The sequence below is a fragment of the Myodes glareolus genome, chromosome 22, assembly GCF_982192425.1.
Source record: "Myodes glareolus chromosome 22, mMyoGla1.1, whole genome shotgun sequence".
Lineage (NCBI taxonomy): Eukaryota > Metazoa > Chordata > Mammalia > Rodentia > Cricetidae > Myodes > Myodes glareolus.
This window is the reverse complement of record NC_142047.1, coordinates 54,570,498-54,711,505: the sequence shown is the minus strand read 5'-3', so window position 1 is coordinate 54,711,505 and position 141,008 is coordinate 54,570,498. Positions and strand designations below refer to the sequence as shown.

The following is a 141,008-nucleotide window of genomic DNA, read 5'->3' as shown; positions in this document are numbered from 1 at the left end:
ATATAAGTCTTAAAATATATTCCTGGAGCCGAAACATTTCATTGTGAAAATATGCATCTCCATAAAGACGTGGACAGAGTTTGCGCTCGGATCTGGGTGATGAGCGGGCAAGCAGTCCCTCTTTGGCAGTGTCTCAGGTAAATAAATCTAAGAGGAAGCAGCCCGGTCAGTGCTTAGCAGATGCCAGGGATGGGCTGTCACTGGCCCTGAGCATATCAAAAGGACAAGCCACGGTGGCCAGGGTCAAGAGATGTGCCCACCTGGTACCAGACTGCCCTGTTTCTGCCTTTGTAGACTGGTATGGTTTAGAGCAAATGGGGACTGGGGAGATGGTTCTGTCAGTAGAGACTTGTGCACGGGAGGATCTCTAGCAGCCACTGAGGGGTGTGCATACTTGTGATTCCTGTACTGGGAAGTAGATGACAGGCAGATCCCTGGGGCTCGCTGGCCAGCCAGTCTACCCTATTTGTCAAGTTCCAGACTAATGAGAGGTCCTGTCCCCAAAGACAAGGTTGACAGCATCTCAAGGGGCAACACCTAATGTTGACCTCTGGCCTACACTCGTACCCAGTGTCTGCACCAAATGAATGTTGTGCTGAGCTATCTCTCCACGTGCCCTTCAGTAGCACCCAACCTGAATCTCCGCAGCACAAATGCACAGAACACACACACCTCCAAGGTCCCTGAGCCATGCCGCTCAGCCCAGGCGGCAGAGGGACAAACAGCCTTGAGTTCCGTAGGACGTCAGCCAGGGTGGACGTTTCTTTTTCCTGCAGTCGTGTGAGGTTTAATAGCACAGGGGACATAAATTCCACTATTCAGTGAGAGGTTGGCACCAAATTGAAGTCAGCCAGTGGTCTCATGTAGGACTAGTGTCTGACCCCGGGACTGACAGATGGGGACACCTGGGGTGACTCCCAGCTAGGTGTTTTGGTACCCAAATAGGTGACCCCAAATTTGAGAAGAACAAACAAACAGACCAGGGCTCCAAAGCCCTTTCTGCTTACTAAAGGATGCTGCCCGTTTTGTCGTCCTCCATTGCCAGTGATGGTAATTGCGCCCCTCATAGTAACACCTTCTAGTCATTTTTTAAAACTGCCATTATTATTTTTAGTATCATCTACTCATTTTTATGTCTTCCAGGAACTAATTACAGACTAGTGACCATAGGTCTTGGTGACTCTGGATGTATTAGGGGCTCCTTTGCCTGTGTACATAGGGGCAGGGGCAGGAACATGACACCTCGGGGTGTGTGTGTGTGTGTGTGTGTGTGTGTGTGTTACCCTGATCTCCATATAAAGCTGGATGACTGGGCAGAACTCACATCCCCTCTTGCCTGGCTAGTTTAACCTGGTCCCCTGTAGAGATCATGGTTTCTGCCTTAATGTTGAAACAAAGACAGGACTGTCAATATTTTAGCTACTTTGGGAATCAACTGAGCAAGTATTTTTCTAGGCTGTCATAGAAGCTAGAGGCACCCTGACTTAACCCCCCAACCCCGGCCCCTATCAGCCTTCACCAGCTCCACTAAAATCATGGCTTTGTGGATAGATCTCAGCGGAGATAAGCAGAGAACTTGGTTTTGTTCAACGCTGCCAGCCTCCTGCCCCGACTCCAGTGTTGCCTTAATTCCTTCACTAATGTTCTCCAGCAGCAAAGAGGAGGGCTTGGAGCCCCAGGTCCCAGGTTCAAGTCCGGCCGTGTCAGCACAGGGAGCCCCTCTGGCAGGGTGAAGCGTAATGTGGAATCCGTGGTTTGGGGCAGGCAAGGCCCCTGGGGATGCTCCCTCAGCCTGGCAGCCTGGTGGCCTGGCGGGTTTTCCTGAGAACATTAAGGCTTTTCCATGGGCGCTTTCTACAGGCTGCCGGCTCTCCCTTCTCTGGAAGATTTGTTCTTTCAGCCGCGAAGTTCTGGGAAAGGCTTTCTTTGAGGGATGAAAGGTTTCTGATTGAGAAGGTATCACCTTCTCAGGATCCTTCTCAGAAGGATCACCTACTTCTCAACAGTATACTCTACTGTTGTCATGGGAAACAATCCAATGAACCTAGAACCCTGAATATTCAGGAATCGGTTGCATCTGTTTCCTGTCCCCAACCCCAACTCCTTGCCACACCCAGCAGGACCCTGCACATTGGTGAGTTCCGGGGTTCCAGGAGCTGCTATGTGCTTAGTTCCAGACAGACCCTTGCAGAGGTGCTGGGCGCTCCTACGGGGGTGAATCTTGGCTTCTGTGGCATCTGCCTGCCTCTACCACCTCTCCATGGTGGATCCCGGCAGGAGTGGTGGAGTGGCTCCGCCAGCCCCACACCCTTTGACCTGGATTTTTAAGACCCTGGGGCCAGTTAGCTCTGAACCTTGCCTGCAACTTCGGCGACAGCTGCCTCCGCCGCACACCTCCTGTAGGCCAGAGGCCTTCCTTGTGCTCTTATGGTCTCTGCTCAGGACCCCTCCTCCTAGATCTTTTTGGAATTCTCCTTTTTGTTGGGTGTGAGTTTAGCCCGAAACTTGGCTTCTGGATCTGGGACCTGAGAGGGGTTTTCTTCCTCTTCCACCTAAAATGCAACTTTTTTTTTTTTAACCATTTCTCTTTACTTTTTATCTCCCTCACCCCCGACCCTGTGTGTGTGTCCATCCTCGTGCAGAGGGCAAATCTAGGGTGGAGCTGTCCACCTTGTTTTTTGAGACAGAATCTCTGTCTAACTGATGGTTCGCCTGTTCAACTAGGCCAGCGAGTCCCCGGGATTCTGTCTCTACCTCCCCAGCTCTGGGATTATAAGTGTGTGCTACCTTGCCCTGCGTTTTACCAGTGTTCTGGGGAGTAAACGAAGTCCTCTTGCGTGTGCAGCAAGCATGCTCCCAGTTAGTTCTGGTCCCAGCTCCCAGCATTTTGGCGGGTGGGGAGAGTGACTTGGGAGTTGATTTCTCGGAATTTTGGACTTGGTTTTCAAGGAAGGTGGAATGTGTGAATCACCATTCCCTCCTGGCTGGCATATCCATGTGTATTTTAGAAACGAGGACAAGGTAAATTTGGCCTCTTGAGTCCCTCTGCCCGGACCCTGTGCTGGGCGGCTGGGCTAGCACTGAGAATTATCCAGATGCAGCAGGCTGTGAGGGAGGCTTGGGCCTGTCCCTCCTGTCCCTCCTGTCCCCCTTGCTGATTGATGGTTCCCCAGCCTGATAGCACTTGGCCTGGTGCCCGGAGCTGAACCAGCAAATGTGGCTTCCCTCCTGGGCTCCTCCATTGCTGGCTTCCATGGGAGGTGACCCAGCGGCAGCCTGGAAACTGGTTTTGCAGAGATCGGTTTGTGTCGTTCATTCTGGGAGGACAAGAAACACAAGGGCGGTCTTGGAGTCATTTTTAAATTGACAGGAGTCACCCCAAGGAAGAGGTTCAGGTTCCCATGGTGCTGGAAGAATATAGCCATTTCGCAAAGATAAATAAGTAACAAAAGAGAGATGGCTACATTCCTGCTGGTCCCTAGATCTCCCCCCTCCTCCCAGTCTGTTCTCCATTCTAATCACCAGGAGAGATAACCCCTAGCCCTGCCCATGCCCGTGATTCTGAACTTGTGACCCTAGTGGAATTTGTCACACGCTAAGTCACCAGGGCGTTCTGTCTTTGAAACTGCAGCTCTGAACGCCCTGTTATGGACCCCCACTTCAGCAGAGACAACAAGACCGCTAGCCTCAGACCAGCACCTCTTCTGTGTGTGCCCAGTTGCTACGACCAGGCAGTTGTTTTTTGAAAAGGCAGTAGTTTAATGGCTCTTTTCAAACCCCCATCCTTTTTATTTGTTCTGTGCATGGAGAGTGAACCCAGGGCTCCCCGCCAAGTGCTCTACCCCCAGGCTATGTGTGGCCCAGCAATGTCTTTTTCTACCTTTTTAGTCTGGGACAGGGTCTCGCTAGCTGCCCAGGTTGACCTTGAACTCAAGGCAGGCCTTGAACTTTTTGAATCCTCTTGTCTCTGCCTCCAAGTAGCTGGGATTGTTGGCCTGTGCCACCTGCTGGGCTTGATGTGGTTTACCACCATGGACATCAAAGAACGATCACTTCATTCCCTTGTTCCTTTATTTAATTACTTACTTATGATGCTGGAGATTAAACCCAGGATCTTGTGTATGCCAAGCAAACCCTCTACCACTGAGTCTCTTACATCCCCAGCCTCATTCCTGTTTGTTTAATTAATATATTGTAGTGTGTGTGTGTGTGTGTGTGTGTGTGTGTGTATCCAAGCAAGTTCGCTCATATACAGGAGGATGATGTGTGTGCGCGGGTATCTGTGCCACAGTACATGGGTGGAGGTCAGAGGACAACTTTGGAGTCCTCGCTTTCCTTCCGCCTGTGTGTGGGTTCTGGGGATTGAACTCGGGTTGGCCAGGCTAGTCTGGCAGGTTCCTCTACTCACCAAGCCGTCTCACCGGCCCTCATTCCTGATTGTTTATTTTAATGCTTTTTTTTTCTTTTAGTTTTTATTTTATTTTGTTTGTATGTATATGGATGATTTGCTTGCATGTGTGTCTTTGCACCCTCATGCCCAGACTCCTGGGAAGGGTGCCGGACTCCCTGGAACTTGAGCAACAAGTGCTTGTGAGCCAATATGGGGATGCTGGGATTGAACCCAGGCCTCTGGAAGAGGGGCAGGTGTTCTTAATTGAAGGGTCTGTGAGCTGTCCTTAGTATCCTGCTGTTGAGTCATGAGACAGGCTTGGGTGTCTTTGCGTGTTCAGGCCACCCAGCACCAACCCAAGGGTGACCACTGTCAACACAGGGGACTCTCTGTTCTTTTCCACAGGCCCTGCTGTCAGATCTTGCTTTCTCTGGCTGACAGTATTTCTTAGCCTGAGCCACAATGCCGTGGCTTGTCCCCTGGAAATGCCCCTGATCCTGGGCTTTAGAGACATGGGGACCATTTGTGGTCCCCAAGGCACCTTGTAACTGCAGGCGCCGCTTCCGAGTCACCAAGGAAACCAGCCCTATTTCTGGGACTTAGTAGTTGGAAACCAGGCAGCCCTCGCAGAGGTGTGTCTGCCTTGTGGTCAGGGTGTGCACAGCTGGCAGGCAGTAGGGACTGTAGTTCTGGAACACTGTGATGGAACACACTTTGCAGTGGTCAGTGTGTAGTCTTCAAATGCCACCAAGAACAAAGATGCTCTTGCAGGGCTAGGAGGCCACTCATTTGCCCTGGAACTACCTTGGAGGGATGTGTAGAGTGAGCCCATAGGAGGTTGGGCAGTGTTTGCAGAGGGTCTTTGCACACAAGGTGGCTTTTACACACCTGGCCTCACTATCTCTGATCCTTTTCTCCAGGAGAGTTGGAATCGCAGACTGCAATCTGCCAGGTTGGCAGCTCCCAGTTAGTAATTAGCATCTTCAGTTCCTCCTTGGCTTTCAAAGACCTTTTTATTGCTGTGCAATAACATAACTCACAACTTGCCACTGCAAGTTCTTTTTCTTTTTTAAGACAGGGTCTCTGCCTGGGCTGTGGTGGGCACGCCTTTAATCCCAGCACTCAGGAGGCAGAGGCAGGTAGATCTCTGTGAGTTTAAGGCCAGCCTGGTCTACAGAGCAAGTTCCAGGACAACCAGGGCTAAAGAGAGAGACTCACCCTGTCTCAAAAACTAAAAAAGATAGTGTCTCCCGATTCCCAGGCAGTCCTTGAACTCACTCTGTCGCTGAGGATGTCCTTGAACTTCTGACCCTCCTGCCCTAATTCCTGAGTACTGGGGTTAGGACTGTGAGCCATACCCATTTTATGTTAATAGCCTTCTTTTTTATTTTAAGTGACAGGATCTCGCATATTATATTATACCCTCTAACTCTAGCTGAGGATGGCCTTGAACTTCTGACCCTCCTGATTCCCCCCCCCCAGTCGCCCGCTGTCACCCCCCTGTCTGCACCGTGCTGAAGGTCAAACGCCGAGCTTTTGGACATTCCTGGGAACACTCCACCAGCTGAGCTCCACCCCTGACCCCTTTTCAGCCATGTCTGAGTGTGCAGTGTCATTCCACGCACTCCCAAGTGTGCAGCATTCCTACCTTCCAGGTCCAGATTATTTAGTTATTCTTGGCACAGTCTTGTCAGGGGGCCCAGGCTAGCCTGGAACTCACCATCCTCCTGCCTTTGTGTCCCGGGTGTCGGGATGACAGCCGCACCTCGCCCTGTTTGTTTGGTTTTGGTTTTTGAGGTAGGGTTGCTCTTTACAGTAGTTTTGGCTGGCTTGGAACTTATTATGTAAATCAAGATGACCTTGAACTCAGAGAGATCCACCTGCCTCTGCTTCCTAAATGCTGTAGGATTAACAGCGTGCACCACCAAGCCTGGCCCCAGCCGTGCTTTGTTTGTTTTTAAGTTATTATTTTTGTGTATATACATGATGTATGTATGTGAGTATTTGTGCCAGTGTTTATGTCCATAAGAAGCTTTGTGGAGTTGGTTCTCCTAACCATTACCCGTTCTGGGGCATTGAATTCGTATTGTCATGCTAAACCATCCTGTCCTGCCCAGCTGCTGTCTTGCTCCTGTCCTTTAAGCAGTAAGACAGTGCAGGCTAACAGTGACTGCCCGTTCCCCCCACCCCACCTCCAGCTTCTGACAGCTTCTGTTTTCTGTCGCTATGATTTTCCATACTCTAGTGTTGCATGTAGATGGGGCCATAAAAACAATATTCTTATTGTTGTGTTTGGCTTATTCCACTTAGCATAATGTGAAGAATATACTTCTCTACATTACACATAGTGATACTGCTTTCCTTTGGAGACACTGAGTGGGATAAACATTTAACACACAGCAGATGCACCTGAGATGGTAGCTGGTTTTAGTGCCTCTGTTTGGAGCCCTTGTGAGGACCAGCAAGCCCTCCTGTGGTGTGTACCCGCTACTGCTTGCTCCCTTCTGTGGTTTTCTGTGATTTTCCGTGCTCTGTGTCCTCACAGCCGTGTCTCTTATGCCTTCTGTTCTGGTTTGGTGATGTGTGGTGTGCATACTCTTACGCTGTGCTCCACAGTGGCCCAGCCAAACTTCCCGTGCCTGTGTCTCTTTCAGATAGGATTCTGACGCGGAGGGTGATGGTTGGCCGGAGGAAAGGCCACCTGTGTTGTCTGCTGTCTGATCTGAGTCCCTGGGTGGCAGGCAGAGGGCTCTCCAGCAGTCCCGGAGTAGGAGTGCACAGTCCCACTACAGGCCTGCACCTGGCTATGTTTTGGTTGCCTCCTGGTTATTGTGAAAGCAGAAGAAAAAGGGGAAATGCTGTGTGCGTGCGTGTATGTGTGTGTGTGTGTGTGTGTATGTGCGCGCGCGCGCATGCGTGTGTCTACATATGCAAGAATGTGTCTCTGTGTTTGTGTATATATGTCTGTGTGTCTGTGCTTGTGAGTGTATGAGTGTGTCTGTGTGTATCTATCTGCATGTAGATGTATCTATGTGTCAGTATCTAAGTATCTGACTATGTCTATGTGTGTATGTCTGTGTATGAGCATATCTATGTGTATATGTCTGTATGTGAGTGCATCTATGGTATATGTCTATGTGTCAGTGCATCTGTGTGGGAGTGTGTCTATGTGTAGGAATGTATCTGTATGTGAGGATATGTTTGTATAGGAGTGTGCCTTTGAGTGTGAGTTTGTCTGTGTAAGTGAGTGTGTCTCTGTGTGGGAGCAGGGACTGCCACTTTGAGATCCTGCTGCCATTTGTACTGGCAGCCTGGAAGCCTGCGCCCATGCCAGCACAGTCTCTGGCTGGAGGCACAGCCACTGCCAGCTGATGACAGAGCTCCCGTCACATTTTTGCTTGGCAGATTTATTTTTGCTAAGTGCTTTATTATTTTTTATGAGCTCAGAATTGCAGAAATCCAAGGAATCTGCCTCTTGGTTAAGCTTCTCGCTGAAGCAAACAAAAGATTGTTGACACTAAGTTAAGGGGAAATCTCAGTGACCTCTCCCTGCCTGTGACTCCCCACCCCCCATGGAATTCCAGGAAGGTGGGCAGCAACCCTGGGGCTCCGACCCACAAAGCCCTCCTGGGCCCTGACTTTTGCTTCCTGGAGCCCCACTCTCTGTTGCCTCCCACAGCCGGGAGCCTCTGACTTATCTTTGGAGATTCAAAGAGACCCACTTTACAGAAATCAGAAGTCAGGCAAGGTGACACAGGAGTGGGTCTAGCTCCCACCCTTGGGAACCCTACATCCTTCTTCTCTGTCCAGTAACAGGGCTGGTGGCCTCAGGGGGAAAAGGCATTAGCCATACAACGCCCTTCACCTCTCCAAGTTGCATCTAGAATAAGCAGTATCTGTTCCACTGACCTGCTCCACTTCCCCACGAAGGCTGTCTGCCTTTCTGCCTCTAAGAGGAGTGCATAGTGTCCCAAGAGCCTAGAGTTTCAGAGGCTCCCTGTCTCCTTCCCCAGCAGCCACAGAGATGAGGACAGGCCCCAGCTGCAACTGTCACTCCCAGGCGGTGACTCAACATTCCTCCAGATAGACATGGCCATGTTTGGAGGGGCAGAATTTAGACTCTGGAAGGAACTGGGATTTAGCTGAAATTCCAGAGTGGAATGCAGTGACCCCGTTCTCATATTTAGAAGTTTTGCCTGACGACTGTGCAGTGCAGGATAGGCCAAGTGGACCGGAGAGGTGGCCTAGTGGTTAAGAGCACTTGCTGCTCTTGCTCAGGACCTGAGTTTGGTTCCTAGCACCCACGTACGGTGACTCACAACCATCTGTGACTGCATCTCCAGGCCAGTCTGACACCCTCTTCTGGTCTCCCTCATGTGTGCATATCCACACATAGACACACACATGCACATACAAAGATGGTTCTTAAAAAGCAGTGCAAGTCAGTTCTGGAGCCAAGATCCCCAACAGGTGTTGCCAAGGTCGCATTACCACTGTGCAGGACCAGTGACAGTCTTGGTGGACTGTATTAGCTGCACAGCTAAGGGGCCTTTTGGCTTTCTTAATGCCTGGCCCCACGTTACTGCCGCAGCCTACTCAGGTCTGGGGGTGTACGCTCTGTGATGTGAGCTTGGCATAACATGTATTCACAGGAACGGGATGTCTCGGGTGTTAGTGTGCAGTTCTTGCACAGCCACTGGAGGAAAGGGCCTGAGCATAAACTTGCCTCCCCTCCTGCTGTGCCCAGCCCCCCCGTTCCTAGTGTGCAGCCCCCAGCTGCTCGTCCCCCCGTGCACGGGACTTTCTATCCGAAATGGCAGCTTTACTCTTTGGGCCTCCATCCCAGAAGAGCCAGGGCCTCGCTCCCCACATTGGGATGCTTTGTGAATAGGAATGTGTGAGGTGTGTGGGTTGCAGTGTGTGAGGACCTAGCTTGCACTGGGGTCTTGATCTCATAACTTTGGAACCTGGGTTTCTCCAGCTCTGGGGACAGGGCAGGGAAAGGGCTTATTGTGTCCTTGTGCCTTGTGAAGTTTCTGCATCTCCCTCATTCTTAGGAGCAGGCTGTCAACTGCCCAGAGCCACCACTGCCACCGCCACCCGCCACGCCATCGCCACCATACCTTTGTTATAGTTCTTAACTGGGCCTCAGCTGCTTCCCAGCTCAGCAGGGGTGTGCCTAGGGAAAGCTGGCTTGCAGCCCGGATGGCTGTTGTGCTTGCAAGCATTCTTCGGGAGTTCCTGCCATCTGTGAGGCTGGTCTGGGGCAGGGCTCTGTCAGCATCTGAAGCTCAGCCCCTCTCATTGTGGAGGTTGGAGCCAGGTCACGTGCCTCTAGGTGACAAGGAGCATACTTTATTGGGTACTCGATGGCGTGACACAAATCATGTAGGACTTGTTTGAAGACAGTGGGAGATGAGCATAGAATTAATGTCACTCTCAGTTCACGTATTTTATCAGGACTTTCAGGCATAGCTTTGTTGGTAAAGTGCTTGCTAGCGTACATAAAGCCTTGAGTTCAGTCCCCTGTGCTACGTAAACCAGGTATGGTGGTAAGTGCCTATAACCTCAGCACTTGGACAGTAGAAAAAGGAAGATCAGGAGTTCAAGGTCATCCCTGGACACGTAGTAAATTTGAAGCCAGACTGTGATCCATGAGACTGTCTTTAAAAAGGCAAAATTTTGTCCCGTGTTTTAGAGCAGTCAGGCACAGACAGGTACCCTGTCGGGGTGAAGAGGAGGCCTAAGCCCTTTCTTCAAGTTAACAAACAGGACCTGCAAGCTCAGGCTCGGAGTCCAGCGAGTGCTCGGAAGAGGTCTTCTGCTGCTCTGCGTGAGCAGAGTCAGGAGCAGCATCAGCGGTTACGATCAGACACTTGCATTGCCTTGACGCCTTGTCCCTGACTCTGCTACCAGTGCCTTTCGCATGGCCGGGAGGGGGGCACAAGTGTGTTGCTGGCTGTGTTCTTTGCACAAGGTGCCAGGCTACACCCTCACAGCAAGCCTGCAAGGTGTGTGAGCCCCTCATAGAAGCAAGGAAGCAGGCTCAGAGGGCTGTGTCCTCACACCAGATCACAGTTTGCCCTGGTCGGATTGAGACTCGACCCTGTCTCCTGAGGATAGTAGCATCATCCCATTTCTTGAAGCTCCTGTCTTGGGTTAAGGCCTTACTGGTACTCACTGCGATGCCTGTTTGGCAGGAGAGGATCAGCAGCCTGGGCTGCAGGAGTTCCCAGCGCTGGCCTTGTCAAGTACTGAGACCTTCATTTGTCCTTGAGTTGTCTGTGTGTGTGTGTGTGTGTGTGTGTGTGTGTGTGTGTGTGTGTCTCCCTCGTGGCTCTGGGTGGATGTCTGCACAGGGTTGGCGGAGTTTGGGCCTCAGACTTATTCTTGAATTTTTATTTCAGGACATAACTTGGCAAGATGAGCACTCGGCCCCATTTTCCTGGGAAACAAGGGTAAGTTGAATAAAATTTAGATGTATTTTGTCCCCTTTGAAAATGTGAGTACCTGTACATTTTCTTTCAACATTTGATGGGTGCGAAGGGTTGTGTGTGGTCCTTAATGCTGGGCTGCAGTTGACAGCCTGTGTCAGTAGGACAAAGTGTGTGTGTTAGGGCGGGGGGCTTGGGGACCTGAACCTGTGTGTGGGCCTGTCAGTCCCGCTATGTCCCATGATATCCCCGAGGCCCATGGATTCCAGGAGGAGGACCTCAGCAAGCAGCAAGACCACAGAGAAGCAAGTGTCATATGGCCAAGGAGAGGTGAGAGGCCGCGATTTTCAAACTCTAACTTTCCAGGTGCCGTTGTCTCTGACGTGGATGGGGCTGCAGAGGAGACAGCTGTGTGTGGAGTAGACTTTTGGGGTGCAGATATTTTAAAAGCCTTGTTTCTTTTGTTCTTTTTGCTTCTGATCATAGGCCTTGCCCCAGCTAACCCTGGCACCCAGGGGACCTGTGGAGAGGGAGGCTCAAGGCTGGGAAACACTGGTGTAGTTCCAAGGGATCTTGAGAGGCCTCTTCTCCAGCCTATAGTTTTTATTAATTATGACAAAATTCATATAATGTAAATTTTAGTAGCTTAGCTTTTGAGGAGGGGTGCTGGGCATTGAACCTGAGAAGTCACACATACGGAGCACATGTGTGCGTACTCTCTAGTGTATGTGCATGTGTGTGCTCATGCATGTGGAAGCCAGAGGTCAAGCTCAAGTGTGATTCCTCAGGTACCACTCACCTTGTTTCTTGAGACAAGGTCTCTTGGTGACCTGGAATCTGCAGGTTCAGGGCAGCCAGAGAGCCTCGGGCTCCCCCGTCTCTCCTCCCCCTGCACTGGGGAGCAAGTGTACATCGGTCCTCCCACCTTCATTTCTTCCCAAGCTTACTTTAGTGTGTGTGTTTCAGTGTACGTGCATACGTGGTGTGAGCGCAGGTGCCCGCGGAGGCCGGGAAAGCATTTCAGATCCTCTGGACCTGGAGTTCCAGGCAGTTATGCTTGCCCAGGTGGCTGCTGGGAACCAAACTCGGGTCCTCTGGAAGAGTAGTGTGCCCTTGTATTTAACCTTGGAGCCATCCCTCCAGCTTCATACTTTTCTTTTTTTAAACATGGACTCTAGGGATCAACCTTAGGTCTCTGTGCTCACCAGCCCCAGTTAACCACTTAAGAAAGCATTTTCTGCAAGGTTTATTTATTTGATATATATGTGCTCTATCTGTTTGTACACCTATATGCCAGAAGATCCTCTTATAGATGACTGGGAGCCACCATGTGGTTGCTGGGAATTGAACTCAGGACCTCTGGAAGAGCTGCCAATGCTCTTAACCACTGGGCCATTTCTCCAGCCCCCAAGAAAACTTTCTTTAAAAAAATGTATGTGTATATGTATGTATGCCACATGTGTGCAGCTGCCCAGAGTGGCCAGAAGGTGTTGGACCTCGAGGAGCTGGAGTTACGCGTGGTTGTGAGCTGTCAGACGTGGGTGCTGGGGACAGAATTTCTGAAAGAACCGTCCACACTCTTAACTGCTGAGTCATCTCTTCAGACCCCATGAGCAACGTTTGAGCATGCAGCTCCGTGGCAGTTAGTGCCCTCACATGGCTGTGCCTCAGTGTCCACCTCCTATACCGTCATTCTCTTATACACTTGTGTGTGTCCATGGAGTACAAGTTGTTTTGGTATTCAAATGTGTTGTAGGGATAATTGGATCAAGCTAATGAACACATCCAAATTTTCCACCATGCAAGACACATCCCTCCACTTCCGACAGTGACTCCCAGCGCCCTCCACTATCCTACCCCCTACATCCCCGTAGGGATATGGTCACCACGGCAATCTCTTCCACTCATCTATCAGTTTGGCAGGCAAGCTGGTGGGGGGAGGGGAGGTGGAGGGATGCTCATGGGACTGCTGCATTCCTCTCTCAGGCTCCCATGTTTCCAGAAGAAAAACCCAGCACCCAGAAGGCCCCAGACTAGGAGGGAGGAAGGCATGGAGAAGATTCCTTGCATTCCCAGGCTGTGTGGGCTGCAGACAAGTTGGAGAGTGTATGGGGAGGCTAGGCCCTTGGGACCCGTCCCCAAGCTCCCTCTCCCCCCGAGCTGTCTGGCTTCTGTCTGCCTGTCTCTGCTAATGTGCAGCTGCCTATTTAAGCTCCAAAGGAGGCACCCCTGTGAGCACACGCTCCCCGTATACACGCTAGCACCCCTCCATCCTCCAACCAGGTCCTTCCCACAACTCATGCACACATCTGAATTCCTCCTCCCGTTCCTGCCGTAGGTGAGCAGGTCACATCACCATCTGGCTAGAGAGCGGAGTGCCTGCTGGCTGTGGTTCAGAGATGTCACTGCCCATGGAAGATGGGGGGGGCCTCTTCTAAGCCATGGTCTTGCATGCACCTCCTTAATGTTAGTTGATTTCTGAGGGGCGTGGCCCTATAGGCTGAACCCAATCCCATCGCAGCGTAGCTCCTGCGGCGCCTGGGCCAATGCATCTTAGGAAGGCCTCTTTCCCTGCTTAATGGCTGCCTTCTCTCCTCCCTTTCTCCCCTCTCTCTATCCCTCTGGGCTGTCCTAACTCCCCGTCTGAAAGCTCGAGTTCAGCTTTGTGGTTTTCTGCCCTAGATCCGTCGATGTTTTCCCTGGGTGTGGAATAGTGTGCAGTTCCTTTAGTGCGGTGCCCGCATTGCTGCCCCCGAGACCAGTGCGGTGCCCGCAATGCTGTCCCCGAGACCAGGCTCCTACAGGTCTCCGAGAAGCCCCCAGCCCCTCACTGCACCCGCTAACTGTCCTCCCTTACCACAGCGTCTGGGCTGGATTCCACCCACCTTCTCTTGAAGACCCCGCCCCCGCCCCCACCCTCCAGCTGCTGTGTAAATCCCGTTTCCGTCCAGACCATCGTGAGAACTATGCTGAGCACGTGCCTACACCTCTGATCGTCCAGGCAGGAGATGAACAGGGAAGTCCTCTGCCTAAGTTGTGCCCCCTCCCCTTTACTGTCTGTCTTCCATATTATGGTCTTAGGGAGGCATGGGTGTCTGTGTCCCTGTCAGAGGACAAGACCTGAAGGCTAAGACTCATGTGTCCCTTACCCCTGAGCCTTGGCTACCCCCTGCCTGCCACTTTCTGGGTCTCACGGTGACACTGGGTTTTTGCTGCCCTGGAGCTTGACTGAAGGATGAGTAGATGCCCACTTCAGGGCTCCTGAACAAGGGGCGTGTGTGATTTAGCCCCAGGTCTGGACCCATTCCTCGGGATGTGAGGTGGGTGTTCCAAGCTGCCCGTCCGTGCTGGCTCATCCCTGTAAGATGGCCCCTTTGCTAATTCTGTGATTCTTAGAGTTGTTTAGGTTCCTCCCCTTTGTCTCTTGGAGGGCAAGAGGGCAGGAGGAAGAACCCGTGTTAAGCATTTGGCGGCCTAATGGAGATATTCTTCCCATTCTTTCTGACCGTGTGTGCGTGGCCTTTGCCTCAGTAGTTTAGCTTTGCCAGCCGCTGCCAAGCCAAACAGTCCTTTTCTGCGGCATGTACCCCCCTTTGCTGAATATCACACATTCCTCTCCAGTGAGCAAGGCATAAAAACAGACACTGGGCTCTGTTGTGGTCTTGCTGTTTTTAGAATGGATGTGGCCAGCTGAGCCCTGTTCCCCACATGGGCTGACCGATGCCCCGCTCTGCTGACGGACTGGGTTGCAGAGAAGTCAGGAGCCCAGGGCACAGAGGGCAAGGGGTGCTGCTGTGAGCTGAGGAGACCCTTGCCTTCCTCTTTTGTGTCCATGCCTCCAGGATCACAGAAGACGCTCAGCTGAGCCCTGGCCCTTTCTACCTGCAGCCCATGCCATAGTCGTGATCTACCATGCCATAGTCGTGATCTACCATGCCATAGTCGTGATCTAGTGGCTGCTGCCCCTTCCCGTTACCTTTGATGCAGCTTCCTTCTGCAGTGCTGGCTCAGCAGCCTGGGCATTGAGAGAAGGCTGCTGTGACCTCCTGAAAGGGACAGACTGTTTGGGAAGTTTTGTTACTGGCATCCACAGTCTTTCTGTTTTCCACCCTGGCATGTATGGGCCCCAGGTGGAGGTCTGGTCTGGCCTCTGAAGCCAGTGCAGTCTCTGGAAAAGTTGGGTGAGCTGCCGGACCAGCCCTTCTGTAATGAAAAGGGGATGGTGATTCTGCTCCTTCATGTCACTTCTGGGAAAGGCTTCCGTGCCAGGCACACAGTACATGCCCAGTCAATTAAAACTTAGGGACTGATCTTCCCAAGTCTGTGAGGTGTGAAGTCAGCTGACTTCTGTCTCTGAGATCGAGGGACAGGTGGATGGTTGTAGTGTCATTGGCGGCTTCCCAGCAGGTCCTGGGCTCTCTCTTACCTTGCTCTGGGCCCTGGGGATTTGGTACCTGTTTTTTCTAGGTGGGACCTGTGATGGACTGAACCTGGCATAGGAGAGCTGCACTGTGGGTGTTCCTCGGAGCAACCCCTCCGGCTCCAGGGCTGAAGCTGTGATGCTCCCTGTGGGTTCTGTTGTCCTGGGGCTGCCAGAGCTCTGCCCTCTTAACCACCTGTGAGCCTGGAGTTAGCTGTAGTCTTGAGAGACGGCTGTAAGGGCTAATTCCCAGCACACCAGGAGGGAAACATGAAGAATGGGACCTCGGGGTCACTGACCCCTGAGGGACAGTGGTAGTGCAGTCTTACATGGCCTCCTTGAGCCCGTTCTTTGGTTCTTCAGCTGAGCCAGCATAGATGGGGACAGGGAAGAAGTTCACCTCCCCTCCCAGCTACCAGATAGTGTTTGGATGTCTTGGTTCACAACCTTCTCTTATAGGGCAGTGAGAGGTTCTTCACCAACAAGGAGGAGGAGGTGACTTGTGAGAGGAAACTGTCACACTTTAAGTGCAAAGTTAAGGATCAGGAAAACATCGGGGAAGGGGGCAGATAGGTTGGGAGCTGCTGCCTCCTCTCCCTTCCCTCCTCCTCCTCTTCTGCTCCCTTCATTCCCTTCTCTTGTTGGTTTTTTGGTACTAGGAGTTGCTGTGGCTTGTTGACCTCGTAATTTCTTTTCTTTTTTCAAATGTAACTTTTTATTGATTCTTCGTGGATTTCACATGATGCATCTCAATCCCACTCATCTCTCTGCCCTTTCCCATCTGCCCTCTACCTTTGCAACACCCCCACCCCCGGAAGCTGTTGTGTGGCACAGTCAGTCACTGCATGCATTTAGTCCATGCCTTGTTACTTGCAAGTGTTTAAACCAGGCTGGCTTCAAATTCCTGGAGATCCATCAACTTCTGCCTCCCTAGTGCTGGAATAAAAGGGGTGTGCCACCGTGTTTTCTTGTGTTTGTCTTCCAAGTCCCCAGAGCAGGTCGGTAGCTGCTCCTGGCAGCATGCTCCGGCTCAGTTGATGTCGCCTCCCACTGGGAAGCTGCAGAGCTCTGGTTACCCCTGAGTGGATGGCAGTGGCCCTCAGCTCCAGCAGTCACACAGCCTTGGGTCCCGAACTCCGCTTCCCTCCTCAGTATCTGACCACCCACATGTCAGGATGCCTGGCTTTGCAATTCACAGTCTTCTAAGCAAAGACCCCACCAGAGCGGGAAAACCCCCACCACCGCCAAAAAAAAAACCAAAACAAAACCAAAAACAAACTGATTCTGTGAGCCTTACTCTACAGTTTCCAGACACAGCCAACTCTTCTCCAAGACTCGGCATTCCCAAGCTATTTTTAGCAGTTTGCTTACTTAAGGAGCGATCGTGTCTGTTTGTACTAAGTGTCTTTGTGTCCTACTAGGGAATTTGGAAATAGGCAGTGTTCAGAATGCTGGACCTAGAAATGATCCCGAGGACGATGAGGTGTCACATGCCTGTAATCTCATCGCTCAGGAGGTAGAGGCAGGGGGATCAGGAATTCAAGGGCAGCCTCAGTAACATAGATTGAAGCTGCCTCGGACTATGTGAGACCCTGTCTCAAAAAAAAAAAAAAAAAAAGGAGCCTGCTTTTTCCATGGCATTGTACGTCAGCCCTGCAGCCAGGCCTTGGAGCTGAAACCCTGGGTTTTCAACTGCAGGGTCTCTTAGTATGCGAGTGCCCCAGGGAAACTCACCTCTCCGTACCTCCATCTTCTTCCCTTCTCTTTATTCTTCCTTGAGGGGTTGCTGGTGGCAGTATATAAAAGCCCAGGCTGGAACTTATGCTCCTCCCCTTGACCTGCTGAGTTCTCCAGAGGTCACACACAAACTCCAGTATGGCAGCCTGGCCTCCTATACACCTACCACATCCGATCCATGGTTCCTTGCAGAGCCGAAGTGGGGATGGCTGTTTCTTAGGGAAGCTGCATTTTCAGGCTGCCTAGGCTCTTGGTTTAGACTTGTGTTCTTCATCTCTAGGCCAAGGGCAGCTAGCTGCTGGCTTCCTGTCCAGGGAATGCGTGGTAGACTGTCCTGAGCCCGAAGCTCATACGGAAGAAGGACTGTGTTCCGTTCCGTCCTCAGTTCCCTGCTTATGGACAGGAACCCGAGAGTTTGATGGTTTGCAGAACTGTATGTAAGTTCATGGAGCATTCCAGGAGACCACCTCTGCAGTGCCAAGGGCAGGTTCACTGTGGAAGACCCGTGCTAGGGTTCCCCAGCCTTCTGTCCCCCTGTTGGAGCCAACCATCTCCTAGCCATCTTGGAAGTTTCAAGGTCCTAGTCTCCAGTCCCTGCCCTTTCTGCTTCACTAAGAGGCTTAGACAAGTTGCTTCGACTGCCAGGGCCCTGCCTTTCGAACTCTAACTGTCTAGGGAACAGGAAACCTGGCCATTCCCTACTCCCTCTCCCCTGTGCTTCTACACAGTGACACTGTCTGTTAATTTATTATGTTTTCGCTTCCCTTTAAAAAAAAGAAAGAAAGAAAGGAAACAGACTGGCCCATTTACCAGGTGCTGCCTGTGTGTGCCCAGTGTTTCCGAGTCAGCGCAGGTTGGAACAATCAACTCTGTTGACCAGAAACGACTACAGCTGGGGCATAAGACACAGGGTGGCTCTGCAGAGCAGCGTGACAGTGTGCATCCGAAACCATGCATGGAGAGTTTTAAGCCTTTGCCTTTGAACATTTTGTTTCTGCAAGTCTGACGAAACTAACCCTGAGCAGGGCAGCTAATGTGCACAAGGAATCTCAGCGGCCTGGGTTGCAGGAGCAAGGGTCAGCAGGGGTGAACTGTTGGTCGACTGCGAGAAGTGTTCACAGCCACAGTGGCCGTGGGCTGGGGGGATGGCTGTCAGTAAGTTGCTCTCCCTGCGAGCATGAGACCCTGAGTGGGATCCCCTAGAACGCAGGTGGGAAACTCTGACATGGTGACAGGCATTTGTTTTCCCAGCACTGAAGACCTGAAGACATAAAACAGACTGATTCTGGGGCTTGCCGGCCAGCCAACTTAGCCTCTGAGTTTCTGACCGGTGAGAGCGACTCTGTTTCAAAGAACAAAGTGGATGCCATTGTATAGCGTTATTCTTGGGGAGACATGAACAAATGTCTGCTCACCCCAGACAGGAAACCAAAGCAGACAAAGTAGGGATACCACCAAAGTCCAACTTGGTGAACAAGTATGTTTTATTGAGTGTGACTTACAAGAGTATGGGAGGGGCGTCACTTACAGGTGCAGTAATAACTTAAAGACAGCTGCATCCCCAAAAGCGCATCCCAACGTAGGAAGAAGCTCTCCAAAGTTGGAAATGGAAGTGTACTGTGTAGCCCGCGGGCAGCTCAAGATTGGAGAACATTTCTTCCAGGGAGCTCAGTTGACCTGAGCCACCTCTGCTGTTCTGATAGCGGCTCTCAGCAGTCCTCACTGCTTATGTATGTTTGGGAGGCAGGAGCCTCATGAATTTGATCAGATCCATGCTTCCTACAACCATTGAGTTGTTTACTTTCTGAGTCTCGAGGAGATTCCTTCAAGATGGAATTTATCTCATTGGAGTTTACTATACAACACTGGCCCCTGAGGGCCATCTGACTGCTACACATGTGCATGCATGTGCTGTGTATATGTGTACACACTACACAGATGTGCGCGCGCGCACACACACACACATACACACACACACACAGAGAGAGAGAGAGAGAGAGAGAGAGAGAGATTGTGACAAACAAGAAAGAGCTGAAAGATATTCACAATGCATTGAAGAAGTGACATCCCATACTGCAGACCTGACAAGATCACAGCTAACATGTATGAGAATGTGGCACAAAAAATAGTTATGGGGGGAGGGGTTATGCCTGATTTTCTGCGTTTTATCTACTTTCCCAGCTTTCTGTAATATCATTTGCTATTTTATCTTTGTAAGAAAATGGTAGAAGTGATGGGGAATTGAAATTTTCAGGGTCGATTTTGAGATCGAGAGTGCTGAGTTCTGCAGAGTGGGGATGACCTGGCCTGCAGTTGGCTCCCCTTTGACGGAAGGCTCGGAGTTCCTGGCAGTGATTACTGTCGGGCCTGCTCAGTGGCAGGATTTTAGAGGCCACCGTGGTTGACAGGTGTGGGTCAGGAAAGTGGTCAGTCTGCACGTGGTGACACAGGCTATGGACTGGGCTTGTGAAGTTTCCCTCCCTCTGAGGACTCATGCCCTGAGGACCCACACAGCCTTCCTCACCTGCCTGTAGCAACCCCTCCGGAAGTCAGAGCCATGCTCAGGATCAGGGATCCTTGATCATTGCTGTGATTCTGGTCTTAGAACTGCTAGGGTACAGTGTGACAGGGCGTGGCCTCGTGGCTCCTGATGTATTTCAGGTAGGCAGTAAGGACTGCCATGAAAATCGTCACTTGGGACCACCAGGCAGCTCTCAACTTATGTCAGTACAGTGTCTGCATACATCTGAGGGAGTGTGTGAGCCGGCTCTCTGTCCCAGGGGTTTCTGAGGCTTGCTCTCAGGTGTCTCTTCCTTTCTGTCTCCCCGCAGAGTCAGATGGAGTTCAGCATCTCCTCCTTATCCATCCAGGAGCCCAGCACAGCCACCGTGACCAGTGATCCCAGGCCCCTGGCCAAGGCTCCTCAGGGCACACAGGCTGCCAAGCCTGCCCAGAACAGCAGATCCTCTAGCCTGGATGCCCTAGGACCTTCGAGGAAAGAGGAGGAAGCATCCTTCTGGAAGATCAACGCTGAGCGCTCTAGGGAGGGGCCTGAGGCCGAGTTCCAGTCTCTGACACCCAGCCAGATCAAGTCCATGGAGAAGGGAGAAAAAGTCATGCCTGCTTGCTACCGCCAAGAACCCATCACAAAAGACAGGGAGGTCAAGGCTCTGCCCCAAGAACAGCAAACTCTCTCCAGTGTAAGCACAGCGCAAGAGGTGCCCCAGCCTGTGCAAGCCCCTGCCAGCTTGCAGCCCAAGGCTACCCCCATTGAGTCCCCAGAAAAGCCGCCACCTCCCACTGCCCAGCAGGACGACGAAGACGATGCTCTGTTCTCAGAGCCTGTGTTTGCGCAGGTGGGTGGTGGTGCCAAGTCCACATCAGAAGTGGGGGGCACATTCTTTCACAGATATCCAAGGAGGGCTCACAGGACGGGACAGCCACCAGTGCCCCCATGGTCTTCTCCTCCACTGAGTTCAATTTCCAGAGCCATGTTAAAAAATATCTGGGTTTATAATCCCAACACTTAGATTGGAGTTGGAGACAGGTGTATCCTTGGGCTTGTTGTCCATACAGCCTAGCCTACTTGGCAAATTCTGGGCCAAGGGTAGACCGCGCGCGCGCGCACACACACACACACACACACACACACACACACACACGAGTGGGGATGGCGTGGGTGTCTGAGGTGTCTGTTCACTTTATAATGCTGTCGGAAGCAGGAGGGTGCCGGTAGAGAACTAGGTTGCTTCCTCTGCTCTGTGCATGCTGGTGTTGCAAGAGTGTCACTTGCACTGGGTTTTATGCAGCTTTCTGGTCCCTGGCACTGAGGTAAATAGAGGTCAGGGGCCCCTGAGGCAGCAGCTGCTTTCATCTGGGTCATTTTAAATGGAGTGCTGTATATAGGTTGTCTGTGGCCGGGATGGAGGCCCACGTCTTATTCTGTCACCTTTGTCCCTCTGCAGATCGGATCAAGTAACACCCTCTTAAAGACGGGCTTTGATTTTCTGGACAACTGGTAAACGGTGCTACCCGGAAACAGCCAGGAGCCCCCGTGTGGCCCACGTGGTGTTCGGAGGAGAAGGCAGCTCTGCCTGTGTATTTTCCTGTTTCCTCTGCCCTTTTCTTAGTCTTTCAGGAACTAGGAAATGTTGCCAGGTTTTCTTCCTTCCTTCCTTCCTTCCTTCCTTCCTTCCTTCCTTCCTTCCTTCCTTCCTTCCTTCCTTTCTTTTTTTGGTAAAACCAAATAGATAAATATGCTATTTTCAAGGATTTGATAACAAATTTTACACTTGGGATTTTTAAAGACAAGAATCCAGTAAGCCTTGTAAATAAAACGTCTGTCCCCAGCTCCACCCCACTTCTTCCACCAAGGAGGTTCTTGGACCAAGCCACCGAGGGCCGCGCAGGCGGCCTTCTCTTTGCACCCTCCCATTCCTTTCCACTGGGGGCTCCCTGGATGGAGCTGGGCTGTTGACTGTCGCTGTGGAAGATTCATCCTTAGAAATGGGCTCACCTGGACCCCTCCCGTTGCTGAAGCCACATTTGGCATTCTGTGCCCTTCCCCACCCCCGCATCTAGGAAACAGACTGCTGGCAGGGGGTGGCAGGTGTCCGCTAAGCTGTCCTGGTGACTTACTCAGCGCTCTGGTTGTTTGAACGCCCCTTCCTGCTGGCAGGTTTTCTGTCAGCGTCTCGCTGTTTTGTATGTGGCTGCAGCAGCTTCCTTGGTTCTGTGGATTTTCTTCTGGAAGATGTTGTAAGTGTCCGGCCAGTGCCCCAGTCCTGTCCTCTCCAGCAGTCAGGGTGGTGGCAGCGGTGCTGGAGAGCAGGGCGCTTCTGACTCACTGTGTTAGAACCTTCCAGCAAGAGACTGGAAGGCTTGACTGTTCTTTACCCCGGTTTGGTCAGCTGTATCGTGAAGGCCTCTCCCCGAGACCTGACCACCTTCAAGTGAAAGAAGCCTTCCTGATGGTTTCAGAAACTTCCCCTTGCAGCCCTGAGAGCTCACAGCAGCAAGGCTGGGTGAGGAACATGAGCCTCACCCAGATCTGCTCCCTGTTCTCCCCGCTGCCCTGCCACAGCCCCTGGACCACACGCATCTGCAGGAGCTCACCAGAGTGAGCTCTGGGTGGCACAGTCTACCCTTTGCCGTCACTCCGTTCTCTTCACCTGAAGCCTTAATCTCAATGAGCCCCCTCCTCCGAGCGCCTGGTTTCAGTACCGACAGGTGTGACCTTAATGCCCACGTCACAGGGCTTTCTGAACTAGCTTCTGGAATATCTGCTAGACCCTGCTTGCCAAGGCAGAGTGCACACAGCAACTGTCCCACCCTTGTCTCTTCCCCTGGGAAAACATGCCAAAGCTGTACTTAGCCAATATTGATGTACCTGCCAATTAGCTTATGTCCTAAGCCTCTCTTGGTCCCTAGGGTGTGGGTTTGCCTTCCTCCGGTGGCTTCTGACCAGTCATCTTTCCGGACTGTCGCAGAGCAGTTGGAGGCCGAGGAGAAGAAAGGCTCTGGTACAACAAGGATGAAAATAACTCGCAAGCCACCACTGGCGCAGCCCACGCTGGCCCTGACTCTTGGGGAGGGGGGTCCAGCATGGCTACCGTGTGCCTACCTCCCACCCCAGCGCGGTGGGTTGATTTCAAGTCTGTGCACATGTTTTCCTTCCGTGTAGGTCTATGGTCCATAGCATGGGCACAGCAGGAAGGCAAAGGCTCATCCTGGCCCCTTGGCCAGCGCAAAATGTCTGCTCTCTCTGTGCAGACATTTTCCCTTCTTCCCTGATTCCCTTCTAGTTTCTCTAGTGAAAACATGGAGAAGGCTGCGTGTAGGCACAATGGTGTTTCTCAAGGAGGCCTCCCGAGAGCAGTTGGGAAGCTGGGCGGTGGTGGCACACACCTTTAATCCCAGCAACTTGGGAGGCAGAAGCAGGCAGATCTCGTGAGTTCGAAGCCAGCCTGGTCTACAGAGTGAGTGTCAGGACAGGCTCCAAAGCTATACAGAGAAACCCTATCTTGAAAAACCAAAAACAAAAAAGCAAACAAACAGAAAGAACGGGTGGGAAGTCCCAGATAGGGTGTCCAGGAGGGATCCTAAAAGACCCACCTGACCTGGGCATTGTCCTTGTGCCAGGGCAGACCAAGCTGGCTTCTTGGTCTCCCCCAGGGACTATGTGACAGTGGCCAGGAGATTAACCAGGTATTTTCCACCTTCTCCTCCTCTGTCATCATGATGAAATACAACCGTCACTTCCCTTTAAAGCAATTCTTCCTCTCAGGCCTGTGTATGATTTTGGTCTCCACCACACACCCAGGCTCAGTGCCTGGGAGGCGGCTCCAGGGCTCTGTGTCTTGCTCTTGGTGGCCATATTTGACAGAAGCTCTCAGGAACCTAGACTCTGCCTGTCTGGGTTGTCCCTGAGTCCCCGGCCCTCCTGGCTTGGACATGCTCTGGTTAGGAGCAGCAGAGCCTGCCTCCTGGCCAGGTGCGTCCCTCATGCCAGGGCCAGGAGTGGCCTTCTATTCTTTACACCACCCTCTCCTTTGATACATATTTTCAAAATGGCAAATTCTTACTGACGACTTGTAACTTTGTCCTATTTTATACTACTAGCCTTTAATAAAGCCATTTTAAAAATGAGTTGGATCTGTTTCATTTTCTGCATTGTTCAGGAAGCTCAGCAGGGTGGCAGGAATTGAATGCCAAATTGTGTTTTCTAGGAAGATGTCGAGAAATATCTGCTCACCCTCGATAAGTCACTAATAGACCAAAGAGAGGATCATCCAATTACTTACCAAAGTGGTCCCTACAACCAGGAGGTTCCCTCCTCAGCATGGTTGACTTATCTTGCAGGTCCACCACTGAAGAGTCCCCAAGTCAACCTCGCCCTCCTATATCCTAGTGAGCCCCTCCAAGACCAAGAGCACCAGGAGGGAGTGGCAACTAGAACCTCAGTTTGCCCCTTTGCAGTGACCTCATATCTAGTTCCTACCATATTCGAGTTTCGCGTGGGCGGTGGTCTCCTGCAGGCCAGCAACTCTGCTCTGTTGGATCAGTAGTTGTATCACGCCTAGAGGTGATGGCTCCGCGACCGCATGCAATAAAGATTCACACCGGTGGGAGGCAGCCCAGCGGAGTCTCCACCATGCCCTGCGCAGCTAGAGGTGCTGGCCCAGGTACACCTGCCCCAGCAGACATGGCTGTCCTGGAGATGTAACCCGAACATTAGAATTCATGCCACTCCTCGCCGCAAATGCCAGTGGGCAGAGGCAGGAATGGATCTGGAAGTCAAGTTTTATCAGAGAGCCAGAGATCCAAGAAGTCAATGCACTAACACCTTAAAACCTGCCCTCCACCCCAACTCCAGCCAACTCCACCCCAACTCCAGCCAGTAGACTTTTCAGGGATAAACAAAGGCTGTCAATTGTTACAATGTTTAGTTTTACCCCTGGTCAGGTGGTTGGCAATGGCTCCACGGTTCATGTGCTGGTGCTTCTGGCTTTGTGTCTCCTCCACTTGGTCCCCATTCTTGTCTCTCTGCAGCTGGATTTACATACTCCCACAGCTGGTGAGCCTTGCTTTCCTCCCATGGTGACCCTCGCTCGGAGTTAACTCAGAACAAACAAACCGTTAGCAACGTGCACACGTCCAATCTCCCTTACTGTAAGAGAAATAAATGTACCCTCCAATATAGAAAGCAAAAGTGCCCCTATCTGTCATTGTGACCTTCCAGAGGGATCATAGGGCCCTCAGGTGACAAGGGCTACAGAAAGACTTTCTGAAGACAGGTTCACTGGTGCAGTGAACACAGGGCAAGTGATGAACTTGACGCGCCCTGCTAAGTGAGTATAGCTGAGGTGAGCTTTTGTTTTGGGGTGGAAGAAATTCAGTATCTAGCCTGGTTAATTAGTCCGATCCAGTTTGTTGACTCAGTGATAAACTGCCAAGTGTAGGTAGGAAAATTTTTTCTAATGTCACTTTTTTTTTTTTTTTTTTTGAGACAGAATTTCTTTCTGTAGCCCCGGCTGTCCTGGAACTCACTCTATTGATCAGAGTGGCCTTGAACTCAGGCCTGCTTCTGCCTCCCAAGTGCTAAGAGTAAAGGCTTGTATTGCCATGCCCAGCCAGATGTCACTTTTCAGTAAGCTTTCATTAATACAAAATACAGCTCTCACCTCAAATGGAACAAGATAGCCCCCACTTCCATCTCCAGCATCCTACCTTCCCCTCTCACTAGGTCACGTCACCTGTGCCTCTCTGATCCCACTTCTGGCCCTGCTGTCTTCTGCATGCCTTCTTGACTGCAGCTTCCTGCACTGGCTTGCCTGTTCTACCATTCTGTCCCCTGGCTTCCCAAGTGTTGACTCTATAGAGGGATACGGGTTCCACGTTCAAGTCCCCCCAAGCCTACCAGCTCTTCCTAGGAAAGTGTGTGTTGGTGCCTTGAAGCACCAGAGTAAAGGGAGGGGACCGGTACAGTGTGGAGAAGCCTCAGCTGACCCTCAGGTGGCTGGAGGGGCTCCTGGGAGATTGTGGTCTTTGTGTCCCAGCCCCTGCAGTCCAACTCTGCTCTGCTTGGGGCCTCTGGCTTTCTTGCTTGTCACACACTTGTGAGGGAGCGAGACTTCATGGCTCCATAGAAGCAAGCCAAGCCATCTATCTCTGTGGGGACCACATTGCCAGTCTCCTCTGCAGCGAAGCAGCCAGAGCTGACTTGGCATCCTGTGATCAATGACCTCAATGGATCTGTGTCTCTGGGACACGTCCCTCCTCCTCTCCTTGCCATCGGTGACCCAGTCTCTGAGACTCTGACCCACTCACTCTGCAAGGCCACTTTGGAGAAGATGTCATCCATGAACTCTACTGGAACCTCAGCATTCGCCAAAGCCCTGCATCATATCCACATTAGGTGACAGGGTGAGGTATTCAATGTCCCATAGATGAGTGTTGGTCTCTCAGTACCACTTCTCGCTAGGTCACCTGGACGTCACTCAGCATCACTTCCCAAGGCTTCTTTACCTGTCGTCTGTGTGAAGCGGCAGTTCTGACATGGCACAGGGATGAAGCTAAAATGCAGACCCAGGGCTGGCACACAGCAGGTCTCATATGCCAACCTGAGTGGCCAGGGTCAGACAGCCTGACAGCAGGTTCCCTGGAGCCCTTCTTGCCCTTGGGACTCTGTGACATCCATCTTAGCCTTCGGAGAAATGGTTTAACTGCAGCAAAACCTGCCTTTTGCAGCCAACGCAAACGAGAAGCACAGATTACTGTTAAGGACACAGCCGGACAAAACTCGCCAGGTCGCTGTCACCAGCCATCTGGGTCTCTTCTCAGCAAACTGCTTTCTGCCTCCAAACATCACCGGTGACTCATGCATCTATTTTTGAATTTTCTGGAATGGATTTTAACCCAAACCAACTGACAACAGTCTCTGCTTGAGGGTCAGAATGACCAAGTCACATTATACAGCATGGCTGTCCTTTATCATGATGGAGAGTGTCTTTGACTGCCCACTGGAATGTGACCCCCTGGGCTGGGGTCTCCATCAGGCACTGGGAAGATGTCCCACATGGTATCCGGGCTCGTTGCTGCAGGCTGTCTCAGGGGGCGCCAACCTCTTCCTGTGTGGTGGAGGTTGACTGGGCCATGTCCATTGTGGGGCCGTAGGAGGGGCAGAGAGGAAACACCTCCATTTCCTTACCAGGAGTGTGAAGGTGCCTGGGCTTGCAGATGTGTGTGCTAGAGAGGCAAGTCCCCGTTCCTAAGAAGGCGTTAGGAAATGGGAGTGTCACTCAGAGGGCTGGAGTCAATCGTGGAGGAAAAAGATGCTCCATCTGCTCCCCAGCTGTGACCCAGCTCTGATGGTTTAGTTTAAGCTGGAAAAAAACAAAACTCGATTGTTTACTTTGGAACTTCTTAGGGACCCCATGGCCTGCCTAAGTTGCAATGTCCATCAAGGTAGAAGCCACAGCTGCTACCTCAGCTTCCTGCACCGAGGCCTCAGTAGGCCTTGAGCTGCCTTCCCCCTCAGGACACAAGCGCTGAGTGTGACCGTGAAGGGGGAGGGGCAGGCATGGCTGGGTTCTTGTGGGGGTGAAGCGAAGTGGGGAACAGTTCCTGCAGGGCAGAGTCACCAGGTCGCTAGACCCAGAAGGTTCTGGATGAGTCAGACAATTGAAGGAGCGTGCTGAGAACGGGAGGATCAGAACTGGGGACTGAGAGCCGGTCCTGGCCTGCCCTGCAGTCTCTGCAGTTCAAGGGACAGAGGCCCAATCACCTGCAGCCGCCAGAAGTGTCAGAGAAGCTGAGTTCTCTCAAAGGCCTCTGAGCGTTTTCCTGTTCACAGAGGATGGGACCGGCTCTCAAAGGGTTTCTTTACTGGTGCTGGCAGGAACGCGGATATTCCAGAGACACTTGTGCCCTCTTCTTGTCTACCAACTACTGAAATCATGGATGCCAAGAAACTGGAATTTCCCCCCAAGAATCTGATGCCCAGTGGAGGAGAAGGTTGAAGTCCAGTGCCAGCTGGAGGGGGAGCTTTTCTCTTGACAGATTTCAGGTTTCACACAGTTCTGACAGATTGTCAGATGGTCAGACCACCTTGGAAGAGACCGGGGCTGAGACAATGATGGATCGGTGATGAGCTGAACTACACCTGGACTAGGACTGCCTAGTTCTTACCCTCAGTATTTCAGAGATGGGCCTGGTCACTGGATCTCTTTATTTGTTCCTCTTTGAATGTGTCCATGGTGATTAAATCTCCTTTAGATGCATTTTTCTAGGACTTGCCTCTGTCATTGGCAGCTGAGGATGGTGGCTCAGCCTGTCTTTTGAGGCTGCTAAAGCTAGCAACAGACTTAAGTAGGGCGGTCCCAGAAGTACAAGGGCTCTGCCCTCAGAGGCAGATGTCAACTTGCCCAGCGTGGGAAGCTGAGTTTCCTGGCCTCAAACAGCCTGTTCCTGAATTCCTACCTTGTGCTGAAGGACAGAGAAAGACACGCTTTAGTAGAGAAAACTGACAAACCATCCCTGAGTGTCTAGGAGTCAGATGGTGTCACTAGGGCGAAAAAACAAAGCTATAAGAGGCCTTTTTCTCCCTCAGCAACAGGCCCTGGGGCTCTGGCAGCAGTCTCCTCTTAGTGGTGCCAAAACTGGGCCAGATGCACCTAGAAACAGGTGGCTGTAGATGCCGCACCAGCTGGCTCTGCTCAGAGATGCCCGAAGCCAGCGATGATTCTAATGGAATGTCTGGTCCCGTGACTCAGGGAGCACACAGCACTTTGCAGACACATATGGGATACAGCTGGCCCTCCTTCCCGCTGAGCCGTGATGCAGGGCGGGCAGGATGGCTACCGCTCTGTCCCTGACAACGTCAGAGGCCCAGGTGGAAACAGGAAGGCCTAGGACCTAGACCCTGAGAAGGCTTGTAACAGTCAGGCCCTGGGTGTCATCCACAGAGATGGAGTCAAAACGCTATGGGGGTTGTCGAGGTCAGTCTATGCGCTGGCAGCCCTAGTGAGCAAGGCTCAGTCACCTGTCCTTAATAGGCCAATTTAACAGACAGGCAATAATGAGATGTAGAGCTGGGGAGCTGACTTAGTGGGTAAGAGCGCTTGCTTTGCAAGTCAGAGGACCTGAGTCTCAAGGCAATAATGTCACCTGCCTGGCAGAAAAGGTACCAGCTGGAGGAGGGCTTGTCTCCCAGAAAGAGGATTCACACAGTTCTGACAACTTATCAGGCCACTCGGCAGGACGAGACTGACATCAGGACAATGACGGGTCAGTGGTGGGCAGGACCACATCTTGGCAGGGGCTACTTAGACGTGTATGTCCTTGGCCCTCTGTTTAAATTTTGATCTCACTTCAAGACCACGAAGTTGGACTTGGGGGAGACGGGGCTTGCTGGAGCTCTTTGTCCCTCTCCCCAATATGTCCACGTTCAATAAATCCCCTTTTCCTGCTTTCCACTTTATTATTTTTTTTATTAAAAATTTCCACCTCCTCCCCTCCTCCCACTTCCCTCCCTGTCCCCCAGTCCTACTCCCCCTCCTTCTCTAGGCCAAAGAGCAGTCAGGGTTCCCTACCCTATGGGAAGTCCAAGGTCCTCCCCATTCCCCCCAGGTCCAGGAAGGTGGGCATCCAAACAGACAAGGCTCTCTCAAAGCCCATTCATGCAGTAGTATCAAAGCCCAACGCCATTGTCCTTGGCTTCTCAGTCAGCCTCCACCATCAGCCGCATTCAGAGAGTCCGGTTTGATCACATGCTCCATCAGTCCGAGTCCAGCTGGCCTTGGTGAGCTCCCATTAGATCAGTCCCACTATCTCAGTGGTTGGACGCACCCCTTGCGGTCCCTGCTTTCCACTTTAATGTGGCTCCTTTAACAGGCTTATGTAGGATGCATGGCCAGACCTGCCTAGGGGGTACAGGTTGTGACTCTCAAGTTAGATAAGAATAAACACAGATACAGACAGAAGGTAACTAACACCCTGCTCTGACCTCCTCATATTCACACACAGACACATACACAAACACACATGCCACATGCACACACATACAGACACAAACACAAACACACAGATACATGCATACACAGACATACATACATACAGAGATACACATATACACAGACACACAAAGACAAACATAGAGTTACATACAGATGCATGCACACAGATACATACAGACATACAAACACACAGAGATACTCACATGCACAGACACATACGGAGATACACATATACACAGAAACACACACCCATACAGAGATATAAATATACAGACACACATAGACACACAAATAGAGATACATACAGATACACACTCAGAGATACACACAGACAGACACACACAACACATAGAGAAACACACATATGCAGACACTCACATACATACAGAGATATACACAGATACACATACAGGCAGACATAGACACACACACACACACATGTTAAAAGCAGGCCAGGCTCCCTCCAGCCCTCTTATTCGTAGGAGAGTGAAGCCGCAGAATGTGTTAACAAATAGAGAAAGCCTGGGGTCTGGAATTGCGTTGGGGGGAAGTGGGAAGTGTGAGATCCCTGCCACAGACCTCGTCATGGGACACTTCCGGAACTACAGGCCAGTGATCCTCTTTCTAGGCTGAGGCCAAGCTGCCTGAGACAGGCAGCTGTGTCACTAGACTTGAGCTATTCCGCTCTCACTCTCATACACTCATCACTTTACGTTCCCACTCCTACCCCAAGCCAGCTCTTCACCCTGGTCTAACAGGCTGGCCTGTTAATTGTGAGTGGGAGGTGGAGTTTTGTATTCCACTCTCAAGCGGTCGGCTATTACCTGAAACAGCTAGAACCTAGTGGTTAGAAGATCTGCTAGGACTGTCCAGATCTTTCCATCCCGGCCATGAACTTCACACACTGTGGATGAACATAGTTTTTGCCAGCCTTCCCTGGTTTGTAAAAGCCTTGACTCTTTTCTCCCTGCCCCCGGTTTTTGTCACCCTTGCCTCCACGAGATACTCTGAAACAATGTCATCTCCCCTATTCAAATAATGTATCCATTTGTATTGTCTCAAAATGCTCCGCAAACCACCCCCAGGATCCCACAGCAAGAAACAAGCAAGCAATTAAATTCACTGTCTGTGGGTGGGGGGACTGGCTGTATGCCTCTCCTGTTCCTGGGGCAGGAGAGTCAACTCAGTGAGCAAGCTCTCAATGGCAGTGTTCAGGGAGAGTAGGGCCACTTCAGTCCTCCATTGTGTCCCCCTGGCTGGTCCCAGAGCTGAAACAGGGTTACTGCTAAGATAACTGGAAGCCCCAGGAACTGGCAAGTGCAGAGGGGAGGAGCTGTGTGATCCTAAGCCCATCCTGAACATAAGCACAGCCTCACGGAGGACAGGTCCCGGGAGGGGCCTCTCACACATCCTGGTGTTAAACACCTTCCTCTTCTAGCCCACAATGTTCAAGCTGCCAAGGCCAGAAACGATGTCTGACTCCCATTGTCCCTAGTTAGCACCTGCCAAGCATGTATTTTTAGCCAGGCAATCTGTTTCATCCCCTTCGGCTTTTCTCTGGGACTTCGCAACTGGCCATTTGGTGCCTTGTTAGTGACCTTAGGAAGTTCTTTCCCTAGAGATTCTGAAAGACTCTAGTTTAGACTAGGGAAGAGCTGGGTTGAGAGGTGGCGTTCTACTCTGGAAGCTGGGGATAAAAAGCATGAACTTGGATTCAAGCAGACCGGGGCTCTAATGTCTTTCTGCAACTCCAACCAGATCACAGGCCTTGTGACCCTTCCTTGCTCATGTCTGCTGGCACCTTATTTTATTTAATCTTATTTTCTCATTTTTATTTTTTTAAATATTTCATTTTATGTGCATTGATATTTGGCCTGCATGTATGTCTGTGTGAGGGTGTCCAGTCCCCTAGAACTGGAGTTATAGGCAGTTGTGAACCACCATGTGGGTGCTGAGAATTGAAGCCGGGTCCTCTGTAAGAGCAGTCAATGTTCTTAACTGCTGAGTCATCTCTCTGGCCTCCATTTTAATTTTTCTATTATTTATTTATTAATCTGTTTATCGATTGATTGATTGATTGTTTGTTTGTTTTTTTTAAGACAGGGTTTCTCTGAATCTTTGGAGCCTGTCCTAGAACTCGCTCTGTAGACCAGGCTGTCCTCGAACTCACAGAGATCTGCCTGCCTCTGCCTTCCCCGAGTGTTGGTATTAAAGGCATGTGCCACCACTGCCCTGCTAATCTTTTTTATTTTTTAAATTAGTTTATTTTATGTATATGAGCATTTTGCCGACATGTATGCAGGCACACAACATGCATGCAGTGCCCAAGAAGGCCAGAAAAAGGCATCAAATCCGCTGAAACTCCTCTGAGTTCCAGACAGTTGTGAGCCACCATGTGGCTGGCTGCTAGGACTTGAACCCAGATTCTCTGGAAGAACAACCAAGGCTTTTAATGGATGAGCCATCTCTCCAAGCCCCAACATTTTTATCATTTTTCAAATGTCTCTGCCCTGCTGGGTCTGATGTCAGCAACTCGGAAGACTGAAGTATGAAGATTCAAAGTTCAAGGCCAGCCTGAGCTAAGGAATGAGTTCAAGGCCAGCTTGGACAACCTCTGAACACGGAAACTGAAAAGAGGGCTGTGGATGTAGGTCAGTGGCAGGGTCCTTGCCTAGCAAGTGGGACACACAGACACACAGACACACACACACACACACACACACACACTCGTACAAACACACTCAGGGAAAGTAGAGTGTGTGATGTCCTTTGATAAAGGTAAGGAGGAAAACAAATCTAAACAAGGAGAACTTGGGTGATCTGTTTATTATTACACTGATCTGGAGTCTTAATAAACTCCGCAGAGGAGGTGGGGGCTCACAGCAGGACACTTGTACAGCATACAAGGCTCCTCCAAGGCCCCATTCCCTTAGAGCTCTCGCTTCACACTTACTGCCTGGGGAAAGCTTGACTTTTCGTGGTTTGCCTCATTGGTCTGAATCGCCTATCTATCTGTCTGAAGACTTCACAGTGACATTCTCCAGTGTTACCCAGTTCCTCAGCAGTGCCGTTTCTCCCTGTCTGATGGCCTCAGATCAGCTGTCCTTGTCCAGCCTCCAATCACTGTTCTCGCTTTCCTCGGCTAAGACTGACTCACTGTGAACTCTGTCCTCTGAGCAAGCCAGCTCCCGTTGGTGCCTTTCCGCCTTTGGGAGCTTGTCCCTGGCAGAGCTGCTTCGTCTCGCTCTTACTCCGTCTTTCTGTAAAGGGGTGTCTCCTCCACACTCCATTTTGCTAGGCATTCAGAATTCTAAAGTTTTGAATAGCTAGGATGTTAACAGCTAAATAATCATTCTTTAGTGCCCCACATCCTGAAAATCTAGAGACCTCTGTAACATCCTCTCCTACTCCTTAGGTCTATGCATCACTTCACACAAAGTTTGCAAACTGCAGTGAGGTTTAACTCTCTGCAATAGAGAAGTAACCCAGGGCCACAGAATGGGTTGGTGGTAAAAGCACCGGTGGTCAAGTCTGATGAGCTCTATCCCTGGGACCCACATGATAGGAGAAAACGGCCTCTCACAAGTTCCACATGTACCATGGCACAGGCTCACCCCACAAGGTGTATTTGTGCACATATAGATGGAATAAATGCATAAATCAGTACATAAATACATAAATGTAATTTTAAAACAATTTTGTGTGTGTGAGTGTTTTGCCTGAATGTATGTCTGTGTACCGTGTGTGTGCCCTGTGCCCACAATGACCCCAACAAGGCATCAGTTCCTTTCCTAGAGTTACAGACAATGATGAGATGTCATGTGGATGCTGGGGAAGGAACCCTGTTCCTATCCAAGAGCAGCAAGTGCTCTTAACCCCTGAACCTTCTCTCCAGGCCTGTAAATAAATGTACTTTCTAAAAAAAGGGAAGTAATATGTCTACTTTTGGAAAGTTGAAGACTAGCCCCAAGACGTCAAAGTCAACCGCAATGTACCAGCTAAAGGGGGCGGGGGACACGAATGCTTTAGAAGTCGCTGCCCCAGCTCCCCAAGATAGAGCTCTGAGGCCAACAGTCCATCCATCTCCCCAAGACACTGGCCTTTGAATGGCCCTTTGAATTCTGTCCTCCCCAGCTCTCCTCTCCTGTGTGTGACTGACTTTCAGGCTTTGATCAGGTAGCAGGTCACTTGTCAGGTGACATTCCTACTTCTCTCAAGAATCCCCAGACGTGCAGAGTCAAGAACTGAAACTCTGGTCAGCTTTTCTGCAGCCACAGTCTTGTATGGATGGTTATGGTGTGAGGAGGACAGACGCAAATGAGACAAATGGCTCTTTTCCTCTTTCTGATGTAGGGTGCTGCCGGCTCCACACCCTGGGTGAAGGGACATCGAGCCTCTCCACACCCTCACAGGAAGAGGCAGGAGGAAGCCTGGGCCCCATTCTTCCCTGGTACAGGTTTTTTTTTTGTTTTTTTTTGTTTTTTTTTCTAGGACATGATCTCATTTGTCTCGGTGAAGAGGGCTTTTCTCAAAATGCACATTTCATTTTCCGTTATTTAATGAACACACGATGTCCCGGCTTCCTTCTGAGTGAGTTCATTCAGTGTGGTGATATAGATTGTTCCGACTCACATCTACACATCAATAAATCTCCACATGTTCCATTCGGCACAGTGGTAATAAAAACACAACAAACCACATGTGCCTGGGTTTGGTTTAGTTCAGGAAAAGCTTGTAGTTTGGAAAACAAAAGCCTTTTAAGTAAGGATCCAGGAGGGAGGCCATGCAGCGACAGCTCTGTGTCTCCCCTCTTGAGTCGAGTTGGCATGAGCAATATTGGGGCACACATCTGTGCTGGGGGAGAATGGAGCTTGGCTGGGAGGTAAGGTAAGGTAACATCTATTCCTCAGCACTTGTTAAAGAGTCTAGCAGGCTACTCAGGAAGGCAGGCTTTGTTGTGGGGACTGTGCAGTGGGCTGTTGCCTTGCACAGAACATTGAGCATCTCTCTGCATTCAGGGAAGGAAAGGTGATCTTTTACAGCCCAGGAGTAGAGCGGCGTGGATGGTCAGGATTTGAAAAATTATTAAGAGGAAATATTAGCAGGAAGGGGGCATTCCAGCTAAAGCAAGTCAGCTGACTAGAGTGGACAGATGTCCCCTGGTGGTGGGGGCAATAGAGGAGGAACTTGCTCTGATGTAGGGGCAGTCAATATGTCTGTGGGAGGGCTCTTGTTGGGCTGATGGAGCAGCATGGAGGCCGACATTAGAGGCATCACTTTGAAGAGGATTCTGAAGAACCACTTCTCAGCCTTCTTCCCCGAGCTCTGCACCCTCCTGTTCCCACGGAGGCTGTTCTCTACCAAACCCATTCTTGCTTTGCCAGCTGCCCTTATGGGGTTCTGCATCAAGTTGCCGGGCAGAAACAAGGTCCAGAGACCCATGGAGGGTGCTCATTTCTTCCCATGAACCTCTGTTCATTTGCTCATCTTGAGAACATCGCCTGAGTTCTTCTCCTTCACATTGCAGAGGCTAGCATGTAGCTTTCTCAGCCCTCAAACCAAAGCCTTAAAGGCATCCCCTTTAGAGATGCTGCATTATCGATTCCCCTTTAAGTTCCTGAGATGGCAGAAGAGGCCAGCACAACCAGACCCACCTTTCCCTACTCCACATGACCAAGTGAGGGATTTATAAACTACAGGTGCCTTGGCAGCTGGCTCCCTGTGGGGGCAAGTCAATCAGAGGGACGCCCCCTCCCCCCCACATGGGGGCATGTCAATCAGAGGGATGCCCAGGGAGAAAACAAGAAAGCAAAAAAAGCTCCCATTGCGGACCAGACAACGGGGCCTTTGACAGTTGGTGAGGGAGCACATCATTTGAACAGAGTCAGGGCTGGTCTGGACTCTAGGAACCTGGAAATGGCAGTGTGTTTTGATGGTTCCAGTCCTCCTGATGAAGCAGGAAGTGTGGGCTACTGAGCACCAATGTTTCTCATGTAGGGGACAGACATAAATTTGATGGGGGGTGGGGGGGAACCAGAAAGTGTGGTAGACTTAATAATAGCCTCTAAAGGCTTCCTAATCCCGGAACATTGAAAATGTTGTATTACCTGAAAAAGAGATTTAAAATTACAGACCTCTGGGGAAAGAGATGTAGCTCAGTTGGTCGAGAGAAATTGACCTGAGACCCTGGGATCAAGTCCCACACCACAGAACCCAAGTTTGGTCATGCATGTCTGTGATCCTAGCATTCAAGGTCACTATCAGCTACATAGCATGTTCCAGATTGGTTACATAATACTGTCTCAAAAAAGAGAGAAGGATGTTGGAGAAGACCCAAATTCTGTTCCCAACACCCACATGGTGGCTCACAAACGCCTGTAACTCCACTTCTAGGGGTTGTGGTGCCCTCTTCTGGCCTCCAAGGCTTCCTGCACACACACTCAGGAGCACACCCATACACATACAACTTAAAAAATAAATAATTTTTAAAAAGATGAAAGACCTTAAAACTAACTGGTTATACTGGATTTTTGTCTGTGAGTTCAGCAGAGGGGAAAATGGACCCTAAACTAGATGCTGCTGTGGTCCCAGGCGGCAAAACTTAAAATCAAGACACAGATGATCCCACTGATTTCCAATAACCTGTGTCACTTAAGAGGTAAATAACATTTATGGGGATGTGAAAATATTTAGCAACCAAGCTAAAATTCCCAATCAATTAAAAGTGCTCAGTCATGCAGACAAAGCAGGAAGACACAGCCCATAATGCGGGGGAAATCAATCATTTAAACTGACCCAGAATTGACCCAGAGCGTGGGTTGAGAGACAAGGGCACAGATAGGGCTCTATAGCGTTCTATGTGTGCACAAAGCCAGGGGGAAGATGGAACAGAGACAGGGAGAAGACAGAAAACCTAAGCCGACCCAAGGAGATGGAAACCACACAGGCTTAGGTGAGAAAATGCATCCAACAGAATGAGAAGCAGACAGAGAAAATGAAAGACAGAAGAAGTCATAGAGTGGAACACTGGGAAAAACAAGTGAGGGCTGCAGTGTTGGTCCAGCGGTTAACAGCACTTGTTGCTCTTACCAAGGACTGAGGTTCAGTTCCCAGCACCCACATGGTTGCTGACACCCACCTGTCACTTCAGTTCTCAGGGGAACCGACACCCTTTTCTGACCTCTGCAGGCAATGTTTACACGAACACAGATGTAAATACAGGCCAAACGCTCACACACATAAAATAAAATAAATGAATTTTTGTATGATCATACAAGCTGTCAGGTAAGTTCAAGTGCCTCCGTGTATCTCTACACCCAGACTCGCCCAAAGCCGAAGTGGGGTAATAAAAAATGCTTGAAAGAAGTAGCCCATTTCAAACTTTAATAAAAGCCATACACTTAAAAACAAACAGAAACCCAGGAACTTCAGTGGACAGCAAGTACAGAGAACACAGGAGCTCATCTTGCTTCTGCTGTAGGGTGGAGATGTTTAAGGAAGCCCGACCTCAAGAACGCAGTGCATACAGAGGGACAAGAGTCAGGATAACAGATGTCTCATCAGAAATATCATGAGCTATGAGAAACTGGAGCAGCATCTTCAATATATTGAAAGGAGGAAGGACCATCTAGAAGTTATACCTTGTATTGAATCTGTGGTTTCAACGTGTGCCCCAAGATTTCTGGTGTTGAAATTTAATCCTTACTATAAAGTATTAAGACAGTAGAAATGAAGGGTCTCAGTGGTAAAGGGCTTGCCGTGCAAGCCCTGAGGAGGAGCTAAATTCGATCCCCGGCACACATACAAAAGCTGTATAATCCCAGCTCTTGGGGGCAGAGCCAGGTGGATTTGGGAGCTCATTGGCCAGTTAATCTAGTTCAAATGAAAAGTTCCAAATTTAGAGAGAGACTCTGTCTCAAAAGCTAAGGTGGAGGGGCTGAGGCAGAGGTGCCCAGTATGACTCCACAGGGTGAGGGATGGAAATGCAGACACATATCCTCTCCTGCGGCGTATAGACAAGGAGCAGGGAAGCTCACGCACCAGAGAACAGCAGAATGGTGACTTAAGCTACAGGACATTTAACCAGAAATGCAGAGGGGTTGAGAGGAACACCCAGGAAAACTGGGCAGAGGCAGGTGAATGCGCCAAGGGGACCAGAGAGAGGGGCTGGAGGCAGGCGACAGCCAGGGCGTGAAAAGGATCAGTGTCACAGAGGGGACTTGCTCGGGGGCTGTGGCTGTAACCCTCCCGTGGATCTCACGGACGTTCCTGCTTCAGGTGGCTGGAGCTGCCCTGATGAAGAGCGATGGGAAACGACCCTGGGGATAAACCCACAATGCCGGAGGCAGACTCTGGGGGACAAGAGAACTAAGTCCATATAGTGAATAAAATCTGGCAAACTCCTAAGATGGCAGTTCCGGGATTGTGACGGGAAGGAGAGAGTTGAGACACTTCTGAAAGCCAGGTTCTCTGTGTGATATCTTTTTAGGCGTCTTCCCTAGGCACTACTCTCAGCTATCTGAGGATGGAGAAAATTCTCTCCCCCTTCTTCCCAGTATCTCCATCGCTCAGTTAGACCAGGAGACACCTCCCCTGGCTTGGCCTTCAAGCCTTGGTGCTTGAGGACTTCAGAGTGGCGTGGCTGAGGTCTCAGAGAGCACAGGGGCACTGAATTCAAGGCTACTTCTTTTACACTATCTTGTATTTGCTCCTAGAGGCTCCAGTGCCTGTCTGGATGTTCTCTCTCATTGGAAGGAACAAAGCTTCCCCTCACGGCATAGCCCTGCGGACAATGAACCTGGCTCTGTCCCCGGGAGTGTTCCAATGCATTTCAGGTGCCTTGAAAGTCTTTTGAGCTCTCTCCTCTCCTTCTCTTTCTCCCTTCAGAAAAGCTCAAGGGCTGGGAACATGCCCACGTCACACTGGTAGCCAGCACAGCCTACTACCGGTTCACAGCTGTGGTGGTGGGTAGCCTTCACCCTGGCAGTTGGCAGGCATTCTTGGCTCTCGGTAGAATGGCGCCTTGTTCTCACCAAAGATTCAGGGCCCAGAACTGGGCTGGCACCAGTGAACTTGGTACTATTGCCCAAGTCACATGCCCTGTTTTTCTCAAGCCCTGGCCTCTCAGTGGACCACAAGGATCTAAGGGGATAGGATTTGGGGGAATTTGGAGCCAACTTCAAATTTCAAATACCAGGGGTTGGTACTATATCTTGCACCAGGCAGAGTCCAAAGGAAAAAAGTCTAAGGACCTGCAGAGACAGTTTCTATGCCTCGCGTGTGTGTTCTTTGGGTCTGACGGCAGGGCTGTGGTGGGGTCAGCCTAGAGACCACTCTGAGGAGTGAACATTGATGGTGGGTGACCGTGAAGCCCCCTTGTGAGTGTGGAGACTTCGACTTTCATCTTTGACATGAGCAGTTCTTGCTCTTAACCACCGAGTCATTTCTCCAAATAGAGGGAAAAAATGTTTAGGTAGTGATGGCTGGAAAACTGGCCTATAATTAACAGGGCTGGCCAGGTCTGGGGGCACGCTTTTAATTCCAGCACTGCGGAGACAGACGCAGGTGGATCTCTGAGTTTGAGACCAGCCAGAGCTGCATAAGTGAGACTTTATCTTTAAAAGAGTGCAGTTCCCAGCATGCACTTCAGGCAGTTCCCAGATGCCTGTAATTCATTCCAACTGCAGGGAATCCAGCGCCCTCTTCTGGACCACTGAGGCACCTGCACTCACCTGCACCTTGTTACACACAGACATCTCATTTAGTAAGTAAATAACAAATACTCTTAAAAATTAGAATGAAAAGGCTGGGAGACGGCTTAGTGAATAAAGTGCTTGCCCCTCAAGCCAGAGCATCTATGTTTAATCCTCAGAAGCCTCCTTTTAAAAAAGGCAAAGTCGGTGGTGTGCACTTATCTGAAGCCCAGCGCTGGAGGGGTGGAGACAGACAGATCCCTAGGACTCACTGGCCAGCCAGCCTAGCCCATCTGGTGGGTTCCAGCCCAGTGAAAGACCCTGCCTCACAAACAAAAAACAAACACAGCCCGAAACAAACCAAAACCCAGGATGGGATGGCTGAAGAGAGGGCTTGGCAGGCAAGAGCCCATGCTGCTCTTGCAGGGGACCCAGGTCTCTAGTACCCCTGCCGCCCAGCTCACAACCGCCTGAGACTTCAGCTAGAGAAGATCTGACACCCTCTTCTGGCTCCCGACGGCAGCTGCACTCATGCGCACCTACACATACGTGTATGCTCAGAATTTAAAAGAGAATAAATAAAACTATTTAAAAAACAAGACAAATAGTGGTTGAGGAATGGACACCTGAGGTTGTCCTCCAATCTCTGTGCATGAGCAGCACACACACAGGCATAAGCATATAACACACACCACAGCAGTGCCAATAGTCACCTACAGTACTAGCAGAATAATTTCCAGGTTGCTCCATAATATCTCAGACTCTCAGCATCAGCAGGCTCCATTTCTTCCACCCGAGATAAACATCTTCACTAATCTCTCCTTGAATGAAAAAAAGGAAAACATTGTGTGTGTGTGTGTGTGTGTGTGTGTGTGTGTGTGTGTGTACGTGTGTTAGTAGCATGACTGGAGCATGCTGAAACCAGGAACTCAGGTACTGGAACACTGAATGACCAGTCAGCGGTGGAGGCAGGAGAATGAGGAGAGCCTAACAACAGGCACACCGGCACCATTGGTTCTTGTGAAGAAATGATTTTTACGGGAAGTATCAGAATCAGAAAACACAGCCAATTCTTTCAAATTCTTCCAGATTGCGGTGAGAGGGGCGGGGGTGGGGGTGGCGTGAGGCAGGGAGAGAGCAGTGGGGAGGACGGCCTTCCAGTAAACATCTGAACTCTGATGGTGTAGAAGCTGGGTATCGGAGGGGCAGATGGCACGCCGGTGCAATCTCAGATGTTCATGGTCAAGGCGATGAACTGGAAAGAGAGAGAGAGAGACGAGGGCTTGCCCTTCCGAGTCCGGTCTAGCATGGGAGTGGCCTCAGTTTATGTCACACGTCTTCTGCTGATCATTTTCCCTACAAATCTGGACTTCTGGCTCAACATGAAACCATTTTTTAAAATATTTAAATTGAAACAAACTTGGCAGGTGTGTTTTGATTTATATAAATTAAAATATATAATATTTTATGTATGTAGGCATTTTCCTTCCTACCTTCTATTTTGAGACAGGGTCTCTCATTGAACTTGGAGCTCACTGGTTGCCCACACTGACCGATGAGCTCCAGAGATCCACCTGCCTCGGGCCCCAGTGCTTGGATCACAGAACGTGCCACCAAAGGCGACTTTTTACATGGTTATGGGGGCGCGGGAGGGACTCCAACTCGGGTCCCCATGTTTGTAAAGCAGGCACTTCGCACACAGTTATCTCCCCAGCCAGGTGAATCTTTTTTTTTTTTTTTTTCCAAAGGCTAAATGAGCTTTCAGGACAGAGAGATGACAATATTTTCTCCCTGTTGAAGGGGACAGTCTCACAGAGACATCTTGGGCAGGGCAGTGTGAGTCGTGCTTGCTTTTTGGTGAGCCTCCCCCTTTCAGATAAAGGTGACGCTCTACTACAGTGGAGCTGAGGGAAAGAGAAGCAGGCGGACGGCTCAGGCTCCTTGTAAGAAAGTGGACCGCTACGGAAGCAGCCGGAAGCGTTTTCCGTCTTCCTACCAGGCTTGCTCACGTTTGCAGGGAATGTTCTGTTTCCTCCACACGTGCTTCCCTGGGCATAGCATGAGCAGACATGAGCGCAACGAAGACACCCGCAGCTCAAAGGATTGCAGCACGGATCCGACCGACTGCTAAGCGAACGGAAACACCAGCCTCTACGCTGCTTTGTAATCGCCCACTGTGAGTGCTAGCCCTGCCGGGGGTTTCGGGTAAGGATTACAGAGCGTTTGTACTCTGCCGGGCCCTGGCTGGGGTCCGCTTGGCCATACCTCGTTTATGTTGAGATGGATGATGTCCTTGTTCTTTACTCTGAGAGCCTGGAACACCCCTGGTGGAAGGGAGGAAGCGTCACATTGGGTGGAGATCAGCCCCAGGGCCGGCCTAAGGGATCCTGGACCTCTGGAAAGTCTGCGGGTAGGTGCTCCCTCTAGTGGAGATCAAATTCCCTGCCTGGCAAGGTGGAGACCGTCCAAGGGGCTTCAAGTCCTGGCCCAAGAGACCTGAGAAGTGACCATCTTCTCTGGGAACCAGGCTTCCACTCCAGAAGAGATACAGTCAAACCTTGATTAGCAAGGAGAAGGAGGGCTGTCCCGGAGCAGAAAGGAGAGAAGGGAGACTCTATAGATGCAGTATGGACCCGTTTGGGTGCCAAGTCTACCAAGCAATGGTGACAATGTTCTGTCACTACCCTGGACACTTCACTACGGATTGGGCAACCCATAGTGGTGAAGATTAGCTAAGAATTTTTCTAAAATGCATGATGATTTTAAAGCCACAAGGATTGGCTTTATGTTTGTTTGCAGCAGAAGGGACAAAAGATGGCTGAGCCGCCCTGGACACACTGGCCACTCTCCAGGGTTATTTGTAGGGGGAGAGTATGATAATGAACCACCTCTTTAGAGTACATATACACAGGCATTCCCACTTTCTGGCATAGCAGACCCTGCTTAAAATGATTGAGTCTGTGTCTAGGCTTTCAGAGGGACAGCAGCAGGTGAGGGACAATGTTCTATGAGGACTCTCGATCTGAAATGGGACTTTCCCTCAGTAAGTGGCATGGGACCTGCCTGCTCACAGTCCTTCGCAACCTGTAGGTGTGTGACAAATGGCAGCCACGGGACATAGTCTACAGTCACTCATATCCCATCTCTAGGCTGATGACAGGGCACAGTTATCTTCACAGACCCCACGGTGCCCCTCTGTGTCCTAGGTCTACTGTATTTTCCCCGGGTTGTTTCTTATATACCCATAGACGGGGGCTGGAGACTCTGAGCTGGACACTCCATGCCCCCAGGGGTCCAAGGACACTTTCAGCTCTCCTGTCCACTTTTGCCTCCCTTGCACACTCATGGTTTCCTGCACACTCACGGCTCCCCTGCACACTCTCAGTTTCCCTTCATATTCATAGTCCCCTGCACACTCACTATTCCCCCGCACACTCATGGTCCCCTGCACACTCATGATTCCCTTGCACACTCATGGCTCCCCTGCACACTCATGGTCTTCTGCACACTCATGGTCTCCTGTATACTCATGGTTCCCCTGCACACTCACTACCCCCCGCACACTCACAGTTCTTCCACACACTCACTATTCCCCTGCACACGCATGGTCCCCTGCACACGCATAGTCCCCTGCACACTCACTACTCCCCCGCACACTCACAGTTCCCCTGTACACTCACGGCTTGCGTTCTCCAGCCGCACCAGGCAGTTGAGGTAGTCATCAAAGTCCAGCTGGAGACTCTCGTCTGTGTACCTGAGGATGATCAGCTGCAGGAGATGGCCACTCAGCTGAAAGCCTGCAGAGGGACAGGAGACCCAGGACCTGCGATGACCGAGTCCCAAGGTGAGCCCACAGCTTTGGGGTCTCCAGAGTCACAGAAATGAGTTATTCAGCCTACACAGCCTGTGTGCATGTGTTTGTGCAGATGTTCATGTGTGAGAATACGGGAGGAGGCCAGAGGTCACGCAGCCTGTATGTATGTGTGTATGTGTTTGTGCAGATGTTCATGTGTGAGAATACAGGAGGAGGCCAGAGGTCACGCAGCCTGTGTGTATGTGTTCATGCAGATGTTCATGTGTGAGAATACGGGAGGAGGCCAGAGGTCACGCAGCCTGTGTGTATGTGTGTATGTGTTCATGCAGATGTTCATGTGTGAGAATACGGGAGGAGGCCAGAGGTCACGCAGCCTGTGTGTATGTGTTCATGCAGATGTTCATGTGTGAGAATACGGGTGGAGGCCAGAGGTCAGTGACAGTTGTAATTCCTCAAGGAATTAATTAATTAATCCCTGTCCCTTATTTTTGAAACAAGGCTTCTGACTGGTCTGGAACTCACCAAGGAGGCTTGGCTAGCTGGCTAGCAAACTTGGGGAATCCTCCTGTTTCTGCCTCCCCAGTGCTAGGATTATAAATGCATGCCACCACACGTGATTTATCTTACATGGGTTCCGGGAACTGAATCCGGGTCCTTGTGTAGTGTGGTCAGTACCCTGATGGCTAAGCCATTTCCCCAGCCCACTGGTATTTCTCAAGACCCTTAATATTCAGGGTGTTGTAGTTATCTCCTAAGGGGGCTGCCACCCTCAATGAGGGGTGCTGTGTAGGGACTCACTCCTCACATCATGCTAGAGAGAGGTGCCATGCACATTGGAGGCCAGTCTGGCCCTGGAGATGTCCTGGCGACCAAAGGGCATGGTTCCTCTTCTCTGGCCTTCATTTTTCTCATTCATTAGACAGTCTGGATGAGCTGGAATTCCATCTGGGTGGTGCGGGAGAATTGTCTGTATTCTATCAATCATGTATTTTAATAAAACGCTGGTTGGCCAGGCAGGAAGTATAGGCGGGAAAACCAGACAGGAAGTAGAGGCGATGCAATGAGAACAGGAGAATTCTGGGAAGCAGGAAGCTTCCTCTGCCACTCCTGCACAGACCACCAAAGAGGCAACATGTAACTTGCCCAGCTGAGAAAGGTACTGAGCCATGTGGCTAATGTAGATAAGGATAATGGGGTAACATAAGTTATAAGAGCTAATAAGTAGCCTGACCTAATGGGCCAATCAGTTTATAACCTAATGTAGACTCTGTGTGATTTTCTATGGGATTTGCCTGCTGTGGGGTACAGAAACCCCAACAAGCAGGCCCCTCATGTTACATATGGCACCCAACCGGAGGGGAAAGATGTAAGCTGCCCCGCTGGAAAAGGTGCCATTCATGTTACAAATGGCGCCCACGTGGATAACTGAATCCACAGAAAGCGTGAGAAAGCTTGGGAAAGAATAGAGTACAGCATGTTTTGTTGGTAGCAGCAATTTCTCAGGTCTACTCTGCTTGCTAGAGGCAAGCAAATGCTCTCATCTAAGAGAGGCTTCCTGATTCAGCTTTAGCTGCAAAACCCTGCAGCTCTTTTAAAAAGTCCTGCCATGAAACACTTAAACGGTGTTGATGAAAAGCTGAACGCATGCTTTTCGGTTGTCAGTCGTAGCAGGAAAAAAGCTACGCTGTTTTAAAGTGCTGGCTTTCTGGGCTGTCCTTCCAGGGCAAACTCTGACTCTTTCAGGCAGGCAGTCCGATTGAGTGTGGTCTGTGAGCAGAATGCTGCAGCTTGCAGGCAAGGACCTTGAAACACCATAGAGTTGTGGCAGTGAACACAGCTCTGGTTGGTACCTCAGCCACGAGGCTGGAAAGCTAAGGAATGGGCTGGATCTAGCCATCAAAGTCACAGCTTTCATCCTCTTCTTAAAGACTCAAGTGGTCAGAAAAAGAGAGATATACAGTAAAGAGAGATTCAAAGACAAAAGAAAACCTCTAAATGTTTTACAGTGTGTTAAAAATATGCAGGCTAAAGGTTAAAGTCATTAAAAATAAAAAAAGAAAGAAAGGGAGAAATAGGGTGTGGTGGTACACACCTTTAATCCCAATGCCTGGGAGGAAGAGGTATGTTGACCTCTGTGACTTCAAGGGGCAGAGATAGATTGACCTCTGTGACTTTAAGGCGTGGTAGCACACACTTTAATCCCAATGCCTGGGAGGCAGAGACAGACAGATCTCTGAATTCAAGATGTGGTAGCACACACCTTTAATCCCAGCACTGGGGAGGCAGAAACAGGAGGATCTCTGTGAGTTCAAGGACAGCCTGGTCTACACAGTTATTCCAGGACAAAGATATACAGAGAACCTGTCTCAAAAAGTAAAAGTAAAAATAAAAGAAATAGAGGTTAAAGTAAAGCCACATAAAGATGGAAAATGCACAGAGAATCTTCATACTGTATGCTATTATGCTCTCTTTGAATTGTTTGATTGCTGAGGAAGGAGCAACAGCTGCTAAAAGACTTTTGTTTATAAATGCTGCTGAACTAACCCAAGATAGGTATTTTGAAAATACCTTGGCTTCAAAACTGAGGTCAAAATGTATGTTACTTTGGAGAAGAGATTTTGCTTTTGTTTCCACAGGAAATGAGAGGCTGTGGATTCATTCTGAGCTAAGAAAAATCAGATTTGAACAAGGAAGACCACCCGAGAAATCTCCGGTAGGAAAAGATGGCCCAGATGACAGAGTTCTACATACAGAACAGATTCAAGACTGCTGCCTGAGATGATCAAGACTCACAAGATACTCCAGTCAGGACTTGATTATAACTCTAAATTTTCTTTAGGTCCCCATAAGATCATCAGCGCCCCCAACCAGCAGGAAGTAGCCTGAAATACTATGCCCACATTCCCAACAAATGGATTATGAGTATTTTCCTTTGTTTAAAAAAAAAAGAGGGAAATGGTGCGGGAGAATTGTCTGTATTCTGTCAATCATGTATTTTAATAAAACGCTGGTTGGCCAGGCAGGAAGTATAGGCGGGAAAACCAGACAGGAAGTAGAGGCGATGCAATGAGAACAGGAGAATTCTGGGAAGCAGGAAGCTTCCTCTGCCACTCCTGCACAGACCACCAAAGAGGCAACATGTAACTTGCCCAGCTGAGAAAGGTACTGAGCCATGTGGCTAATGTAGATAAGGATAATGGGGTAACATAAGTTATAAGAGCTAATAAGTAGCCTGACCTAATGGGCCAATCAGTTTATAACCTGATGTAGACTCCGTGTGATTTTCTTTGGGATTTGCCTGCTGTGGGGTACCCGGGCAGGACAGAAACCCCAACAAACAGGCCCTTCATGTTACATCTGGGTCTGACTTTTATTGCTCTGCTTCTTAACACATGTTTTTGGGAGCGGTATTCATTCCCCGCTGTAACTCTGGGTGTGTGCCTGTCCGCATGTGCACAGGCGCATTTGGAAATCCACCGGGGGTCTCCCACTTCCACCAGAGGTAGAGGCTGGTGGGGCTCAGTGCACGGTCTCTGGAGCACACACCCCATGCTCAGCCCCGTCATTCCTAAACCCGGGCGTCTGCATCCATAGACACAAAGGAGCAGGAAGAGCAGCTCTCCCCCTTATCAATTTAGGATGACAAAGACATGGTGAAAGCCCACAGTTCCCTGCTCAGTCTCTTCTGCCCAGGAAATGGGGTCGTACTCTCTCGTTTATGACACATTCTGTTCTTCACAGAGGACCCGAGGGGTCACATTGTGTTGCCCCTGTAAATGACTGTCTAGCACACAGCAAGGCTGGCCAATCACAGACAGCCCTGTTCTTTCCTTGTTGATTCTTTTCCCCATGTTTTTCTCCCCTCCCTCTTCCTCATTGCCCCTCCCTTATTCCTCGCAGCCCCCTTTCCCGTTCCCGTCACAAGTCCAGTTGACTTCCCTATCTCAGGGCAGCCTCTCTCAGAACCTCTCTCAGGTTCTTTCCAGTTTCATAACTTGTACTTTCCCCCACTTAAAACAGCTGAAAACATCCCCTAGAACACACCTCTGACTGCGGTTTCATTACCTGCGGCTTTCAGCACGGTCCGCAGCTCATAGGAAGACATGGTGCCAGACTTGTCCACATCGAACTGGAGAAACAGGTTCTGGGCCAGGGAGTAGAGCATTGAGAAGTCAAAGTCCAGGGACCAGAGACAGCTGGTAGCTGCCCAGGAATGACAGCTGCCTTCTAGGCAAGGTTGGACCAGGACCTTCCCTTCCTCCCTCCCTCCCTTTTTTTCTTTCTTCCGTCCTTCCTCCCTTCCTCTCTCTCTTTCCTTCTCTCTCGCTTTCTTTCTTTTTTTCTCTTTTTCTTTGACAGAGTCTCATCTAGCTCAGACTAGCCTCCAAAGCTCTATGTAGCAGACGATGACCTTAAACTTCTTATTTGTATCTCTGCTGCCTAAGTGCTGGGATTGTAGATGTGCGGTCACATGCCCAGTGTCTTGCTGTGGATCACATCCAGGTTTCATGCATGCCAAGCAAACACATTATCAATTCAGCTAGACCCCCAGCCCATAGACCCTTTTTTTTTCTGTTCTCTATTCTTTCCTCCTCCTCCTTTTTGTTATTGTTATTTTTAGTTATTTATTTTTTGGAGGCAAGGTTTCTCTGAGTAGCCTTGGCTTCCTTGGAACTCATTTTATAGCCCAGGCTGGCCTCAAATTCGGAGAGATCTGCCCACCTCTGCCTCCTGAGTGCTGGGATTAAAGGCGTGTGCCACCCCCGCCCAGCAGGGCCCTCTTGTCTTCAATGCAGGTCTCACACGGCAGGTTCTACTCCCAGCCATGGGTGCTCTCTTGCCTCCTTTTTTTGAGTGGAAGCATCGTGGCACCTCTGCCAACATCAGGATGCACTGTGGCTCCTTGACTCCCCTCCCAACACTGCTCAACCTGTAGCATAGGCCTTTGCCCCACTCTGCTGGGGGTCTGGACCAGATTACATACCATCCAGTGCTTCAGCTTGTCCCAGAATACCCGGAACTCTTCAAACTCCAGCTTCCCATTGCCACTGGTCTGGCCACATGGGCTAAGGGTCTTTCAACTTAGGATCCTCGAAGTAGCCTGGCTCTGGGCTCACAGGAGGAGGCCAGGGTTGTGTGGTAACAGAGTTGGAGCTCTGAGGTAGTAACCTTAGTGATGGAAACAGGAACCTCTGAAGAGGGGGAATGGCAGATAAGATGGGGTGGGCACCTGAATATTTATACTGCAGGAAATCAGACCCATTATCCCCTTGGGGGAGACCCCAGATCCCCTCAGAAACCCTCTTCCCACTGTGTGGTTCTGACCCTTTTAATTTTGGCTCAACCCTAGTTATGTTGGGAGAGCCCTCTATTTCTAGAGCAGAGGTGCCTGCCCCAGGACAGTGAGCACCTAGGACACCCCTGCTCAGGGGGACCCCGGGACAGTGAGCACCTAGGACACCCCTGCTCAGGGGGACCCCGGGACAGGGAGCACCTAGGACACCCCTGCTCAGGGGGACCCCGGGACAGGGAGCACCTAGGACACCCCTGCTCAGGGGGATCGGTTCATAGAAAGGATACGTCCATCAGAGAGATGATGTTTCTGCAGGACAGCAGGCTCAGCTTCTTGAACTTGAGGGCTGTTTCTGCAATCACACGGGAAGCCGTGCGATCAATGACCCCGACAAGACAAATTTACCCCCTATTCTTCTGAGAGTCCACGGTGTATTTAGATCAGACTCCCTGGGACCATCATGTGGACACTGTCTAGGGATGCTGAGAGCAGGGATTGGACTTCTGGAAGAAAGGCTGGCAATCTGTGCAGAAAGCCTTAAAGATGGGCCTGTTCTCACGCATATACTTTAGCACGAGGAATCCTAAGATTTTTACCATTTGCCTGTTTATTAAAGGTGTGTTTCCTTTTGATTTGTGTGTATGTGGGTTTGTCTGCGCATGTGTTTGCACCGGTGCCTGTGGAGGCCAGGAGAGGGCATGAGGTGGCCCGGAGCTCGAGTTCCAGGAGATTATGAGCGGCCTAACTCTAATGCTGGAAACCCAGCTCTGGGCCTCTGCAAGGGCAGCTCCTAACCACTGGGCCATCACTCCAGCCCAATCAGCATCCCGTCTATAACAGCAAAGGGTATTTAGAAGTTTTAGAAATGGCTAGCAAGGAACAGTAACGTGAGCTAACAGCAACCACACAGTAGCCCGCTGTTCCCAAGTGCTCTTTAATGACCAGCTCACACACGTTCAAAGGGCAGGATTTAAAATAGCAGAGGAGCTGAATGCGGTGGTGTATGCCTGTAATCCCCACACTAGGGAGGCAGAGGCAGGGGAATCACAGCGAGTTCCAGGTCAATCACGGCCCAAGAGAGATCTGGTTTTAAACAAAAACCAATCAAATAAACAACAACAAAAAACTCCCAAAAGTGCTGAAGAAATTTGATATTCATACATAGCTGGTAGAGGTAGTTGGGTGTACAATGTGCCTATAATCCCAGCATTCAAGATCCTGGGCTGGAAGAATGCAAATTTGAGGCCAGTCTAGGCGTTTAGCCAGACCCTGTCTCAAAAAATAAAAACAAGGGCTAGGGAGAGGGTTCTGGCAGTGAAGTTATTGCCCTATAAGCATGAAGATCTAAGTTCAATTCTCCAGAACCCACACAAAAAACAAAAAAATCAGAAGCACTGGCATGAATTTGTAATCCCAGCACTGGGGAGGTGGCATCCTGGGGGCTCTCTGGCTGGCCAGACTAGTTTACTTGGTGAGTCCCAGGTCAATGACAGACTCTGTCCAAACAAACAAGACAGGAGGAGCCATATATGAGGTTGCTGTCTGGCTCTGCATGCAGGTGCACACCTGTACATGTGAACACACCACACACAGACACACAGACACATACACACATGCGCACCAGTATTCCACGTGTAAGAATCCAGTAACAACCACAAATTGCATGGTTCTTTTATATGAAATGCCCAGAATGTCAGGTCTAAGACAGAAGGCAGCTGAGAGGTTACCAGAGCTGGATATGACTGCTGTGGCAAAAATGTCCTGGAATGGACTTTTCATACACACATGTGCAAACATAGACACATATACACATGTACACACAAGTGGACATACAACACAGATAACACACACGCACACATGCCCAGCACAGACAAGGCACACAGACACATATGCACACACACACAGTGGCAGTGGTTACTTGGGGTCCAGATGTGTGATGGATTTTATCTTTGCCACTAGCTTTTCTGTAGAAAATGTACAGAACACTCTAGCAGAAGCCGGCATCACTTCTGCAGTTGGGAAATCAGCAATGAGAACAGTTTCTACAGTCTACATACAGGTCAGCCATGGCGAGCAGGTCTGAGGCTCTAAGGAGCAGGGCCTGGGTGAGCCCTGATAGTGTGGCTATTCTTCCTCTCCCCTGTCCCCTGTGGGAATGACACTTACTCTTTTGCAGAACAGCATTTAAAACATACTCAAGCTCCTCAGCAGAAACCTCCATGTCCTGTGGAGTAGAGGCAATTGCTCTTCACGATCCTTAGCATCCCAAGTTGGACCTCGCTCCTTGGAGAGAATGGCCCTGAGGACACTGTGCTGGCAGCTGAGTTCACCTCCATGGTGGCTGCAACCCAGGGTTTTCTCAGGGGGAGGGCCATCTGCCCCAGGAGAGACAGCAGGTCCTCGTACCTCCTCACAGGAGTACGCAGAGAACCGGAAACTTGGAAACAGTTCACGTATGGGAGTCTCACCTGCTGGTCAAGGCAGGAGACTAGGACACACTTCACTGGTTAATATAAAACCTCTAGGGGTCAATTGTGGAATTGTCAGTTTAAGAGAGCAACTAGCTCCACCATCTACAAAGCTGCTGTTACTGGAGCCATGGAAGTAAGTCTGCGGTTCTAGGAGGCCCAGGCACTTCAAAGTAGATTGTGTTGTAGTGTGTGTGTGTGTGTGTGTGTGTGTGTGTGTGTGTGTGTGTGTGTGTGAGAGAGAGAGAGAGAGAGAGAGAGAGAGAGATATGTATGGAGGGCTGGCTCTCTCCTGCCACCTTTACCTGGGTTCTAGGAAACAAATTCTGATCAACAGGTTTTCATGGTAAGTGCTTATACTTGCTAAACTATCTTAGCAGATCCTGTTTAGTTTTCTTTAGAGATACCCTTCTAGCCTGGAAATCCTCCTGGGGAAATACTATTGACAAGCTCATGATCACAGTCCTCTGCTGGGAACCCAGAGCAGGCCCTTAGCCAGGGTCAGGGTGTAGAGGGGACCAAGACAGTTGTATCCTACCTCACCGGCAATTCGCTGGAACAGGGCCCGGAACTGCCTCTCCTCCTCTGTTTCCTCCTCCTGTGGAGTTGGCTTTGGGGGCTGAAAGAATCAGATGAGGTTGTGTAAAGGTCAGAGAGGAACTCACAGAAGAGAAGCCAGACACCTGCTTTCCCACATAAATAGCAGAAAAGAGGAGCCCCACACTGGACACTATAGGCTGTCCCTGAAGGAAAAGCCAGCAGAGCTCTTCCCTCGCATGTGGGAGGTCCTTGGTTCAATCCCCACACAACAAAAGAACAGAACGGGAAGTGCCCAGCACGGAACATGCTGGCCAGCATCAAGCTGCTCCAGAGAGTTTCACATGGGGGCTAGAAAAGCGGACCTTTTCAGTCACATGACCAGAGCTGTCCTGCAGGTTCATCCGGCATCTCCTGATCTCTCAAAGCTAGATGAACAACTTTGGTTTCATCTCAGGAACATGAAGCTTAGCTTGAGCGAACTCATTGCAGTTGTCCAGAGTGGGAGCTCTGTACTCCGTAAGTCTCCCTTAACATGAATGAGAAGGCTAAGGGTGTCTGGGCCTGCCTGTCAGCTTGGCACAGGGCTGCCAGGCTTCAGCCTCATCTCCTGATCTATTATCCCTCTTGATAGTCACCTTCCAAGTCTGTCACTAGCACCCAAAGCAGGCAGATGGCTCAGTACACTTCAGGTATTTTGCTCTGCAGTAGATTTTGGCCCAAAGGTCCTGAGTTCAATTCCCAGCAACCACACATGGTGGCTCACAACCATCTGTAATGAGGTCTGGTGTCCTCTTGAGGAAGAGACCTGGTCAGTTGTCCTCATCAACTTAGACCATGAAACCCATACAGACAAGTTCAACAGAACCGCCATATACCAGCTGCCCATGTATATTTAAAAAATACTAAATAAATAAGCCGCAGTCCTAAGGCGCAACACAGAGCAGCAGGCCTTCCCCGAAGCGGGTTTCTGCTGCCCATGGACATGTGGACCGTTTCAGAACACTTTGGAGTCTTCCCTCACCCCTCACATAGCCAATATTTATTACGCAGCTTTGGATTTCACAATGACATGTTGATCCAAGCATATTATGTACTTTGACCTTATTAATTTCTCCATTAGCCTCCGCTGCTCTCCCTGCTAGATCCCTTCCTCTTTTTGGTTAGCCCCCCTTCTACTTTTATGATGCATATATGACACAGACATGTGCACATGAATAGATAGGTTTTAAGCATATCTTTTTTAAGATCTCACAGCCCCCACAGTGAGTCCTGTGTTCTCCAAACCAACCGGCCTCATTTTTCTTTTCTTTTCTTTTCTTTTCTTTTCTTTTCTTTTCTTTTCTTTTCTTTTCTTTTCTTTTCTTTTCTTCTTCCATTCCTCTTCCCCTCTCCTTTCATCTCTCTCCCTCCTTTTTTCTTTCCTTCCTTTTCCTTCACTTCCCTCCCTCTGTCCTTCCTTCTTTCTATCCTCCTTCCCTCCCTCCTTCTTCTATTCCTCCCTCCCCCTCCTTCTTTTCTTTCCTTCTTTCTTCCCTTCCTTCCTTTTTTCCTTCCTTCCTTCCTTCCTTTCCTTCCTTTATCTTACTTTTTTGTGTGTATGTTTTGAGATGGAGCCTTGTATGTCCCAGGTAGGTCTTAACTTTACCCAGTAGCCAAGACTGGCCTTGAATTCCTGAGCCTCTTGCCCCCACCTCATAAGTGCTGGAATCACAAGTGTGTCCCACCTCAGCTATCTTCTTAAATGAGTAAATCTGAAGTCATTTCACTTCTTTAACAATTAGCAGAGGCCTCTCGGCGGAATGGGAAGCCCAAAGAAAGATGGTCCTGAGAGAACTTTATCCCAAGTCCTTGCCTGGCCCCTGCCTAGTCCTACGGGTGTTGTGAGGGATGAGAAACCAAAGCCCTGACCTCCGGGTGAGAGTCAGTGAGGGTGCTTACCTCGCTGCAAGCAGCCAGCTCCTGTGGTTTCAAAGAAGAGTTCTAGAACCTTCAGCTGAACCCCTCCCTCCCCAGCCACACCAGAGGACTCACCTCAGGAAGATCAATGTCTACATTCTCATCCAGGTCCCTGCAGTGGCAGAAAGCACAGCATCTTAGTTGTGAGCATGCATCTCCTGGGACCTGAGCTACAGAAGGGTTCTCGCCTGTCAGAGCCATCTTGTTCAGTGTCGCTTGTGTCTCACGGGGTTGGCAACCCCTGTCTGCACCAACACCGCATCCCCAGCCTTTCAACCCTGCCCAGAGTGCTGGAGAGGAGACTGGCGCGATCCCAAGGGCAGCTAGCGAGCCTGAGCATGTGAAAGCAAGAGACTATGACAGCACCAGCTTTTCAGACACACTCCAAGAGGGTTCTTGGGGTGTTCTCCAGAACAGGGGCTCCTCTAAAAATCCACAAGCTCTGCCTCCAGAGGAGACAGCATTGTCAGAGACCAGCCGCTCGGCCTGCTCAGCACTATTCCTTCTGGGGTTGGGTCCTGAACTGCACAGAAAGGACAAAGCCTCCTGAGCAGCGGCAGTCATCTCTCTTTGCTCTTCAGGCTCCTGCTGCCTTGGCTCTCCTCGCTCACAGACAACGCTCTAAGAGTTGTGGGCTCTGCAGCTCCCACTCCTCACCGGGTAACTGCTCTCTTCTCAGAGAAGATTCTCAGGCAGAAGTCAGCCTCCTGGTGTGGCTCAAAGGTGCTGGGGATGAGGACATAGTCTCCTGGGGGCAGCTGGAAGCGACCCGACACTTCTCTCAAGTTGATGAACGTCTTGCTTCGGGCCAGGGAGGCGTGGTACCTGAAAAAGTCCCTGCTCAGGTGTCCATCCTGGTCCTGGTCGGTGTCCGGGCACTGCAAGGTGAAAGCAGTGGTCATCAGGGAGACATGACTCTGGTCTCCATACTCAACTTGGCTGGAGAACTGGCTGTTTACTGTGACCCAGAGTTCAGAAGCAACAAGGAACTCAAAGTCCTTGCAGGGACACTGAGAGCAGCTGGTCCCCTACCTGGTAAATGGCGTAGCCGATGGTGAGCATGTTGGCGCCAAACCTCTTGAGCTTCCTGCGGTCTTTCTGCATCAAGGCAGCTAGGAAAGTGCAGCCCTCCTGGCCCTCATCCCTCTCGGTCAGGGACAGCTTTATCTGTGGGTTGGTCCAGAAGGTGTCTGCATTTGAAAGGGGGTGGATTACTATCCCTTCCTTAAAAATGCAAAATCATAGCTCAGATGACAAGATGAAACAAAATAAAGAATAAACAAAATGCTCAACAGGACGGTTCAGTGGAGAAAGGCATTTTCTGTCAAAGCTGATGACCTGAGACCACAAGACAGCGGGAGAAGGCCCACTCCCAGAAGCTGTCCTCCAGCCTCCGCTGGTGCACCATGGAAGGCACATGGATGTTTGCACACACATGCACACGGGTATGTATACACACACTAAATAAATGTGATAAGTGAAAACACGAGGTGGGTATAGCGCACGCAGTTAGAGCTGCGGATGTGGAGCCAGGCAGATTCCTGGCGCTCACTGACCAGCCAGCCTAGCCTCTTTGATGAGCTTCTGGCCAGTGAGAGACCCTGCCTTAAAAACAAGGCAGTGACTTTGAGGAGTCACAGTCAAGGCTGTCTTTTGTCTCTCAACTCACATGAGTATGCAGAAAAAAAAATTACAAAATCAAATAAAAACCTAACACATGGGTTCATACATGTGAGCACTCATAACACTAACATAAAGCCCAAAATGACGAGACCCACACTCAGAAGGACATATACGCTCTCTACTGCACCCCCGCTGCTTGCTTCCAGTCCTGAAGAGATGGTCTCTTTCTTTTCTGCTTCCTTTGGTCCTCTCGCCCTACTTTCTTTACCCTCAGCAGTATTTAGACTCCTGTCTTCTGCCTCCTCCACCTCTTCAACCATTACCCACACAGCCCTTTAAGGCTCTGACGCCTGCCCCCACTTCTCTGTGGGGCAGTAGATCCTTTCCCCCACTAGCCTGGTGTGACTTATGGCTGTGTCCCCTGAACCTTACAACAGGGCATTTCCCTGGGTGTCTCTTGCCAGCTTCCTGCCTGAGACTCAGTTGTCATCCTCTGAGCTCGCTGTCCAGCTCTACAGAGACTGCCCCTTCCATGTTCCCAGCTAGATTGGATATGGGAATAGGAGGCACAAGGACAGAGAGGCCACCTACCCAGGAAGTTGCGGCAGCCACCAGCCGTGGAGCCACGAACCCAGCTTCCTTGGTGGACAGTCACCTCCCATTTGTGGAGGGCATTGTCTTCTAGGGCATCAGGTGTGAGGTTGCAGATCTCCACTTTGTCAAAATGGGCCTTGAAGTCCTCGAATGCCATCCTGAGACAGAGGCAAGGACGCGTTATCGGGCATCATAACAGCAGCTGTCTGCACGGTCAACCTCCTGACTCTCTTCCTGGGGAGGGGGACACTCCTGGGGTCCCTCCCAGAAGGATGGAGACAGGGAAAAAGACAGAGGGAAGAGGGAAGGGGATGAGGAAGGAAAGGGAGAAAAGAGGGGTGGTTGTTGGATACATGACCCCGATGAAAGGACGCCGTTACCAAAACTCCCCATCGTCAAGTGCAGAGTGGCCCAGGCGCTTCTGCTCCTCCATGTTCACAGAGCGCCACTCGAGGGAGCTGAAAGATCAGAGCCACAGTTCAGCCTGGGTTCAGGGCCATCACCCTGGAGTCACACCAACCCTACGTGCATAATGTAGGGATCGTACCCTGCTCAGTGAGACTCACTGGGCCCAGGGTCATGAGGCCAGCTCACTGCTGGCTCCAACGTGACGATGGCGAAAAGGTGTTGTTGGTAGACAGTTCCTTCATAGGTCACTGTGGGCCAGTCACAAGGAACTGACACGGTAGCCCCGCTGGAGGTCACGGTTCATGCATGTCCCTAACTCACAGCCTGCCTGCAGCCTGGAACAAGCCAAAGCCCTCCCTGTCTATAAACTGTCAGCGGGTAGTGCTTCTAACTCCTGTGGTTGCCGTTTGAAATACCAAGTGCCTCCTTTACGTTACCGGGAACTCAGGAAGGGTCTTCTGTGGCTGAGTCCAACCTCAGGCCCCAACCGGAAGGCTCAAGTAGACCTAGTGCTCACTCTCAGAGGAGCTGCCAAGGAGAAACGCAGACACCTCGCTCAAGCTTGGCATTCCGGTCTCAGTGCTGGGTGTGTTGGGTTCCCTCATTGTCTTCTAACCAGCAGGCTCCCTAGCCTTCCTGGGGTAGGTTCTGGGATTCCCCAAGGGCTGGCAAATCCGTGAGAACAGGGTCCTATACATGTTTTCTTATATATACACAGATGGTGAAAGCTTGATTTCTAAATAGACACAGGAAGCATTTAGCAGCAATGTCTAATACTAAAGTAGGGCAGTCCACACCTGGTTCTGTCATATGGTGTGACAAATATTGTGTGAATGTGTTATCTATCATCTGTCTCATCCACCTATATTATTTATTTACCCTCTTCCCATCCACGCATTCACACATCACCCACCCATCCAGCATGGACCCGTCCACTAATCCACCATCTATCTACCCATCTTCCTTTGTTCTATTCACCCATCATCTGTACCTTCATTCTTCAACCATCATCTATCTATCCATCCATTAATTATCTACCCATCCACTTATTACCTTCCACATCCATCAGTCCATCATCTCTCTGTCTGACAATCCGTATGCCATCTATGTACTCATTTTAACCCATCGTCTACCAATCTGTCCATCATCTATGCATCCATCAATCATCTATGCATCCATCCATTAATATATTTTTCCATTATTCATCATCAGTGCATTCATTCATCTATCATCCATCCATTATCTAACCCAGCAATTTATCCATCATCCATTCATTCATCACCTACTCATCAATTTATTCATCTATCCATCAATTCATTCACCACCTATCCATCTAACATATACTATCATCTATCTATCTATCTATCTATCTATCTATCTATCTATCTATCTATCTACCTACCTATCTTCTATCTATCTATTATCTATCTATCTTCTATATATCATCCATCTATCCATCTATTATTTATCTATCATCTATTGCTCTAATTATCCTGTAGATCTTAGAAATCCCAACATACACTGTTTTTCTTTCCTAATTAAGCTAAGCACTTTTATATTTTCACATGAAGGTTGCATTTTCTGATTCCTCTGCCTGTCTAAGTGGCCAGTGTCACTACTCTAACACTTGGGGTTATCACTGAGTAGAATCAGGTTACTTGAACACACACTGCAATAGACCACAACACAGTGGTGTGTATAGTGTAGAATTCATCACACCACTAGGAGCGATGTGATAGCTAATATTATTCTAGACAGTCGATATTTAGAAGAATTTTCCATGTGATACTGTGTTTTCAGACCTCAGTTGACCATATTTAACTGAAACTCTGGATGGTGAAACCTCAGGCAGAGGGGGTGGCTGTCATTTAAATCTCATCCCTTCTGCTGTGGTTTGGTGACAGTGTGGCAGGGCTAGGCAGGGCTCGTGGCATCCAGGGAGGGCCCCAACAGGACAGAGGAGAGAACTGAGGGTTCTGTTGACTCACTGAGTCATCCCCAAAGCGGGACGCATTCAATGACGGGGAGCTGAGCAAGGCCTTTGATGTGGCAGCATAGGACCCCAAGGGACTAGAATGGTCGTGCCACCTGCTTTGTGGGCAGACAGCCTCTGTCCTTCTCCAACTGCAGTCTCTGCTTCTCCTTCAGCCTGAGTTTCAGAGGGGGAAAATGGCAGCTTCCTTGTATAGATTGGTGCTCTCATGTTAATTCTAGTTTCAATGTCACTCTTGTGAATTCCGGTCTCGCTCTGTCTCAGTTCTCCCTGTTTCCACCAGCAGAGGGAGGCCCATCTTGCCCTTCCTTTACTGTCCTGGTCCAAATCTAACCGGTCTCCTTGATCTCTGAGCAGGGCAGAGTCTTGCCGGGCTGTGGAGAGGCTGTGTCTTCTCAATTCCAGTCACCTGACCACTGTCCCTGGGACTGGTGGGGACAGCCTGGAAAGCCAGCCTTCCCAAATTTTCAGAGTCTAGTAATGGGCCAATTTCCTGTTCTACTTCTGTTTCTCTGTGGGCTTTCGCCAGAGATCAATGACTACCAGAAAGAGCCGTAGAGTGACCTGTTTGGCAGTGTTTCAGGGATTCCCAGCCTCAAAACACACATGCACACTCACCCCCGTATGCATGCATACATGGATTCCCGTAAATGGAGTCAAAGTCCTTTCTTGATACCCCAGTGGCCGTAACTATCCGCAAATGTGACTGCGTGGCGGTGAAAGAGCTACCCTGAGAGTTGTTTATATAGGGTCAAGTTTGACATAGGTATCCTAAGTGAGGCCTGAAGGGAAGAACCAGGGAGTTCTGCACAGGTCTCCAGACACGTGGAGCTGGCCACGAAGAAGGAATGGAGCCTCTCACCTGTCGCTCCAGCGCCCGGTCCACTCCACCTGGCCCCAAGGGTTTCGGACTCTGATGAGCTTGATTCTCCGGCCTTGGAAGTTTACCTCAAAGGAAAAAGTGTCAAGGAAACACGGTGTGATGAGCCTGACGTTGGCTTTTGTCATCCATGGGACCCAGGTCCGTTTCTATGTGTGGCGACATTATTCAGGCTCGTGGGTAAAACACACTGGAGACGTGCTGCCCAAACGCCTGTCTTCCTTCAGGCCCACTCCTTGCTTTTCCGAGACAGGTTTCTCTATATCCTGGCCTCCAGTTTCCCACACTCCTGTCCCAGCTTCCTAAGTACTAGGATTATAAGCCTGTACCACCAGGCCTGGTGAGAAATTCATTTTCTTTTGAGACAGAGTCTCACTAAGCACCCAGGCTCATCTCGAGCTTGCTGTGTAACCCAGGCTGGCATCAGCCTCCCGTTGCTGGAGTAACAGGATGCTGGGGTAGCAGATGTGCAATGTCACCCCAGGTGGCCCCATCCATTTGTTTTACACTTTATTTTACTCTTGGTGTGCGTGTCTCTGTGTGCAGACACAGGAATACCACGGTGCACATGTGGAGGTCAGAGACAACTTTTGAGAGCGGATTTTCTCCATCCACCATGGGAGCTGGCAGTGGGACTCGCTTGTCAGTGGGCTGTTTGTGTGGCAAGGGCTTTTACTTGCTAAGCCCTTTCTCTGGCCTTGACTTAGCCATTCTTTTTGTTTGTTTGTTTTCAAGACAGGGTTTCTCTGTGTAGCCCTGACCACCCTGGAACTAGCTCTGTAGACAAGGCTCTCCTAGAATGCCGGCCTTGAACTCAGAGATCCATTCAGAGATGCCTCTGCCTCTCGAGTGCTGGGATTAAAGGTGTATGCCACTATGGCCTGACTGGGTAGGCAGATTTCACTTTTTTTTTAATAAAAAATAAGTGCTAGCATTTTTCTTTAAACTTTTAAAAAGTGATTTGTTGGGGCTGGAGAGATGGCTCAGTGGTTAAGAGTACTGACTGTTCTTGCAGAGGACCCGGGTTCAATTCCCAGCACCCACAGGGCAGCTCACAACTGTCTGAAGATCCAGTTTCAGGGGATCTGACACCTTCACACCAATGCACATAAAATAAAGTTAAATAAACCATAAAAAATATTTTAAAAAAAAGTGATTTGTTTATTTTTATGTGCATTGGGGTGTTTTGCCTGTATGTATGGCATGTATGTCTGGATAAGGATGTTGGGTTCCCTGGAACTGGAATTACAGGCCACTGTAAGCTACCATGTGGCTGCTGGGTATTGAACCTGGGTCCTCTGGAAGAGCAGCCAGTGCTCTTAACCACTGAGTCATCTCTCCCTCCAGTGCCAACTCATCCTTTTTTTTTTTTTTTGGTTGTTCGAGACAAGGTTTCTCTGAAGCTTTGGAGCCTGTCATGGAACTCGTTCTTGTAGACCAGGCTGGCCTCAAACTCACAGAGATCCACCTGCCTCTGCCTCCCAAGTGCTAGAATTAAAGGCGTGTGCCACCACTACCTGGTTCAACTCATCCATTCTTAACGAGCCCTTGGAACTTTCTTTCTAAAAAGAATACTGAACCATCCTTTATAGAAGGGCCATGCCATACCTGTGAAGGGAATCTAGTTAGTAGGAAGATGCTCCATCTCCACATGAGTGAGTTTTCCATTAGGCTAGAGCCCACAAAGATCCTAGGTCCCATATGTGCGCCCCTTTAGTATCTGCCCAGGAAATGATGCATAGCCATCCTCGGAAGTTCATGGAGTAACTGCCTGCTCCCAGTGTTCGATTAGGCTGTAATTCTGTGTGCTGGGAGTTTAATTAGATCATAACACTACATGCTAGGAGGTTCAGCAGCAACGATAAAGGAAGAATGCTGCATCTCACATCCACGGTTCTCCAGCTTTGGTCAAGAGAAGATTCTTCTTGGTGTTGGTGTGGGTAAACCTGAGCCAGTAGGAGGCAAGTCGGCCATTCCTGAGGCCTTGGTAGGAAAGGGAGACTCTGGAGACTCTGAGAAAGGATTTAGAGGCTAGGAGGTATCAACTAACCAGAAATCTTATATCAGTTTATTGTCACACGCTGAATGAGAGTTGTATTTTGACATGTAAGAAGAATCCAAATAAGCCAGAAATGTGTCTCAGTTGGTAGAGCTTGCTTAGCATGCACAGAGCCCTGAGTTTGATCCCCAGCACCACAGAAACCAGGTGTGGTGGCACACACCTGTAGTCTCATAACTGAGGCACTTGGGTGGTAGAAGCCCGAGGACCAAAACTTCAAGACCATCTTTGACAATATAACAAGTCCAGGGCCAGCCTAGAGTACGTGAGATTCTATCTCAGACAAGAAAAAAGGAAACAATTCAATCCTCAGAGTTTAGGAGCTCACAGCTATGTAATCATCCAAGCCAACTCCTGTCAGAAATCTCATGTTCAGAAATGAGCAAGCACCTTGTCTGTGGACAGAATGCAGAAGCAAGTGGATCTCTGTGAGTTTGAGGCCAGTCTGGTCTACAGTGTGAGTTCTAGGACAGTCAGGGCTGTTACACAGAGAAACCCTGTCTCCAAAAACCATCAAGCAACCAATTAACCAAACAAAGAACCGTAAACTCAGATCAACTGCAATTCCCAAACGGTGAGTTCGGAGTGAGATCATCTGCCTGCTCTCTGGTTCCTGCCTGCTGTGTTTCACCCCAGCCCACCTGTGTTAGGTAGTTTGTTCTCTGCTCACAGCAAATCTGAAGACCGGTGTTGTCCTGTTTCCCCGACCTCAGTCTCTTGAAGTGGGCCCCACCCCTACCTGGTCCAGGCCAGTCACAGTGTAGGCGTGGCCCTTAATGAGACCAAAAGGTGTGCGGGCTTCAGATTCAGAGGCATCCAGGATCTAGAACAAAGGAAGACCAGAGGGTCATACCCATCCTCTGATCCGGACTCCCCGAATCGGCCCTAGCCCCAGCCCTATGCCCAGCTCGCACACCCCAGTCCTCAGTTCCACTAGGGCAACCATGTATGTATACGTCTTAGAAGTTGGGGGTGCAGGATGCCCTAATAGGTTCATCAGTGATAGACAGCATGACCAATCTCTTCCAAGGGTGTCGGGGGGTGGGGGAAACGACAACCACATAGATTGAAATGAGTTTACTTTTCTACTTCCAAACAGAAACTCGCCACCCTGGTTATAGATGGGTAAATGGACCCCACAGTGACACAGGAGAGGCAAACCCTGGTGACGTGATTTGGTCACAAAATATGAATCTGCAGGAGAAGTGTTTACAAAAACCCGGATTTTTACAGTTAATCTAAAAAGAAAGGGAAAACTTGAGAAGCTTCCAAAAGCAGAGGGCGTGAAATTATACCTGCATGTGTGTCCCAGGGCACAGAGGAATTAGAAAAACGCTGTTGGCTTTCTATCTGGTGGCTTTTTTTTCATGGCATAGAAAGTAAAAGGAACACATTTCAGAAAAGCACACCAGAGAGTCCCTTGGGTGGGATGATGTCAGCGTTGATGTGCAGTAGTGTGACAGCACTGGCGCTGAGCACAGCCAGCGCCCTGACTGCTGTGCTGCTGTGCTGATGGGGGAGCAGCCCTGGGTTTGATAGGAGACAGAGACCCTGCGCTTCCAGACCTCACGTCTAAACAGCCTCACTTGGCTGCAGGGATATTTGCCTTTTGCAGCCCAACAAGCATTAAATAAAAGCTTGAGTTTGCTTGTTTGTTTGAGACAATCTGGCGTATCCCAGCCCGTCCTCCAGTTATGGAGTGGAAGATGACTTTGAACTTCTGAGTCTCCTGCCACCTTCTTTTATACAGTGTTGGGGACGGGTCCCAGGGCTGCCTGTAAGCCAGGCAAGTGTTCTATCACCTTGTGTGTTAACTAAAGATGGCCATCTTCCAGATACCCAAGTCCCTTCTGGGTTGCCGCTTCTGCCTGTTGGTGCTTAGATGGCCAGCCAGCCACTTACATCTATGGAGCAACCCAGCAAGGAACCACGCTTCAAGGCCTTCTCCAGAATATCATAGAAGTCCTCTGGAGCTTCCCGCATTTGGAAGGTCTCGGCCACACCCCCAGTGAAGTCTTCCATGGCCTCCATGGTGCTGCCCCCCTTCAGTGCCTCATAACTCCCGTTAAGCCTACGAAGATGGAAGAGTGGATTTGAGAGGGTCGGGGGACAGAGAGAGGGTTTGCTCAGTCCGCAGAGCGCAAGCCGGACTCTGTGAGGAAAGGCAGTGGTTGGTAGTGGGGCAAGCCCTGGGCACCAGTCAGCTGAGCAACCGAGGCTGGCAAGGGGAGGAGTCTGTAGAGTTCTCCCACAGTCTTCCTGCTGAACATGCTTTGTGTGTTTAAACTGCTCACTTTTTGGTTTGTTCTCCTGCCTCAGCCTCCTAAGTGCTGAGATTTGTAGCTGGAATTTTCTTTGGACTGCTAACCAGCTCCCCAAATAAAGACACAGAGATGTATTAATTGTGAATGCTCAATCTTTGCTTAGGCTTGTCCCACTAGCTTTTTAAGTTTAATTTATCCTGTTTCTATTCATCTACGTTTTGCCTCGGGTTTTTTTTTTTTAACTTTTCTTTCATTCTATATTCCCACTTTCCTGCTTCCTCTGTGTCTGGCTGGTCCCTGAAGTCTCCCTGGCATCTCCCTGGCATTTCTTTCCTTTCTTCCCCAAGCCTAAATTCCTCCTCCTACTTACTTGCCCAGCCCGGAAGTTCCACCTATATCTCCTCCCTCTGTATTGATCATTCAATTTTTTATTAGATTAATCAGGTGCCTTTAGGCAGGCAAGATAAAACAGCAACACATCCTTACACAGTTAAAAAATGCAGCACATCGTTATATAGTTAAATATTCCACAACGGGGATGGTTTCTTATTGTTCTCTGTTGAGATAGGCTCTGATTCCATAGACCAAGTGGGCCTCAAACTCATAGCAATCCTTCTGTCTCAGATTCCCCAGTTCTAAGACTGTAGGAATAAGTTACCACATTCAGCTTCTAATTGAAAAAAAAAACTTAAGACACAATATTGCTATATATCCTGGCTAGCCTGAAACTTGCTATGCAGGCCAGGTTAGACTCAAACTTATGTTCATCATCCTGCCTCAGTTTCCCCAGAGCTGAGGTTAAAGACATTCATCACCATGCCCAGCTTCTTCTTGAAATGTGTGTGTGTGTGTGTGTGTGTGAGAGAGAGAGAGAGAGAGAATGTATGTGAGCAGGTGTTGTGTATGTGCACATTTGTGTATGGATGCATATGCCTGTGTGCACACACAGAGATCAGGAGAGGGTTATAACTGTCATGTCTATCACTCTCCTTCTTGTTCCCTTACAGGGTCTTTCACTGAGCCTGGGGCTAGGACAATGGCCAGCAAACTCCAGAAACCTTCCTGCCCCTGTTCCCTACAGCACTGGGGTTACAGCCGTTCAAGGCCAACCTAGCATTTTGTATTTGCACGTATAACCTACGTTTATACACACACACTTCTCACCTCTGCCTCTGATGAGAGCATCTACCCTGTGTTCCAGCTCCCTCCGCCCACATATGCTATAGGTCCTTCCGCACCGCTGGGTAACCTTGCCCTCTGAAGGCTAGCATCTGGCTTTTCTCTAACCTGCCGTACATTTCATCAATTGTTCCGTCCCTGTGGACCGCTGCATCAGGCTTTTCTGCCTGTGTCCTATGAGATGTGAGCACTCCTCCCTACTAACCATATCAGTTTTTCCAGCAAATGTCCCTGTGAGGGGATGAGCCTGGGCCTCCAGAAGCAGGAGGCGGGAGCCCTACTCACTTAGCGTAAGCTTTCTCCAGCAGTGCGCTCCAGAACTCATCGTGGTCAGCGGAATGGAGGAAGACCAGGCGGTCCCTGAAGGTCGGCAGGCGGTCATCGATCACGACATCCAGCCATTCGCTGTGCTGCCAGAACTGGTGCCAGGGCAAGATGAGGTGACAGGGTGAGTCCCAAGGTGTGACCCTAGTGGTAAATGCTCACCCTGTGGGTCCTCCCTCTGAGCAAACTTCCCTTGTGCTCCAAGGAGAATCTTATCTGGTGTCACACGCAGGGCCACATGAATGTCATGGCAAAGTCATCTGGGCGTCATAGCAGGGTAACCCAGGTGTCGCAGCAAGGCTACCTGGATTTGTCCACTCAGCCATATACTGGGCTTACATCCACCATAAAATTCAATTCCAGGACTGTGTCACCATGGAAGCGGGTGAGAAATCAGTCACAGTAGACATATCTGTGTTCTGAGCTAACACATCTTCTTCATAGGACACCAGGTTAGGTGGCAGGGGAGGGTGGTGTATGGGCTCAGCTCTGTTCACACACAGCCCTGTCTCTGTGTACACTCCTACCTTGTCCTGGCCTTCATTATACCACATTTTCCAACCCGCATAGTCCCCCTTGGTTCATAGATAGAGCTCCAACATGAATGTGGATGGACTTGGTTTTCCTATGTGCCATGCATGTAGAAATGAGGGTCATATGGGTAATGAACCTGAGAGTCTGTTTGGGTGTATGCATGTGTGAACATAAGCATTTATGGGCTTGAGTACCTATACACATACTTATGTTTGTGAACATGTCTGTGAGTATTCATGTGCATGCATGAAGTGTGTGTTCATGTACATGCACTTGTGAGTTAATTCATGTGTGTATACCCTTAAATGTGCATTGTGTGGGTGTTCTAGTTGGCATCAACTGTCAGCCCAGCACAACTTGGAGTCATCTCAGGGCATAGCAGTGGAGGAATTGCCCAGACTGGGTTGACCTGTGGCCATGTCTGAGAGCTTGTCTTGACTGAAAACTGATGTGGGAGAGCTCAGCTCACTGTGGGGGTCCCGCCCTCCGCAGACAGTCCCGCCCTATGTAAGACAGCTAGCATGCACTAGTGAGCAAACCATTGCTCCATGGTGTCTGCTTGAATTCCTGCCCTGACTTCCCCTCAGTGAAGAGCCGTGACCTGAAAGTAAAAGCTAAATAAACCCTTTCCTCCTCTAGGCTATTTCTCCATCAAAGGGTTCTATCACAGAGACGGAGAGAAACCAGTACAGAGGGTGAGCACATGCGTGATTGTGTGTGGGACAGAATGTGTATATGTGAATGTGGGGGTGAAAATATGTGTGTGTGTGTGCGTGTACACGCATGTGTGAGTGTGCATATATGTGAGCTAGCGCATCTATGTGGGTGTACTGTGTGTGAGTCCACAGGTATGATAAGGCAAGAACATGCATTGCCTGCATGCATAGAAGCATGTGTGTCTTTGCACAGGCATGTTAGTGCGTGTATGTGTTTATGAATGCAGGTAGGAATACACACATATGTGAGCCTATACACCTATGAACGTGTTTGTACATTGTGCTCATCTGTGTATTACACGTGTGTTTACCTAGGTGGAGAGATCAGCAGAGGAAGCAAGACAACAATAGGATCAGACTCCTGGGACAAGCCTCACCATCAGCTGTCACATAGGTCGTGGCTTGTGTGACCTTGTTTCTCAGTTTTCTGTTTGAAAGCCTCCAACAGCTCCCCAGCTGCACTTGCTCAGTAAAGGGAACCGCTCTGCTTATGAGACATGCCCTGGCTCCCCAGAGGAGCAGCCAGGTTTCCCTGAGGACACTGTGTGCTTCTCCTTTCCTGATGCTTGCTGCCTCTAGAAATACCCCCAGAAGATTCCCACGGGTCACCATAGGACTCATGCACACAGCTCCCAGAGCTGCCAACAGTACAAAGCTGTACACACTTTCTCCTGAGCCTCCTTCCCCCAAAACAAACCCAAAGACTCAGGCTTTCCTTACCTGGAAGTGAAATATCCCGGCATAGCCGGAGCCAAAACCTTGGTCCTGGGGAACCACCCTGGCCAGCGCTTTCTGGTTGAGGGTTAGGGAGGCAATGGCCGCCAGGAGCCAGCAGTCTCCTGCAGAGTGAAGGTCACATAGACATCAGACTTTCTGTTGCTGATTCTCAGGAGTCAGTTCTCGAGGGGTATGGAGACACATTTCTACTTTTCTAGAAACAGAGTGACAGGAAATCCCTCTGTCCCTCCACCTGTCCAGCCTGCTCTTCTACCGTGTTCTGTGTGCCTCCTAGACACTGGGGCAGCGTTTGCTGAGTGGTCGTATCTCATCTTCATAAGGTCTTAGAGCTGCATGCTGTGTCTCAGTCGCTCTGGAGCCGGGGTGGGGAAAGGGTCTCGGAAACAACCGAGTGGTGTCTGCTACAGTCCTGAGCTCCTGCCTCTCCTAGACCAGGCTTGGTTCAGCTCCAGGGAGGCTCCTTAGCCTTCCTTTCTCCCTGTCTTCTCTTTTTCCTTTCTTGATCTTTTCTCATTCTGTATACCAGGCTGACCTGGACCCCATATGTAGCCTAGACTGGTCTTGAGCTTCTAGCAGTCTCTCCATTCATCTATCCATCCATCTCTGAATGATTTATATATCACCTATGCATCTCTCACTCATCCACCTCTAGCCACCATCCATCCATTCACCATTCATCTGCCTGTCCATCCATCTACTGTTCTTCATCACTATGTACCTATGCACCATTTACCTATCCACCATTCTTCTGTCCATCCATTCACTGACCATCCATTTCTACCAATTGTACTGTCTATCGTCTGTCAATCATATAGCATATCTGCACATTTATTTATGTATGATCGATCATTTTGTATGGTATATCTGTCAGTCTATCTTTCACCATCTATCTGTATTATCAATATATTTTTTTTTGAGACAGGGTTTCTCTGTAGCTTTGGAGCCTGTCCTGGAACCAGCTCTTGTAGACCAGGCTGGCCTCAAACTCACAGAGATCCTCCTGTCTCTGCCTCCCGAGTGCTGGGATTAAAGGTGTGCGCCACCACTGCCTGGCTATATTATCAATCTTGTATATCTGTTATCTACCATCTATCACCTGTCTATTATCTATCATTTATCATCTGTCTATCTACTTGTTATATATTGACTATCTTTTATAGTCTACCTATATATTATCTCTCTTCAACTTATCATCTACATATCATCTACCTATTGTCTATTATCTGTCTTCAATCTATCATCTACATATCCATATTCTATCTATCTATCTATCTATCTATCTATCTATCTATCTATCTATCTTTCTCAATCTAGTCTATGTGAAGAAACTCAGTGAAGACATTGAGATTCCAGTGTTCTAACCACAAGGATCACTGTGACAGCCTGGGCTCTGAGCAGCTCAATCTACACAAGCCATGCTTCCTTCTTTAGTAGATTCTATGATGTGTTTGCTTTTCACATATCCAGCAAGAGTAAGTTTTGCCCTAACTCTTGTTGCACTGGACTGATTTCCCTCTGGGAGCCTGAAAGTCACTGTGGTGTAATAGCTAGAAGCGAGGTTTCTGTAGACAAATGGCTTTGCAATCTGACTGCTGGCTGTCATTCATGACCTTGGACATATTGCTTGGTACCCTTGCCTCAGTTTCCTGATGTGCAGTCTTGGGGAGGTATCTGGGAAGAGGAATAAATGTGTGCAGTCTTAGGAAGTATATCTGGCAGGTGCCTAGGTTCACGGTGCAGGCGTCAGTGAGCTATGAAACCATGAGGTGACGGTGAGGAGCTGAAGGGCTGGGAGCCTCTGAATCAGGTGCAGCTTTAAGGGGAGGCTCAGCTCTCTGGAAACTTCTGGACAGGCCCAGAGCCCAAGCACCACATACCAGAAAAGCAGGAGTGACAGGGGTGGGGAGGCCACTGGACTCCCTGCAGGGAAGGAAGCTGAAGACTAGGGAGGGAGTGGACAGGGTAGCGGCCTTGTTCTGCCCAGCCCTGTGCCCTGATCCCAAGGGGTCTGTGCTGTTCTGACTCTGTGGCACTTAAGTGGCATCCCCTGTTGTCCCCTCTCCTCTCTACTTACCCAGTTCCCCTTGGCAGATGTCAGTCCTGGTGGCTCCTCCAAGAATGAATTCTGGGTTTTGCACAATTTCCTGGAGGATGAGAGTGCCTTAGGGGAAGGCCCAAAGCATAGCAGCCGTCACAGAGAGAAAGACAGCCCTGCCCCTCAGGCAAGAAGATTCTCCTGGAAGGACAGGAGGAGGGGAAACTGCCAGGGATGTACACTCTGACCTTCCTGGACTCAGCTTAGTCCATACCCAGCTCAGCTCAGGGGAGAGCCTGGCACCGGCACCTTCCTCTATAGAAGCTCATACCGTATCTCACCAGGAAGTGGGCTGCCAGCCACATACCAAGCCTCGGTGCGGGGCCAGGCACAGGCTGGTTTTATGTAGCCCCTTACCAGGCAAATCACCAGCTCTCGGTCTTTGAACTCTTCTCCATGGAATGAACATGTGATCAGCACCTCAGGCCGGCATCCCCACACCCTAACCAGATGCTTTCCTTTCCCAACAGATTGTCTGTATCTGCACACATCTAGAGGGATGTCTTTATGTCACACATCATTTCATCCACATGTACTATGAACACATTACTCTATTAGGAATTTAATGTGTGTGTGTATTTTATGCATATTACTATAACATTAGCATAGAAACCTAATATGGAAAGTTCTATATAAAACACTAAAAAGTAAAAGCAATTCTACGAAACGTGGGGTTTTTTGAGACAGGGTTTTACTATGTAACTTTAGCTGTCCTAGAACTTGCTATGGAGACCAAACTGGTCTTGAACTCATAGAGATCCTCCTACCTCTCTGCCTCCCAGATGCTAGAATAAAGACCTGTGCCACCACATCCTCCTAAGATGTGTATATATGAAAAAGTGTTTAAAATTTCAGAAGAATGAAGTCATATGACATGAAGCACGAGATGGCAGTCACCTATCAACAGAACAGCAGGGGTCTCAGGACCCCTGACGTGGCAGAGGTAATAGCTCCAGTGGGAACCTTTCCTGATCAGCCATTTTCTGCCCCTTCATCTGTGCTGGGCACGGCTCCCAGGGCTCAGCATGCTAAGCAACTGCCCTACCACCCATCTACATCCCCAGCTTTATTTTACTTTGAGACACGTACACATTTCATGAAGTTGCCCCAGCTGGCCTTGTACTCCCCAGTCTAGTCCAGGCCAGCCTTGAACTTGGGTTCCTTCTGCTGGTTGCTGGGATCATCTCACGTCCTCATAGTAGTCACTAGAGCCACCTACCCGATAGATTGCTGCCTGGGGCGGGGCCTAGGCACTGCTGCCTGGGGGCGGGGCCACGGCTCTGCTGCCTGGGGCGGGGCCTCGGCTCTGCTGCCTGGGGCGGGGCCACGGCACTGCTGCCTGCGGCTCATCACACTTGTTCTTTCCTCTCTCAGAAACTCAGGCCCTGCAATTTAGACACACTGTTTCTGGGCAGCGAGAGTTGGAAAGTGTGCGCGCTGTTTCCTGGAACAAATCTGCTGCCACATTCAGTTTGCCTCAACTTGTCCTACGGGTCTTGATTTCTTTCTCATCCTTCTCCTATTCCAACCCTCTTTTCTCTCTCCTTCCTCCCTCCCTCCCTCTCTCCCTTTCTTCCTTCCGATTTTTGAAACAGAGCCTCACTATGCAGCCTAGCCTGGCCTCAAACTTGTGATCTTCCTGCTTGCACTCTTTTCTGCCTTTTTGAACGTCAGACTCTGTCCCTGGCACTTTCCCCAGCACAAGTGAGAGAGAGAAAGTCCGTGTGATCCCTGAAAGAACCATCAGTCAGCTGTCAGGGCAGATCTGGAGAGCACTGTGCCTGATGTGGGACCAGAAGGCCTAGGGGAGGCTAAGGCTCAGAGACCTGAGCATCTTCAGGAGACGTTCCCGTTCCCATACCTGTGGAGGTCCAGAAGCGAGAAGAGCATAGCCTGAGACTCACAAGGGCACTCTGGACACAGAGAAGGACTCACTTTAACTGGATCAGGGTGACTTCAGGATGGAAGCAGGATGGGTAAAGCTAGAATTGAGGAAGGGCCAGGGCTGGGACAGGAAGTCCCCAAGTGTTGTTTTTAAATCCATAACTCAAGTAAAATTTTATCCTTCTCAAAGATCTCTGATGCAGTTTGACAGCTGAGAGGTTTTGTCAGTTTAAAAGGACAACCTCACCAAACAAATTTCAGTAAAATACAAAAACAAGACCTACAAGTTATAAAACTGTGAGGACAAATACAAGTTAACAAATTTCTCTCTCATGCTGCCTTTCATAGTCTTAAAAATACTTGTCATTGTGCAAAAATATCTGTCACAGTCATTCTGACATAAATACGCTACTGTTTATCCAATGTATATGTCTAAAACTTCTGTTTTCACCAACCCAAAGAATTCTTGTGAGTTCCAGGGAGCTGAATTGAAGGATCTACCTTAAACAGGTCAAATACACACCCCTCAATTCCCTGATCCTAATTTTTTTTCCCTTAATGTAACTTTTCTGTGTTCTGCCAATACCTTAATCAGGTGTAAGAGACACCAGACATTTCCATATCACAAACACTGGACAGGAACAAACAGACCAGCTACTCCAGGATGTGACCAGCACCCAGCCTTCTCAGGTTCCCCCCCCCCACAAAGAATACACCCACAAATAAGCAGGAAGCAGTCTTGAGAATCCGTCCCAATTTCTTTAACCTGTGGTGCCTAACCTCCTGCCTTTTTCTTATAAAAAAGAGATGGGAATGTAATGATTTGTTCTATCTCTTTAAGAGACAAGCCACGCCCACTCCCTCCCCCATCCACTGAGGCAGGCTGATCTTCAACTTCCAGCCTGAGTTCTTTCTCTTTTCTATCTCCCTCTCGGAGAGGCAGCTTCCATCTCTCCCTTCTCTCCTCTCTCTCTCTTTCTCTCTCTCTCTCCTCTTCTCTCTTCTCCCCCTTCCCTTCCATACTTCCATAACCCACTTAATAAATATCCAACCTTGCTCTGCATCTCTCATTCATGGTGTGCCTATCCATGTCTCTGTCTCTTGCCTACCACCGCGTGTCTCCCTGCGCTGGACCAGCCACCACTCGGGGACCTGCAGTTGTCCCTGTCTGGGATTGGCTGCTCTCGGGACCCCCTGCCCACTGCCTACCCCCACATGGCCTGCTGCCTGCTGCCACTGGGGATTCTGCAGCACTTTTAATTTTTCCATGACCCCAGGAGTCTCTGAGAGGATGCTGCGGTAGCTCCAGCTGCAGCTCCTCCTCCTCCTAGCAGTTCAAATGGTCTGCTTCCTCCCTCGGCTTGGTTCCCAGAGAGATGGTGGGAGTGGGGAGTCTACTAAGGCCAGGGGCTGAAGTGAAAGCTGCTAGCTCTCCATGAGGCTCTCAGGATGTGGTAGTTTGGGGGAGTGTAGTCTCCCAGGTCACCTACCTCGGAAGGGCTCTGTGCCTTTATTTGTTTCTAAAGTGTTCATGTGACCTTAGGGGGAGGGTTCTGGGGACAGTTTGTGCTGTTGGCTGGGCCAGAAGCCCAGGCCTGGCAGAAGACCCACACGGGAGGCCAACTTCTCCCCTAGACCCTGCACAACCTTTTGTACCTGCCCGCAGCCCCAGAAACCTTGGAGTCCGTCCATTAACTGACCCCATCCGCCATGCCCAGGGCAGAAAACGAGGCAGCAGAACAGCTCCTCCTCCATCTCTGTGTCTCAGGGTGGCTGTGTGTACAGCAAGGCACACTGTTGTCCTCGGCTGCTGTCCTCTCCCAGGACATACCCAGCCTGGTATGTCCCCTCTTACCCCTGGGGACACCAAGTTCCTTTCTCCTTCTCCCCTCCCCCACTCTCCTCCACTCAGGCTGAAGGTGAGGCTAAGAACCCACCACCTCTGATGTCCAACTGGTTTTGTGTTACCTTTTGCCACACACAGCTGTGTTTGACAAGAAGGAGGGCCACTCTGCCCACAGCCCATAAAGGGCTGACATAAGCGATTGAGATGTGCCCTGTATGAGGTACACACTTAGCCACAGGCTTTCTGGAGGCTGAGGCAGCTCAGGGCCTCTCTGTAGGCCTGCCCTGCATCAGGCCCGACACATCCACCTTGACAAGACAAGAGGACTCTCGGGGTTCACCATGGCTGTAGGGCTGAATGAGGAGAACAGGCTCTTCGACTAGGAAAGAGATGAATGTTTGGGGGACAATATGTAGATAGGGAACAGTTTGGGTCACACTCACAGGGGAGGCAGATCCAGTCCTAAAAGAGTCCACAGGATGGGCTGTGGAAACAGAGACTGGAAACGGAATGTGAAGATTACAGGCGTGGTTTGGTCCCAGCCTCAGTCAGGAAAGGGCAGAAGGACCCAAATTTGGAAATACCTTTGCAAAGGGTATGTGGCAGGCACCTTGGAGGCTGAGCTTCAGGGCCCTGCCCTCCGGATCAAAGCTTCCTAGTGTCGGGAAACTCTGGATGGGTATCAGCCGTGCAGATGACAGCAGCTTTCAGGGCTGCGGGCTTTCTCAGAGTCCCCATGGCTTTAGTAGTCTCCAACTCCAGTAGGAGGGACAAAGGCCTTTAGGGTCCAGGTCAGTGGTTCTCAACCTTCCTAATGCCGTGACCCTTTAATAAGCTCCTCATGTTGTAGTACAACAGTACAATTATTTTCATTGCTGCTTCATAAGTGTAATCTTGTTCTTGTTATGAACTGTAATAAAAATGTCTGACAGGCAGGATATCTGATATGACACCCCTGTGAAAGGGTCTTTTGACCCTAAGGGATTGTTGTTACACACAGGTTGAGAACAGCCACCCTAGTGGAACAATGGTAGTGTAAGTTTAAGGGACTCCCAACCACCCGGATGTTAGTGTAGTGTGAGGCTGGGACTCCCAACCACCTGGATGTTAGTGTAGGTGCAAGGCTGGGCCTCCTGAATGAGCCAAGCAGGGCCACAGTGGACTGTTAAGGACTTCACTGGCTGGCCTGAAGTCATGAGCAACTCCTGCAAGAACAGTATGGCCTCAGCAGGAGGGCTGAGAGAGGAGAGAACAGACTGTGGGGAGGAAGAAGGGCCAGGGCAAATTGAGAATGGAGGAGCAGAGGGGCCAGCATCTGGGAACACCCTGGAATCCTGACGGCTGGCCGAACCCACATATAAAACCTTTGCTGCACCCAGAGGTCCCCAGGCCAGACTCCCACATATTGCAGAGATACAGTGCCAAGATCTACAGCACATTTGTGCATGTAGGTACACACAGAGGGATTCACATACACAGGATACATGCAAATACACATGTGTGCACACAGACACCGGTGCACAGACACATACACATGCATGAACACAGAACTACACATGCATATGGTACACAAATTCACATGTGCATCACATGCACATAGGCACGCACAACACACTTGCAAATGTACTTTTGTGTGCACAAAATGTACACATATATGAACCCATGTGTCAAGAGTGTGGCTATTGAGGTCGGTGGCCCAGAAGCTTCTAGAGCAAGTACTTCCAACCTTTTCTCATCGCGTGAACAGGAAACGTGATTGTATGTGGCATCCTAAGATGGAAGGGAAGCTGGTTAGGTCCAAAGTGACCAGGCCAAGCGTGACTATCCTGGGAGGAGGCATCGACTTTCCAAGAGCATTTTCCCAAGATCTTGATTACCCAGCAGTTCCCAGAATTGAATGAACTGCGCCTGTAGTCCATGGCCCAGGCAGCCGTTCACCTCTGGATGGAATGCACCCGCCGCCTGAGAAGTTGCTCGACACTGGACAAAAATGTATCCATAGCCCGTAGCCCAGGCAGCTGCCCACCACTGAGTGAAATGCACATCCATCCCGGCCAGCAGCCATGTACCTATTTATCTTTGTCCTGAGGGCTGGAAACCAGCCCAAGAAAACCTGAAGGTTACCAAAGTGCCACCGGAGGTCACTTCTCTGTGTCTTAGGACCTGTGCTTTTTCACATTAGAGATGTCCATTTTCTTCCATAGCACAGAACAGTCTATCCACCCACATGGTCCAAGTGTCTACCTTTACCACCATTGGCCACATGCAGAAAACCAAACTAACATCAGGTGTCTTTCAAGTGCCCAGACAGAGATCCTGGGAGCCTTCACCGTGTCCTACCAAGACCACTGAATGCTCTTTACCGTTCCCCACACATAAGACACCAAAATAGGACTCAATACTGCACCTTCCCATGAGGACCACTGCCTCACTGATGGAGGCCAGGACGTATGTACACAGACACATATGCATACATGTGGATATATGTGTACATGCAGAAGGGCACACAAATACCCATGAGTGTACACAATACACTCACAATCTAAAACAAACATATACATGTGTACATACACTTATAAATTGCACATTGCCCAGGACAGAAAATAGCAGTGTGTATTGGCTAATTTTTATCATCTTGATACAAGTTAGAGTCATTGTGGAAGAAGAAACTTCAATTGAGGAATTGCCTCCATCAATTTGAACTGTAGTGGGGGCATTTTATTGATTAAAAATTGTTGTGGGGGTTCAAGGCCATTGTGGTAGGTGTCCCCTTGGGCAGGTGGTTTTGGGCTGTGTGGGAAATGTAACTGAGCAAGCCATGGGGACCCAATAAGTAGGCAGCGTTCCCCGCCCCCATGATCTCTGATTCAGGTCCTGTCTCCAGGCTCCTGCCCTGAGTTCCTGCTCTGATGTCCATTTATGATGGATTATAAGCTGTCAGGTGAAGAAGCCCTTTCCTCCCCAGCTGCTTCTGGTCACGGTGTTTAGAAGAGCGGAAGAAAGCAAACTGAGACAACCCCACTGGTTTATAATGAAAGACCCAGGAGCCCTGATGTCTTTCTTGTGTGTGTTTTTAAAAAATATTTATTATGTATACAATATTCTGTCTGTGTGTATGTCTGCAGGTCAGAAGAGAGCACCAGACCTCATTACAGGTGGTTGTGAGCCACCATATGGTTGCTGGGAATTGAACTCAGGACCTTTGGAAGAGCAGGCAATGCTCTTAACCACTGAGCCATCTCTCCAGTCCCTCTTGTATGTTTTCTAAAACTTAGACATTGACATCACTGAAACGATGTGCAAGAGGCAGTGGTTACGGTAAGGAAGATGAGGACTGAAGGCTGGCAGGATGGCAGAGTGGGTAGAGCACTTGCTTATGGGCCCAAGGACCTGAGTTTGACCCCCAAATCCCACAAGGTAGCAAGGAAAAGAGACTCCCAAGAGTTGTTCCCTGACTTCCATACATGTCTATGGCATGTTTGAGCCTTCAGGCAGAGTAAATAAAGGCTGGTGAGAAGGCTCAGCAGGTAAAGGCACTTGATGCCAAGGCCAATGGCCTGAATTTGATCCCTGGGACCCACAGAGTGGAAGGAGACATGTTCCTGCAAGTTGTCATCTGACTGTCACATGACCATTGTGACACTCATGTGCACACACACACATGCACACATACACAAGCAAATGAATAAAAAAATAAAATGTCAAGATGAGATTCTGAGTGGCTGACGATGGAGAAGCACACAGCAATGCTAACAGTGAAAATATGCTGTTTACTAAGGACACTTGTGTGCCCGCCAGGACCCACCTCAGTCATCTCTAGGTGAGGCAGCAACCAGTCCACTGCCCCTCCCCGCACACACAACATCTGTTCCCACCCAGAGGGTGCAGCATCATGGCCCTGGATCCCAGGGAGGCCCTGACTAATCAGGGCTGCAAATATTGACCTTGTGTCCTAAGCGCCAGCTGGTGCCTCCTAGGCACCACACTGGAGGTGGGGTGTCACCCACTGGCTTTGTCTCCCTGGGAAAGTAGCTCTGCTTTACCTGGAGTCCAGGTATCACATACTTGCCAAGAACCTGTAGCAGCATCCACCTAACCCCCTGGTTCATCCTCAGCTCTGGACCAAAAGCTTCAGAGCAGGGCTGGCTGTCTCCTAATACATCACACACCTCAACTGACCCCCGAGCGCCCCTCCCCCCCACGACTCCCGCACCTGCCTTCCTGGATAGTTTACCTCTGTGTTCTGATTGACCAAGTCACCAGAGCGCTGTCCTTGGGCTACAGCTCTGATCCTGCTCACAGGTCATAGATGAGACCTTCCCTCTCTGTGTCCCCAGATGCAGTGGGACTCAGAGCTGGAGGCCAAATGTTGCGGCTGGGGAACAGCTGAAGGTGTCTTCAACCAGCACTGTACCAGAAAGCCTCCCACAAAGGACAGAAAGTGGTCTTACTAGTGACTGGCTCTTCTCCATCCCCTACAGTCTGCCCCCCTCTCTCCCCTTATCCCTCTTCCCCCTCCTGTCTCCTCCCCTTCCTCTACTCACCCCTGGTCGTTTCCACACAAAGGGGACCTGGGGCCTCTCGCTGTAGAACAGGGAACTGTTGCTGGCAGGGAAGTCAGCATCCTCAAACAAGGTTCCTGACTGCAGGCAACCCTGCCTCAACTGTTCAAAGCTTTGACCCGAAGAGTGGATGGTCCGGGCATCCCCAGGGACTGGGTGTGGCTGGGGCCTCAGAGACCGATGCAGGTAAGGCATGACTGCTTCTCCACAGCCTGGTAGAGGCAGAAGATGTGAGAGATGAGGAGAGAGTGGCCAACAAAGAGGAACAGCCAGAGGCCCTCACCCTGGCCTCCACCAGCTTGCGGGGCACCTCCCTGTGTAACGAGATAGGGCCCCTCCCAAATGGCAAACACCGAGTGAGACCTCTGCCCACTCAGGCTCTGAGGAGGCACAGGCATCTCTAGAGCATGGCAAAGTCTGAGCAGAGGGAGGAGGTACCTGTGTTCGAGGCAGTGGGAAGTTGCTGAAGGACAGGCAAGGCAGCTTCATAGGGAAGGCTAACAAGCAACCAAAGGGGTTCAGGAGTGTGGGACCCAGAGTCAGAGCAGAGTGGCAGAGCTTTGCGGTTGGAGGGACCTGGGTGAACGACAATGCCACACTGCCAGCAGAGCTTCCAGGGCTCTTGTGAACACAATCCCAGCCTGACTTCCATCAGGGCTCGGCAGCCTCTTCTGCGGCAGGCCAAGTCCACGGAGCGCCGCCTGTGATCCAGCCACTTGCTCGCTTGACAGTCACTTTGCCGAAGCAAGTGTGTTGCCACAAAGATGAGGTTAAAGCCGTACTGAGCCTTCCCTACAAGGAATTGGCTCAGCTTGGGAAAGTGCTTACTGCCCATTCAACAAGGAGCCGAGTTTGAGCCTCTAGGATCTACATTAGAAAAAGCTGGGCATAGTAGCATCCACTTGTGATCCCAGCACTGAGAAAGTGGAGACAGGTCTTGGGGCTAGCTCAGCCAATGAGAAATGTTGTCTCAAAAGAACAAGGCACTCCAGCAGGGGTGGCACACATCTTTAATTCTAGCACTCAGGAGGCAGAGGCAGGTGAATCTCTGTGAGTTCCAGGCCAACTTGGTCTCCAAAGTGAATTCCAGCATAGCCAAGGCTAGCTATTACACAGAGAAACCCTGTCTCCAAAAAGAACAAAAACTAAAACAACAAAAAAAACAAAGAAAAGAGCAAGATATGAGGGCTGGAGAGATGGCTCGGCAGCTAGGAGCACTGACTGCTCTTCCAGAGGACCCTAGTTCGATTCCCAGTACCCACGTAGTAGCTCACAACCATCTGGAACTCCAGTTCTAGGTAACCCAATCACTTCTTCTGGCTTCTGCAAACACTGCATACATGTGGTACATATACATAACTCAGGCAAAACACCCATACAGATAAAGAAATAATAACAACAATAAGGTTTTTGGCACCAGAGGAATAACACCTGAAGTTGACTTTTGGCCTACACACACACACACACACACACACACACACACACACACTCCTTACAAAAGCGTGAGGTCCTGGTGGTTTGGCCCCCGAGACAAGTGAACTCAGCTATAAAGCTCCCCTCCAGACCCTACACTCCCCACGTCCCTTATCACATCACACCCTCCCTCAGGATCTTGAAGCTCTAGGCTTGAGAGAAGCATCGAGGCATCTCAGAGGGAGACCCGGGCACTGCCTAGCACAGGCTCTCTTCCTGGAGCCAGGACAATGGTGCCTGAGCAGTTAGCAGGGCCTGTGGCAGGGTCTCCAGGTCTAAGGGAGCCACTGGGAAATGCCGGCTGGGTGTCTGGCTGAGATGAGGATGATCCCTACCTTTACGGTGTCCCGTCAAACTGACTTGCAAGAAACCGTGTTGAGACGATTGCCCCATTGATGGAGCACATGCCTAGCGTGCAGCAGGCCCTGGCTGGGTTGTCAGCGCCTCCAAAACAGGCATGGTGGTCCATGACTGCAATGCCAGTGCTAGGTGGTGGGGCAGGAGCAGCGAAAATCTAAATTTCCGCAACCTGGGCTATCCTGGGGTAGAGACCCTGTGGAAAGAGGGGAGGGGAGGAAGAAGGAATGAAAGAAAGAGGAAAAGAAAGAAAGAGGAAAAGAAAGAAAGAGGAAAAAGAAATAGTCTAATTTTTCCCCATCTGAACTTCATGGTCAAGTTCTCCAGAGCAAGGCCAGTCCCTCAGAGGCTTTCTGTTCTCGCACACTAAGGTTTTCATTTGAATGTGCCTTACCGAATTGCAGCAACTGAGACAGCCTTCAGGGTGCAAAGAGGTGAAAATCCATAGCTCAGGCCGAAGGTCTGTCTCATAGCCAAGGGTCGTCAGTGGGATTCCCTTCTGTGGGAAGACAGTTTCATGCCGTGTGATGATGACATCACCTTGGGACAGGGTGGCACAGTAGGATGAGGCGGTCACAGGACTCTCTGCTGGGGCCCAGACATGTGTGCCGATGCTGCGTACTGGGAATGACAAGTATCCCACTGTGTGGGGGACAGAGCCTCTGGGTTCAGGGGACGAAAGTGAGCTCACTGTGTTGGACCAGGGATCAGGAGACATGCTATGGCTGTAAAGGGGTGGCAGGTGGCGGGCATGGGGATTGCACACTGACTGGGAAGGCAGCCTTGGGAAAACAGCTCTCTGGGAGGGCTGATCTGAAGTTTGAACAGAAGAAAAGAACACCCTTTCCCTTCCCATGGTGCTCTAGATGAGACAGGTAGAGAGGGGTGATGTCGGGAGTCATGAGAGCCGCCCACCAACAGGGAGCGCTGTTGGAGCTAGACCTGAAATCATCTTCCACAGCTGCAGGTATGGCTCTGGTTACCAAGGAACCAGATGATACAGGAGCCTGGCTGCGAAGAACCACCCAGGCAGTAAGGAGCCCATCAATCACAAGACTTCACCCGGAGGCAGGGCAGCTTTCCTTCCTCCTGCTAGGGGATTTGGTGCCTTGGAGCAGATGCTCGCAAAGTCAAGTCTTGCTTCCTACAGAGACCCAGAACTGTGGGCTGTGTCTCCAGAGATGGTCCAGGACCGTGATGAACATTCCTGGTTGCTGCAACTGGCGAAGTCCGCCTAGTCCTTGAAGAGATTTTGCATAACTACAGGAGAAAGTCCCCATGATGACAGGCTGCACACAGCCAGCCCTCATGAAAGGGGGAAGTGAGTTCTTCCCTCTTCGATAGGAAGGATTATACCTCTTGGTTTTATCTGGTACTTGCCTTGACCTGACAGCATTCGCTAGCGGTTAATATCACTGCCTGGAGCTGAGGGAGGGCGATAGGAGGCTGCGGCCCTCAGGCTCTGGCCTGGCTGAGTGTGGATGAAAGCAGAAGGGTGGAGTGGCAAAGGGCACAGTGCGGGAGGTTACATCAGGGATAGGGTCAGGTCACCTTTGCTCTTTAAAACACACACATACACACAGACATTTACTTGGTGTGTGTGTGTGCGTGTGTGTGTGTGTGTGTGTGTGTGTGTGTGTGTACTTGTGTGTGCTTACGAGTTTCCTAGGACAATGTAAGATGTCAGCTCTCTCTTTCTACCATGTGGATCCCGGGGACTGAAGTCAGGTTATAAGGCTGGGATCCAAGTGCTTTGCCTGCTGAAACTGTCTTGCCACCTTTGTCCTCCTACGTGGCGATCCTTGCAGTCACAGACTGCGTGGACATGCCTGATGACAGGTACGTCTCCTGTGAGTAAGGCGAGCCCACGCACAGCCACCTTGCTCCAAGCTCTCCTCCCTGTCTCCCCTCCTTTTCTTCCAGTTCTTTGCATGTGGGAAGGGTGCATGTGTGTAAGGTGGAGTGTGTGCCTATTTGAGGTCAGAAGGGAACTAACTATTGGTGTTGTTTCTTAGGGAACACGCCTTTTCTTGGGGGGGGGGATGGTGTCTCTCCCTGGCTTGCAACTGACAAGAGTAGCCAGTGAGTGCCAGGGATCCAACTGTCTCTACCTCCCCAGTGATGGGGTTACAAGCATGCACCACCATATATTTCTCTCTGTGTGTTTCTGTCTGTCTGTCTGTCTGCCTGTCTCTCTCCTCTCTCTTTCTCTTTCACTCTGCTCAAACTCAGGTCTTTATGCTTGTGAGGCACACACCTTTGTTTTAAACACCGTGTGTGTTAACCAGGTGCCACCCTCTCCCACCTGGAACAGCACAGCAACCCCAGCCACACAGCCGGACCATGTGCTTAGGACTGTGTACAAGGCCACTGCTACTTCTCATCACTCAGATGAGCACAGCAGCCATTGTGGTTACTTCTCACACGCATGCCCAGGCAGGGGGAGCTCTATACAGTGACTGGTGTTATGACTTAGTGGCAGCTAAGGAGCCCCAGCAACCACAGTGTTGCCTGGCAGTCCTCCGCTGAGGCCCTTGATTCACCTTCTTGGCTTGGTTGTTTGGTACAGAATCTTACTCTGTAGCTCAGGCTGGCCTTGAACCCGAGGTAGTCCTCCTGGCTCTACCTCCCTCGACTGGAATTGCACCTCCATGCCCTGCATCCACTCCGCCTTGCCCCCTCTCTTCCTCGTCTGCAGTGGAAAGATACTAGTATTTGTGTTTCCACATGTCTTTGCTGTGTTTTCCATAGAGCTGACCATTAAGTAAATATTATTTCCAGAGCTCAGTTTTCGCAAGAGACACCAGGCCCACAGGACAGATCTTCTACCATTGCTTGGAGCTCTGTTGGAAAGAGGGTGATGACATTTTTTCCGTAGGAAGGGCCATGCCTTATCTACACTCACTGAGCCGGGGCAGAAGCTCCCTCCCATAGACTTTCCCAGCACCCACACCAAGGCAAACATGGAGTTCGGACTGGCAATGTGTGGCCGTGGCTGTGAGCGCGTGAGCTCTAATGAGCCAGAGTAGAGAAGGTTAGGAAATAGCCCTTTCTCTCTGCTACTGTTACCTCATTCTGCTGGGCTGGAAATAGCCCTTTCTCTCTGCTACTGTTACCTCATTCTGCTGGGCTGGAAATAGCACTTTGTGGGCCACCCTGAGGACACCCCCAGAATCTGTCACTTTAACTCTGAAGATTTGATTTAGATGTGTGCGACTGGTGAGAAATTTTCATTGATAAATAGCTTCTGAAGTCGACTACTGGAGTCTGTCTGAGAGTAGCTCAATGGATAGAGTCTTTGCCTTGCACGTATGAAGTCCTGAGTTCAATCTTCAGCGACCCGTAGACCAGGCAGAGTGATGCATTTCTGTAACCCCAGTGCTTGAGAAATAGAGGCAGGAAGATCCGGAGTTCAAGTCATCCTCGGCTACCTAGCGAGTTTGAGGCCAGCCTGGGCTACATGAGATGCTGTCTTAAAAATAAACCCACTAAAGTGATTTTATATCTTAATCGATTTACATATTTTTAACAGTATTTTTTCTAAGTTCATAAAGCATTCGCCTTTTTATTTCTCAAGAGCTTTTCCTACCAGGATGAACTCTTTCATGCCAAGTCTCTGGTGGGAGCTGGAAGGCTGGCAAAGCGGCACAGACCTTACCCACATCCACCCCCAACGGCATGAACACAAAGCCAAACCAAGCAACTGAAGCAAAGATACACTATAGCCCTGACTCTCAAGCCCCTGTTAACATATATCCTTGTCATATACAAACACATATGTATGCAGAAACCACACATGCAAACCACACAGATATACATATATGCACACAATGCTGTGGAATAATCCTTCTGTACACTGTGAGTATGTATTATTCTTACTGGTTAATAAAGAAGCTGGTTGGTCCATGGCAAGGCAGGATAAAGTTAAGCAGGACAATCAAACTGAGGCTACTGGGATGAAGAGGGGCACAGTGAGAGAGTCACTGGCAGAGGCAGAGAGAGCAAGGTGAGCATGCCTTGCTGTGGCAAAACATAGATGAAAAATGTGGGTTAAATTAAGTGTAAGAGTTAGGTGGTAACAAGCCTGAGCTATTGGCCAAACAGTTATAATTTATATTAAGTCTCTGAGCCAGTTATTTGGGAAGTGGCTGCGGGTTATTTGGGAGCAGGCGGGTGGGATAGGAAAACTCCACCTACATGTAGCACCAAACGAAAAGTATGCACAAGGCACACTGACATGAAAAATCATAGAAGTGCATGCATGCACCGATCATACATATATGCCTAAGGGTACAAAGCACACAGAAACACACTCACAACACATACAGCTATTCTTGAAGACAAAAAAATGCACATCTGATTTCCTTCTGGTGCAAGTCTCTCCCCTGTACATGCGCTGACCTTGGGATGCAGGGAGCTCCAGCAGTTGAGAGCCGTATGTGTGTGCTGTGTGTGCTCTGAGAGTGGGCCTGTGGTTTCATGAGCTTCATAAACCACAGAGAGACCCTGGAGCTAGGAGCACCGCAGTATCTGCAGGCGTGGTGTGGAGCAGATGCTGGCAGCAGCGAGCTGGGTATGGAGGAGCAGAAGCCAAAGGCTAGCGGCACGCCTGGATGCAAGACTTAGAGAAACTCTTGGTCATAAGCAGGTTTGGAACACACCATGGGGGAATGGAGGGGACACTTGGTGTGAACTGCCTGTGTGGTGAGGGAAGCTGAGTGAAACTAGCCACGAGGGTCCTAGGATGCAGACGGAGAGGGCTCTGCACTCTGTCACCCTCTGTCCTAAGGAGGGCAGGAACAGGGCATTGTGGGGACTTCAGATCACCCAGTAGCCCCTCAGAGCAGCCAGAAAGAACCGACACAGCAAGCTTGGCCCAGGAGCCCTGTTGTCTAACTGACTGGGGTGAAATGCACCTGTTACCTGTATTAGTTGGGATGAAGGCAATGAAGAGCCAGAGATGACTGACATGAAGACCACCCATGCTCAGAAAGCCTTAGTAGCCAGGGCTACCCACTCTCAGTACAGTGTGGCTGCACACCAGGCTTGTCCGGGGCCTCCTCACGCTTCACAATTGGCTAGGCGTGCTCCAGAGACCCACGTCACCTCTGTTGACTGGTTTAGAATGAGACGCACAGAAAATAACCACATAATGGGCTACTAAGGGCAAGAGGCAGACCAGTTGTAGTACAGAACTGGTCACATTGGGAACATCCTCGTCCTCGTTCATCTTGGAAGTTCTCCAGACCCCAGGGCGTAGGGTCTTTTGTGAGACTCCTCTGCATACGGGACTGGTGACATCCTTGCCATCACTGGTCAACTCCATCTCAGTTCTTCTCTCTTTGCAGGGGACTGAGGCTGGAAGTTCCTTTGGGTTGCATGGCCAGATTCTCTGGTCACCAGCCCTATCCTGAAGTGACCTTGAAGCTTCCAGCTACCGGACATCTCATGAAGGACAAAAGGAATAAAGATGTTCAAAGATCTGAAGATCGAGTCTCCTAGGGTCAGGAACTGGGAAGAAAGATCTTTCCGTGCGTTCCATGCGTACATTCAGGAACTCTACTCTTGGGTCTCCAGCCCTGCTAAGCCCCAAAGCTACTAAGGCATTCATACACTCCTCAGAACGATCTGTCCGCAGCTGGCCCTTCCTGAGCCTGTGCTCCCTCCCTATCCCCCGGGGCTGCTGAAATTTGCTTCTTTAGTCCTCACACTGCAGGAATCCATGGCCGCAGCTTGTCTCCCTCCTGTAGTCAGGCTCCTACTGAGACTTTATAGCCACACCCAGGGAGGATTGCTCTCCAACCCTGCGGCTCAGACCCCACCAAGCCCTGTATTGTGCATCCATTTCCTTCGGAACCAGGGACTGCCCTGCTTGCCCGTCCCTTTTGCCTTCTCCTCCAGGCCCCATCTGGGTGGAGGTAGGTTGTGCCTGTGTCCACGCCAAGGTCAAGAGATGGCTTGAGGTTCTGGGTGGTTGTGACAGTGCAAGCCTGTCACCCTCTATGGCGGACTGCATGAGGCAACCCTCCCTCCGGCAGGCCCTCTCCCCCTGGGTCCGTTCCCAGGTTGTCACCCTTCCTTGGTGTCCCCAGCCTCATCCTCTTAAATCTTGTCTTCACAGCCCTTCTCTGCCCTCATCCACAGCGACACTCCAAAACCTCCACCCTCCGAAAGAGACAGCTCTGGTCCACAGGCCCAGAACATTTGGTTTTAATATGGCTGCACCACAGATGAAATTTCCCAGCCTCTCCAGATGTGCTAGAAGTTTCCGGAAGGCACTGCCTACTGGTGGTGTAGACCCACAGCACGTCAGAAGCTCCTGTGTAGAACCGGCAACTACCGCAATGATCGCTGTTCAAAGCCATACGTCCCGAGAGCAGCCGGTGATGTAAGGCTCACTCCCCTGCAGGAGAGCCCCTTCCTGGCAGGTCCTGAGAGGCCTCCACATGCATCACGAGGGGTTTGAGCCCCAAGGCCTGTCTGGCTGACTTCAGGCTGTCACAGCCCAGTCAGTCCTGTGACTGTGGCCCCGACCCGGGAACCAGGGTAAATGTGTAACTGGACGCAACGCCAGTCCATTCTGCATGGTGCTCATCTGTCACCAGGGCTTCCTGGAAGGGAACCAAAGGAACATCGCCCTGGCCTTGGTCCATCTTGGCTAAGCCTGGATTCCCATGGCCTCCCGACCTGGATCCTCCCCCTGCCTCTGTACAGAGTAGCCTGGGAATAGATCCACCTCCACCCTTTCCAGCTTAAATAAGCTGGTGCGGCTCACCAGGGATAGCTGTGCTTGTCTGGACTGAAGTTAAAGGTAAGTAGGGCCCTCTTGGTTCCTCTGTGGTCCTTCACGGGGTCCTGCTGGGCAGTAGCTGAGCTGTGGGTGGGAAGAGGAGGGAGGATGTGGTCAGAGACACTGAAAAGGGCTGGCTGGCATTTGCTCTGGAGCGAGGAGTCAGAAGTCTGTGGTGGTGGGTGCTTCAGGAGACATGACCACCGACCGCGTGTCCTCTCCCAAAAGGCTAGCTATGCAGGTAGGCTGGCCTCTGCTCACCATTTGCTCTGGGCTCTCTGGGAATAGCTTGTTTTCAGCCAGACAGGACAGCCAGACCTTCTGCCTCCTGTGTGCCCAGCTGGGTCCTCAAAGGCAGAGGGATTTGCACAGAACCAGCACCAGGGTGGCCAAGTCCATGGGACCTATTCCAGCTTGAAGGGAGAACAAGACGTCATTGTTCAAGTTGCAAGCAGCAAGGAGAGGCAAGTCTCACGGTCATCTCAAACAGCGCCCCTACCAGGCTCAGTGCTGGGGCGTGTGACATCTGGCTCCTCACCGTGTCTGCGGAGCCTCAACTTGTCCCTCTGTAAGCAGGTCTCCTCATGTCTCTGAGGTTCCCTGAGGCCAAGTATGTTAGGCAGGCTCAGGAATGTGGAAGTGCTTTGACAGCGTCAGGCTAAGCAAAAAGGCAGCTTCTTTCTTTTTAGTGTGTGGTGCATGTGTACGTGTGTGTATTTATATGTATATGTGTGTGTGAGATGTATGTGTGGTATGCTTGCATTGATGTGGTATGTGTGTGTGTACTGTGTAGGGTATGTGTGTTGAGTTTTGTTTTTTGAGACAGGGTCTCACTCTGTATCTCTAACTGTCCTGGAACTCACAGAATTCTGTCTGCCTCTGCTTCCTGAGTGTATCACCATGTTCAGCCCCACATATGTGTGTATTTATGTGCATGTGGTATATGCGTATGTATATGTGTGTGGTGTATGTATTATGTCTGTGTATTTGTGAGTGAGTGTATATGTGTATGGTGGAGAAATGGGTTCAGGAGCCCATGAACACAGATGGAGACCAGAGGAGGACATTGGGTGTCCTGACTGCTACTCTCCTCCCTGTTTCTTGAGTCAAAGTCCCCCACTGAAGGCGGGATAGGCTGGTAACCCCAGAGAGTGTCCTGTCTCTGCCCGCCACACCCCTGGAGTCACAGGTGTATGTGATCATGATTGATTTTTACAAGGGTTTGGGGGACTTGACCTCAGGTTTTCATACTTGTGCAATGAACGGCTCTTGGTCGCGGAGCATCTCCTTAACCTTGTCCTTAGTTCTTTTAAGAGGCAGTGTGCATTGTACTTAAATGCCACTCCAGGAATCAAAGGTCATGTCTGAGTTCTCCCTGTGACCTGGTTTAGGTCACCAGACTTGTCTATTCCTCTACAAAATGGCATTAGTGACTCTACCTGACAGCTGCTTATCGAGGATCTGCCTGTCCCAGGATGACCTTGGGAAGGTGGGCTAACCTGCAGACCAAAGAGTTCTCTTGGCACTCAGGCTCATGTGGAAGGCAGATCACTGGGGCGTACAGTAAATACACAGTGGCAGATACAGGATGCTCCTGGTGGCTCTAGGTAAGGAGGATCTGAGGGAGGAGCCTGGTGGCGTGGGGCAGGCGGGGAGTGGTGAGGATGAGCTGGTGACATAAGACAGCACTGAACATGTACCCTGTCAACGACAGGACAGGCAACACAGCCCTGAGAAGCCACAGGACAGGGATACAGGGACATGCCTGTTTGGGAGGGAATAGAAAGGGGTCTAGAACTCCTCTGATCTCAGAACCTGATGCAACCTGGTTTTGGATGAACTTGGATGGCAGCAGGTTACAGCTGAGACCAATAGCCAGCTCTGCTTGAGAACAGCAGTGACGTCCTTCCTGGGACACCAGCTATGACACAGCTCTCTAGAAAGCACCCACTCACAGAACAGCAATATGGGAAGGGCTGCACCCACCCACATGGCCCATCCTACCACGTGGGTGCCTGAGGCCAGTCCCAGCCCTGCTGTGCCTTGGTTTATGATAGCACAGCTGGGCAGACACTCTTCTGCATAGGAAGGTCTGGGGCACACGGGTAGAGCCTTCCACTCTGCTTTCCCAAACCACAAGACTTTGAGAATGGTGGGTGGAACCAGATGTGTGTGCCAGGAGAAGGTACTGGAGGGTCAGAAGCCAAAGGTCTCCTGTCCAGCGGGATGACCCAAGCAGAGCAAAGAGAACTTGCCTGTCTGTGCAGCCCAGTCAGATTTTTTTATGTGCAGACCAGGCAGGTGACCTGACCCAAGTGTGGGAGGCAAGGGTGACCTCGTAGCTTTGCAACACCATAGTGGCATTCTGAGATCATTAACTCATAAAGGGAAAGGTTTGCTTTGGCTCCTGGTGCTGGAGTTACAGGCCCATTGCTCTGGACCTGCTGGGGGTGTCAGGTAGCAATGGCAGGAGAATTTGGCCAAACAAGGTGCTCCCTTGTTTGTAGCTAAGAAGAAAAACCAATAAAGAGGAAAAAACAAATACAGAGGTCCTGCAACGCCTCTTAATGGCACACTGCTGCTGACCTCAGGTCCTCCCAGAGGCCCAACACCCTAAACGTCTACAGAACCTTCCACAGAACAACGCTGTGGCTTAAGATTTTCACCTAGGGACCTCGGGGGTAGTTTGTTGAGCACCCTGGACGATGGAAGGTGGAAGAGTATGAAGGTGAAGTAGAGGGGTGACCTCTAGTCAGGGATGAGGCATCAAGGCCCAGCAGCGGTGCTCATGGACAAGTACGGTAAGAGATAGAAGGTCACACGGCACGATGTTCCTATTGAAACAAGCACACATGCTCCACATGGTCAGAACTGGGTGATGGACAGAATTCACCCCCTAGGAGCCGAGGAATACGATGTTGGTTTTTCAGCCAGCTCAGGAGCCTCCCTCTGGGAGCACAGGCTAACTCTATATACTGTCTATGATAGCCGAGGTTGGATCAGGGCTGAGGTTCAAGGGAAAAGGGTATCCAGCTCACTGAGTGCCTCCACTCCCTGGTCAATGACTGGGCAGGGCCCCAAGCACTGTCCATGCCCCACAGCTATCTGGGCAGCTGACGAATTGATTCCTGGCACATCGTGGACCACTGAAGTCAAGCCTGGGTGAGCAGGCCAATTGTAGATCTTCTTCGGTCACTGTAGGATCCAGCCTGCCTATGACAAGTGTGGAAGACAGACCTGGGCTGGGGAAAGGCTTTGGCACCCAACTCTGGCTACATGCTAGGCCCTCACGGACACTAAGACCAATCAAAGGATACACCCATGTGGGTACGTGTGCTCCACAAAGCTAGCTGGCTGTCCGCAGACAGTTCTCCAGGATGAACTCATAACCATTGTCACCTGCATGACTGGTTCTACTGTGTCACGAGGGCTGGGTCACAGTCTAGAATGCTAACCAAAGGTGCTCCAGATGCCAGGCAGTGGTGGTGCATGCCTGTGATCCCAGTGACTAGGGAGGCAGAAGCAGGAGGATCAGAAATTTAAGGTTGCCCAGAATGCAGAATGATTTCAAGTTTAGTCAGGGCAACTTAAGAAAAGACAAAAGAAGGCCGGAGATGTAGCTCATTTAGTAGAATGCTCTCTCAGTATTCATGAGAGCCTGGAGTGGGTTCCTAGGCCTCTTAGAAACTGGGTGCTGGAGTATATCTGCAATGCAAGAACTCAGAGGTGGAGGCAGGAGGATCAGAACTTCAGTCATCCTAATCTACACATAGTGAGTTCAAGACCAGCTGGGGCTACATAAAACCCTGTCTAACTAAAGAAGTAAACCATCTGGGATGGAATGTGATGTACAGCACTTAGCTGGCAGGCCAGGGGCCCTGGATTCCATCCCCAGCCACTTTTCATGGCCCCAGAGGAGGGAGTGGTAGCATGTGATCTGGGGAGCAATTCTATGAATGACAATGTGTTTTCCACATGGACCATCCTGAGTTTTCCCTGGATCTTTGACGACAATTCCTTCTTATCCACGATTCCAGCTGTGGGTGGATTCTCCTGAGCCATCTACGACAGCCATGCTTTTAGTTTTGAGTGAGTTATTAAGTACATAGCAAACACAAGTAAGACTTAATAGCAAGAGGTAGATAGAAGCAGCAGAGAGATGGCAAAACTTCAGATCATGCTCTCAAAGTACCCAGCGGAAATAAGTGATGCAGACACAGTGGGGCCTGATGTGGGGGTGAGGAGGAAGCCCCGTTTCTAGAGCAGTAGTCCCATGAACTAAAACAGCCATGACCATTTACTTGTAGAATGCATGTTACACATGGTCACTGGAAATACCAGAGCAGCTAAAGGTTTGGCTTCAGGACTCCAAATAACCACTTACCACTCTCACATACTGTCATTCTAGGACACACAGAAGCGAACGCTCGTATCAACGATGACTGCCACAGGACTGGGCCTGAAGGCCATCAGCTTCTGCATCCTGACCTGGGTCAGCCTGGCAGCTGGGGACCGGGTATACATCCACCCCTTCCATCTGCTCTTCTACAGCAAGAGCAGCTGTGTCCAGCTGGAGAGCTCCGATGCAGAGACACCCCCAGATCCCACATTTGCGCCTGTGCCCATTCAGGCCAAGACCTCCCCTGTGGATGAGAAGACCCTGCACGACCAGCTCGTGCTGGCCACTGAGAAGCTAGGCACCGAGGATCAGCAGCGGGCCGCCCAGGTTGCAATGATAGCCAATTTCATGGGCTTCCGCATGTACAAGATGCTGAGTGAGGCAGGAGGCGTGGCTAGTGGGACCGTCCTCTCCCCTCCAGCTCTCTTTGGCACCCTGGTCTCTTTCTACCTTGGGTCTTTGGACCCCACGGCCAGCCAGCTGCAGGTACTGTTGGGTGTCCCTGTGAAGGATAGAGACTGTACCTCCCGGCTGGATGGACACAAGGTCCTTGCTGCTCTGCAGGCCATTCAGGGCCTGCTGGTTACCCAGGGTGAAACTAACAGCCAGGCACCTCTGCTATTGTCCACTGTGGTGGGCCTCTTCACGGCCCCAGGCCTACGCCTAAAGCAGTCATTTGTTCAGGGACTGGTCCCCTTTGCCCCTGCCATCTTCCCACGCTCTCTGGACTTAGCCACCGACCCAGGTCTTGCCACTGAGAAAATCAACAGGTTCATAAAGGCTGTGACAGGGTGGAAGATGAACTTGCCACTGGAGGGAGGCAGCAAAGACAGCACCCTGCTTTTCAACACCTATGTTCGCTTCCAAGGTGAGGCAAACTCTTGGGTCAGTCCCTTGTGCCATAGGTAGCATCTGGGTTTCCATGGCATCCCATGGTCCACGTGTGAGATAGGCAGGGTTGGCAGGTTCCTGTCTCTGCGTTACTGGCGAAGCCCTGGAGGCTCAGGAAGCAAACCTGGCTCAAGATGGCACAGTCCCACCTCCCTACTCCGCAGCCCTTCTGTGCTGGGTCATGTTCCTGTGCCTTGAGAAGCCTAGTACTCGCGTGGCTGACCCACGCAGGAACACCCAGCTTACTCGCTCACATAGGAAGTTACCCACAGATCCCTGTTTTGGAAGTTTATTCATTCTGTGAACCCCTCCTACTCGCAAGACTGGACAGGAGTCTCAGGGGGACAGAGAGTCTGACCTCAGGCTTCTTATTGAACTTCAGCAAGTATGGAGACCCCAAGGGCAAATACCTGAGGCATCCCTGCAGGGAATAGTGCTAACTGTGAGGTGGAAGGGAGGGCTGGTGAAGGCCAAGGGCAATTGTCCTTGCAAAGCCTCAGGGGATCACCACGGGGGGTAAGGTGGAGGGGCAGGCTGGGCTCAGAGACCGACACTCTGTGAGGCGTGCTTCTACTCCAGTGGGCTGAGCAGGACAATTTTATTCGTAAGATGTCAGCACTGTGACCATGATAGCACTTTAGGGGTGTGTGTGTGTGTGTGTATGGTGGGGGTACCAAACAAAGGCATGCAATGGTCCAGGTACGCTCTCCTGGGAACATGTGCAAGGGTACCAGATCTTCAAATTGGTGGCTATTGGGAGAGGGGCGCACTGATGGTGGCCAGCAGAAAGACATGCCAGCATGGAGTGGAGGCAGAAGGTTCATTGCCCCGATGGCTTGGCCACTGTGACAATATGTTTGTAGTCTATAGATTCACATGGGGAAAGACTTTGGCCTGCCTTTGAGACTGGGAAAGGAGCAGGGTCAGAATGTTAGGGGAAGGTGGCAACCCCGAGGCTGCTGAAGGGTGGCTACACTCTGTAAGTCAGAAAGGACCCTGGAGCGGAGCACAGTCCCTGTGAGGAGCCCTGGGAAGATTGCCACTGAAAAAGGAGCACTCCCGAAGGGCAAAGGCTTCAGCTGTGGCTTAGTTTTTGAGACGGTTTCTTCCCGAACCTGGGGTTTACCATTTCAGCTAGATGGGCCAGTGAGCTCTAGGGGCCCTCATATCTCCGCATCCCCAGTGCTGGCATTATAGATCTGCACTGCCTAGCCTGGCTATTGCAGGGTTCGGGGCTCTAGGCCCAGGTCATCATGTTTGTAGGACAAGTAGTTTATCCGTGGAGACACCTCCCCAGACTACAATCTCCGAGTTTGTAAAAAGTGAGTTGACAAACCAGAATGGATCTGGACTGAGCTTGCCTGGCCAGGCAGGAGCAGACTGAGTCCCTGCAGGTGACAGGTGTGAGACCTCAGATTCCACACTAGTGTGCGCTCTGTTTTCTTCTACCATCAGGGCCACTCTGGGGTGCTCAAGTGGCTGGAATTTGCCAAAGGGTGTCAGATAGCACCTGAGGATGAAGTCTCCTGGCCAGGACAGTGCAGCCTCAGGGCAGGGAGAGCAGGTGGGAAGTTGAGGCAGGAGCCGGGGTGGGAGAGACCCGCCTTAGATTCCCCTTCCACCCTCATTGAACCGTCCTCCTGGTCTCGCTTTCAGGGAAGATGAAAGGCTTCTCCCAGCTGGCTGGCCTCCGTGAGTTCTGGGTGGACAACAGCACCTCGGTGTCTGTCCCCATGCTCTCGGGCACTGGCGTCTTCCAGCACTGGAGCGACTCCCAGAACAACTTCTCGATGACGCGCGTACCTCTGGGTGAGAGTGCCACCCTGCTGCTGATCCAGCCCCACTGTGTCTCAGAGCTAGACAGGGTGGAGGCCCTCGTCTTCCAGCATGACTTCCTGACTCGGATAAAGAACCTGCCTCCTCGGTAGGCAGGGTGGGACCCTTGGAAAGTGGAGTTGAATGGACGGCATGTCTACTCACACGTCCATCTGTCCATGTCTGTCTGCCCCTTCCCCATCAAGCTATCATGAGCTGTGGAGCTGTTATCTGCGATGTGACAGATACTACCTCCCTCCACAGGGAGGCCATGAGCCAACCAGGGCTGTCTGAGGTTTACTATTGCTGTGACAATGACCAGAAGCAACTTGGGGAGGAAAGGGTTTACTTGACTTTCATGTCCTGAATCACAGTCCACAGAGGGCAGCCAAGGCAGGAACTCAAGCAGGCCAGGAGCCTAGGGGCAGGAGCTGATGCAGAGGCCTGGGAGTCGGGGGGATGCTGCTTGCTCCTCACGGCTTGCTCAGCCTGCTTTTCTTATAGAACACAGGGCCACCAGCCCAGGGATGGACCCACCCACAACGGGCTGGGCCCTTCCACATCCAACACTAATTAAGAAAATGCTCTGCAGCCTTGCCTACAGCCTAATCTGGGGAAAGCATTTTCTCAATTGAGGTTCCTTCCTCTCAGACCACAATAGCTTGTGTCAAGTTGCCATTAAACTAGCCAGCACTAGGGTCATTATCTTATTAGTATTTTGGTTTTTAGAGAGGGTCTGGAATTTGTGGTAATTCCCCTGCCTCAGTTGTATAGCTAGAGCGAGAACAAAGGGCAGACAGCTGCCCACCATCAGCAAGCTCTCTGTAGTACAGATGCTTCAGATCCTCCTCCTATTTCGGGCCATGTGAAGGTTTCTGCTGATTTTTAGAATTTCCTCAGGGCAAGTATGCCCTGTATTGTGTGACCCTTCCTGGGGAGACACAAGCAAACACCTGTTCACCCTAGATCGGGCACTGACTACAGACCAAAGGAACAAGTCCCTCTAAGTTGAATTTGGTCATTCAGTCCATTCATGAGTGTGGGCGCATCACCAAAGAGCCCACTAGAGCATGGGTGACCGCTCAGGAAAGCTCTCATCTCTGAGCTTCCTGCACAGCTGGAGGCAGCTCTCCAGTCTCTCTCAGCAGCTGTTTCCCGTTTGCACAACACCAGGGAGGGGCTTTCTGAGGCTTAATGTGCCTCCTTCCAGAAGGGGCCGCTTTAACTCAGGACAGAGCTGACTGGGTGAGGGCTCAGCGCCTCTTTCCTAAACGGATGGGCGCTCCCCACACCCTAACAGCAATTTCTCCGCAGGGCCATCCGCCTGACCCTACCCCAGCTGGAAATCCGAGGATCCTACAACCTGCAGGACCTGCTGGCCCAGGCCAAGCTGTCCACCCTCTTGGGTGCTGAGTCAAATCTGGGCAAGATTAGTGATACCAACCCCAGAGTGGGAGAGGTGAGCGCTGCTCTGGCTGGGTCCTGGGGAGGAAGAGTGGAGTGGAGGGCGATGTGGAGGAAGCTGTGGGCAAGACCAGCAGGGCTGGAAGGAAGAACAAGGCCTGGAGGCATTGCCTGTAGGCATTGCTGGAGCCCGTTGGCATTCCAGAGACGTGTGGAACAGCCGTCTCTTACTCAGCTCTCTTGCTACCTCTAGCTCCAGGTCCATCTCTGTCCCTACTCAGTCCAGCCTTGCATCCTCCAAGAAACTGTAGTAGATTAGGATGGGAGGAATGACCCCAAGCCCTGATTGTGCCTGTGGGGAGCAACTCAGTAGACAGGGAACTATGTAAAACAGAGGGTGTGCCTCGCTACTGTGGGCGTTGACTAGCTGCTGGGAAACAAAGAGGGATTACTGTAGAAAACACGATCCCACGGTGCCACTTGGCCAAATATTGGAGAGCAACATCAAGACGGTAGGTGGAGATGTGGACACGGGGCATGCTGAGCAGGAGCTTCTACGGGAGCTGGGTGCTGGTGCCCAGTGCCCACTTAGAGGCTAGACAGTGTCCTCCCTCGGGGCAGGTCAGCAGTCTCTGGCCTGCAAGCCATCCTGAAGGAGAGCTGTCTCTGCTTTGCAGGTTCTCAACAGCATTCTCTTTGAACTCAAAGCGGGCGAGGAGGAGCAGCCAGCTGAGTCTGCCCAGCAGCCTGACTCTCCTGACGCACTGGATGTGACCCTGAGCACCCCGTTCCTGTTCGCCATCTACGAGCGGGACTCGGGCGCCCTGCACTTTCTGGGTAGAGTGGGTAACCCTCAGAGCGTGCTGTGAGGTCTGGTGCCATAGGGGCCCTTCAAGGTCTCATGTGCTGCCATGGAAACAAGGCTAGCTTCAGAGAGCTATCCTGGGCAAAAGTCAGTGCTGCCATCCCTGGCTTTCCATCACTGCTCCCAGCAAGGCAGAGGCCATCTCCATGGAGAGCGCACTGCCTGAGAATAAACAATGAGCATCAGAACTGGCCTCCTGGACTGCGGCTTTGTTTGGAGACCGGGGTGGAAGCCAGGAGCTGGTACTGAGCACAGACCACTGCTCTGCACAGGACTACCATTCTGGGAAGAATTTGGACCAAACAACTGTTTGTGAAACCAAAAAGCATCCTCTTTTTACTCAAGAACAAAAAATGGGTTTTAACATTAAAATGCACATTGTCCCCTTGTTTTGGGCCCATATTTAGCTCACTGAGTGTGAGACCATGACCTTCAGAGTCTCTACACCATCCTATGTTTTCTTACCTATGGCACCACGTTTTGAAATACTGAATTCATACTAGTGTAACACCATACCACTTTGCTGAGAAACACACAAGGTCAGTTTGGCTAAGCAAAGCGTTCCTGAAGCTCTTGACGGAGAGGCTGAAGTGTGACAGTTAGGTGGCAGAGGAGAGCTCTGTCCCCAAGCAGCACTAAGAGAGGACCTAGGCAGAGGGTACTTTCTTTACCCCATAGACACAGTCTACTGGCTTCTCTGCCTGTCTCCTTCAGATTATACCCACAACTTCCAGGTGTGTGTAGCCGACTGCCTCCTCCCTGAACAAACAGGGAAGCAGGTGAACAATGCGGCACGTTAGCCACAGAAAAAGGCCAGAGAGCGCCTAAGGACAGCCGTAGAACCCATGGTGCACACAGTGAGAAATCGTGTGCTAGCGTCTGGAATGTCCTCTCTGGCCTACGCTGGAGTGTGTGACCGCACGGGTGTAGATGCGGTGTAGCCCAAGCTCTCAGACAGGGCTGCTTCTGAGTTTGGAGTTGGGACTACACGAAAGGACAGGTGGAGTGCGTTCCTGCGACCAAGGTCCATCTTGACAGAAGAGCTACTGTGTCTCGAGTCTCGGTTTTCCTCTCCCTCTTCCGACACCACCATGGCAGCTTGTCTGTTTTACCCTGTGGATGTGGCCAGTCCAACCAGGCCATCCACTGCTTGTGCCAGGCAGCACGGGGAGGGAGCTCCTCTTCTCCCTGGCCTGTGCGTGCAGAACAGGAAATGCTAAGGTAAGATTAACTCCCAGTCGAAAAGGTCCGGAGGTGAGTCTCATCGCTATGACAGACACCGGACACACACAACTGAGAGGTAGGGCAGTGTGGCAGGAGGAGCACAGGACAGCTGGTCCCTTCCAGTTAGGACACACAGGGACTGAGTCTGAAGTTCAGCTCACTTTCTTAGCCATGGGATGCTGCTGCCCACTTTTAGGTGGGTCTTCCTACATCTTTTAACCCAACCCAGAGACTTCCCTCACTGGTTGCTTGGCTGATGCTAAATCCCATCGGGCAGACAAGATGAAGCATCACAGGAGTAGATGGCAAACAACGGAGGTGAACTGATACCCAGGCTGAGAGCGTCCCTTAGGGAGCAAAATCAGGAGTTCATGAAGGCTATTCTCCCCTACAGCAGCGCAGGCTCTTCTAGAGTATATCTAGTGCCCCACTCCAGCATGGGAATCCCCGACGAGGCAATCACAGGGCTGGCACAAGGCTCAGAGGTGCCAGGGCCACGTAGGCTGCCTCAGATGTTCAGGCTGTCCCATGTGACTGGGGTCCCCACGTCACCTCCTCCTCGTCGTCAGTGCACCACACCAGGACCATGGGCTGGCACAGTATCCAACACCCCACAGCTCTTTGCTTTAGCAGAGGTACCAGTGCCTGGTGGGGGACAGGCTATGAGCTGAACATAGACCCGTAGCCCTCAGCATGAGCAGTTCTCGCAGCTTTGCCAGCTCGCTCCAATCCCACCCCAGTGCCCCATGGGCTGCAGCATGCGACATACAGCATGGGGTCCTCCAGTCGGAGCCACAGGCCCTCAGAGTGGAGGCAACAACACTGACTTTGAACTTCTGCTCCAGAGCAGAATCATTTCTTTGCATCCAGCGACACATCTGTGGTCACCGAAGGCAGGTTGAGACACGAATGAAGGAGATGGTGGGCTGCAGGCAGGCCTCGTCCTGACAGGCCACAGTGAACTGCACTGGAGAAGGGTTTTAGTGTGTATGCTGGGAGCTAGAGAAGTGGATCACTTTAACTTTAAACCTGACCGAATTAAAACTGAGTCTCAACAGGGAAACTAAGGAAAAATAACATGGGGGCTGTTTCAGAGGAGCCAGACACAAGTCTAAAACTGTTTACTGTGGCCTGATCCTCCTGCTCTCAAGTGCAGAAACATGGCAGGGAGGCTGGAATGCAATGGTCTGGAGTCAGAACCAATAGGGTAAGAGATTAGGCCCCAGGGCCCACTATGGATCTCTGACTCACTGGGCTGAGGCCGGTGTGCATGTGTGACTACATGGACTGGCTATTTGAGTTTGGAGTATTTACTCTGCTTTCAAATCCCACCTGTCAGTCATCTCAGTGACAGGCTTGGGCTACCTTCCTGTAGAAGGAAAATAGCAATACTGGAGTTGGGGTGGGGACAGTGCTCTCTCCTTTCTGGGATCAAGGGACAGTCATCAGGGAACAAGGATAGGTATGGAAGAATGCGAGTTCAAGGTGCAGCTATGACCTCTAGACTACCCAGTGACAGCACGGCTCCTCGGTAGATGTCCATTCCATGCACTGTAACAGCCACCAAGCAGACAGGGCTGACTGGTCTGTGTGTGGGACAGAACTCTGTGCAGGGGATCTCACAGACAGGACCCTTCTAACTGCCAAAGGGAACTGTGTCGCTGAAGACATGCGTGATGAAGGCCACTTGGACTGAATTCATAACTTACACATGTGCAGAAGACTCTTCCTTTATTTAGGAAATGAATCTTTGCTGTCGACTTGGCTCCTGACAGAGGTAAGATCAGAAGTGCTATTCTTAAGTGCCAAGATGAGATGGCCATTGTGTAGCCTCTGAGGAGGCCCAGGACTGGCAGTGCCTCCTGGGCTGGAGACAGTGTTTCTTCACTGTACTGATGCCCTGCCGCCCAGGGCTTCATCTGCAGGGCAGTACAGCCACACTTGTATATTTACTTCAATCCTACTGTAGAAATCAGATTGTCTACATTAAGATTTACAATAAAAATAAAACAATTTGTTCAGTAAACTATAGTAAAAAGCTTGAAATGTCATAAAAACTATCTTCCATACAATGGAAAGGCTTTTGGTTCTTTCTGGGTGAAAGAAGGCCCACATATACTGGGCAGGGGTGCAGGTTGTTGCTGAGTGACTCAGAGGACAAGGGTCGCTTTCTTCCCCACTCCAGGTCCTGCCAGGATGCCTAGGGCTGTTCTGTAGTCGCCTGGTCCCTGGCAGCAAGCACAAGCTCTGCGAGGGCTGGGAAGCTCTTGATGTCATTGGTCTGCAAGCCCATCTTTTGTATCTGCAAAGGTCATGAGAATGAACTGTCACCGTGACGAGATCTGACTGGGAAAATAAGTCCCCATTGAAACCAGGACAACCCGATTTGCCCTGCCCTCATTAGGTAGAAAGAGCTCCCAAAGGAAGGAGGGATACATCTTCTGTTAGAACAAAGGACTGGCTTATTGCAAAACCATATGTTTTGGGTCAAATGTTTCTTGTTCTAAGAAACTAACATGTCTGAATCTCAGCCCACCACACTAGACTCTGGCCAGGGTGACGGTCTCTTCTGTGGGCTTCAGAAAATGCTAGCAGAAAAAAGCCCTTGTGTAGAAAAAAAGAAAATGATTCTTTACTGGAGAGTTTTGCACAACACTGTCGAGCTCTCCTGATTCTCAGCACCCTTCTCAGGGTGTGCTGGGCGGCGCGCAGCACTGCAGCAGCAGCAGAGACCCACGGCCTCCCTTCCGTCTGCTTCCCACTCTGCCACGCCTATAGCAAGCTCTCCTGCCTGTGGGAAGACTGTATGAAATAAACAAGGCAGCTGCTGCTTTCAGGCTGTCTGTCTCTCTCTTTTTTGAGATAGTCTCCCAATCCAACTCATGGCAATCCTCCTGCCTAAGCCTCCTGAATGCTGGGATAATAAGCTATGTGTAAACCCAAACTGTCAAGATAGCAGTTTCCTACATCTGTAAATTTGGTGGCAGAAGCTATCACTGCACGCCCTCAAGGGAGGTCTACATGTTGCCATCAGCCATCCACTACGACTTGACAACCACATGGCAAGAGGTTGCAGGCCCAGCCGCTGGCTCGGGACTCTGGGCAGCAAGGGCAGGTACGCTAACAGCTGGAGGGGATGCTCTGGATCCCTCTACCTTTTCTCTCTTCCACTTCCTGGCATGTATCCTCCTTCTCAGCAAGCTGGGCCTGACTTTTTTCTATCGTTAACCCTAGGGAGGTGACACCCTAGTCTTGATCAGCCAGGCCCTCAGAGCCAGGCTTAAGCTGCTGGCACCTGTTCTCCCAGGAACTCCACATCCAGAGCCAGCTGCAGTCGGATCTTGTCGTCATCACTCATGCCTCCGCTAGAGCTGACAGGGTTGGTGGCTGGGGTTCTCCTGGCTTGTTTGAGGCGCTTCAGGCTTTCCTCCATCTTCTTCACTGAGTTCAGTACGTCAGACACAGTTTCAAAGTACCTTGGGCACAAGATAGTAATGGAGAAGACCCTGGTAACTGACCCCTGGCCTCCCCAAGTACAAATAAATAAAAACACTAGTTCTAAACACAAGCAACGGAGGGCAGGTCCTTCCCAGGTGGAGGATCCTCTGCAGCACATCCCAACACCAATCAGCCTGTTTGCCTCTTAAAGTACAAACGTAGCGCGGATCTTTCAATGAGGCTCACTTACCCCCAAACTTTTACTATAACTTTAACATTGGTCTCTTTCTCGCCTGGTTAGCAAACTGGCTGTCTGGCACTGGAACTTTATATGCCTATAAAACCACAGGATTAGGCACTGTTGGTTCTAAACTGACCCACAAGGTAGGAGTCGGAGGCTGAACTTGGGAAAAAAAAAACCAAGCTGCAAAATGGTGATTAATAATTAAATCAATAGCAAAATAAAGCAATATACTTCTTCCCTCTTTTGTAGTGCTGGGATAGAACCCAGGACTGTAAGAATGCTAGGCAAACACTCTACCAAAGGGCCAAGAAGTGATTCCACTAGCCATGAGGTAGCCAGGCAGAGATTCAGTTAACCGTTCCTGTCTGGCCTTCTGCTGTGATCACAGCCTACACGCACTTCCTCTTCTCACCAAAGCCGTCCCCATCTAGTGGAAGCAGCTGGAGGGACAGCTGAGCATGGAGGACAGTAGCGATGCCCTTGGAGTTCAGGGTTGGGGACTCACAGAACCGAGGACAGCCTGACTATACTGCTGGTGGAAGAGGGGTGGGTGAGGGAGGGACTGGACCAAGGGACTGTTCACATCTTGCCCACTGACAGTTCTGTGATTGCTTGCTATGTTGGTGAGGAAGCCATGCCAAGCCCGTGCCCAGGGTGCAGACAGGCAGCTCTCCAAGAGCCAGCAGCTTACCTGTGCGTGCTCTCAGACAGAGCTTCCTGCACCCAGTGCTTCATCATTGCTGCCTTCACCTTGTGCCCATGCCCATGCTGCAGCTGGTAAAATGGCTTCAGTGCACTCTCCACATAAGAAGAGGCTGTGCTGGGGACCTCCTGGAATGCCATTGTCAACAGGGGTTCAGGACATAGGAAACAAATAATCAGTGTTCAGTGCATCCCTCACAGAAATCACCTGGGGACACAAAGAGGGAGCTCCCTCCCCCAAGTGCCCCCTTCTCCAGGGTCAGGCTTGATTCTGAGGCGGGATGCACATGGCTGAGTCCTGACTCCTCCCACTAGGAGAGGCCCAGGGCTGGTTGTACATCATCCCGTTGAAGCAGCAAGGATGGCACAGGGGACTTGGTTCCTTGCTCTACAGGTAAAAACTGATGTGCTGTGCATACTTAAACACACACCATGATGGCCACAGAACAGAAGGAAATGGAAGACCCCCTAGCAAGCCCTTCCCAGCCAAGTGGGGGCTTCAGGTCCAACAACAAGCAGTAGAACAAGATACTTTTGTTACAAGTGATAATTCTACTGCACAACTAAATCCACTTCCTTGTTTTTTGAGTCAGAGTCTGACTTTGCAGTTCAGGATGGAATCAAACTTATGATTCTCCTCTTAGCCTCCCAAGGATTGGAACTACAGGGTGTAAATTGCAGGGCTTTTCCAGTTCCAATGTTAGCATGAAAGGGACATGGTGGCTCACGGGTGTGATCACAAGGATCCATGAGTCTGGGTGACCTCAGCTACAGAATGAATTCCAAGCTAGCCTGCTACAGACTTAAGTCCTGTTCTTAAACGACAGCATCGGTGACCATGATGATAATGACAACGACGATGACAATGGTAACAGGAGAAAGGAACCCAGTCAGACAAATTGTGGTCAATGCAAGTCCAGCAACAGGGAATCACTTCCTGCACCCAAAAATTCTTGCAACTAATGGGAAGAGTAATGCTAACAGGAGACAGGCCCTTGCCTAGCATATAAACAAAAGGAAGGCCACAGGCCACTGTTATAATTCCCAGGTTTGGGGTATTAAATAAACTACAAGGCACTAAACTAAGTTTAAACCTTAACCACAACTGTGGAAGACAACCAGAGGGAACACCAGCCATGTGAGAGCAAGAACGAGTGAGAACGCAACGGATCTTCCCTCAGATGACTCTTCGACAGGACCTAAGAAAAGTCTCTGACACCAGCCAGCATGCACCTCTCTTCTGTCTTATGAGCGCCACAACCTTTTCTTTCTTGGTGCTGGGGTGAACCCAGGATCTTGGACATGCTAGTAAACACTAGATACCACTGAGCTCCACCTAGCCCCGAGGACACACTAAAATAATCTTTTTCTATTGAGTTCTTAATTTATTATAGGTGGAGGTGTTTGTGTCAGGGCACACAGGGAGGACCCAGGGATGGAATTCAGGATTGTCAGTCTGGCAGTAAGCCCCCTCACCCCTGAACTAGCTATCTCAATGGCCCCTAACACATTCTTAATGTCATTCTTTCTATTGTTTTCACTGAAAGAACAAGTAAAATCAGGTACTTCCAATAACAATTTGCAGGAGTAAGAAAAATTAAAAATTTTTGTGACTATATGAAGACAAAAATAAATTTTTACATAAATAGGACTTAGAAAAGTTAAATGGTTTCCTGGGGCTGGAAAAAAGGATCAGCAGTTCAGAACACTTGTTGCTCTTGTAGAGGACCCAGGCTTGACTCTTAGTGCCCATGTGATGGCTCACAACCATCTGTAACCCCAGTTCCAGGGGATCCTATAGGCAGGCACACGGCACATATACACATCAAGTAAAATCTAAATAAACATTTTAATTGCTTTATTTTTTAAAGAAAGTACTTTTCCAGCCAGCTGTGGTACTATACAGAGGCAAACCAATCGCCGTGGAGCTGAGGCCATCCTGGTTTATATAGTGAGTTGCAAGCCAGTCAGGATTCCACATACAAAAAAGTACTTTTCTTTAAGACCCAAAGTGCACAGGCCCCAGTGCACATTGCAGGTTGTGCTGGCAGCTGGCTCCTGACCCTTCGGAGCCCCTTAACTCAGACCACCCTAAGACCTGCTGTGCCCCTGCTAAGACCAGGGGCATCTCCCTGGCCCCACAGCACAAAGCTCTCTCCAGAAGTGACACTGACCTTATTGGTTCTGCGGTAGAGCCTGGGGACCTCCAGGGCACTCTTCAGATAACTGAAGCAAGATTCACTCAGGTCCTGGACAATCCTGCTGCTCAGAGCTGGCACGTGGGCAGACAAGGAACTCTGAGAGTCTTCCAAGGCCGCTGTGGACACAGGGCAGCTGGATTGAGTCACTGGTCCAGCCTAGGTAAGCTCCATTAAAATGTGACCATGGCATTTAGAGTGCACTAATAAGTCATATCAATGTATAAAACAAGGACCTCATTTATAGAAGCTCAAGAACTAAGGATTTACAAATGGAGTCCAGATGTTAGTTTAAATATTCTCCGCAGTCTATGGCATTTTACTTTGTTATTTCTTATTCAAAGAATCTGAGTCTGAGTTATTTTTTTTTACCTGAGATAGATGAAAAATTCTTAAAGCCGATCATTTCAAGTTTTGGCTTGACTATCTTCAGGAGTTCTGGAAGCTGAAACACACATTTTGGACCCTAGTTTCTTCTTTCAAGCAGAACAAGCAGCTTTTCACCCACAAGCTCTGATGTGACTAACCAGTGCTGAAACCTACGCCAGAACTTGCAGGTCAAAGCTCCCATCAAGGGGGAGTCACGCTCTGAGTACAGGAGTGCACAGCACGGGGCCACTGAAGTTTGCAAAGAAAAAGCAGAAACTCATTTCTCATTTTACAGCTCTCCACGACACCCAAACTGCTCATAATAAATAGACCATGTGTCCTCAGAAAAGACAATGCACTTATTCAATCACTCAGAATATAAACTGTGGAGAGTAAAATCTACTTGAGGGCAAAATCTCTATGTGTGTCCCATAAAGTTCTCTGAATACTGAGAGCTAAACATGGGGTCGACAAAGAAAACAGACGGGGAACTTTCCATGTATCAACTCTCACACATTTGGGGCAATAAACTACACATTAAAGCCGGTTCACCACAGGCCATGACCCAGCAGAGCTGAGCTGGGGACAGGGAAGCGGAGCCTGGCGGTGCTGGGTGGTCAGGCTACCCACCAGGAAGCAAAGATAAGACACTCAGAGGCTGACTGTGGAGAGGACAAGTAGGGAAATGTCCACTAGGGCGGACGTCCTTGCTGGGTACCCATGATCCCACAGCTTACAGACCCATGCATCTGCCAGTGTAGTGAAGCTCACCCATTCCTGAAGCCTCTCCAGGTCTGAGACGACATACAACAGCTGAGTGCTGGAAATGGACACTGCCTGTGCTTCTGAAGGATGGTTTCCTTGGTCTTCGGAAGGGTCTTTGCTGCCAGCCAAAGGTTTTTTAGTCTCCTTGGTGTTTTCATTAGAAACGGGCCTGCCAGAAAGCTGGGAAGAGATTTCAAGGCTCACTCACCGACTCTGAGACCCAGGGCATCTGTGCATGCTCAGGATCTGTACACACACTAGCTGTCTGCAGAGTGTGTGCCCAACACCAAGAGAAGGAGAGCATATCTGTCCCAGACAGGGGTTGGCCCTGCTCTCCTTGGAATTGCTGTTCTTGGCTGTCTCAGAAGACAGCCAGTGGGGCAGGGCAGTCTGAGGAAGTCTGTGAGCAGATGGGAGGGAGGAGAGAGAGAGAGAGAGAGAGAGAGAGAGAGAGAGAGAGAGAGAGGCTCTGACTTTCACAGAGCTCCCATCCCACTTAGCACTTCAGCTCAGAAATAAACCCTCACCACAGCCACAAACAAAAGCCATTTTGTCAAATTACAGAAGAACAGCAAGGTGCCCGACATTCCGGGTACACAGGGCAAAGGCTGGCAGAGCTGACTGGACCTCTGCGGCTCCAGACAGTGGGGTGCGCCCGACACGGTACTGCCTTCTTTGTGGTGTACTTCCCCGTTTATAGATTCCTGCACCACGAGGCCTGGCTTGTGTTCTGTCACTGAGCGTGTCCCTGAGGTGGCTCTGAAGACTGAGGTCTGCAAGGACCTAAAGCTGGTGCCCAGTTCTTAGTAGTACCGACCTCCTGGGGACAAAGCTCTGGCCTTCACTGTGTATGAAGAGTTAATACATTTGACTGGCAGAAGAAGATAAAGGAGATCCTAAAATGGAGGGTAATTACTTTTACTTTGGTGATCATACGACTATTTAAATTTTAAACCTATTTACTTTTATTTTGAATATTTTTCATTTTATTTCTGAGGTGCTTTAGTCTGATTTTGAGAAATAAACTTATTAGGTGGAACTTCTCACGATCATGTGGCCAGGGACCCACAGCTGGACCTGACATCATGGGACACCTCGAATATCCTACGGATGGGTGTTAGGCACACGCCACTCTAAGCTCCACCAGTGCTGAGTGTTACTAACCTCACTGATGAACACGGAGAACCGGGCCAAAATCTGCAGAGTGAGCCTCCACAGACGGTGTGCTAACAAAGGCAGGAACATCTCGCTGGACCAGCATTTCTCCAGGCTGCTCCAGGTTCTGTGAGAAGCCAACAGGCAATATGGACTTCCATCTAAAGAAAAACAATGGCCCCAGGGTGTATCATTAGGTTAGAGCTGCCATCAGCATACAACTCAAAGTAAAACACAGGCCATGCTGTGGTCTCCTGGCCACAGAGATGCTAGAACAGCACAAGATCATGTGTTTTTGGTGTGATGTGTTTGGTAACTCACCTGACACTGTTTCCCAGGCATGGGAGTCACAGCATCAAACACTGCACTGAATTATCTTTTAGTGGGTACTTTATACCACAGCAGCACACACACAATGGTATGTGGCAGCTTACAAGGCTTAAATTTCAGTTTTTATCCTGTCTTTCCCTACCTCAACACAGCTACTATCCACACAGAGGAGGTCAATCCCTTATGACTAACTATTTCTCCGGAGATGAACTGAAACAACTCCACAACCCAACAAGAGGTTTCAGGATAGACCTGGCTGTTGGAGTAGGCACTTCAGCAGCAGAATCAGGACCCTGTATGACACAGAAATACCATGTATCTCAGTGGCTATCAAGAATGGGGTGTCATGAGTCTGCCATCTGCCCAGGATCCCAGGAGGCCTAGGTTGTGCTCCAACTAAGTCCTTCTCAGGAAGGGACAGGAGCATGCAACCCACGTACAGCCTTCACACGGCTGGGCTGGGACCGGAAGGAAGGTGAAATGCCAAAGTCTACAGACAGCTGGCTGAATCAACAGCATTCCACACTGGATGCGCCCAACCTCAAGGGTGCTAGTCACAGAGTCTGGAGTGGACAGTGATCACACACAGGGGTGTAGCCCTGACATGCTGCAATCAGGATAGAAAAGGTCAATTTAGAACTTTGTAAAGCATCCCTTTTCATGAAGTCTCTAAAGCAAGAAATTCAATGAACCAAAAGGCTGTTTTCTTTCTGTTGCACAAAGAAAGAAGTTTCTGAGAATTCAGCCTATGAGCCCTTGCCCAGCATGCTATGGGGTCGTGGGTTCAACAGCATGGAAAAAAAAGTCTTATTTCATTTACTATTTAAAAAAAAAAAAAAAGATGTTAAGCCAGTGTCCTTACAGCACAACTTACTGTATGACAAGAAAAGGCAGAACCACTCCCAGGACCAGGGTTGAGCTGGCTGGTGAGCTCAGCTCACCCCTTTAGGGACACCTGCTGTTTCCATTCTAAGGTTACCTGGGGCTTCTTCCAGCCCATCTGCGAAAGATGCTTCTAAGGATCCTGCCACTTCTCTAAACCTGGGAAAGAAGGACACGGATCAGTGTTGCCGGCTCTGCAAATGCTGTCCCTTGCCCACTGACACCCGATATTCTCAAGGATGTCCAAGACATCTTTTTCTTTTTACTGTGTAAGAAACAAACTTCTTGACTAAGCCACTATTCTGTAGGGTCTCTGCTATTTGCAGCTAGTCTCAAATGCACATCATCCAAGCCTTATTAAGAGGATCCCTTAAGTTCCACTTCGTAGTAACACTTCAAGGCCATACAGTGCTGTCTAAACCCCTATATCAGCAACACCACTGTGAAGAAACGTCCCATAGTAAGACACAGGAAAGCTGGCTTTGCACCTGTGTTTATCACTTAAGGGAGATTTCCAAGGTCCCAGTCAACCCTGGGCTCACTGAACATGCCTTTCTGCCTCTGGTGACCTTCCTGCTCCCTACATCCTGATGACAGTCAGTCTCCAGCGTCCAAACACTAACGGAGACAGCGTGTTCCTGACTGCAGAAGGAAGCTGGCCTACGGCCTGACAACTGGCTGCTTCCATGGGCACTGTTCCTAGTGCAGCAGCCTCTGCACATCCGTGTCCTTGCTAACTCCCCACTGACAGGGAGCTCTGGCTATGCTCAAGACGGGCTCATCCAAGAGACACTTTTAGAATCATTCCATGGAAACGGCCTACAACAGGCCGGCCTTGGCAACGCAGAGAAAAGTCACAGAGCAGAGGAGAAGTAGTGAGAGCTTCAGGGAGCAGCCAGGAAGCAGCCCCAAGTGTGAGGCCTAGAGAAGGGCTGCGGGTGGCAGCAGCATACACTAGGCCCTAGAACTCTGCCACAGCCCACAGCATCTTTCAAAATCTACACAAAGCACAGGAAAGGAGCCTGATGTAGAGCCTCAGGGCCTGGCTCCGCTGTCCACATGGAAAGCTGAAACTATCTAAGAGGCCCAAGAAGGATGTGCATGGCTGTGGTAGCCAGTGGGGCAGAAGACAGTACCAAACACAGCATGATGTTAGACAAGAAAACAGGCTGTTTAACAACCTGGGTAAAGCACGGGGCCCCAAGTTATGTGGACACTTATGACAACTCACAGCAACAATGGAAAGTGCTCCCTGACGGCGAGCACTCCACAGGGCAGCGGTACATCTGCTGATCAGCCAAGAACACAATTCAGAAAGAAAGGCCCAAGACAGCAGGCATAACTGCCTTAGAAAGGCCAGTGCCTTGCAAAGCTGCTGACCGCCATGGTCCATGGTGAACTCTGAGCAGCCATGTGCGGCCTTCAGATACACTAGAGTGTCACTACCCAAGGGATCTCAGTAGGAGAGGAAAGACATCTAGACTCTAACATTTGGGTTTGGGGGAGACTCCGCCTCCACTCCTCCCCGAGCATCATCATCTACAGGAATCACGATGTAAAGTAAGAGCACTCTTACAAAATGACACCTGGGGCAGCCTGGAGTAGAGGGGGATGCCTTCTCTCTGCTCGAAGGATCACAGCACGAGGCAAAGAAAACCCATGGACATGCAGCTCTGAGAACAGGGAATAAACAGGGTGAAGATACCTGAGCCTTCATATCATGATTCCACATCATAGAAGGAACTACAAATCATACACTCACAAGAATGTTCTGGGAGCACATTCCAGAAACTTCACTTTGAAGGGCCAGCACTCCTCTATACAATCTGAGCTGTCTGGGTCACGTGTGCCTTACTTGTTTCATTAGGGACGGACCACACAACTACTCTCCAGCGTGCCCGCCTAGGCCAATGTCAAGCAGACAGGTAGAGGTCTCAGGAGCAAGCAGCTTGCAAAGTGCTCACGAGAAAGGCTGTGGGCGGGGCTGCCTTTTCCTGAGGGGGCCCGCAGAGCATGTCAGGTGCAGCGGCTCACACTGATCCACACACCTCAGGAAAATGCCTGAACACCAGAATCCTATCCTAGGCCTCAGCTTTTGTGGTTTTTGATTTTTTGAGACAGGGTCTCCCAGAGCAGTCCAGTCTGGAATCTTCTCCCCGGCACCCAAGTGCTAAGTGACAGGTATATGTGGGCCACCACGTCCTGACTCAGGCTTGTTTTAAACGACCCTGAGTATCTGTGGTGATAGGGTCACTCTGACCTCAGCCATGTTAGCAGAATAAACACCCGCGAAATCTTCCTCGCATTATTTCTCGGATGGAAGAACAACTAAACCAGAACAGCTGCATTTATAATTTGAGTATAACACTGAAACTGCAGATCATACAGTTTACAAGTAATCCTTCAAACGCTTGGAAAGCTGAGGACAGTGTAAGTTTCTGCAGGGACAGGCTGAGTTTCAGCATGGTTTTGGCTCTGTGAACTGGAGCCGTGGGTAGGGCTAAGCGGCCTGTGGGAAGGCAGGCTTGGGTGGCTGGGGGACCTAACGCAGTCTGTGTTGAGACCCAGGCTATCGGAGCACTGGGTACTCAGCACTGTCTCTCTGGTCCAGTCCTGCTCATGGGAACGGTGCCATGCTGTTTAAGTCCTACCCTGGACTCGGGGGTGTCCCACCCTGGCTCTACTGAAGCTCCCAGAACTGCATCAGCGCAGACCCTGCGTCTCACTTTAGCAACGCTTCATTTCTTTCTGAGGAAGTGACTGTGGGAAATGGAGAGCAAGCTCAGGGCCTGGGTGACAAGGAACACCTGGCTCAGGGCGTTGTAATTTTGCTCTTCAACAATAACCAGGTGCGCGGCTCTCACAATTAGGGGAACTGCTTCTTGTTGTTTCTACTCAGCAATTCTCTTCAGAGCTCGACATCACAACCTGTGAAGCTCCTGGCCCCCCAAATACGAAAGCCTATGTGCTTCACCAAGCCCCAGCCATGGTAGTCTGGGCAGGACCTGCCCTGCCTGCCTCAGGATACACAGAAATGGCAGCTCTTCTGTTTGCTTCTTGGGGCAACAAGCTTCTGAGGACTTGTCTGAATTTCTCAGCATTCTACAGACTTGCTTGTTGATATGAAGACAGATCATGAGATCTGGAAGGAAAGTCTCACTGTCTTCCAGATCAGGGAACAAAGGTTACAAAAATCACAGAGGAGAGAAAATAACCACCTGCTCTTCAGACACCGAGCATAGGCCCAGGACTGGGGCAGATGGTGACTGAAAGGACAGTGACCGCCGTCCAGCACCTTCAGTGCTCTTCATCACAAAACCAGAGACAGTGGCAATGAAGCCAGGCCTGGAGTCCAGCTTACTCCAACTCCAGTTTCTCTCCTACTATCAGAAACACACGCTTTCTTGGTAGTTCAGCATCAATGACGTACGGACATCTTCACTTTAATTCTCCCACCTGTAGAAAACTACTGACTAGAGTACTATCCCCTCCCCCCAAATTTAAAAGTCTTAATAATTTTAAAATATTAGTTAACTAGCAAATGCTAGTCAGCTGAATGTGATAGGCACCTATAACCCCAGGAATTGGGAGGCTGAGGCTAGAGGATCATGATTTTAAGGCCAGCCCAAGTCACATAGCAAGACTATGCCTCAAACATGAAAAAAAAAATCTATTTACAAGGGCAGGATGTTGTGCAGTGACTGACCTTAGCTGAAAATAAACAGGCAGGTTCCACTTATTGTTGAAGCTGTGATAGGCAGGGTGTGCTCGGAGTCGCTTCACACTGGCCTGGGATCCACACTGCCGTTCAAACCTCTGTACAAAATCCATGCTCACAGTGTATTTCTAGAACAAGAAGAAATGGTGGGATTTTCTCTGTCAGCAAGCTAGACAGAGTCAGCAGCATATGCTTACAACCACAAGCAAGACAGTAAAGCTCAACACGGACTCAGGCTAGCGCTACTGACCTTAGGCAGCTTTCCTCCTAACCTCCCACCCCATGAGAGTTCAGCCATGCCCAGCGTGGCTCTGTGATAGTCCCCAGGACTCATAGGGAAAAGCCCACATGAAGCCCAGGTGTCACACTACAAGTCCAGGGCTTTTTAAATGACGCACTCCGGTTCCAGGGCAGCCCTGACCTCCGCATGAGATCACAGACAGGAGATTAAGCAGCATAATTCATCAGCTCCTCTCCACACTCCACAAGCAGAAGTCATTTAAAAGGAAATGAGGAAGAGCCTCCACCAGTGCTCTTAACCATTGAGCCATCCCTCCAGTCAATTGCATACTGTTCTTGTAGAGTACCCAAGTTTGATTCCTAGCACTACATCACGAGGCTTACAATCACCTCCAACTCCAGCTCTAGGTGATCTGCCTTCTGGATATTGCACTCAAATGCACACACCCATCCCCTCCGCACACACAGAAATAGAAATAAAATCTTAAAATGAAATGAGAGCATTCTTATTCCTCCAAGTATCATATCCACACTTGAAAGAAACAGTTTGAGTTCAACAAAAACTTGCTCAACTATCACAGGTTTGTTTTTCATTGACCCAAAGCCCAAAACTCTGACAATGAAAATGTGACTTTTCCTAGGCTAGAGAACATTTAAGAACCAAGATAACAAGGCATTACCTCATGAAAGGCGTCAGGGTTCCCTGGATTGAAGAGCGAGGGTAGCTTTTCCTCTAGTCCTCGAACTATTTCTGGCCACACAGAGTTCACCAAGAAATCATAGCCAGGAACGATAGTGCCTTTCTCACTGTGGGTAAGAGCCAAGATCAGTCAGCTTACCCTACCCTCTACTTACTGCGCTGTGTTTAAATAAAGGCCCTCAGCCTAAATCTTGTTTTGATTGTTTTAAAGATTATACTTTGTGTCTAGATTATTTCAATATCACTTCTGGGTCTCAGTGTTACATTGACCCTGACTCCCGCCACCTCCTCCATGATCCTGTTAGGGAGGAGGCACAGCCACTGCACAAAGTCGACACAACTCTCCCACTCACAGGCCACTTGGGAAATAGCAGCCTAAAGGCAGGCATAGTGGCACCGGTCTGCCTTTTCAGCACTCATGCGGTTGAGACAGAAGAATTACAAATTCCAGGCTAGCCTGGGCCACAAGACATGGTCTCAAAACCAGCAGTTTCGTATCACAGGAAAGACACTTACTGTGAGCATGCAAGTTTACTATCCTATCTGTTCCTAAAGCACTCTGCTTCCACACTCTTAAGAATGTATTCGGTTCTGAAATTCTATGACATTTCATGCAAAATCGTGGTTCCAGATCTTGAGATAAGAGGATGCTTAGTTAATGTGTGTGTGCTTTGTTTTGTAGTGTCTGAACTAGGTACTAGATTTCTAATCTGCAAATTTAGCTCCGAGATAAGACCACACACTTAAGCTTACAAAGAGGTTTCTGTATGAAAGAGGTCAGCTAGCAGTGCAGAACCAGACAGTGAAGGGTCTCCTCCATTGTGCCAGGAGGCTGCACCCTCCCTACAAGCACTGAGAAGTCCTGAGAACAGGGGAGAAGGTTCAGTCAGGATGCAGATCTGAGACCTGGAAACCTGCTCAGGTCCTACTGAGTTAGACAACAGAAGAATGGTCAGATGGCAATGGTGAGAGCAAATGGATATTTATTGAAGAACGAAAACTGATCAAAAGAAGGAGCACTGAGGACAGTCTTAGGATCAGTCTAAAACTTGCCAACATGAACGCTGGACACTGGGGAGTAGCTGAATGGGAGAATGTACACTTTGCATGTATAGGGTATATTGATATTTCTTTTGTATTTTAATAAATAAGGCTTGCCTGAAGATCAGAGAGTAAAGCAGCCACACTGGTCAGTCATACAGAGCAAGCAGTGGTGGCACACACCTTTAACACCAGTAGCCACACTAGTTAGCTACAGAGGCCAGGCGGTGGTGGTGGTACATGCCTTTAATCCCAGCCCTAGAGAGGAATATAAAACAGGAGGAGACAGCTCGCAGCTCAATCTCATTCTGAGGATTCCTGGAGGCAGGATCTCTATTCTGGTCTGGCGAAGGAGGTAAGAGTCAGTGGCTGGCTTTTTTGCTTTTCTCATCTTCAGGGTGAACCCCAATATCTGTCTCAGGGTTTAAGACCAGCATCATAAAACCAGAAATGGCTTGTTTTGTATATGGAATGAGAGTTGGACCATGAGCACTTTCAGTTTAAACTGGAGTTGGGGAGAGGAGCTCAGAAAGGAAACGGAGGGCTCCAACAGAGAAGCAGCCTGAGTGCTGGCTTCACTGTAGCGCGTGCATCCAGGCCCTGTCCTCCAGCAGCAGCACACTAGGCTCACAATGGACATGCTCACTAAGCCAGCCCTGGGGAGCAGCTCAGGCTGAACCCTTGAACTTACCTCGACACAGCTCCTCCTGTGACCTCCCGGAGAAGGCGGCAGTGGTGGGGAACGAATTCCAAGAGTTTGTTATACATGAGCTGAAGGCCGTTGGGATGAGACTTAACAAACTGTTCAACGATCACCTACAACAATGGAAACTGTTTTAAAATGGCATTTAAAAGAAAACCATGAACTAGATACTACAAAGGTGGGAGGGTTAAACTTGGGCCACTCTTCTGTTCAGCTGTTTTTTGTTTTGTTTTGTTTTTTTTTTTTTGAGACAGTCTTATTGTACAGCTTGACTTGAACTTACTAAGAAATTAGTTGGCCTCAAACTCAGAGATTCGCCTGCCTCTACCTCCACAGTGCTGGAGGTAGAGGAGTTCTTACCAAGCCCAGGTTAGCTGTATTTTTTCTAAATAGTAAAGCCATACTGGTCACATTCAGAATCAGTTGCTATGTTCAGCTATACAGCCCTGACTTGATGTGGGTAGGAAGGAGGCTAGGGGCAGAGACTGGCCTGAGACTGAAGAACCTGCTTCCTCCAGAACAGGTCTAGATTAGAGCAAAGGGTCCATTGCAGTTCCTCACAGCCTGACCCTGGCCTCTTCTATCACTAGTAGGCTTAGTTAAGGTGGGCAGAAGGCAGACAAATAAAAATTTATTTAATTTTAATATTTTATTTTTGGTTATAAGGTTCAAATTCAAAATATAACAGAAATTATAAGTTTTAAAGGTCAGGGGGCCATAATTCACTTAATGCTATCTTCAAATGAGAAATGTCTTTAGACTCATGGTTGAATACTTGGTTCCCAGAGGTAGAGCCTTGTGAGGAAGTACTTCACTATGGATGGGTTTACCATACTTCCTGTTCCTGCTTGCTGCTTCCTGTATGTGGATAAAAATGTGACCACCAAGATTTCTGCTTTTGCCAACATGCAAAAGTCCTCTCTGCCATTATAAGCTCTATCCCTCTAGAATTGCAAGCTAAAATAAACCCATTCTTCCCAAGTTAATTTTGGTCATGGTGTTTTACCACAGCAATAGAAAGCAAACTAATACACTCGATGTACCCACAAACTTCAAATGCTTCTTTACTGCAGCACTGAAGACTGAGCTCAGTGAAAGGCACAGGCTGGGATCTGTAACTGAAATATCCATTTACTGGTAAATGCCAGAACAGTTTGTTCTCTTCCTCTACAGACAGTCACAGAGTGTAACAAGATAAAAACGTGGGAAACTGAAAACTTACTTTAACAAATCTAAGCTTGTTCAGGATTAAAATTAATCTCTACAATTAATTTCAAAGATGTACAGTAGCAGGCTGCAGAACAGCCCTCCCCGACCCCAGGGACAAACACCTGCCATCACAAATGCCGACAATTCCCAGCAGAGCACACAGCTCCTACCTGACAGCTAATCCAACGGGTGGAGGACACTTGTCTAAGTGTCCCACAGTCAGAGCTTGACATGAAACTCCTGCATCTCTGATTCCCACCTTCTGAACCCTGACAATTCCTCCTCTTTCCTTAAGCCTTGGCCAATGTCTTCCTAAAGAGCTGTGGACACCGTCTGCTTTCCCTTCTCCACGCCTCACTGCTCTGGACTCCGCGGGTGCTGGACCAGTTGTCTGCTTGTCTATCCACCTGTAAGACCAGTGGCTGTTTTCTAGTGACTTAACTGGGGCTGATTCGTCACTTTAACAGAGCTAAAATGTTTTGACCCATGCTTTCTTCCTGGGGAAAATTAGCCCCAGATAAGAAGGCATATTCAAACTATATCATGAGCACCCACCAGAATGCACTTAGTTCCAGTTACCAACCGTGCAGCAGGACCCTCTCCTAGCTAGCATGCAGCAACAAGCTCCTCGAATCTCTGATGTATCCATCTCTACCTGACACAAAGCGAAGGCAACACAGCATGGCTCTGGAGAAGCTCCCTACACCAGAAGCACACACCTCATCAACATACGGCTTTACCAGGACTTGGCCAACCAGAGCTTCTGCATCCCGCGTCTTGTCAATAGTGGCATAGGTACGCAGGCAGTGCCGGATGATGTCCACATTTGAGGTCTGCAAACCTTCCAGCAGAAGGCCTTCTAGAGACTGCTGCAACATTGCTGTAATGCCAGCTATGCGCTGTGGGAAGCCATCAGAAAGTTCCCATCACAATGCTTTCCAACTTCAAATGGCTGTACACACGCTGGTACCTGACCCCACTATAGGCAGTGTGTGGACATTTAAAAGGGGGACCTTGCCTGGGGCAATAGCCTATCTCCTCTCATGACCTTTCTCCAAGTAGACCACTGGCTCAGCAAAGAAGAGTTTACAAAGAGACAGTCAGAATGAGAAAATGTCATTTTCCTCTGAAGCTACAAGGTAAATTGGTTTCTGATAGACATTATAGATTTAAAGTTCAGCCAAGGGGCTGGTGAAATGGCTCAGCCGTAAAGAGCACTTGCTGCCCCTGAGTTCAGTTCCCAGCACCCACAGTGAATGACTTATAGTCACCTCTAATTCCAGTTCCAGGAGACTTGACACCCTCTTCCGGCCTCTATAGACATCTGCAAACACACAGACATTCAGGCATGCACACAGAGACTAAATGGTTGTTTTTAAAAGGAAAAAAAGAGAAAGGAAAAAAAAACCTCAGTCTAGGGATCTGGGAAAATTCAATGTTATCTGTGCCATATGGTATCAGATTTAGAGTGTTACTCTTACAACTTAGAGTCTTTTCACAAAGTCTGTAGTGAATGACACTTGGAAAATAGTAGTCCTCAAACCAAAACCCCAACCTAGGGTCAACACCCTATAATTCGTAGTCAGTGCCAGGCATGCTGATAACCACTGACCAAGATTCTCTGCAACCCAAAGCCCAGCCCCAACCCACACTTACGGGTCTCACTTTGTCCAAAAGGGGCATGCCTTTGCTTTGCACAGCATGAAACTGAAGCTGGTTAAATTCTGTAGCAATTCTCTCCAAAACCTGTCCAGTCAAGAGAGGGCTGGGAAAAACAATAAGCAGAGAGTTTAATTGCGAGGCTGTTGACTCCCCAGAGAGCATGGCACCTGTGGGTCCACACTGTAGTGCTCGGGCGCTGAGACAGTGGCCATGTGGTCACAAGGTCAAGATCAATCTTTGTGCCATCTGTTTGTCTCCTCCAAATGGCATTCCCAGACCATTCCAGCTGCACTGGACCACTGGCAAAGTGTATGTGACAGGTGCTGCTGGGTTGCATGCCCCAGGACCACAGGCTCACAGGATGCCACGTGCCCCCACCTTCTCTAAGGCTCGCTCCCAACTGCCCTCACTGTCCCTGCTTTGCCTGTGTGTCTCTCTCCTCCTGTGATCCCTGAACCTTCTCTTCTTTACTTGTTCATCTCTCTTCTTCTGAAATACCCGACACTTCCTGAATGGCAAATACCTTTGTCAGTTTTAATAAAGTTGGCCTTCTAGTAGCAATAAATAAATCTCTTAAATACCTTCCTATTTAAATAGTAGTTTAAAGTTATGTTACCAACGGCTGAAAGAGCACTCTCTATATGCTGGAGGTCCTAGGAAGAAGGCATAAAATACAATGCAAGCACCTGTTCCCTAAAACACGCTGTAGAGTACCACTGTCACTCAAGGAGGAAAACAGCAAAGGAGAAATACGTTATTTTACTGGCGGAATGGTGAGCTAGGAAAAAAGTCCCTAGCAGGGGCTGGAGAGATGGTTCAGAGTTTAAGAGCACTTGCTCCTCGTCCAGAGGTCCTGAGATCAATTCCCAGCAACCGCACGGTAGCTCCTAACTATCCATAATGAAATATAGTGCCCTCTTATGGCCTGCAGGTAGATACTGGGTAGATAATAAATAAATAAATCTTAAAAAAAATGTCCCTAGCATAAGGATACAGGAAAGCATCATAATGAGGTCATTGGAATGCCGGGCCCTGGACTGTCCAATCAAAAGTAGTTCAGAGTGGAGGTGAAAGCTGCCCTGAAGATGCTCCTGTCTTTAGTGTCTACAGCTCTTCTCCTGAAGCCTGGGATTGTTTATGTCTAGTGTCTCAGCACCCCTCAGCCTAACTACTCACTGATTTGCCCTTGCCTTCCCTTTGCTATAGCGACAAGTACTGATCTAAGCTAAGCGAAGCTCCCAGAGGTGATCCTGAGCAAAGGCGGCACAATGTCACAGGTGTAGCTCATCACCAGGGCAGCTGGAGGCCCACTCTTCCCTAGGGCACTACCTGGCACCTTTGTTGGGAGCCTACCCAGGAGTTGACATGGTAGTGAGGACTGACCCTGATGCCAGCAACCTTACAATCTGACAGGAAAAGGACTCCATAGCTTCTGTTCCTGGTAGGTGTCTGCAAGCCTGACAGCAGAAGGGAGGGGGAGGTAACTTCTGTGTGTCTTGTCTGCACATTTTGATGCACAACTGCACGAAACTTTCAAGGGCAGGAGAGATCAGCTACTATCCAAGATGACAGAGTGAATGTCACAAATGAGCCCCCCCCCCGACTTTAGCTTCTGCTTCCATTTAGCAGTGTCCCCCCCTTTCCACACCTTATGCATGTCTTGAGTGGCTCTGAAACACGTTAAGTGAACTGGACAGTCAAAGGGAGGTGACGGGAAAGAAAGGCCGTCAGTAAGATGGACAGGGAGTCTGGACCCTGCAGCTGTGGGAGCCATGGCTCTGGAGAATGTAGAAGTGAGGAAGGGAGGCTTGGGGATTTGAATTTCCAGAATGAGGATCATATGGCAGAGTCATGCGCTGAAAGGGTGGGAGGCCAGGCCTAAATTTGGCAGAGAGCAGAAAGCGAGAGGAAGCAGATGCAGTCATGACACAGCACCAGCCCGCAGTTCCAGGAGCGCACGTGGGGAGATGAGCGAACACTGAGAACTGCTCTGCCAAGAGTCCAAGGGGGCACCAGGGTAACGGAGCATAGGTTCCAGAGATGAGAAAGGGAAGATAGGGGAAAGAGCAAACGGTGGATCTCTTCTGCCTTGGAGAGAGTGGGGAAAAAACAAGAGAGTCAGTTTCTCACTCTATGGGTGCATATGTCTGAAGAATGGCTGGAGAGGCTTTGGTGGGGTCAGAACAATCCCAGTCCGAGGCTGCAAAAGTTCGTGTGCTGCTGACAGTGCAGTATCCCTGGCAAGGCTACATGATAGCTTATCAGGGTGTGTGTTAGGGTTACAGTTTTGAGATTGCACCCTGAATTGAGCTGGGATGAGAGGAGGGGCAGCATAGCAGGTAGCCAGGAAGGGTGCTGGCAGGAGGCAGGTGCTGGCAGAGAACAGGCTGGAAGGACCAGTCACCTTGCACCTATCTCCCAAGTGCTGGGATTAGAGGCACGTGTCACCACACCTGGCTGAGTCACTTTTAGAAACAGTAAACCAGACACAGATATTCTTTCCTTGTTTTCCAAAAATGAATCTCACTCAAAAAAGTTTCAGCCTAGATGTGAAGTACTTAGTGAAAACACTCACCTGCTTGCTTCTAGGGAAGGTGTATCTTTACAACTCTGGGAGTTTAGGATTTTTTCAATTTTCTCAACTGATCGAATAACCTGTATAAGTCTCAACACACTCATCTGTAAAGAGGATGTCAAATAAAAACAAAGAGAAAGCAGTTGTCAGGATGGTGAGAGGCAATGAACCACACTATACATCTTAAATATCCTTACACAGTCCTGAATTCCCAAGTACGTGAACTCAATTCTGGCTTTCCTACAGTGAAATTTCAAAATTCTATCATAAGAATATAGTAAATAACACAAAATAAGATGGCAAGCTATCTTGCCAGCCCTTATACTTATTTTCTTCATACATTTTCATGTTTCTCATTTCCAGTATACTCATCTTCTTTAACTGCATGAGCACAGCACACCTACACACCCAAGTATCAGTTCATTAAAGACACTTATTGCAAAAGTCCACACAGCGACAAAGAGAGACACGTGGTACAGAAGGATGACACCAGGCTCCCCACAACACTGGGCTGTTGGCAGATACTGAGCTTCCGACTTTCAAAGTGCAAGAGAACACCCTCGGTGCTGAGAGCAAATGGCATGCTTGCTGAGCTTCACTGGGGGTGCTACTATTTGTGTATTTAATCCAGTGACCACGCAGGCACTTTTGTCCAATTTCGTCTTCCGTCAAGAAGTCCTAGTTGACGAACATGAGAAGCTGGGAGGGGTGTTTGTGGCATGTAACATATCACTTTAAAATATTATTGCTGCTCCTCTCTCCTTATTCACAGAGCATCTCTTAAGGGCTGCACAGAGATACTGATGTCATTGTGCTCCATTCAGCAGAGTACCCAGAGAAAAACCACATGTCCCGCAGTGCTGAAAAGGCACTAGACTGAGCCAAGGTTTAGGAGTAGACACCACAGCATACCTTTTTCTTCCTAATATCTTCTTGCTTAGACATTCGTTCATCTACTGCCAGAATTCCTTCACTGACAGACGACCTAAGACTCTTGAGAATAATAAAGAAAATGTTTTTGCAAAAATGAAGTGCAACATTATAAAAGTGACACATTTAATTCTATTTTATAAGACTCAGTACCCAGGTCAATATTCAGACAGCAACCAAGATTACAAAGCATGAGACAGAATCAGTGTGAGGCACCCAAAATATGCAGACACAGTGATATACAAAGCCAAGGTCATGGCAGATTAAGTGCCAAAAAAGATAGCACAGGACACCACAGCTGACATGGAGAAAAGACAATCAAAGCCTGTGTATGTTAGTATCTGTGTATGTAAAGCTATGGTACAGACCCTGAAAATCTGCACACAAGCACAGGGAAGAGTCTTAGAAGGCCAAAGGAATGAGGGCAGCCCTGCCCAGAGTAGGCGAGGCACATCCTGGTACCTGCAGGCTTCCTTTTCAAGAGAAGGAGAGATTGGGGGTGGGTGTTAGCTTCTTTTTGAGGAGCCTAGAATCTACATTAGAAATATGGATAAAGCATCTTAAGAATGGAGAAACTCAGGAAACAAGAAGCCAGGAGCAGGAGGCCAGAAGAGCAGAGGAACAGAAGACACACCAGAAACTACTCCATTAGGCCAACTAGGAGATAATCAGGAATGAAGGCAATGAAAACTAGAGTAAGGTGGGTAAATCGCAAAAATGCTACAGAAAAGTAAACTCACTCATTCAATAAATGCTACAAAATATTGTAACACTGGCTACCAACAAGCCAAACTATGGCATGCTTCAATCCCCAACCTCAGGATCTCAAAGGCCCACTGCAGGGCTGAGGATGGAAAACCAGCAGAGTCTGGCTAAAGTGAGTAGTGTATGGCGACAAGGCAGACAGCAGAACAGAGGGAGGTCCGAGGTGACGAAGGAAGGAAGAATAAGCTGGCATGAGAGCGGCCGCAGGCAGAAAACAGTTAGTTGCTATTCATCTGCACAGAAAGCTGAGGATGCAGCTCCAGGAGCTCCAGGTAAAGTCACAGGGATGTGGAACCCAGCAGTGGACCACAGAATCATTCCCCTTCATTCTGTGGAGAGTGACTCAGAAGACCTTCAGAAAACAACCAAGACATCAGCATCCACAGTGCTTGTGAGGTCAAAGCCCAGCTCAGGAGGTAACGCCATAGGCCTCCTGACTTAAGAACACCTGACACCATTTCCCCAACACTGCACATGCAACCAAGTCCACCTGTCACATGTTCAAACATGGCCTAAGGTTTTCCACACTCATGGTGACACACATAGGTCACCTTGGGACGAACACCAAGTATATGACAGCTCTACAGTGCCAAAGAGCCTGGCAGTCAGGGGCCCCGAGACAACCGAGGGGTGGACCAGGAGGCCAAGGACGGAGTGGCACAGTGACACCATACTCCCTGTAACAGTCGGCCAGAAGTTCAACCCCAGTGTCTCCCTTACACTGCACAGGGCATCAGAGAAACATTACATGTCTTTGTGTGAGGGTATTCTGTTAACCTGGTATCGTCCTTCAATTGCTTCAGGGTTTAAAAAGCTCTGTGGGCGGTTAGGGACCCAACCACACATCATCATACAGCTGGGAAAATACTCATAAAGTAGCAAATGCTCAGGAGGTATGCCAGCTCTGACCCAGTGACTGATCACTAACAGGCTGACTCCACCGTCCCCTCATCCAGTCACTTTAAAGTCATCTATTTCAACTCTGTAATATCAAATGCTAAAAACAGAATCCTCTATCTGCGACTCTTTTGGAGATGTGAACCGTAACTACTGACCACTCAAAACAACAAACCGACAGACTAGGATTCCTGGATCCCTAGCAGACAGGCGTATCATGCTTATGCTAAACTATTTACGAGGAGTGGGTTGACTTACCAGAACTTCTTCTCGTAATTGTCCCAAAGGCACAGATAGCTGGTTGAGGGATTTGTCCATGCCGACCTAGAGGCAAAATCATGACAGCTCAAAATCATCAGTCCTATCCAGTATAACGATCGAAGTGTCCATGATCACTGTTGGCAGAGTACAGAAACGATTGTGGCTATACATGTAGACCATGAGAATACGAAAGTCAGAGTACATAAAAGCCTCCTTACGCACAACTTACCTTGGGATGATTTGGGTTTTTTGTGGTGCTAGGGTAGCGCAAGTGCTTCCCATTGAACCCTGAGTCCCAGAGCGAGTTGAACAACTAAAGATTGGAATCAGAAGTGACTGTTACCTGGAAATGATGATTTTCAACGGGCTGGTGCCAGGGTCTGATGAAGGGCATCCCACCTGACTCTAACTCGGGGGAAAGCCAGCGTCTGATGAAGAGCATCCCACCTAACTAACTCACGGGGGAAAGCAAACTTAAAGACAACGGAAACAAAACTTTCTAAGTTTCTGATTCTACTGGAACAGCCCTCTTAGTAACTACAGTACATTCACAGCACAAACACAGTTTATTCATTTCTATGTTTCTTAAAATTTCCAGAGGTTGCACTTTCTATGTTGCTTTGGACAAACATTTAAAAGCAAAATAAAATATGAGCAAGATTGAAAACCAACAAATGAAAAGAACTGTCTCAGGGTATTAAATCAAGCATTCCTACACTGTTCTGAGAAGTAGCTGGCATGGTCACCATTGCTGAAGGCTGGCCTCCTGGAGATCAGTGCTGTCTCTGCTTCCTGCTAGCATGTGCATGTGTGTCATGCCAGTGAGTAAGCTCCCACCGAGAGTGGCTGCCACCTGCACTGGCAGAACAGCCTAACAATGGAGCTTCCTGGGAACCTGTCAGCACCAACAAAAATGACCTCTTGCTGCCCCTCCCTTCACTACACTCAGCTAACACCCTATACCTACTCAAGAGTAATCAAGCCACACTGGGCATGGTGATGCACACCTGTAATCCAGCACCCTGGAGACAGAGGACTATTGCAGGTTTGTGACCAGCCTAGGCTACACAGTTAAATTCCAGGACAACCAGGACGACAGATTAAGACCCTGTTTCAAAAGTCAGGCATGACAGCACACACCTTTAACCCAGCACTTGGGAAGTAGAGGCAGGTGGATCTCTGGGTTTCAGGCCATCTTAGTCTACATACAGAGTGCAATACAACCATAGCTGTAGAGAGACTCTGCCTCAAAAATGCAAGACTGTCTCAGGAAAACCAAAAATGCAAAGTGAATAATAAGGTCACAACAGTTTTATGTGAGCAAGAACTAAAAAAAAAAAAAGAAAAAGAAAAAAGAAAAGAAAATTCAGTTCTTTTGTGACTGACATTAATGAATGCCTGAAACAATATGACTTCTCCAATGCTGCACTTTTTATTTTTTGGTTTTCCAGACAAGGTTTCTCTGTAGCTTTGGAGCCTGTCCTGGAGCTAGCTCTTGTAGGTCAGGCTGGCCTCGAACTCATAGAGATCCACCTGCCTCTGCCTCCCGAGTGCTGGGATTAAAGGCGTGACCACCCGGCCAAAAGCTGAACTTTTAAGAGCCAATCCCCACAAATAGGATCTACGTGTCCACCAGCAGCAGGGACTATGAGGGAAGCTCACCAGGTTTGTGGAGAGGTTGACAAAGTCCGCATAGTCCTTGTTGATGAGCTCCACCATGGCCGTCTTCAGCAGCCTGTAATACAGCTCCAGGTCGTCTCGCAGCTCCTCCAGCTGCACACGCTTCCTGCAGTCAGACACGAAATGATCCACGTCGAAATCCTCCTGGGGAGCAGGAAAGTCAAGTTACGAGACATAAAGACCCACAAGGCCAGTCTGCCCAGAGCTCTTTCTGGTCACATGATGTGACAGAGGTCCTGTCCACTCACAGAGGCACCCAGAAGGGCCAAGGGCAGTCTCCTCACGGTCTCAGTCTACAGGGAACTTAAGTTTCGAAAATGACACAATTCAGTTAAGGCTCTTCTAAAAACAAAACAAAAAAAACTTTCCTCACTTAACTTCCTAAGCATTAAATGTTCAGTATAAAATTTTCAATAGACTATGATAAACAGCAAAGAAAGAAAAAAACCTGAAATCTTCATGCGGGGGGAGAGTGGTGGGACCTATGACAGCCGCTGTGATTTTGAGAGTGAAAGGTGAGTGTAATGCCTGATGCTGTCAATTGGCAGGATGAAGTCACTTTGGAGACATCACTGGGCATGTCTGGGAGCGGTTTCGAGCTCAACAATGGTATTCATCTCTCCCTTCTAACCACAGGGCCAAAGTGACCAAGCAGCTACCATTAAGTTCTGCCACCATTTCCTTCTGCTACGACGGACTGACTGTAACTCCTCGCACTGTAAGCTGGAATAGACCCTTCCTCAAGTTGCTTTTTGTAAGGTATTTGGTCACAGCAATGTGAAAATACAGAGAGCTGCCAATGACAACTCTCAAGCCAGAAGCTGTGTGTGATGAGGATAGCTGAGGTAGAGAAAAGAGCAGAAAACTAGAACCTGGTGTGCTGGTTTGAATGAAAATGGCCCCATATGGCTGGGCGGTGGTGGCGCACGCCTTTAATCCCAGCACTCAGGAGGCAGAGACAGGCGGATCTCTGTGCGTTCGAGGCCAGTCTGGTCTACAGGAGCTAGTTCCAGACCAGGCTCCAAAACTACTGAGAAGAGAAGAAGAGAGAGAGAGAGAGAGAGAGAGAGAGAGAGTGAGAGAGAGAGAGAGAGAGAGAGGAGGGGGGGAGGAGAAAAAAAAAGAAAATGGCCTCATAGATCCATAGGGAGTGGCACTATTCGGGGTGGGGGTGTGTGGTCTTGTTGCAACAGGTATGACCTTGCTGGAGGAAGTGTGTCACTGTGGAGGCAGGCTTTGAGGTCTCCTATGTGTATGCTAGGCCTAGTACACACTTCTTTTGCTGCCTGTGGATCAAGATTCAGGCCTCTCAGCAGCTTTTCCAGCACCATGTCTGCCTGCATGCCATGTTCCACCATGATAATGAACTACATAAACCTCTGAAACTGTAAGTGACCCCAAATTAAATGTTTTTCTTTATAGGAGTTGCTGTGGTCATGGTGTCTCTTCACAACAACAGGAACCCGAACTAAGACACCATATAAGAACTGTCATCAGAGAGACTTCATTAAGCAAGTGGAAATTGACGCAGAGAGCCACAGCCAAGCAGTAGACAGAGCTCAGGGAATCCTGCTGAAGAGGAGGAAGAAAAATTGTAGGAGCCAAAGTGGTCAAGGACATCACAAGAAAACCCACAGAATTAACTAACTTGGGCTCATAGGAGCTCAGAGACTTAACCAACTGACAGAGACCTGCATGGGATTGAACAGGCCCTCTGCACATAGGTTACAGTTGTATAGCTTGTCTTCTTGTGGGTTTTCTAAGACTGGGTGCAGGGGCTGCTCTGATCCTTTTAGTGGCTTTTGGGACCCTATTTCTCATGCTGGGTTGCCTTGACCAGTCTTAATATCAAGTCACCTAGTCTTTCTGCAACTTGATATGCCATGTTTTCTCATCCATGGGAGGCCTGTCCTTTTTTGAATAGAAATGAAGGAGTAGATGGGGCAAGGGAGGTAAAAGGGAGGTCGGAAGAGGGATTGGAAGGAGTGGAGGGCGGGAAAACAGTGGTCAGGATGTAAAATAAATAAGTAAGTAAGTAAGTAAGTAAATAAATAAATCGAGGAAGAGGGGGAGGGGAAGGACACCAGGTAAGTCTGAAAGCTACCACGGAACAAGGAGTTTCTGAGCCGCACATTCTTCCTCTGACCAGGCTCAACAGCCAAACCACACCTTTCCTTCAAGTTTAGAGCTGTAACTGGCACACAGCAGGTGGTCAATGAATGCCTATGGGTGAGAAGACAATGGCTACCATTGCATTAGCAGGCTGCCACCAGGGCAATCTCAGAAGAGTTTGCAAACAAATGACTGTAGTTCATGTAGTCTCAACTCTAATGTGTACCTGATATCCTAACCTTGTAAAAACCTATGCCTCTGCAAAATACGTTGTGTAAGATACTCATGCATACACATAATCTATAGCAGGCACTCCTCCCACCCTTGTGCCACCAAACCAACTCATAAAATGTTTCTTTAAAGGAAACACAGATAACAAAGGACCTTAACTTCTGGCTCCACCTAGAAAAACCAACAGTACACACAGAATAGCTCTTCTATGTAGTTTCTTCTACAACTGAACTGGTCACATTTTTTTTTTCTCTTTTCTTTTTCAAGACAGGGTTTCTCTGTAGCTTTAGAGCCTGTCCTGGAACTAGCTCTTGTTGACCAGGCTGGTCTTGAACTCACAGAGATCCACCTGCTTCTCTGCCTTGCTGGGATTAAAGGCCACCACCGCTTGGCCTGAACTGGTCACATTAACAGAACGACAAATTGCTTGACACACTTGGAGGTTTGATAGCATGAAACAGCACAGAGGTGCCAGCAGCCCAGCTATTCATTCCCCAGTCTGCTGCATGTTGTTTCACGACTTGCATTTGGTGCCACCTACTTTCTGATGCTGCATTTAACAAAGGCCTCACGTCAGTATGGGAAAGACACAGCAGGTAACACGGCGGAAAGGCTGCTGGCACTAGGCATGCAGGAGGCCTGAGTTAAGAAGTGAACACATCTAAGTTTTCTCACCCAAGGTCAAAATAGGCCATGATGCCCTGGTGAACTTGCTTTCTCCAGGCACCTATCCCCACCATGTACCTCTGGCTTTCTATCATCTGTTCGGGGTCGCTCTTAGTCATGGATGGGACAGGGGCTTTCTGAAGCATTCTTTCCAGCATCCTATTTGAACTCATTTACCGGGGCGGGTGAGATGGCGCGGCAGGTAAGAGTGCTTACTGCTCTTGTAGCGCACCAGAGTTTGCCTCCCAGCACTCAGCACCCACATGGCAGCAACTCTTAACTCCAGGGAACCCAACAGTCTTCTGGCCTCTGAGGACTGCTGCACACACTGTGCACATAAACTCAGGAAGCCAAGCACACACAGACATCAAATAATACATCTCCAAATTACACTTCCTGCAGCGGTTCAGCAGCGTCACTATAGAAGGGTGCTTCATCCCTGGCTCTAGATACGCCTCTCACACATGAAAAAGTATGTGGGCACAGTAAAGACACATATAGATTAAAACCAAGAACTCGGAGATTTTGTCATGTTAACTGAATGCAAATACCAAAACAGAGCTAGGCCAATTAAGTCAGAGGGAAAAATTACCACGTAAGGAGAGTCACGAGCACGCGCACACAAACACACTATCCTGTAAGACTTACACTCACTTGCTCATTATTTCAGGTGCCAAAGGGACAAAATTTCTAAATCCCTCACCTGGAAACAGCTTTGAAGTGGTCCCTCAAATCTCAACTTTGACACATTAAACGGCACAACCTATCGGCTCTCCATCCTCGGGGAGGGGGTGGGGGCGGGAGACAGGAGGATCAAGACCCGGCTGGGCTACAACTCAAAACCCTGCCTCCAGAAAAAAATTGCGTGTAAACATGTTTTGGTGTTGTTTAACTGACAGCGGTGGAGGGATACAACTAACAGGCAAACTCCTTCCGTTCCGGCTGAAATTCCATCAGCGAAGTGTCTTCCGTTTGGACTGATAAACGGGGCCACTACTGGGCCGCAGCGTGTGACTCCTTCATGTCAGAGTGAAGCTCAACCCGGACGGCCCCGTTCCCTGCGACCCGTCGGAGCGCCTGGGAACCGCAGGGCCTCGGCATGGGGCCTCCTCGGCGGAGGGTGTCCCTCACCTTCATGAACTCGTCCTTATCGAAGCATAGCGTGTCCGGCCCGGTGGGCAGGTTCATCCTGCGTCTCTCCATCACACCGGCCTCCGACCCTCAGCTCCCAGGCTCCGCTAGCACTGAGGACGCAGGCGACACCGCAGGGGACGCGGCAGTCTAGCCCCGGCACCGCGCTGTCCCAGCTTCCGCCAGCGGCGACGCGCGGCAGCCAATAGGCGAGCGGCGCGGGCGGCTGCGCACAGTGAACCGGAGGGGAGGCGCGCGCAGCCGGGCACTACTGCCTCCGGTGGCCAAGCGCGGTACTGCAGCCTCATGCCCACGCCTAAGCCGCAGGCTAGAGAGATCAGAGCAGCCTTGTTCTCCTCCTCCCCACCCGCAAGAGGGGAGAAAGTCCAGAGCTACCTCCTCCGTGGAGAAAACGCCACCGCCCTTAAATATAGTCCTTAAAAACCTGTCAGAGGTTCACAGGCTCCAAAGCTACAGAGATACCCTGTCTCGAAAAACCAAAACCAACCAACCAAACAAACAAAAACCCCACGCACTTGGAAGGCAGGGGCCGGTGGATCTCTGTGAGTCTGAGACCTTCTGGTCTATAGAACTAATTCCAGGACAGCCAGAGGTACACAAAAAACCCTGTCTTGGGGGAAAATGCTATCCCTCTTCATTTCAGGTTACCCCAAACGTGGTTATCCCTCTGACTGAATGTGGGGGTAAAATTTAGAGACCCTATTGCTGGAGCCTGCCCTGAATAGGTAAGACCAGACCTTTTTAAAGTGGCTCTGCGAAGTGGCAAGAGAAGACACGAGTGAGAAAATATACACCAAGTAGACCGCACCCTATGTCCCTAACATGCTTGCATGCTTGTGTGTGTGTGTGGGTGTGTGTGTGTGTGTGAAACATAGAGACAAATATTTTTTTTTCCTTTCTCTTACTAGGAGTCTTCCACACACACAAGTCTAAGCAACATGAATTGACCACTCTCCAGTAACTCCAGCCTTTCCTCGGATTCTCTTTACCCAGGACACAACCACCCTGGCTGTCATTGGGAGATATTCCTAGAACACTCCCCAAACATCCTATTTATCAATTCCTCGGGTGAAAAAGCAAGCAAACAAAACCATTCTTGCCTACTCAAAGCATCATCCCTGTACCTAATAATATGAACGGTTCATATTGGATTGAGAGATTTGGCCTTCAGCCCCTGGCCTCTAGAATTCCAGAGCGGCAACTTGGAAGCACAAATGAGAGGCCCAGGTTCTGGCAAAGAAAGAAACACAGATACCTGGGAAACCTGTCTGGTTCCTAGAAGCTTGGAGCTAGAACTTGCCATTCCCTTCTGACGCTGTTCTCCACCCTGTATGAAAGAAAGGAACCTGAACATGGATGGCCTAGTGTGTTAATCATAGGGCTGCTAAAGGGATTCATTGGTACAGAAGAAGATCCGAGGGTCCCGGTGTCTATTCGCTTTCCCAGGATTTGGTAAGAAGCAGCCTGGAGTCTATTGTACAGACTGCCATTCTCTCCCAACACGCCCCAGACAGGGCAGCAGATCAGCTTTGGTGCTAACAGAGCCCTGCCCCACCCCCCACCCCCGTGGCAGTGGGAGAGGGTGGAGACCAGACCTGCCCAGGGGGTATGGTCTTGATATCCAACACCAACTGGCATGGCCATTTTCTCCTGTGTTACACAGTGCAAATGACAGCTCCTCAGGGGTCAGTGAGCAGCCCCTGCCCAGAGCAGGCTGCACTGGAAACAAACCTGCTGTTTCTCCGTACCTCTCTTGCTTGAGTGCAGCCGTTTGGGGGTCATGCCAGAGTCTCACTGTCCAGGGTCTGTGCTTTAGACAAGCATCTCCTGCTTCCCATTTAAGCACATGGTTAATTCTTCACTGTCAACTCGACTGGATTTGGAATCTTCTACTAGACACACTCCAACCACGTTTGTGACGGTGTTCCCAGAGGCGTTTAACTGAGAAAGGAAGACCCGCTCTGAATGTGAGCCGCACATTCCTCGGGCTAGGGTTCCAAACTGACTAGAAAGGAGAAGGCAAGGGCATTTATCTCTCTCTGCTTCCCGACAGTGGACGCCATGTGACCAGCTACCTGTGCTCCAGCCTCCATGTGGACCCTGCCAAGGCGAACTGAATGCTCAAACTTCCTTCTTTAGTTACTTAACATCACATATTTGGCCACAGCAGCAAGAAAATTAATAACTACGTGTACCATCTCTGGTAATTATGCCCCTGCCATGGTACTTAAAGGAAGAGTAATTAGGACATGATTGTGAAACCGTGTATTGCCAGACTCTGTAAGGGGTCAGCATGCCTCGTTTGCTGTCCCATCTCTGAGCTGCATCTCTCCTCCGGAGACTTTGGCTGACGATTGTTCTGTCCTGTTAAGTCTCGCGAGTCTGCTCTTTGACCCCTTCCTTTCTTAAGAAGCACACACCTGCTGCCTCGTCTCTAAGAAAGCAGTCACCCTGCTTCGACTTGCCGTCTCTGGAAGATTCTTCGTTCCCCATTTCCAGCGGCATGGTGACAAGCCCCTGTTTCTCTCTTCCCACTCTGCCCTATTTATAGGTTTCCCGTTTTTGGCAGGTTTGCAACTGAACACTCAAAAATTGCAGGGAGAAATAGCACACTCGGGAAACTCATGTGGGCATTTTCTTTAGGCATTGCCGCCCAGAACACGAGGCCTGGTTGATGATCAGTAGTTTCCAGTTTTCCAGGGATTGTATACCTACCCCCGAAGACTGAGTGTATAGCTCTGACCTAAATGTCCTTAGAGGAAAACAGGCCAAATGGGGACCTTAGGGGGAAGAAGGATCACCTTCAGCTCCCAGGTCTACAAAGACTAGGGAAGCTCATGAGGATGCATTGATCAATATTTTAAAAGTCTTTCATTCTGGCACTGGGAAGTGAACTCAAGGTCTCATGAATTTGTGTGCCCTGTCACTAACCTGTATCTATAGCCTCTGTCTTTACTTTTTAAAACAGAACTTTATTTTGAATTATTCTTCTCTCTCTCTCTCTCTCTCTCTCTCTCTCTCTCTCTCTCTCTCTCTCTCTGTGTGTACGTGTGTATGTGTGTGTACATGAGTACAGGTACCCACTGAGGCTAGAGGGAGGCTAGAGGCATCGGTTTCTTTTGGAGCTGGAGTTGCAGGCAGTTATGAGCTGTCTGACATGGGCATTGGGAACTGAACTCAGGTCCTCCGCAAGAGTCGAATGCCTTCTGACTACTGATTGGTCCCTCCAATTCCTCCAACCCCCTTTTACTTTTTGTTTTGAGATAAAGTTTCACTAAGTTCCCAAGACTGACCTTGAACTCACAACGTTGCACAGGCAGACCTTGAACTTGTGATCTTCTGGCCGGGGTTACAGGCTCTTCTCATTAGACGTGGTTGATCCTGCATGATTCTCCAGTAACTCCTGCATTTCTCTCTGCCTTCCTTTACTCCCAGGGAAGCTGCTAAAATGCACATCTAGGCTGTGGCTGCTAAGCTGGGCTATCCCCGAAGCTCCCTGAAGAACCCTGTGCCTAGATAAATTTAAGATGAGTCCTATTTCAGAGCTTGTGATTCTGTGTATAGCTGCCAGGAAAACTGATGGGAATGAAGTTGGGCGTGTGGTGGTCCACATCTGTCACTCCAGTACTCGGAGGATAAGGCAGAAAAATGAGGAGGTCTAGATTGGCTTTAGCTACAGTGAATAGTCAGTGCTGACTGCAGAGGAAGATCTTGTCTTGAAAGAAAAGATGAAAGAAAGAAAGAAAAGAAAGAAAGGAAGAAAGAGAAAGAAAGAAAGAAAGAAAGAAAGAGAAAGAAAGAAGGAAAGAAAGAAGAAATCAGAAAACACAAAGTGATTTGCCAGATAACAATCTGCGACCGCACTTCTCTCACTTTTCAGAATCACCAGCTTCCCTGCTCCTGCCCAGGGCTGATACCAAAGGATGAATTGAGGCTGCATTTCAGGTCAGCGCCCCTAGAGGACGATGTCGGTACTGGCAGCCCTTAATTCTGCGGCTCTGATTTGTTCAAGTTGAAAGTTACTAATCAGTTTGGGGAAGAAGAAAAAAAAGTTTGGGGGCAAATGTTGAAATGCTCTGATTTGAGTCAGAGGCAGTGATAGCCTTTTAAGTTAAAATAAATTTTGGGTTTTTTTGTTCTGTTTTGTTTTGAAGGATTACCAAGTTATTATATTTTCAGATACAATAAAGAAAACTCAGAAATAGGAATTTTGACTTATGTTTTTCAGAGTCAGTGTGGTGTAGTTAATGAAATAATTGAAATACAGATTATTAGTGTATTTTAAAAATCAAATTATATTAGGAGCGTTTTATTCCAGTGAAGTTAATTTTTTCTTATGTCATCTTGCTAAAATAATATTTTCACTCTTATGTTAATACTGACTGTCAACTTGACAGGATCTAGAATCACCTAGGAGACAAAGCCCTGGGCATGTAGGGATTTTCTAAATTGGGTTAACTGGAGTGGGAAAGCCCACCCCGAATGTGGAGACACCATCCCATGGGCTGGAACCGTAGACTGAATAAAAAATAGAAAGTGAGGTGGGCACCAAGCATCCTCTCTCTCTGCTTCCTGACTGTGGACGCCATGTGACCAGCTGTCCCGTATTCCTGTTGCCATGCCTACCCCCACGATGCTCTACTACGCCTCAGAATAGAAACTCTTCCTCTCTTAGGTTGTTTTTATCAGGTGTTTCGTTACAACAACGGGACACGCAGCTAACACACTTCTTTCTATAAGTGGCCGCTCACCCACCTTGTGGTGAGAGACACACTCTTGATATGACTTCTTTCTTCCTCTGTCCCTATGCCTAGACTGTCAGTGAATCTTGTTTATTTTACTACCCAACAAGATCCAACTTTGTGGTTGCCACTGAGGATTGAACCCAAGGCCTGAACATGGCGGGTGAATGCTTTACCATTGAGCTTTCGCCTCCCCAAGAACTTGACATTTTTTTTTTAAAACCCAGGCTTCTGTCTGGTGTTATTCTACAACAGTGATGTCTAACATCACCGATGAGCGTGATGTGACCAAATCCAGGCTTGAGTTCCAACCCCAAATCATCTGTCCTGAGGATAGGGGACAAGAAGTATGGACAAGGATGCTTTGATGTTCTGGCCAGTGGAGCGCATTTGTTCTTCTTGTTGCAGGAGGGGAGCAGCACACAGACAACGTGAATAGCTCAGCATGTGCACACTTCTGTCTGTCCCGAGCTGCCTTGGAAGTGTGTAAATCCGTGCACACACAAAGTAAGAGACAATACTTAGGGCAAAGTGCAGGAAACACAATGAGAGAGGCTCCAGCGCATGAACCTCAGAGCCGTGACTGATCACTTGACGGGGGCAAGACTAAACTTTGGAATGATTGACAGCCCTTGTTCACCCTCCCAACAAAGTCTGCTGGCTGGAGTTAAGATGGAGGGCAGTTTTTAGGGTGTTGGTGCACTGCCTTCTGGGATCTCTGACTCTCTGAAATACAACTTAAAGATCCAATCACCACCTCTGATTGGTGTTTGTGGTGATGACAGCTTGAACGCAGTGTTCTGTTTACTCTCATTGACTCAACAATAACTCCATTTTTCTAACAATACTCCTTAGCTTCTGGCTCTGCCCTGGGGGCTAGAAGCCCCCTTGGGTCCTGCCTGTGGGATTTCCCCGAAATACCCCTTTGGCCCTGGGATAGTCAGACCTCTGGTTCCTTTGCTCTATTGCTCTGTAAGAAATGGCCACACAAGCAACCTTAACTGACACTCACTTCTTTTTTTCTTTCTTTCTTTTCTTTTTTTTCCTGGAAGGGGGAGTGTGTTTCGAGACTGGGCTTCTCTGTGTATCTTTGGAGCCTGCCCTGGAACTAGCTCTTGTAGACCAGGCTGGCCTTGAACTCACAGAACTCCACCTGCCTCTGCCTCGACACTCACTTCTTGTGTCAGTCTCTGCTTGCCGTGAGTCTTCCCACAGCTTAATTGACCTCTCCACTCAGAAGTTCGTGAGACTAAATCCTAGGTCCAGTCCACAGTCAAAAGTTGTAGCTGAGACAACTTAGTGGCTGGAAAGATGCCTTAGTAACTAAGAAAGAGTTGCTGTGTGGTTCGTAAATGTCTACAACTCTAGCTCCCAGGGATCAGACGCCCTCCTCTGGCCTCCGCAGATACTGCACTTTTGTGCACATACACCCATATAGGCACACAGTTTAAAAGAATAATAGTAACGAAATTTAAAAGGTCGCCCAAAAATGTCACCAGCACAATTCTCTTACCTGTAGCATCTAAGGGCTCTTGGCTGTCATCTCAGTTTTAAATGTGGTTTATGCCTTGCCTGGATATCCCCTAACTTAGACCAGCACATTTAGCTACCCACCAGTCCTCTCCATGTATCTTCAAAAGGTTTCTCAAGTTTAGGACATTAGAAGCCAGACCCCTGGCTTCCCATGGCAGCTGCTCCTTTCTACGGCCTGTCCATCTGGGTAAACAAACCGCATTGCTCTAGTGTCTCAGGGTTCAAACCTTAGAGCTATTGCAGCCCTGTTCACCTGCGTGCTCCTCTTCCCACAGGTTCTTTGTTGTTCCTCTGGCATTCAGCTAGAATCTCCCCACCCCTCCCAACCTACCTGTCTACCCAGGTTACTCTGGCCCCTGCCGGTACTGCACACCATTCAGATCAGCATCATTTGGTGGAAACAGTGACGTTGCTGGGCCCCTGCCCCACCTCAGAGTTCTGGCAAAGACCGGAGACATTTAGAGTCTGCACAGTTGGGGAAATGGGTGCGTGCTCCTACCCTTTGGAGGTCGGAGACCAGGGATGCTGGCCCAGGCCGCCTAGAGAAGATTGCCGGATCCTTGATTCCCACAGCATAGCAGGTGAGTAACTTCTTCATGGCTCCAGCCCTCTGCTTGATCCAATGATACGGGAGAATTGTCTGTATTCTGTCAATCATTTTAATAAAACGCTGATTGGCCGGGCAGGCAGTATAGGCGGGAAAGCCAGACAGGAAGTAGGGGTGGAGCAAAGAGACTGGGAGTATTCTGGAAGCAGAGCTCCCTCAGCACTCCTGTGCAGACCACTGAAGAGGCAGCATGTAACTTGCCCAGCTGAGAAAGGTACGGAGCCAATGTGGCTAATGTAGATAAAGATAATGGGGTAACATAAGTTATAAGAGTTAACAAGAAGCCTGACCTAATGGGCCAATCAGTTTATAACCTTATGGAGTCCTGTGTGTGATTTTCTCTTTGGAATTTGCCAGCTGTGGGGTACCAGGTGGGATGGAAGCCCCAACAAGCTGGCCCTCATGTTACATATGGTGCTCAGACGTGGATAACTGAATCCACAGAAAGCTTGAGAAAGATTGGGAAAGAATTGAGTAAAACATGTTTTCTTGGTATGGTAGCAGTAATTTCTCAGGTCTGCTCTGCTTGCTAGAGGCAAGCAAGGCTCTCAGCTAAGAGAGGTTTCCTGACTCAGCTTTAGCTGCAAAACCCTGCAGCTCTTCTAAGAGGTCCTGCCGTGAAACACTTAAACAGTGTTGATGAAAAGCTGAATGCATGCTTTTCGGTTTTCAGCCGTAGCAGGAAAAAAGCTGCGCTGTTTTGAAGTGCCGTCTTTCTGGGCCGTCCTGCCAGGGTAAACTCTGACTCTTTCAGGCAGGCAGTCCGACTGAGTGTGGTCTGTGAGCAGAATGCTGCAGCTTGCTTGCTAACAAGGACCTTGAAACGCCATAGAGTTGTGGCAGTGAACACAGCTCTGGCTGATATCTCAGCCATGAGGCTGAAAAGTTAAAAAATGAGCTGGATCTAACTGTCAAAGCCATGGCTCTCCATATTGCTTAGTAAATTAAAGGCTCTTGTAGTCAAAAAAGAGAGATACAGTAAAGAGAGGTTCAAAGATAAAGAAAACCTCTAAAGAGTTTACAGTGTGTTAAAAATATATGGAGGCTAAAGGTTAAAGTCATTAAAAATAAAAAAGAAAAAAAGGGAGAAATAGGGTGTGGTGGTACACACCTTTAATCTCAATGCCTTGGAGGCAGAGGCATATTGACCTCTGTGACTTCAAGGGATAGAGGTAGAGATTGACCTCTGTGACTTCAAGGTGTGGTAGAACACACACCTTTAATCCCAATGCCTGGGAGGCAGAGACAGATCTCTGTGAGTTCAAGGTGTGGTAGCATACACCTTTAATCCCAACACTGGGGAGGCAGAGACAGGAGGATCTCTGTGAGTTCAAGGACAGCCTGGTCTACAGAGTTATTCCAGGACAAAGATATACAGAGATCCTGTCTCAAAAAGTAAAAGTAAAAATAAAAGAAATAGAGGTTGAAATAAAGCTGCATAAAGATGGAAAATAAACAGAGAATCTTGATACTGTATGCTATTATTCTCTCTTTGAATTGTTTGAATGCTGAGGAAGGAGCAACAGCTGCTAAAAGACTTTTGTTTATAAATGCTGCTGAACTAACCCAAGATAGGTATTTTGAAAATACCTTGGCTTCAAAACTGAAGTCAAAAGGTATGTTACTTTGGAGAAGAGATTTTGCTTTTGTTTCCACAGAAAATGAGAGGCTATGGATTCATTCTGAGTTAAGAAAAATCAGCTTTGATCAAGGGAGGCTACCTGAGAAATCTCCGGTAGGAACAGATGGCCCAGATGTCTGAGTTCTTCATCCAGAACAGGTTCAAGACTGCTGCCTGAGATGATCAAGACTCACAGGATACTCCAGTCATGACTTGATTATAACTCTAAGTTTTCTTTAGGTCCCCATAAGATTATCAGCGCCCCCAACCAGCAGGAAGTAGCCTGAAATACTACGCCCACATTCCCAACAAATGGACTATGGGTATTTTCCTTTGTTTAAAAAAAGGGGGGGGGGAAATGATACGGGAGAATTGTCTGTATTCTGTCAATCATTTTAATAAAACGCTGATTGGCCGGGCAGGCAGTATAGGCGGGAAAGCCAGACAGGAAGTAGGGGTGGAGCAAAGAGACTGGGAGTATTCTGGAAGCAGAGCTCCCTCAGCACTCCTGCGCAGACCACTGAAGAGGCAGCATGTAACTTGCCCAGCTGAGAAAGGTGCGGAGCCAATGTGGCTAATGTAGATAAAGATAATGGGGTAACATAAGTTATAAGAGTTAACAAGAAGCCTGACCTAATGGGCCAATCAGTTTATAACCTTATGGAGTCCTGTGTGTGATTTTCTTTGGGGCCTGCCTGCTGTGGGGTACTGGGCGGGACAGATACCCCAACAAGCCGGCCCTCATGTAACAATCCAACCATCACCCCCGAGGATTAATCAGCGCTATGACCACCGTGGTGTTTCTTGCTCTCTTCCCTGCTCCCAGCGGTACTTCCCTAGCTTACTTGTCTCTACTACACTGGCCTCTGTGGCTTTCATCAAATGCACAGGCCTTCCCTGGCCTTGTCTGGGATGTGCATCTCCAAATGTCATCACGGCTCAACCTTATCTCCCCAGGACCTTAAGCTAGTGGCAGAGACTTCTGACTCAATTCTACTTGCCCCCTTGTGCTCCACCCACCCTCTCTGCCTCTGAGTTCTGCTTTACTTTCAATTCCCAAGATAGAAGATAGATAGGAAATGGTTAAATAGATAGACAGATATACACATACATACATAATGCAAACATACATACATACAAAGATACACAGATAGCTACATACATGATATACAGATAACAAGGCTGGATTCATCATTCAAAAGTACATTCTTAAGACCTTGCATCTAATCCCCAATATTGCCAAACGAAGTAGAAAATATGATAGATTGATAATAAGTAGATAGAAAAAAAGAGGTAGATAGATAAGGTAGATAGATAGGTGATAGATGCGTGGATAGATAGATACACAGATTTATAGACAGATGATTGACAGGCAGGAAGATAGCTGTTTGTCTACCAATTGTCTGACACCTCCATAAAATGGAAGCTTCACCAGACAGTGCTTTGACCTTCAGGGGACTGGTCCGTCTCTGTGGTTTGCACGGCAGCTGGTGCCCAGGAGGTGCTCAGAAAAGTTGAACAGTGTCCAGCCTCCACCCCATCCACTCTCCACAAAGCAGCCAAACTAACCAAATAGCACAGGAAAAAGGCCCCTCCTTCTCCACAGTGAAAATGGCTTTGATGTCCTCTTCCTGTTCTTCGGCTGCCTGTTTGCTAGCCAGACCCCACTAGATTCCATCCTGGAGCCCCCCAAAATGGTGCTCTCGTCACCACCACACATAATTTGTTTTTAATTTTTAAACATGTTTTAAAATGTTAAATCCCAAAATAAATGCACAAGAAGTCTAACCATTAGCCTAATGGTTTCTAACCGCTCATTTTCCCCTTCTGCTCAGGCCTGCACCATCTCTGCCAAAAGGACTCCGCGCTTCCAATTTGCCTCCCACCTCCAGCCATCTGCCTACTTCTGCCTCTCCCCACATCAATTCATTCTCCACACAGACTCCAAAATGGTGATGATCCTAAAATATACGTCCTTTACGTCCTTCTGCCTAAAGTCACTTAACCCCACCTGAAGATGTCCATATCTCCTTAGGAAGGATCTTTAAAAACCCAAACAAATAGAGAGACCATCTTGGTTCACTGTAGCTGGGCACTGGTTATTTTTCTTGTTGCTGCAGCCGAAGAAAGCCCTGATGTAGAGCAACTGAAGGGAGGGAGAGTTTATTTTGGTTAACAGTTGAGGATCCAGTCAGCACTGGCTGGTGGTAGTAGGAGCAGCTCTCATCTGTAACGGGAGACATGAGAGGCTGCTTGCTCACGTGTGGGTAATCAGGAGACGGAGTCGTGAGTGATACCACTTCGCACACTCCCCCCTCCCGCCGCCACCCCTCAGAACAGAGCAGAAATAGTTCCTGAGGATGGGAGTGGGTCAGCGGGCTGAGGGAAAATCCTCCTAAGCCCTGTTTCTTTATTCAGTCTGGAGCCCTATGGGATAGTACCACTTCCCCCCTCCGTTAACCCTCTGCAGATGCCCTCATACGTACACCCAAACGTGGGCCTCACTGATGATGTCATAGGTGTTTCTTCTTTTAGTGTATTTGTGTGAAGTGCATGTTATGTGTGTGTATGTGTGTGTACATGCATGTGTGTGTGTGTATGTATATGTGTGTGTGCATGTCTCTGTCTGTGCGTGTATTTGTGCAGACACGTGTTTGGGTGCAGTTTCATTCTTGTGTGTATATTTGTGCAGACATGTGTTTGGGTGCACATGCATGTTTGTGTATGTATGCATATCTCTCTGAGTGATGGCATCCCAGTCCAGGCCCCTGAGGTCTCATTTTCCTTTCCTAGTTCACAATGCATTGAGCCAGTCTTTAAAAGCCCCCCAGGTTTTCATCAGCCAACACCATTCAAAATTCCATAGTCTCCTCTGGTTCAAGGCAAATGCTTAATTGTGAGCTATAGGGTAAAACCAAGGCCCGTGCTTTCAGGCACTGAAGAGATGGCTTGGTGGTTAAAAGTTCAGATGACTCTAGCAGAGAACCTGCGTTCAGTTCCCAGCACCCATGTCAGGCAGCCCGCAGCTACCTGTGACTCCAGCTTCACAGGGTTTAATGCTCTGTTCTGGATGTCTGAGGGGCCTGTGCTCATGTGTGTACATACCCCAAATACAGAGATACTCACATCATTTTAAAAAAATGAATCTTTTAAACAAGGAAAGGTGCATCCTTCCAATACCCAATGGCACAGGGCAAGCATCTTCTTTCCAACAAGGAGGAAACACAGGCTAGCAAGAGCAGACGAAAGGGAAGTTGCAGCCCAGCAGGGAAGACCCCAAACCGCACAGCTCTATGCCTGGCATCCGGAGCTCCTAATGACATCATCTACAGCCCCATCAGCTTCCTCTCCTGCTCCATTGCCTGTGCCGTATCCTGCCTCTCTTTTGAGCAAGGTTTCTCAGGGCTTGCAGTTTCTTTCAGAGAATGTCCCATATTTCTGGCATCTCGACATCATGAGTCCTACCCATTTCAACTTAAGCTTCAAGCTACCCCCCTGGGGATCCTGATACAGGAGACAAGACTGTGAGGTGCAGGACTGGGACGGACGGGAGGATGGTAATTCCGTGGACTGCACAGAGCAGTGGCACCCGTGCTGAGCTGGAGTCCCGGGATAGTTGGAAATTTTTGGTCCCGTGACACACACACTAGGTAGTCCAATGCCAGGTCAGTGGGATTGTTGCCACTTGTTTTAATCGGTGTTTTATGACTGTGAAGAGAGACACCATGACCATAGCAATTCTAATAAAGGAAAGCATTTATTTGGGGCTGGTTTACAGTTCGGAGGTTTGATCCATTGTTATTGTGGTAGAAAGCATGGCGGGATAAAGACAGACTGAGAGTTCTATGTCTGAATTGGCAGACAGCTTTAAGAAAGTGCCACACTGGTCCTGACTTGAGCATCTGAGACTTCAAAGCCCACTCCCAGTGACACACTTCCTCCAACCATGCCACACCTACTCCAACAAGGCCACACCTCCTGATAGTACCACTCCCTTTGAGCCTGTGAGAGCCATCTTCTTTCAAAACACCACACCACTGCAGCATTATGTCCTTTTTATGGGGTCTGAGTGAGGGTGCGGCACCTTTGTCAGATGGGCTGGTAAATCTTCAAGCTTTTTTCCCTGGGTGATATTAACACACCCATGTCGGCATGTGCTCCCAGTCTACATTAATATTAAAGGATAGCTTTATACTAATAGGTTATAAAATTCATACCAGTTGCTGGAGAGAGGAGATTCCCTGTTAGTTATTCAGGGAGCTTCAGGAATGTTGTCACCATGCTGGGGTGTGCCTTTTGGTGACACAGCTGACTTTGAATTGCCCTGTAAGTAACCCCAGTGAATTACTGGTTCACCAAGCTAGGTTTGGGTGAATTGTTTCCTTGGTCCGTTGCTACATCCACGGCTGTCTCGCCAGTGTAGCAGAAATGCTGACTGGATGGGCAAATATTGCCGGTAGGAGTGGGATTTGTGCTTCTAGGAGCTGTGTGTTCCAGGCGGGTCCCTGGCAACCAGTTGTAGTGTAATGCTACCTGAGTTGCCATTAGTATTGACTCGACCTGGCTGTCCTTGGAGCTATATGTGTGTCTTTTCCCTTGTCTGTGTGTTCTTTGTGATTCTTGCATATTGCTAACAGATCAGACTATTCCAGGCAGTTGCGGATACAAACAAGACTGCTAAGGACATTTTTGAATTCTGCTCCGCTATTAATCAAAGCCTTAAAAAAGTAGCCAGTTCTGGGAATTGCCAGAATCATCATTAGGACAATTTCTTGATGATGTGGAACAAAAGGAGTTAATTTTACTAGGATACACCTTAGAAGCTTTAGGCATTTGCCTTAGAAATATGTGCAATTGTAAACAGAAGACCTAGCCTAAACTGACAATATCTGAGCCTGAGAATTGAGAAGGGAGGAAAGTTGAAGTTAGTGATATAAAGTAAACTTCAGAAAGATTCAAGACTATGTATTAGAATTTTCCTAGCAGAAAGCTTTCCCAGGGAGATAGTAGCCTTTTTCTTTCTCACTCAGACACACAAGGTCACTGAGCTCAAACCAACCAGCCACCTGCAAGCTGATAAAGATGGTCTAGCTCAAGGGCAGTGATCTCTTTGAAGGCAAGAGGAGAGAGTTTGTTTTGTAAAGTGTGAGAAAGCAGAAGTCCTTGTGCCCAAGTCAAAGCATCTTCAAAGATTCTTTTTGTAAACTGTTTTATGCTGTTCTTTTCTGTTTTATGATTTGATGATGTATGCCATTGCCAAGTTCTTTGATTGTAAAAAAAAATATATAATCCTGCACTGAAGTAAGTAAATCGCCACAGCATGCCTCAATATTGAGAGTGTCTGTGTGTCACTTTCCTCGCCGTATCCTGATTTCTCCTGTGCTTTCGCCCTGATTCCCTTACGGTCTGAGTGGCTCCCTTGAGCCGGTCTGTAGCAGTCCGTGGTGGTACCCGAGAGCAGGTGTTTATTTGCATCTTCCCAGCCCCCCATGAAAGCAGCAGAATGCCCTAAGTGGTTGCTTACCATAGTCTTTCCTCTGTCTCTTTCCTTTAATCAGGTTTAGCCATCTGTCCTGTGATTCCATTATCCATGCATTTTCTTCATCATTTCAGAGGTGACAGGGCCAGCCACACGGTGTCTACTAACAGCCCAGGAATTAGAGAGCTTTAATCTCCTCTGGGAAGTAGGTAAGAACTAGAAGGC

At 49.5% G+C, this 141,008-nt stretch overlaps 4 protein-coding genes and 1 long non-coding RNA gene across 9 annotated transcripts in view; 3 read left to right on the top strand and 2 right to left on the bottom strand.

Moving 5' to 3' along the window:
• Positions 1 to 23,629, top strand: part of C22H1orf198 (chromosome 22 C1orf198 homolog) — a 24,923-nt gene extending 1,294 nt beyond the window's left edge. The window contains exons 2-4 of one of the 2 annotated variants that reach the window (XM_087900595.1): positions 10,798 to 10,848; positions 19,813 to 20,337; positions 20,947 to 23,629. In XM_087900595.1, the coding sequence (XP_087756721.1) occupies positions 10,798 to 10,848; positions 19,813 to 20,337; positions 20,947 to 21,003 (633 nt within the window). In that variant the 3' untranslated portion in view covers positions 21,004 to 23,629. Of the gene's footprint in view, positions 1 to 10,797; positions 10,849 to 11,080; positions 11,155 to 19,812; positions 20,338 to 20,946 lie in introns of those variants that run through there. The other variant, XM_085681896.2, reaches the window with a different exon arrangement.
• A 13,235-nt stretch (positions 23,630 to 36,864) lies between these two features.
• On the bottom strand, positions 36,865 to 77,240 carry Capn9 (calpain 9). Of its 2 annotated transcripts, XM_048450217.3 has the most exons (20): positions 76,941 to 77,238; positions 68,646 to 68,715; positions 66,554 to 66,672; positions 64,545 to 64,678; positions 62,719 to 62,887; positions 61,556 to 61,639; positions 58,740 to 58,825; positions 55,857 to 55,934; positions 55,474 to 55,634; positions 54,292 to 54,449; positions 53,917 to 54,137; positions 53,335 to 53,371; positions 51,302 to 51,382; positions 50,462 to 50,519; positions 48,583 to 48,647; positions 47,987 to 48,055; positions 47,068 to 47,146; positions 42,869 to 42,985; positions 41,454 to 41,512; positions 36,865 to 40,443 (listed from the first exon to the last, which is right to left on the bottom strand). In XM_048450217.3, exons 1-20 carry the CDS (start codon positions 77,151 to 77,153, stop codon positions 40,417 to 40,419), a joined length of 2,085 nt encoding a protein of 694 aa, XP_048306174.3. In that variant the 5' UTR covers positions 77,154 to 77,238; the 3' UTR covers positions 36,865 to 40,416. The 2 variants fall into 2 exon arrangements, with proteins under 2 accessions (XP_048306174.3, XP_085538020.2); XM_085681894.2 differs by lacking the exons at positions 36,865 to 40,443; positions 41,454 to 41,512 and having other exon boundaries at positions 42,876 to 43,011; positions 76,941 to 77,240.
• LOC125410575 (uncharacterized) lies at positions 40,990 to 46,267 on the top strand. Its single transcript, XR_015736036.1, has 3 exons — positions 40,990 to 41,393; positions 42,885 to 43,032; positions 45,639 to 46,267. It is a non-coding gene; the product is annotated as an uncharacterized LOC125410575 (long non-coding RNA).
• An 8,202-nt stretch (positions 77,241 to 85,442) lies between the features above and the next one.
• Agt (angiotensinogen) lies at positions 85,443 to 95,340 on the top strand. 2 transcript variants are annotated; one of them, XM_048450219.3, is made up of 5 exons: positions 85,443 to 85,599; positions 89,987 to 90,845; positions 92,525 to 92,792; positions 93,998 to 94,142; positions 94,765 to 95,340. In XM_048450219.3, exons 2-5 carry the CDS (start codon positions 90,017 to 90,019, stop codon positions 94,954 to 94,956), a joined length of 1,434 nt encoding a protein of 477 aa, XP_048306176.3. In that variant the 5' UTR covers positions 85,443 to 85,599; positions 89,987 to 90,016; the 3' UTR covers positions 94,957 to 95,340. The 2 variants fall into 2 exon arrangements, with proteins under 2 accessions (XP_048306176.3, XP_085538019.2); XM_085681893.2 differs by lacking the exon at positions 85,443 to 85,599 and adding an exon at positions 85,795 to 85,819.
• A 2,550-nt stretch (positions 95,341 to 97,890) lies between these two features.
• Positions 97,891 to 128,746, bottom strand: Cog2 (component of oligomeric golgi complex 2). 2 transcript variants are annotated; one of them, XM_087900589.1, is made up of 19 exons: positions 128,550 to 128,746; positions 128,057 to 128,128; positions 122,623 to 122,784; positions 120,958 to 121,023; positions 119,020 to 119,100; positions 118,108 to 118,211; positions 115,527 to 115,635; positions 114,590 to 114,769; positions 112,650 to 112,774; positions 110,898 to 111,024; positions 109,966 to 110,105; positions 106,357 to 106,418; positions 105,057 to 105,208; positions 103,899 to 104,072; positions 103,131 to 103,203; positions 102,735 to 102,877; positions 100,550 to 100,689; positions 99,472 to 99,652; positions 97,891 to 98,478 (listed from the first exon to the last, which is right to left on the bottom strand). In XM_087900589.1, exons 2-19 carry the CDS (start codon positions 128,102 to 128,104, stop codon positions 98,377 to 98,379), a joined length of 2,169 nt encoding a protein of 722 aa, XP_087756715.1. In that variant the 5' UTR covers positions 128,105 to 128,128; positions 128,550 to 128,746; the 3' UTR covers positions 97,891 to 98,376. The 2 variants fall into 2 exon arrangements, with proteins under 2 accessions (XP_087756715.1, XP_048306175.3); XM_048450218.3 differs by lacking the exons at positions 128,057 to 128,128; positions 128,550 to 128,746 and adding an exon at positions 126,781 to 126,963.
• Positions 128,747 to 141,008: the final 12,262 nt, after the last annotated feature.

Coding starts and splice junctions, on each gene's coding strand:
- Agt (XM_085681893.2), top strand. Junction 92,793..93,997: donor ATAAAGAACCTGCCTCCTCG/GTAGGCAGGGTG, acceptor ATTTCTCCGCAG/GGCCATCCGCCTGACCCTAC. Junction 94,143..94,764: donor CCAACCCCAGAGTGGGAGAG/GTGAGCGCTGCT, acceptor TCTGCTTTGCAG/GTTCTCAACAGCATTCTCTT.
- Cog2 (XM_048450218.3), bottom strand. CDS start 126,852: ATGGAGAGACGCAGGATGAACCTGCCCACCGGGCCGGACACGCTATGC. Junction 106,419..109,965: donor CCTGTTTATTTTCAGCTAAG/GTCAGTCACTGC, acceptor CTTCTTTCCCAG/GTTTAGAGAAGTGGCAGGAT. Junction 102,878..103,130: donor GAATTTTTCATCTATCTCAG/GTAAAAAAAAAT, acceptor CTGTGTCCACAG/CGGCCTTGGAAGACTCTCAG.
- Capn9 (XM_048450217.3), bottom strand. CDS start 77,153: ATGCCTTACCTGCATCGGTCTCTGAGGCCCCAGCCACACCCAGTCCCT. Junction 62,888..64,544: donor CTGGAGAAAGCTTACGCTAA/GTGAGTAGGGCT, acceptor CCATCTTCGTAG/GCTTAACGGGAGTTATGAGG. Junction 50,520..51,301: donor TCCAGCGAATTGCCGGTGAG/GTAGGATACAAC, acceptor TCTACTCCACAG/GACATGGAGGTTTCTGCTGA.